The sequence below is a fragment of the Pseudonaja textilis genome, chromosome 1, assembly GCF_049901715.1.
Source record: "Pseudonaja textilis isolate UNSWEBS1 chromosome 1, rPseTex1.2, whole genome shotgun sequence".
In the NCBI taxonomy this organism is placed as follows: Eukaryota; Metazoa; Chordata; class Lepidosauria; order Squamata; family Elapidae; genus Pseudonaja; species Pseudonaja textilis.
This window is the reverse complement of record NC_141990.1, coordinates 302,050,479-302,194,657: the sequence shown is the minus strand read 5'-3', so window position 1 is coordinate 302,194,657 and position 144,179 is coordinate 302,050,479. Positions and strand designations below refer to the sequence as shown.

At 38.5% G+C, this 144,179-nt stretch overlaps 4 protein-coding genes across 11 annotated transcripts; 2 read left to right on the top strand and 2 right to left on the bottom strand.

Moving 5' to 3' along the window:
* The first annotated feature begins 9,169 nt into the window (after positions 1–9,169).
* On the top strand, positions 9,170–17,518 carry ZBTB42 (zinc finger and BTB domain containing 42). 2 transcript variants are annotated; one of them, XM_026698586.2, is made up of 2 exons: positions 9,170–9,577; positions 11,297–17,518. In XM_026698586.2, the coding sequence occupies exon 2, from the start codon at positions 11,311–11,313 to the stop codon at positions 12,739–12,741; it is 1,431 nt and encodes a 476-aa protein (XP_026554371.1). In that variant the 5' UTR covers positions 9,170–9,577; positions 11,297–11,310; the 3' UTR covers positions 12,742–17,518. The 2 variants fall into 2 exon arrangements, with proteins under 2 accessions (XP_026554371.1, XP_087778406.1); XM_087922280.1 differs by having other exon boundaries at positions 9,178–9,577; positions 11,472–17,518.
* Positions 17,519–55,112: 37,594 nt separating this feature from the next.
* CEP170B (centrosomal protein 170B) lies at positions 55,113–117,753 on the top strand. Of its 7 annotated transcripts, none has more exons than XM_087922276.1 (19): positions 55,113–55,678; positions 61,452–61,588; positions 66,721–66,810; positions 72,748–72,828; positions 78,377–78,433; positions 80,764–80,902; positions 90,913–91,029; positions 92,380–92,856; positions 94,627–95,396; positions 97,597–97,782; positions 99,110–99,242; positions 100,722–102,491; positions 106,961–107,102; positions 109,708–109,867; positions 113,025–113,168; positions 113,351–113,439; positions 113,894–113,987; positions 114,460–114,511; positions 115,367–117,753. In XM_087922276.1, exons 2-19 carry the CDS (start codon positions 61,469–61,471, stop codon positions 115,600–115,602), a joined length of 4,857 nt encoding a protein of 1,618 aa, XP_087778402.1. In that variant the 5' UTR covers positions 55,113–55,678; positions 61,452–61,468; the 3' UTR covers positions 115,603–117,753. The 7 variants fall into 7 exon arrangements, with proteins under 7 accessions (XP_087778402.1, XP_087778398.1, XP_087778405.1 ...); XM_087922272.1 differs by having other exon boundaries at positions 106,856–107,102; XM_087922273.1 differs by having other exon boundaries at positions 55,202–55,678; positions 61,448–61,588; positions 106,856–107,102.
* Positions 117,754–132,873: 15,120 nt separating this feature from the next.
* LOC148128282 (uncharacterized) lies at positions 132,874–141,882 on the bottom strand. The gene is made up of 2 exons (XM_087922267.1): positions 140,505–141,882; positions 132,874–138,209 (listed from the first exon to the last, which is right to left on the bottom strand). Exons 1-2 carry the CDS (start codon positions 141,880–141,882, stop codon positions 134,584–134,586), a joined length of 5,004 nt encoding a protein of 1,667 aa, XP_087778393.1. The 3' UTR covers positions 132,874–134,583.
* Positions 141,883–142,787: 905 nt separating this feature from the next.
* On the bottom strand, positions 142,788–143,625 carry LOC148128281 (uncharacterized). The gene has a single exon (XM_087922271.1). It carries the CDS (start codon positions 143,616–143,618, stop codon positions 142,788–142,790), a length of 831 nt encoding a protein of 276 aa, XP_087778397.1. The 5' UTR covers positions 143,619–143,625.
* Positions 143,626–144,179: the final 554 nt, after the last annotated feature.

Here is a 144,179-nt window from a genome sequence, read left to right as displayed (position 1 = left end):
GTAAGCCAAGGTCAACTAATCATCACCACCTGGAGATGTCCACATGAAGTTCACAACTTTTAATTGGAAGAACTGTTTGAACTATTGGGAGTGGGAACATTTCACTCCCTTGATATATGTGATGTACGTGCCTATTTCCCCAGATTCAGAATTTTCTTGTTGCTACCACTTAACTTCCAGTAAAAGATATCTTTTCTCTAATTACAAGAGTCTAAGTATTTCTTTCTTGGATTTTGAACAGAGCAGCAGCTGACATTATTCTAAATTTCACCTTACCAGCCCACCCAGAGAGATAATACAATTTCTTCCGAGGGGGTCTGAACATCATGTCAACTCCAGCCAGCGACCAAGAAGACCTGGGGACAACTGGAGGACAAGATTATCTGTTGCTAGAGGAAGCACGGGAAGCCGAATTGCTAGCAGAGCTCAACCTTGGGGAAACCCCAGCTGTGAAACCCAAATGGTCATTGGGAGTCAGCTGGAAGGATCCGGAGGAGGCACCCCCCCGCCCCAGGAGTCACCACTACCCGTCGGCGTGGAAGAGAGGAGCCATGGCGAGGGAAAGGAAAGACTTTTTACTGAACCAAGCCAGGCACTTCATCAATGAAGCCCTTGGAGAACCTCACGCTGCACAAAGGTATGAGGGAGAGGAGGGGGAGGCAGTCCCAGCCAGAAGAAGCAGAGCAGCCATCCCCATAAATCAATCTGGGCTAGCGCAATAGCAAGCAGCAAGCCCGGGGCCCCCAGTGGGAGGAGTAATTGCCAGAAGACGTAGAACCCCAAAGTTGCCTCCGTTGGAAGTAAAATATGGGGGGGATCCCAAAGAGTTGGGATTTTTCCTAGCACAAGTGTGGAGCTATATGGAGGAATACGGAAAGGATTTTTCCTCAGAAGTAGCCAAGATTAGATGTGTTACCAGGGCTCTGGAGGGAACAGCTGCAAAGTGGATGGTGACTTTGCATAATGATAATGCTCCCCAGCTGTTGAATTATAAACTGTTCATGACTGCGCTGCGGGCAAGGTTTGAGGACCCACTGGTGGAACGTAAGGCCAGGATTAGGATGAAGACCATAAATCAGGGGCAGAGATCAGTGGCCGACTACACCCAGGAATTTAGAGAGCTGGCGTATCATATTCGAGGCTGGTCCCAAGTAGCCTTGATAGAAGCTTTCAAAGATGGGTTAAATGATGATGTATACCAGAGCTGCATTGCCAGAAGAGACCCCAATGATCTGCAGATGTGGTACATGCTGGCAGCAGAGGTGGAAATTCATTTAACCCGAAACAGACGCCGGGGAGGCTCTGGTTGGAGCAAGCCCTCCCCCGCACGTCCTCAAGAAGCCTTCAAACCCCAAAAGGGAGGGATGGCAGCAAGACTCAAGACTACTGTTTGCTTCCGATGTGGGAAGGAAGGTCACCGGGCTGCAGACTGCTGGGCCAAGTTGGAACCAAAGGGGGCACCAAGAGGAGAGAAAAAAAACTGGAAAAACCTCAGCGAAGCCTCGTGAAATGGTGCTTAAGACAGGGGAGGTTGTAGAGGTCACCCATCTGAAGGGAGAGGGGCTGGGAACTCCGACCTCCTCTGAAGAGAGTGACGTTGATTTGGAAGATGACTCATTGGTAAGTCCAAACAAGGACCCTATGACCATTCCAGTGCAGTTAACGGTACCTGCATCGGGGGCCAAGGGGGAAATGCCAGCCTTGCTAGACTCTAGGTACACAAGGTGTGTGATCAACCCGGAAGTAGTACAGAAGATGGGCTTAAGACTAAAACCTTTAAAAACGCCCATAGCCTTTTGCCAATTAGATGGATCAGTGGTGGGGGGCGGGCCTGCACGTTTCATAACGGAACCTATAGAAATGACGATGGGGAAGCATAGCGAGACTCTGTATTTTATTGTGGCCCCTGGGATGGAACAGCCACTAATACTGGGATTTCCCTGGCTCCGGAAATGGAACCCCCAAGTCAATTGGAGAAGAGGGTAATTGCGTATATGTACTGACCAGCACCCGGAAGGGGAGGGGCGATCTCAACTGAAACTCCAGAATCCTATTGACCTAGCTTCCACGGGTACCGAAGACCTGAAGGGGGAGGAGAAAATTCCGGAGGAATATTGGGACTTAAAGGACGTATTCAGTGAGAAGGCCTCAGATGAGCTGCCCCCTCATCGTCCAACAGATTGTAGTATTGAATTTTTACCTGGGGTGAAACTCCCAAAACCGAAGCTGTACTCGATGACACAACGGGAATTAGAAGAGCTGCGGTCGTTTATCAATAAAAATTTGAAACGTGGCTTCATCCAGCCCGCTAGACCCCGGGTGGCGGCCCCAGTACTGTTCCGTGAAAAGAAAGGTGGCTCCTTTCGCTTATGTGTTGATTACAGAAACCTGAACACCATTTCCTTGGAAAACGTGTACCCCCTCCCCCTGATGGACATGCTGGCCCACCTGGCCAAGGAGAAGATTTTTACGAAGCTCGACTTGAGAGAAGCGTACTACCGGGTTCGAATTAAGGAAGGGGACGAATGGAAAACCACTTTTAACTGCCTGATAGGTTGTTTCCAGTTCCGTGTTCTTCCATTTGGCCTACAGGGGCCCCCAGCAATATTCATGCAGATGATTAATCAGGTTTTACATGAACATTTATACAAGGCAGTTTTGGTCTACCTTGATGATATCCTTATCTACACAGAGACTTGGGATGAACATGTGAAACTGGTGCGGTCAGTCTTAAAGAAACTCCGAGCTGCTAAGTTGTATGCTAAATTGTCCAAATGTGAGTTCCATTAGGAGAAAATTGACTATTTGGGGTATCGCATCTCACAGGAGGGCATAGAAATGTATCCAGGGAAGGTGCGTGCTCTGTTGGAATGCCCCCACCACCACCAGAAAACAACTTCAGAGTTTCTTGGGATTCGCCAATTTTTACCGACAATTTATCCTGACTTTTGCAAAGATAGCACTGCCTATCACAAACCTCCTAAAAACCAAAGGGGAGGCAAAACCAAAGCCTAGTAAGCCACTGGAGTGGTCCATGGAATGTCAAGCGGCCTTTGAAAAGCTGAAACAACTGTTTGCTGCTGAACCAGTGCTAAAGCACCCGGACATGGACACTCCTTTCGTAATCCAGGCCGATGTGAGTGATGTGGCGGTGGGAGCTGTATTGCTGCAAATCAATGAGAAGGGGTTTTTACAACCCTCTGCATAAATTAACCTCCCATAAATTATCTGAAACCGAAAGAAGGTAGACAGTGTGGGAAAAAGAAGCTTTTGCAGTTCGTTGGGCCCTACTCACTTGAAGACATTTCTTGGAAGGAGCAAAACACCCATTTGAGGTGTGGACCGACCATAAGAATTTGGAGGCCTTAAAAACGCCTCGGAAGCTGTCCCCCAAAGAAGTTCGCTGGGCTCAGTACTTTAAACGGTTTAATTTTTCATTTTCCTCCAGGGGGGAGGAACTTCATGGCAGATGGTCTATCTAGACTACCTCAATATAATAGTGCTCACCAGGAAGTAGTACGGCCAATTGTCCCAATCGAACAGTTGGCAGCTCCAGTAGTTACTAGAGCCCAAAAGAAGAAGGAAGTGGATCTATCGAATGATTTGACTGCGCAATTAAAGGATGCTCTAAAACTCGATGATTGGTTCCTGGCTCATTCAAATAACTGTACAGTTAGAGATGGACTGGCCTGGATGGGAGCCAAGTTGTATGTGCCAGAAAAACTGAGGAGCCAAATCTTACAACAAGCTCATGATTCTAAAGCGGCTGGTCACTTTGGATTCGTGAAAACCTTACACCTAGTTAAGCGGCAATTCTGGTGGCCTACTTTGAAGAAGGACATTGAAACTTATGTGGCTAGCTATTCTATTTGTGCATCAGCCAAGAGACCTCCTGGTAAGCCAGCAGGGTTGTTACAAAATGTGGCTAGACCAACGGCTCCGTGGAAGGAAATTTCTATGGACTTTATAGTGGAATTACCCGATAGCGGGGGAAACACAGTTATTTGGGTGGTAACTGATTTGTTTTCCAAGCCAAGTACATTTCATACCTTGTTCGAAGATTCCATCCGCAAAAACATTGGCTAAACTGTTTATATTGCATATCTATAGATTACATGGGGTTCCTGAACGCATAATCTCTGACAGGGGTGTTCAATTTACCTCGAACGTTTGGAGGGAGTTCCTGAAGATATTGGGCTCTGCCCAGGGATTAAGCTCCGCCCACCACCCCCAAACCAATGGGGCCTGTGAGAGAACGAATGCGGTATTGGAGCAGTACCTTAGATGTTACATAAACTATCAGCAAGATAATTGGACTGACCTATTACCATTTGCTGAAGTGGCATATAACAATTCTATCCATAGTAGTACTGGATTTACCCCCTTCAAGGTGGCATCGGGACAAGACTTTGTACCCATACCTGAACTCCCTTGTGAGAGGCCTAGTAATTCAGTCATTAGATGAATGGATAACACAACTCCAGCTTAATTGGCCAGTCGCTCGTAAAGCATTGGACGATACACATCGGGCTCATAAGAAATTTGCAGACAAAAAGAGGACTCCACAAAACCCATATCAAGTGGGCGATAAAGTCTTTTTGTCCACCAGATATCTACAAACCATTCAAAAGTCAAAGAAACTTGGTCCTAAGTATGTTGGTCCTTTCTCAATTGAACGAATTGTAAACCCTGTGACAGTCCAATTGAAATTACCTAAAAGCCTTCGACGAATTCACCCGGTTTTCCACGTTAGTTTGTTAAAACCTGAACATACTTCCGATCTGAGACCGATCCAGACCGACCCTCCTGTACCATTGCTTATTGATGGCGAACAACATTTTGAAGTTAAAGAAATTCTAGACTCTCGACGACGGAGGGGTCGGCTCCAATATTTGGTTGCTTGGAAGCATTTTCCTTCGTCCCAGGCTGAGTGGGTCAATGAAAAAGATGTTAGAGCCCCTAGGCTTGTCAGAGCATTTCGTTCTAATTATCCTGATAAACCCTAGATACGTGTCTCTTTTATGTTAACTGGTTATTAAGTCGCGCCTTTTATATTTCCCTCTTTTATAGGACTAACGTCTTTTTTCTAGGAGGGCCGAATGTCACCCTTCAAGATCTTCCTCCTTTCCTTTGCTTCTTTCTGGCTGTCATGAGTAATGGGGGATGGAAGGGGGAAATGTATGGGACGTGAGCTGAAAGTGTTACTGATATTGTATAAACTGGAGAGGGTTTCTAATTCCTGCTTAGCTTTCTCTTCGCAACTGCAAACCTTTATCTGAGTAAGCCAAGGTCAACTAATCATCACCACCTGGAGATGTCCACATGATGAAGTTCACAACTTTTAATTGGAAGAACCGTTTGAACTATTTGGGGTGGGAACATTTCACTCCCTTGATATATGTGATGTACATGCCTATTTCCCCAGATTCAGAATTTTCATATTGCTACCACTTAACTTCCAGTAAAAGATATCTTTTCTCTAATTACAAGAGTCTAAGTATTTCTTTCTTGGATATTTAACGAGCACCAGCTGACACCATTAAACAAAGATCTATTAATTTTGAGGGTTTAACTCTGTAGAGGAATCTATTCTCCCTTTCTGAGTTGCCTATCAATATACTTTCTATACTCTTCATTTTCTTATAGAAAATTAAATATTTTTTCTGCATTATTTGGAGCAATTTTCTTATTAAATAAAGGCATCTGATAGCACTTCACTGCAATGAAAACTTCAGAATGCTCCAAGGTGGCTTTTTTTCCCCTGTACCTCCAAAATCAAAGGTCTTACAGAACACGGAATAACTAGATTCATAGATTTTGCTTAGCCATAAATTATACATATGGTTGGATTCATACAGAAAGCTGGGTCAGAATGAAACAAACCTTATTAGTGCAATGCCTGAATTCATTTAATCTGTTACATTACCATATGTCCCAATCCCTATATAATTGTAGCTAAAATACAGTATAAATATAGCATAGCTTGTCCCTAGATAAATATTTGACATCTCCTACTGCTTGATACCAGTAAGCTGCAATTAGTCATAAACACTATACAATAAGAGCCCAGAAATGTTGAATAAAATAAATTTGCAATGAAACTACAAACGCTATAATATACCCCAAGTTCAGAATCAACCTAAAGGAGTTTTAACCAACTCATCGCTTTATGAGTTTTACCTTAGGCAGAAGTTGGTGAACCAATTCTGAATATACAGTTAATACATGGATTACGAACAATATTGCACATGGGAATTTAATATAAAGATACTTAAGTGACCAGGGTCTTGTTTAAGGTGGGAACATAGGTCAGTGGTATTGAATATACTTTCAACTTAAGACATTCTTTCATGCAAAATTAACCACCTGTGACTTCTGCATAGATGTGTGAGATTCCAGGGCTAGTGAGTTATCTATAGAAAAAATGTACTGATTTTTGCCTTACAATTCTTATGAATTTGTTCAACATTTCTTTCAAAAGAGAGGTAAGTGCTTTTGCCTTTATTTATTTATCAGGTAAGTCAAAAACTATGTGTGGCTATTCAGTCTTCACTATTGCAGATTACAACCTCCCTTACATTTATTGCAACCCAAGAGAGCCCTCAACAAAGGAGTCCATTGGATTTTTTTCCACATTAGGAAGTGTAGGGAACTATTTATCAACCCACCCATCCCCAATAACATCAAGACACGTTTGAGAAAACAAATATCCCCAAAAAAGTAGAATTTTTTTTTGAGAAATTGTAGGACAGATGTCAGCCTAGCATTAGTTGCACTTGGGTAGTGTAGCACTTCATATTTGAAGCCCCAAACTTGGAGTATGCAAAGATTTACATATACAGTATACAACAGAGGTTCCCAACAGGTGTGAGTGAGTGTGCTTGTGTTTTCTGTTCTTTTCTGTTTTAACATCGTGTACTGCAGCATTAAAATATTATTTCAATATTGTCAGAGTTCTTAATAAGAGATGGGCTGCCATATAAGTGGAAATAAATAACTATGCAAGCAAACCAACAATCATCCAACCCACAACTCATTGGCCAGTTAAGCCTGGCGGAATGCCAGCCACGTGGTCCGGTTTGCAAACTCACGTAGGCGCGTCTTTCCGGCAGAGACACCCTCAATTTCCTCTACTATAGAGGACTAACGAAGACCCACATTTGTAAGCGAGCATTTTGAAAGGAGCCAATAGTAGCGGTAGTTCGCCACTGGCTCCACCCTCCCGGGCAAACTGACCAAATTGGGCACGTGTAAAAGTTGTTGAGGGCGGGGAAGTTCAGAAGCCTTTCAGTTTATCCGGTGTGCTGCGATTAGCGGAACTTTTGGGTTTATAGAAACCTAAAACGTTTTGTATGGTGATGGGGAAAAAAACCCTTTAGCATGCAAGTTATCTGAAGCCGTTTAAGAAGCAGAGTTGTCCAGGATTGCCTACCAAGATTTGTGCAAAACTGACTGCAAGTAGCACATACGATGCGGGATTATTAACATGCTGGTTTAGAAATCGGTACATCTTAATTTTTAATTAATTAGTGTGCGCAAACATACCTCTAAGCGTCCAGACCCAATACGTGATCAAGTAAAGGTGCAATTCAACCTCCGCATTTTTAGGAAAAAGTCTCATCAAACGCTTCGAAATTTGAACTGAGGCAACTCATTCCTTCCCAGGTAAATAGATGTAGCCCGACTGTTGCGTAGGTAGGATTGAGTACTTACGCTGGCTTCAAGGCCAGTTATCAAACTAGACAATGAGAAATTACACTACTTTTCCTTGAAATTCCTGTGGCAATTGCGTACTGTATTAGGAAAATTTTGAATTTGCAGAAACGTGCTATTTTTAAAAACATTTTCTAAAACAACCCTGAATAAAAGATGTAAGAGTGATTAATCTGAAATAAAGGTGTTCTATGTGCTCAATTGCAGTCCCTCAATTCTATGCTTATAAAATGTTACCCCTGTCAATCTGGGATTGCACTCAGTATCGTTCCTTAGTTGCAAGCGATTCCTTTACAGGGTGGTAATTCTGTCTGTTGTACATACAACACAGGTTGCATCAAACATGTATGACATCTCATCCTTGCAGTCGATTTGTGTGTAAATTACTGTAAATTGGACGGCTTTTCGGTGATCTTACAACACTGCAGCGCAGTAGCTCAATAAACATACTTGGAGCTGTTACCCAGTGTTCCCATTGATATTGTTCGGATGTAGCATTGCAGCCTTCCGCTGCTTTCAATTAGGTTTACCTCCGGTAAATGTCTGTCGCCGCGCTGAGTAATATTTCTGATCTTTCAAAATCGGTATTAGGGCCCATAATAAATAACGTTGGGCAATAGCGTTACTCCGCGCACTTGTGAGGATTCAGTAAAAGAAAAAGAAAAATCAGTCCGCGCGATTTTGCACGCGTCTGTCAATGGGCTCTTGTGTAAAAGCGACCAGAGGAATCCAGTGCTACGGTGCCGAGTCCCACTACCGAGGCGGGTCTCGAACAGAAAGAAACACTGCACCGATAGGGAGTTTCCACAACTGCCAAGGGTCAACGGATCCCTGCCAGTTGTCGAGAAAAGTATAGGGAACCACAAGCCCGAATCCAACACAGCCTCCTTGAATTAAATCCGCTTCTTTGCTTCTCGTGTTTACCAGCTGGCTTCCTCATTTTTGGGGGGGGGGGGGGCAGGGAGGAAGAATTCATCTCTTCATCCTACTCTTTCCCGTCTGAAAACAAACACAAGGCTATTTTCTTCTCGAGGTCTTGAAAGGGAAACACTGCTGCGTACAGATAACTTGCATTTTATATTTGTATTTATAGTGTGTGTGTATCCTTTTTCTTTCCCTCCCATTGCTCAAAACGGGACCTTTTTGCAAAATTACAGCGTTTTCCTAAACGCAAACAGCGCCCCAACCACGAACATCTCCCTCCTTGTAGCCTTTTAAGCTGCTAGCGAGTTGGGACTGGGACGGAGGGGTTGAGTTAAGAGGAGAAGGAAGAAAAAAAAACCGAGCAGGATTTACAAATGCAAAGAAGCAGCTGAGGACCCACAGCAGCTGCTGCTGCCGCCGCTGCCCAGAACAGAAGCCCTGGCAGGCTGGCTGGCTGGCGGCGGAAGGGAGGAGGGACTTGTGTGTGTGTGTTTTAAAGTGGGAGGGGGGGGGTTGCCAGCAGCAGCAGTAGTCAGACGACAGTGCGTACACCGGCCGCAGGCGCGTCAGAAGCAGCGCCCCACCAACAACGCCTGGAGCTCGGCTGAGACCGCTATTGTGTGCGGACCGAGAAGCGAAAAGAAAGCCCGCGCGCACTCTCTCTCCCCCCCCTCCGCCAACCCCGGGCCCGGAAAGTATCGCGAGAGCGCCCAGGCTAACAACCTGCTTCGCAACACACACAGGAGCGCTCCCGCTGAGTTACCAGCAACAAGGAGCAGCCACACGGAGCAGCCGAGGGAGGGGGAAGCACATCTGGGGAAGGCGTAGAGTTTGAGGCAGGGAAGTGAAGGAGGAGAGGAAAAAAAGAAAGAAAAGAAAAAAAAGATTCGAGCACATGCCGTGCTCCAGCGGCACCTCTGAGCAGCGCCTGGCCAGGCGGGTGAGTAGCCGAGCAGCATTTTTCCAAGCTGCAGGTTTTCCCCATCCCTCCACGGAGGTTCGGGGTGGGGGGGTAGAGGCCTTTCGGTCCCCCGGCAGAGCTCCCTTTGGCTGCCTCCGGAGTGTTCGGCTTCCGCGCTATTTTGGGCCGTTTGCTGGATGCGTTTGGCTCCGCCGGGCTCCAAGCACAAAGGGGGAAGCTGAACGGGATTGCCTTACAAAGTTAGAAAGAACCGGTGGGGTGTGTGTGGGTGGGGGAGGTGTTGCTACTTTAGAGTATAGGAGAGCTCACCCAAAGGCATCTTACCCCTAGAGGGCGATGTGCTTTTTAAAATGGGGGGGGGGGGGGGGAGAAGGATCCTTTAAAGTTTGCAAACTGCAAATCCCGAACTTTGTTTTTCTCTCTCTTCCCTCCCTCCCTCCTGCTGCTCTTCCGCGCACCTCTGCAAAGATCAAACTGTGTGTCCTCCATTAAGAATAATTAGTAATAAGATTGTTATTTAAGCAACTTTTCTGGGGTGGTGGAGAAGGGGGGAGAGGCGGTGACAGGATTTAGAATGAGGAAAGGACTCGGTTTAAGTTTGAGATTTAATAGATGGCTATAAATATGGGGGGGGGGTTGTTGCTGGAACTTTAAAAGGCAGCAAGCTGTGGTTGGCTGGTAGCTAGATTTGAAGTAACATATGGCATTAAAAGGGGCACAGCTGGAGGTAGCATTTCCATCGCAGTGAAGTCAGAGCAGCTGACTCTCCAGCTTGCGGTGTAATTAGCAAACGGAGCACTCCTCCCATCCCTCTCCTCCCTCCCAGACGCTCTTTCCTTTCTTTTTTTCCCCCTCTCTCCCCCCCCTCTTTTTTTACACACACACACACACACACACACACACACACACACACACACACACAGACACACACACATTCTTCCGTTACTGGCTAGCGAAAGCCTCTCCTCTTCCCAAACATTTGGGTGATGGGGGGAGGGGAGACCCGAAGCAAAAAGCTTAGGCTGTTCTAGAACTTTTGGGAGGGGGATTCGTTTTCCTCCCTGTGAACCCTTCACTCTGTATTCCCCGGCTATTCAAGGTAAGGTCCCTGAGATATGCCCTCCTCAGAGGAGCCTTAATTACTGGTAGCTTGAGGAGGAACTGCAAAATATTGGGATGGGTTTTTGTTTTAAATTGTGTTTTTGCTTTTAATAACTTTCAGAGTTTCATCTTAGTTTTAACTATGCCTTCTGGTATAACTCTGATTTCTGTTTTGAAGGACAAGTGATGGTTTAAAAGAATAAAGCCAATGTAGTTATGCTTTTTCTTGGATTAATATTTTTAAGTTTGGGGGTGCAAAATACATTTTTTTTAAATTGAGCAGTTATCGTGCTCTGTCGGAATTAAGACTTCCAGGAATGCATAAAACTCTGAAGTCAACCTCCTCCCCCTCTTCTGTTTTAAAGCCTTGAGTGGCAAAGGTTGGAGGAGTGACTTCCTTAGTAGCTTTGGTTTACTTAAGAGTCAAGTTTTTCCTGTTTTTCAAGCAGGTGCTCTGATGGGGGGAGGAATTTTTGAAAATAAAAAAATTAAGTAAAATTTGCAATCAGTTAACAGGTGAACTGTTATCCCCAAGGTTCCAGTTATCCCCTCCCCAGCCAATCTGTTCGTTTATTAATAGCTGGTTTGAAGCCTTGTGGTTTAGAGTAGAATTCAAGTTTTTCCTGTTTTGAACAGGTTATGAAGGAAGAATGGAGTTCCCAGACCATAGCCGGCAGTTACTGCAGTGTCTGAGTCAGCAGCGTCACCAGGGCTTCCTGTGTGACTGTACTGTTTTAGTTGGAGACGCTCAGTTCCGAGCCCACAGAGCTGTTCTCGCTTCTTGCAGCATGTACTTCCATCTTTTCTACAGGGACCAGCTAGACAAAAGGGACATTGTGCATCTGAACAGTGACATTGTGACAGCCCCAGCCTTTGGCTTGCTGCTTGAATTCATGTACGAAGGCAAGCTGGAGTTCAACAGCCTCCCGGTTGAAGATGTGCTGGCTGCAGCCAGCTACCTTCACATGTATGACATTGTGAAAGTCTGCAAGGGCAAGCTGAAAGATAAGGAGTTGTGCGGGGATGAGAAGATGAACGGCAGTGGGATCCCTTTGGAAAGGGACATGCGGGTCCTTGATGAAGGAGTGCCCTTGGGGCGTGAGCTCAGCCCCAGGAATAAACAAAAATTGATTGCTATGGAATATGAAAGATCAGCTGGAAAAGAAAAGGACAGTAGCTATCTGGGCTGGTCCTCTGAATTTGTAAGTATCAACTCTGCATTAGCAGAAGCAGAATTGGACACCGTGGCAGCTGAGAAAACAAGAGCTAATACCTGTAGTTCAGTGGGACCTTTGTCCCAAAGAACTCTTAACCACTCCTTGGCTTCATCTGGCATAGAATGCGCTTTAGACCTGTCTTTCAAGTCTGTGGCAGGGAAGGATTCCTTTCACCCCTCCTATGTCTTTGGACAGCTGGCTTCCAATGGTCAGCAGCAGAGCAGCAAACCCCTGATTAAGGATGAGCCAGAATCTTTATCAGATGGAGAAGAGAGTGAGGCAAGGTGCCTAGAAAACCAGCATTTGGGGAATTCTGCCAAGAGCCTGATGACAGGATTGGGAAACGTGTTTGCAGGGAATGGCAATTCCCAAGAGCCAGAGGAAGACTTAGATCACGAGCGGGAGGTGAGTGAAGATGACATGGATTCTTCTGACATTCCATCCTTGGGGGTCTTGGTGCCTCCAGGTCACATCTGTATTTGCCCGCTCTGCAGCAAAGTCTTTCCTAGCCCACATGTCCTCCAGCTGCATCTCAGCTCTCATTTCCGCGATAAGGATGTTTCAAGAACCAGGCTTTCCCCTGATGGTTCGGTGCCTACTTGTACACTTTGTGGCAAGACTTTCTCCTGTATGTACACTTTGAAAAGACACGAGAGAACTCACTCAGGTGAGAAACCGTACACCTGTGGTCAGTGTGGGAAGAGCTTCCAGTATTCTCACAACCTGAGCCGCCATGCAGTGGTGCACACGAGGGAGAAGCCCCATGGCTGCAAGTGGTGCGAGAGACGATTCACTCAGTCAGGCGATTTATACAGACACATCCGTAAATTTCACTGTGGCCTTGTAAAGTCGCTGGTGGTTTGAGAGAAGTTGCCAAAAGGCACCATTTATTGGACTTCTTCACTCTGTTGATTCACTTCGGGCAAATTATATTTTGAGGGGTTGGGAGAATGTAATTCTACATTTCATAGCGGGAAAGTTTCAATTGAGCATTTTCCCTATCTTTGGGCCTACTGTAGGCTTGCAATTACCCTTAATATTCTGTTCATTTTGGAGTAACAAGTAAGCTGAATTTCAATCTGAATTCTTGGATAGAAGCTGATTTAATCTCTTTGGTTTACTGTAATTGGTATGCTTCTGTCTGGGTGGATGTGCTTCTGATAAGTTGGAAATATGGTAAGGAAAATAGAAACCTTGATCAAAAGTGCTCCTTGGGTGAGATGTACTAGATTTGCCTGCATAACAGCTCCTCCCTTCCTTCCAGTTTAGCACTCGTATCTGCAGTGCAGATGCCTCAAGTAGGCAATTTAAGAGTTCTAATGGCCCCAGTTCCTTTCCTGCTTTGGATGTTGCTTTTTTTTTAGTCAGTGTTTTTAATCTGTTCCAGACAAGCAAAAACTCAAAACGGGGAGGGATGGCTTTTTTTTATTTATGAAGTGTGTGAGAGAGAAGAAATCTGAGTTCATGTGCCTCATGGGGACTATCTAGAATTCTTATGATAATTTTTACTATAATTTGAAGAGGCCTTGAAATCAATATAAGGTGAGGCTGAAAATTCCCCCTTTATCAGCAGGTGATAGTTTTGTTCTTTTGAAACTCTTCTGCCAAACCATCAGCCTCACTGGTGCTGCTACTCTCTTGCCTTTGCCAATACTTTGGAATTTCTTTCTGAATTTACATTTCTCGTGAATTGTAGTGAAATACTTGTTCTCCACCTTTATTGGTATTCTTGCAGCTCTGATTCATTGGTGGTCCTGACTGTGTGTCCTTTTCTTCCCTCTTCTCTATCATGTATAGAATTATGGATGTGAACTTTGGCTTTTGTATATGGAAAGCCAGAGTAGTTCCTCCACCCGCTATGGATCACGGGTGGAATGAAAGGGTCTTTCTTGTGCATTCATACCTGGATTAATGCTGAAGGAAACCTGGGAGAGAACCTTTCAAGATGAATCTTGAAATAGTGTAGAAGAGAATCAAGATGCAGGCATTATAAATTGGTGCAACACATTCATACTTAGTATAGTCCTCTAATTTTGCTTCTAACAAAAGCACTTTTTTTCAGGTAAATTATGCGGGAGAAAATTGGAATTTTAAAATTTAAATTTTTTTACCTATTGAGATTGTTGAGAGTTCCTAATTCCCCAAAAATCCTTCTTTAAATTACTTGACAGGCATGGTTTTTAGGATTTAGGGATGGGATTTTACAGTCAACAAGGTACTGCAGATTTTTCAATGGTTGAAACATACTGTAATAGTTTTACTTTGTCAATGAAAATAAGTGGTGGTATTTGAAGGCCCATTGCCTTTCTAGTCATTTTGCTACATGTAAAAGATCCAGCCCTCACCATCAACTATAAAGTTATTTTTGGTCTTAGATTGCCAACTGTGATTAATCCTCCCCATACCATTGTTGTTTGATTGCAGTCTTTAGGAAATGGTGATGCCTAGGCTGTCAGAATTCTGCTAAAAGTGCAAGATCAGACTACATTATTCTCCCTCCCCCACTGAATAATTCAAATTGAGTCTCACAGGCCTGTTTTTATTTGAACCAGGGCAGGGAAGACATTTCTCTATGAAGCATTCATAGTTGCTGTGCCCATCCATCTGTTCATATATAAACATAATTTGTGTACTAAGGATGAATGTTCTTCCTTACGCATTCACACATGCTTTACTCCCATTAGCACTGACTTAGACCTATCTCTAAAACATCTGGCTGTTGCAGGAAGTCAATTGATTGGGGGGGGGAGGGGATGCTATTTTTTGGAAACTGAAGAATCAGCCTTTGCCTGACCCTTGAAGCACATTTCGCTGAAATAGCTGATGGACATAAGCTTGGGTTTGAAGAAGAGAAATGGGTTCAAATGAATGGCGCCTTGAAAAGTTATGAGAGAATCAGATGAGCATGTTGGAGGTGCAGATGGCAGTCACAGTAATGCATAATTTCCTTCTGAGAGAAAAAAAAACCCTTTGTTATAATATGCACATGGCTTTTTTAATATTCAAAAAGATATGTTTTTGAAAAGATCTCTTATGCACTTCAAATTATGGGGGAATCTGTTGGTCTCCAGAAAACAGTGCCATTTTGTGGCACTGAACATTTACGAAGGCTAAATTTAGTGTGAGTTATTTCATAGGACTGCAAAGGAGCAGGAACTGTTCTCTTGGAAGCAGATCTGCCAGCAAAGAAATTCACAGTTTACCTCTGAAGTCTCCCCATAAGCTGCCTCTGCTGTTAGAATACTTTGTGTTCTTATTGATATATCAGTTCATTTTCATAGATCAAGTCTTGTAAAATGCTACTGATGATAGATGGGGAGGGCTTAATATTGGTTTGCATAATGAACTCCTTATAAGCAAAGTATTACTGCGTGGCTTGGGGTTGTGTGGTATTTTGGAGAGCTTAAAACAGATTGAAATGTTGTGGTACCTTTGGAACAAATATGGGGTGTTTACTTATTTCTACCTAATTCCAGTATGTATTGCCTGTCATGTTATTAAACATGCCTTCAGATATCCACAAAATATATTTTTGCATATGTAAAATATTTATTTTAAAAAAAAGTATAACTGATTAGATTTCTGAGAAGTTGATGTTCAATGAATGGGACTAGAGAAGGATTGCCAAAACAAATTTACTGTCATTTTGGATGCACTGAAATGATTTTTTTGAAAAGGCAAGTAATATTAATGTTGCAGAAAATATTATCTAGCACTTCCCTTTAATTATTAGAGTTCTCCAAAAGGGAGGTTGCATATGTTGTTGCCACAGGGATTGTTATGTGCTCAGCCAAAATAGTGATTGTGGGTGGTTGTTGGGATCCTTTTTTACAATAATATATCCCCCTGCTGAAAAGGCATGTAAACAATAACATCTCTTTAGAGTTAATGTAAAGCAGTGTCTCAGTTTTAATTTTTTTCCTTCCTGATTTTATGCATTTCCTTTTGAATTGTAGCCAAAATATTTAGGAAATAGTGCTATGAAAAAGCATAACTGCTACATTAACTGCAATATAGCTTTTTTGGAGAGGGAGATGTTATGATAAGTGACTCCTTTTTATTCAGATAAAAACTTACGGTGCAAGCTTTTTTAACTCCTGTTTTAAATGATAGTGGCCATAGTGTGTGAAATTTGACATTTTGGTTGTAGGTAATTGATGACTGTATAAACATTCTTACTAACAAGGCGCGTGGTAGAGCACCATATTCCTAAGACATGTGACAGCAGTACTGTGTCCTTTCTTCATGTCTCCCCCACCCCTTGGCCCAGATTGGAAATAGCACTGAACAAAACCTTCAAGTTAAGTTATTTTTTTTTCTTTTTAAAATTTAAGTTATATATCTATATATATTTTCCTCCTGATGATACTTGATATAGTATTTATTAGATTTTTTTTAATTAAGGAATGCTTGCTGTGGAGCTTTTTCAGAATAACAAGTGTGAAATTTGTGATTTTAATTTTATTTCTGTACATGTTTTACAAAGTGAATGTGTGAACATGTGAACCAGTACACAGAATGTAGTGTTTTTTGTATGCTGATCCTATGCTGGGTGGAATGGCGGAAGAATACCGATCTCAGTGTGGAGTCCTGATGGTTTGCAAAGAGCTCTCCTTTCTTGGCTGCAGGGGAGAATGCTGAAGAGATGCTTTTATCCCAGGCACAATACACGGGGCACTACAAGGAAGGATTTAAGTACCTGGGTCCCTGAACCCATTTGCCTCTTATCTTGGTACTTGTTGAAGGATTTAAAATTAAGTGCCATAGGATACCAGTGGGTTGACTTTGAGGTTTTTGTTTTTTGGCTAATTTTGGAGATTTTTGGAGATGCTCTCTGCTGCAGTTAAAAAAGAACAGGTGGCAGATGAAGTGTTGTCTTTTTATTATTCTTTCCCAAAATTTCTGGGTTAATCACTTTTTTTAAAAAAAAAGATTGCACTTTTATTTAAATATCTTTTTCATTCTTTGGATTTCTTTTAAATCGTTGCAATAGTTCTGAGCATGTTTTGTTTGCTTTTTTTTAATGTTTCTTTACTCCACAGAAAATTACTAAGCACTGTATACTTAGGTTTGTTCCTTAATATTCAGCAGCTGCTCTGGTTTGTGGAGAGCATAACTGGAAATTTGGGGGCTCCATTCTGATTTTACTCATTGGAGTCCGAATTTTATCATAGTACGGCTTTACTTAAAACACTGAATTTGTCTTCTACTTCAAACCAATACTGTGAAGTTAATGTTTGAAAAAAATCTGCTATTTTAAATTGCTTTTAATCTTGGTGCAGTTCAGATTCAAATATGTATATTTAAAGACACTAATTTTTGTGGGAGAGTTTTTATAGTGTATAGTATGTAGAAAAGCTATTGGATTGAACTATATTTTATTAAAAAAAAGTTCTTTCACTGTTTTATAGTGAATTATTGCCCTCACCCTCTCATTGTTGGTTTTATGCTGTATTTTAGGCTAGGTTCGACAATCGCATAAAAATGACTTTGACAAACTTTAATGTCTAGTTTCTGTGTGGTTTTGTTCCTTTTTTTAAAAAAAAAATGTGTGTTGGTATGTGCTTTTTTAAAAAAGGAAAAAACTGTGACAATCGTGATTAGAACTGTCTTTACTGAATAAAACACACTAGAGTTATAAGTGAAGTCTTTTATTTATTTCAAAATATTTATATTGTTCAGAATGAAACCTTCAAAAAGTGATGTTCACAGAGAAATGAGGTAGGTAGACAGGAGAAGGTAAGCCTTTCACACTTACACAGAAAGAAATGAATTTGTGCTGCAATACACTAATGCATGCTTCAGAAATCTGCAGTCGGTCACAGATGCCTGTTTGTTTACCTATACACATGCTTATGAATACTCACTTGAAATATGCTAAGGAATATACAAAGTGGCTTTTATTCAGTGCACAGTTATCAACAATTTTGAACATTGCTACAGCTTGTTAAGTGAGCAATACCATGCCCCTCCAATTTCCTGCTTCATGAATATTCACAGAATGCTCGTGGGAAAATTCTCTGCAAATGTAAATGAAAACTTACATGAATGTTGTTCAATCAATAATAGGCTTTTGCCACAATTGCCAGAGTTGATGCAACAGTTTCAAGGTACGATCCATGTTTTATAAATTGTACAACTGAGTCACACACAGGGCTAAGTCAATCCATCCCTATTAAGATTCATTGTTATGTATGAAAGTGTGGTCCCCCTGTGATATGAAATTGGATGACATCCATCACATACTCTAGCTCTTGAATAACTTACCTGTGTGATAAAAATATGCCCCGGAAAATGATTAAAAGTGGTTTGCAAGAGGAGAGAAAAATGGATATACACAAAGATGGGAGGGTTAAACATTATTCACTGCTAATTGTCCTCTGTGCTACAGGATTTGCCTTAGGAGAAAAACACGGTGTTCTGTTTTACATGTGACTTGTAATCCAGTCCTCCCAAGCATTCCTGAATTAACAAGGCTGGGTAGGTCTCCATAGAAAGAAGCCGCAAGAGAATTAAATAAAATGAGCATCTCCCAAGAACTGGAATTAAGCTATCTACTACCACCACTACAATTCTCATTTCAAGAAGCATTACTGAAATAAAGGGCAAAGTAGATGCATGGGATCAAGGAAACCATCAGAAAGTGCCTCGCTGTTGATCAGTTGAAATGGTGAGTATCTGTCCAGTCACTGGTTGTTGGAGGTAGTTTGATGATATCTCACTGAAACAAGGTGGAATTCTCTGTAATAAATCAGGGCTGAGGAAAAAAAGTGCTCTGTAAAACATTTCTCAACTTTAGCAACTTTAAAATGTGTGGACTTCAACTCCCAGAATTCCCCAGCCCATGTGCTGAGTGGGAATTGAAATCCACACATCTTAATCATTAAGGTTGAGAAACACTGTTGCACACATTCAGTGTGGCTACTGCAATGGCATTTTCTCAAAAGTGATGTATGCAGAGGTCCAGAGCTAAAGTGTTGCCTGTATTGGTTTAAGTTCTGAAACCATAAAAAAAAAATTTAACCACTCAGAATGGCAGGAAAGTCTGACATTGCACCCCTCAAATCCTGAGAACTCTCATTCTGGACACTCCAACCAGACAAAGATGCCCTCATGCTACTGGCAAGTTCCTTTCATTGCTTGTTAATATTTTTTTACTTACCCTGTTTTAACTGAGGGGGCTAGTTTGTTTATTGTAACTCTACCCTATCCTCCCCCCCAAATCTTTGGTTTTATACCACTTCAGTATAGCTGCACATTTCTGTACACACATCTGGCACTTGTGTCATTTCAGAATGATTTGCCTTAGAAAATTAAGACTTGCCAACCTGGTTTGAACACAATAACAAAGAAGTCCATTAATATTCTTGGACATTTATGTGCTTCAAAGTGACAGCTTCTGCAGTGTCTCTTAAGAAAAGGCTGGCACAAGATATAGTGGGAGGAAAATCTGATGTAGCAGCAGATTCCTAGCCAAAAACAATTTATGCTGGTCAGAACTGACAGCATTTCCAAAGGCTAAGGGGTCATTGGCGGAAAGCTGGCATTTAAGCCACCTGTTTGCATTCACACTAAGCCTCAAGCTGTTGCCCTCTGCTGGGTGGCTCCTCCAGTAGCTTCCTCCAGTTCATCAAGCAACTTCAGTTCATGACACAAACTAGAGAGAATTCCTTTCCTCCAAGTCTTTCTCCAATTGATTTTCTGTTTGCAAATGGTTGCTAATGCTGTCGGATGATGATCCAGCTGAGTTTCACTTGGCTGCCAAAATGCAGCAAGGTCACAGGAGCCAAGGAGCTTGTTTGCATGATGTTTGGGTTCCTTTACATTATTTCAACTTTCCTACCACTGTTGCAGGTGTTTGAACCTGACAGGTTTCACATGCTGCATCAAGCCATAGTGTGGTATATATGATTCAGAGATGCATGCTATGTTTATGTTTATTTAGCATAAGGAATATGTTCAATTCTGTTTATGCTAAACTTTGTTCTGGTTTGTTTTAGCATGTTCTCTGCACTCGGATAAAAACTGAGATTATAACAAAGGTATTTTGCTTTGGCTATAATCTGTAACTGTGGGTTGCTTAGTTCAATTTAACTGTGTCTTTGCATGTCAAGTTACCCAGACTTAGAGCTAACATATGGTTAGGGAGACATAAATCCTCCTCAAAAAACCCACAGAATGCACATGTGGCCACAACATTCATCCTGCAGCAATAGCTCCACTTCTCTCAGCCCAGGAAAGATGCTGAGTCAGGAATATGGTGAGAGTGGGAGAAGACTCGGCCTACCCTTCCAACCCAGGTCCTCCAACTCAATTGGAAATGTAAGCTTTTCTGTGATTTACAGAGTGTCCCCTTTTGCACCACTGACCCCATCAAAATTCCTAAGATACCAAGGAAGGAGAAACGGGGCTGGGCAGCCCACCATCTGACATGTTTGCTGAGTATGTAGTTGGATAATGATTCATGTCCAATTGAATAGCCAAGGTCACACACACTCAAAAATGAGCGATAATGTGGTTTGTTTGGATGTGGCATAGCATGAACCCAGCTACTAAAGACCTGTTGGTTATACATACACTATTCACATTTCACTCCTGCTATTTTAGAACAAGAGTGTTGCATGAAGAACAGAAAAGGAATAAGACATAACTAAAGATCTGAAAGAGGGAAAAGAAGAAATAAATCTACTTGACTTTAACTTCATTCAATTTCTCTTCTGCCTTCCTGTCTCTGAAAAGTCTTAGTATGTTTGTAACTGCTTTCCATGTTGCCTTAGGTTCTTTAAATTCTCACCTCTTGTCTTTTTTCAGGATTTCATTTATTCCATCACTTTCTTAGTCTTACTTTTTATCTCAACCCAATCCTTCTTCCTTCATATAGTGTTTTTTTTCAGTTTGATCCTCTATCTCAATGGCTCCCGATCTTTTTGATACCAGGAACCGGTTTCATGGAAGACAATTTTTCCATGGATTGGGGAGGGTAGATGGTTTCAATTTCACTCATTCATCCCATCACTCATTTCTAGCCATGTGGCCCAATTCTTAACAGGCCACGGAGTGGTACCAGTTTGTGGCCTGGGGCAGGGGTGGGATTCAAATTTTTTAACAACCGGTTCTATGGGCCTGGCTAAGTTGGTGGGCGTGGCTTGGTCATGTTATTGGCTGGGTGTGGCCAACTCAATATCACTCACATCAAGGCACGCATCTCCTCGCCTGGCCTCATGACTGTGGGGATGCTGCAACAGTCGTAAGCGTAAAAAATGGTCATAAGTCACTTTTTTCAGTACCATTGTAACTTTGGTCACTCCACACAAGCAAAGTATCAGCAAAAGAGGGGAAAAAAACTCCAGAGAAGTTCCTGAGACAGGAAGTCTAGTCCTGCTAAGAATGTAATAAGGGTTAATGGAGAGGCAGTTTCTGTAAGCAACACCAGAATGTTTCCTTCCTGCCTTCCTTACAGGATTAGGTCAGTAATTTCTTCTAACAACCGGTTCTCTGAACTGCTTAGAATGTTAACAACCGGTTCTAGTGAATAGGTGCGAACTGGTAGAATCCCACCCCTGGCCTGGGGGTTGGGGACCCCTGCTCTATCTGCCCAAAGCTGCACATCCACCTATTTCTTTTCTACTGGATGCATTCTTTTGTATCATGCATTCATGACCTGACCTCTTCTAGTTTTACCACATGCACTTCTCATAGAAACACAACTTTTATGTTTTTCCTAATATCACTTCACTTCCACATGAGGGAAAGGGCAAAAGGGCTCTTATAGACAACCATTTGCACTTATTTTGACCTACCTTCCTCCTAAGAGATCATGTGTTGCCCATTTTCTACCAGAATTTGCATGTTGTAGCATTTTTTAAAAAAATTTCTTGATTTTACAATTTAAACAAACCAACAACACATACACAAATGTAAGAGAGAAAAAGAAAAGAAAGGAAGAAGAAAATAGAAAAAGAAAACAATTAAAAACATTTTCATCTTCAACAGTTTGTGAGACCTCCTTTTTATCCTTATTTTATGCCATATACACACTTAATCCTTACATATATCTCTATATCTCACTACTATGGTTCTATCCTATCCTCTTTTGCCTTTTAGTGTGAAATCTATCTTTGGTCTATCCATTTGTACCAGCAGTTCCAGCTGTTGTAGTATATTGAAGTGTCTTTGTTTTTTAGTGCCAAGGTTAATTTGTCCATTTCTGCACAACTTGAAATTTTTTGAATAATCATCTCTGATGGAACATGAGGCTGTTTCCAGCATTGTGCAAAAGCCAATCTGGCCGCTGTCAGAATATGTATTATATATTTCACTTTTTTGATATTTCTTTATCAAAGATCCCTAATAGAAAGGACTCTGGTTTGAATTCAATCTGTTCTCTTGTTATTTCCTCCAGCCAATTTCTAATTTTCTGCCAATATTTTTGAGCTTCTATACAGGACCACCACATATGGAAGAAGGTTCCTTCTTTTTTTTGCATTTCCAGCAATTCAGACTCATATTGGAGTGCATCTTCGCTAATCTCGAAGGGGGAAGGTGCCATCTGTAAAACATTTTATAGGCATTTTCTTTGTATGCTACCGATTTTGTAATTTTATTATTTCTACCCCAGACCTTTTCCCATTCTGTTATGGTGATACTGTGTCCTATATTCCTACTCCAGGCTATCATATTCCCTTTTACAATTTCTTCTTCTAATTCTACTTCTAATAAATAATTATAAAATTTTGTTATATTTTTTTGCCTGATCCTTATAAAATTTTGTCTAATTGCTGGAGTTTATTGTTAATTCCAAATTCTTTCTTGTGCTGTTTATATCTACTTTGAATTTGAAGATATGCCCACTGATCAATTTTTAGTCCCTGATCTTGAAGTTCTTGCCACGATTTCAGATTTCCTTGCATATCCAATAGGTCCTTATATTTAATCATTTTAGTAAGATCCAAATTATTTGGTGAATCATGGCCTCCGTTGTTGAAATCCAAATTGGTATTTTTAAATAGTGTTTTTTTCCGTATTTTCTTCCAATTAGTCAATAATGAATCTCTGATTAGGTGTCTGTGAAAGTATTTCTGACTAGTTTTCCCAACATCTCATAAAAAAGCATGCCACCCCCTCTGCAAGTCATGGCTTTCTAAGAATAATATTCTCTTATTGGTTAAATTCACCCATTCCTTCAACCATACTAAAGAGGCTGCACTCCCAAGAGGCTGCACAACTCCCAATTTGGAAGTGCCAGCCCTCCCCTGCACTTCATATCCTGCATTGCCTTTAAGTTTATTCTAGGTTTTTTCCCTTGTCAGATGAATTTTACCGTTATTTTATTAAGTTCTTCGAAAAAAAATTTGTGTACTTTGATTGGGATCATCTGAAATATATAGAGGAATTTTGGAAGAATATTCATTTTAATAGCAGTGATCCTGCCTAATAATGAAAGTTGCAGCTTGCCCCATGTTTCTAAATCCTTCTTTACCTGTTGCATCAATTTATCATAATTATTTTCCTTAAGTGTCTTACAATGTGCTTTCAACCATATTCCTAAGTATTTAACTTTCTTTATCACTTGTATTCCCATAACCTCTTCTAGTTCTAATTTCTGCTTTTCTGTTAAATTTTTGGTCATTAATTTTGTTTTCTTCCTATTAATTTTTAGTCTTGCTACTGCTCCAAATTGTTCTTATTCATTCATCAATTTTTGTCCTCTTTCTATTGGTTCTTCAATGAAAAAAAATCATATCATCCGCAAACGCTTGCAACTTATATTCTTCTTTCTTAACCTTTAATCCTTTTATGTCTGGGTTCTGTCTAATTTGCGTTAATAATGCTTCTAGTGATAATATGAAGAGCAGGGATGAGAGTGGGCAGCCCTGTCTAACTCCTTTTTCTATTTTTATTGGGTGCGTATATTCCCCATTTATTATAATATTAGCCTGTTGTGTATCATAAATGGTTGTTATAATATTTTCAAATTGGCAACCAGGATGCCGGACTCATGGAGGCGGGCATTGATTTCGCTGATCCCGAAGGAGGATTCTGATCCCTGATATATACAAAATTATAGGCCGATTTCATTGTTAAATACTGATTACAAAATATTTACTTCTATTATAGCAAGTAGACTAAAAAGAATGTTAAATGAGCATATACATGAAGACCAAAATGGATTTCTCCCAACTAGACAAATCAGGAATAACTTAAGAATAGTATTAGATGTTTTAGAATTTTACAAAGCCCACCGCGAAAAACAAATTGCACTTATGTTTTTAGATGCAGAGAAGGCCTTTGATAATTTAAGTTGGCAATTTTTAATCCAAAAAATTTATAATATGAATTTAGGCACCAAATTTGCATGTTGTAACATTTCTGCATCCATTATCTTTAGGAAACATTTTACCAATATTCATACATTCATCAATTTTCTGTAGTTTTCTGTCTTCTACATTAAGTTGCAATAACACTATTTATTAAGCCATGGTGGCACAGTGGTAAAAAGGTAGTGTTGCAGGCTAATTATGTCAACTGCCAGCAGTTCAATTCTTACTGGCTCAAGGTTGACTCAGCCTTCCATCCTTCTGAGGTTGGTAAAATGAGGACCCAGATTGATGAGGGCAATAGGCTGACTCTGTAAACCGCTTAAAGAGGGCTGTAAAGCACTGTGAAGCAGTATCTAAGCCTAAGTGCTATTGCTATTTAATTTTTCTTCTCCAACATAATTATCTTTGGTTTTGATGCATTCATTTTCAGGTTCACACTTCATTGAATCATATAATCTTTCTAAAATTTCTTGCAAATCATTTAACTGCTTAGCAACAAGATATCTGCATATAGAGGCACACCTCACATTTACATTGTCAAGCAATATACTTCTAGTACTAGTACAGTCATTTTATGTTTATCCCAAAAACAACCAAAGGAATGCCACTTATCCTTGTCTTATTTCCTGCTCAGCGTTGGTTGCTAAGCATTCCATTTATTCTCTGGCATGCTTTACTTTCATCATATCTCTTGCAAATTCAATAACCAAGTTCTGTATTTGATCAATTCAATAATTCAAGGCTGTTCATTTTATTCCACAGATTCTGGAAATCGGCATAGTGCAGTGAACTTTATTTCTCAATTCATACATTGCTGCTAAACAGGAAAAATCTGGTCTGCGCATTCCTTATTTGGTATAATGGTATACTGCACTTTCCAAAATTTGCTCACTCTTCCCTTTCAATCAAAATTATGCTAAACAGCTATCCAGGCAAATTTAATCTCCCTTTGTTTTTTGCATTTAATGCTTTGCTTAGGAGAACAAGACTGGGGAACCCTTGCAACCAAATCAAATTTATATCTTAACAATCCTTCACCTAACATCACTTAACTGCAGCTTTACCATTTTTAATGATTCTCACAGCATTTATGAGATCCATCATTACTTCCCCTTGGGCACTTACAGTGTTCATTTTATTATGTTCATGAACATAACACTATCAACTGTATATAATATCTTTTTTTCCATTTCCATTCCAACTCATTTAACACTTTTGTTTTTAATCAGCTTCACTTTTTGGAAAGTGCAACTGTCACTAAACTGTAGATTTTTGCTTTCATTCATACTCACAATAAGGTTTTTCAATGACCTCCATCCCTTTCAAGTCAGACACATTTTTCTTTTCCTAATGTCCACAATTTCCCTACTGCACTTATTTTCCTATCACAATTGTCATATTGCTTTTTAATCCCTGTTTTAGCTTGAGTTCCAGGCATTTTTTTTTTACCAAGTTACAGAAAATGACAAAAGAAAACTGAAGTGTTTAAAAGAACAATGGGACTTAGGAAGAACAGGAAGACAGGAAGAACTGTATTCAGAACTCCCAGCAAGACAAAAAATAAAAGTTTACTGTGTTATTTGGACTACTTGTTATTTCTTTTCTATTTATCTTTCAAGATTGTTTTGAGGACCAGTGTTGAGGGAGGAGGGTAACCAACATTGTTCTGTGCTGCTTTATACAAAAGTATGTATTTAAAAATATTCTGTTCCTATATTCCTTATTTAATAGTACTCTACAGCAATGTATTCATCCGAGATAAATTTCTGGTTTGGTACTTCTTAAATCATAGCCCCAAACCAAGATGTTTCAGAAGTTCAATAATTATGTAGCTGGAGCATCATTTAAAAGGGAGGGATGAAAAAGCTGGATGCTTTTGACCTATTTGGAAAATGCTCAGTAAGCTAAGTTGATATAAATTCAACTGCTTTTGTGGGAATGCTGAGCAACAATTCACAAGCTTTAATATCTTAGATTAGAAAGCAGAGTTCGGAATTCTCCCACTGGGGGAGAAGAGAGAGGAAAAAGATTGAGATGAAATCACGGAGGGAGCTTCCTTTTTAAATAGAAATGAAAAGTACATTTCTGAAATGCACTTCAGTCACATATAAAATATTTAAACTGAATTTTTAGGGTTTTTTTTTTCAGATGAGCTTTCTTTGGGATTAACCTTGTTAATGAGATTACTGTATATTGTTTAGTGTGCATCTCTTGCTGAAATTCAAGTTACGGTCCTAAATTCTTACAGTAATGTAATGGATCCTACCCTTCTTGCATTATCTATTGAATTTTGGCCTAGTAAGCATAATACCTGCTATACTGCATTTACCTACATATGTCTATTAGGAGGGGCTAAGTACAGGTTCAACCATCTGAAACGGGGGCTGTGAGAATACAGGTCATTCTTCTTCAACTTAAAATCCTCTAGATGAGTTAAGATAGTAACTCCCAAAATCCCCAGTCAGCACTCCAATCCTAACTTGGACTCCAATCCTAACTCATCTGGAGATATCAAACTATCAAAGGTTTCAGAAGAATAGGTTACATAGAAAAGGAGAGGGTAATTCAGTCTCTGTGTAATTGGTTGACTGTTTTTCCCCACTTTTTGCACATGAAATATCCCAAATTCTCTTCCTAACATTTTCAATTAAAATGAACTAGGTATCTAGGTATTAAAGATCTGAACAACCATTGCAAATCATAGAAACCAATGGTATGTTTGATAGACAAACAGCTTGATCTTGTATAAGGTATTTTTCTAGTTTCACTACCCATGTGATCCTGCTGACTACCAAGACAGCCTTAAAGATCCCCTGTGTTTTCCTACTTCTTCCTAACTTTCTCTTTAATGAATAAGCTCTTTAAGCTGCCCTATTCCTATTTCCTAAGAAGTGCTGGCATCTGGACAGATTGCATTCCTTTGGACCCTGTGATGGAAAGAATGAGCTCAAAAACAAAGAGTCAAATGCTTAGATTTGTACCCAGAAATCTGATATTCCAAAAAGGATTTTATAGGCTAGTTGGGTGCTTGGCATTAAATAGGGTAGAAGTTAAATATGAACACACTATTAACTCATTTGTTTAAGCATCTGTAGGATGACCAAAGGTTTTGGCCACATTTGTTATTTTGATTAATTTAGTTAAAAATATAAATTAGAATATTTTCCAATTTTATTGTTTATGGAGAAAGTTGACAATTTTGCCCAGGTTTCTAAATTATCTACAAAGGTAATCCTATTTAATCAGAAGTCAGTTATTAAACACAATGGCATCAGAACATTATATGGCTCACCAACTTTTAACTGGGTTTTGAGAGGTTGTCACTCTCCCCTACAGTGGCCGTTCCCCCACATTTTCTTGCTGTGAAAAGCAAATCTGGAAAAGAGGAATGTGGATAGTGGATGGAGTGCCTGCTGGCTGCTTCTCTTTGAACCCACTTTGGCCAGCTGGAAGGAATACTGGTGGTCCTTGAGACAAGAGTACAGAGGGAATGACTCTGCTGCCAAATAGGAAAGGAGTGAAAATAGTAGCCGGGTAAGCGCCCTTAATTCCAGCCCTTGGAATAAATAATTAAATGCTTCAGTCAATGCATTAATCAAGAAGTTACCAAAGTTACCAGCTGTCTGTATGATTCAATTTAAACCAAGGAGAAGAGTGAAGTTCATAGTTAGCCTCACTCCTTTTGTGAGCTATTTAAAAAGAAATAAGATAAAACAGAAAAAACATGCTCGTTCAGCAGCTATGATTAATTTATTTATTCACATTTGTTATAGCCATTCAACTCCAATAGACTCTTGATTTATAATGATGAATAATAATATTTTTCCAATGATACTCCAAAGGTGAACTGGGAAAGGACCAAGTCCATCAGGGAGTAAAAAAAATAATAATCTACAGACTGATTTATAACAATTTCTCATTCAATTCAAATTCACCTTTGGCCACAGAAACCAGTCAACCTCCTTCACAAGGTTACTGTTATGGGGATCAAATGAAGGAAATTGCCATTAAGTCATCTTAAGCTCTTGGGGGAAAGTTAAGGTACAGATCTAATTCTGTCACATACACAAAAATACATTACAATATGAAGCACAATCATGACAAACACAAAAATTGCATATCTTCTTTGTCATCCAGGATTCTGCTGGATGAGTCTACAAGTCAACAGCAGTGTGGACTTGTTTAGATGTATGATGCATTTGGAATGCCTGATTTATTTGGTAATAAAGGCGAATCAAGAATCATGCAGACTTCCTCTCTCTTGCAATTAATTGCCTTCTCTTTGTTGCTCCATGAAGAATCCTGATGCTATAAAGAGGAAGCAAGGAAGAGACTTTATTATTTTTTATGGCATCAGTGGAACAGTCTGGCAACTCCAGTTTTACTCCCCAGCCCTTCATTTACACACCTTTATTCTGTTTTCTCTATTAACAAACAGCCACAAAACCCAGAGCAAAGAACATAAGACAATGCATCATTGTTCCAACAGTTATTTCTCTTGCCACTACAAGGATTGGATTCTGCTATAATTTTCTTTTATGAAATGATCCAAGAAGCAGCAGCAATGAGTGAAAAAACCGCAGCAGCTCTTTTAAAAAGGAAAATATGGCCTAATGTTGAGCTATGCTTCCATTGATACATTTGCGAAGATTTTGGCAATAATATGGAAGATGTTTACCATTGTGTCCTTCCAGAATGTTTTGATTTGGTTTGTCCTTCCAGACAAGCCAACTGCCCTGAAATTAACTGGTGGCCTCCTGTCCAAGTACTAAACAGGCCCAACCCTGATTCATTTCCCAGCTCAGGCCAAGCCAGGCCAGGCAGCTGCTATACCATCTGGCTACAGAGGGAATAAAATTTTTGCAGGATTTCAATTTATATCATTCTTCACCATGGATTTTGTCTGCTAGAATTCATGAGTTGGACGATCATTGATGCAACACACCCAGGTATCTGTTGTTAAAGAGACTTAATTATAGATGTTGGGCCAGATAATCTGGCAGAATATTACTAGGAGCCTTAGTAGTGCTGACTGCCAAGAAGAAACTGGACATAAACTATTTCAACTCCTATCCTCAAAACGACGCTATAGAGCACTGTACACCAGAACAACAAGACACCAGAACAGTTTTTTCCTGACACCATCACTCTGCTAAACAAATAATTCCCTCAATACTGTCAAACTATTTACTAAGTTTGCATTACTATTACTATTAATCCTCCCATCCTTCCTTTCACCCATCTCCTCCCACTTATGACTGTATGACTGTAACCTTGTTGCTTGTATCCTAACAATTTTTATTGACTGTTTCCTAGTATGATTTGATTGCTTATTGTACCCTATGACTATTATTAAGTGTTGTACCTTACGATTCTTGACTTGTGACAAATGTAACTTTTCTTTTATGTACACTGGGAGCATATGCACCAAGACAAATTCCTTGTGTGGCCAATAAAAAATTCTATTCTATTCTATTCTATTCTATTCTATTCTATTCTATTCTATTCTATTCTATTCTATTCTATTCTATTCTATTCTATTCTATTTCTATGCTATACTATTACTATACTATTCTAAAAGTTGCAGGTTGTTCAGCCATTTCATATGGGGTAGGAGAGGCTAAACCTTTCCTCAGTTGCCTCTCCTTCCTCCAGTACCTGTAGGAGATTTGTTCATACACCTCTTTCTAATATACCTGGGTGATCCAGAAAGTGAAGTGAAGTAACATTGAATATGCATACTTCCCTTTTCACTTGACACAAGAAGCCATAATTTGGACTTTTCACTTCACACAAGAAGCCATGATTTGGACAAAAACCCATAAGGCAGACCCTGGATTTAGATTATAATAAAAATTCTTCTTTTGCCTCACCATAGAACCATTTCTCAGTTTGGTTTGTCATAACAATGTATATACAGTATTCTTGAAGTTCAGGAATAACTGGAAGACCATCTATTGCACATCATTGGTGTAAATCAGGGGTCTTCAAACTTGACAGTTTTAAGACTTGTGGACTTCAACTCCCAGAATTCCTTCTCCAGTCATGTTAGCTCAGGAATTCTGGGAGTTGAAGTCCACAAGTCTTAAACTTGCCAAGTTTGAAGACCCTTTAAATACTTGATCAAAAACTGATGCATGTGGCAACACAAGGGCAAGTTGCATAAAATTCAGTGAGCTGCATTTTCCTTCAGAAAGCATAAATTTTATTTCCTTATACACAAACTGAATTCTTTTTCTGTTCTGCAGGTGGAGGCCAAAGGGGCTTCTTGAAGACTTGTTTATCCTTAAACAAAGCAACGTCTGGGATATACTGCTATTTGTTTTCTTTATACAGTGATTCTTTTTTCCCCTTTTTTCCCTTTAACTGCCATTATATGCTATTTGAAGCTATTCGTAAGTCTTCTACTTATTTTGGGAGTTTCAAACCTCATTAGAAAATCAGTCAAAGTGAGCTAAGCCTACATGGTGTTGAGGAAACACCAGAAACAATTTGGACTGTAATTTTGGAGTAAGTCATCTATGAGTTAACCCAGAGGTCCCCAAACTTGGCAAGACTTGTGACTTCAACTCCCAGAATTCTCCAGCCAGCAAAGGAAACCTTTCCTTTATTAAAGTGAATGTCCCCATATCAATAATAATTTTCTTCTGTCTTTTATGAAAATGCAATTGAGCTGCAACATTTGTGGCACCAATTGCATGCAGCTTTGGGATGCAAGTCCTTTCATTTTCTAGCTTCTGAGTTCTTGAAAACAAATTACATATTAAAAAAATAAAACATTATTGAATGTATGTTCATCTGGAAATGAAAACTAGTTCATATACTTTGTAAGGCTTTCTAGAATAGCGCCATGATAAAATTAAAGGTTTTTTTTTTTTTGCAGGAATGATATGCAAATGGATTGGATGATGATGTGACTGAAATAATTCAATCAGACCATTGGTTTCATTTTTCTCTGTTAAGTACATTAAAAATATCCCCTTCTAAAAGCCATGGACCCCAGGATTGCCCAGGATTGCCTAAGGAAATAATTAAGTTGTACAGAATATACTATTAAGAGCATTAATAAATTAAATGAATTCATAGTCAACTTTTGGGGATGTGTTCCCTTCCCCTCACCAGCATATTATTCAAAGGCCAATTGTTGCATTGATTCCCAAAAATGTTGTGCATCTTTTTTTTACAATTAGTGACAGAATTTTTTCCAGACCTTTCTGAATATGCCTGCAATTAAATGTGGAACTTTCTGCAGATAAATGGCAGATGCTATACCACTAAACTTAAAAATAGTCTTGATTCTTATGAGAACAGAGCACGTGTATTCTCTTAATCTGGCATTGGGTTATATTGTATTGTGTGAATTCAATCATGTCATGGTCCTGGTCTTAATTGTCCTCCAATTGTTCCTTTTTAAAAGAAAGACATTGACCAATATTCAGCCATAAGCCTTCAGCCCAACACTTTGATCTTCATCCTTATATCAGGTGGATCCTTCACTCACGTTGACATAAGAAAAAGTATGAAGTCATTTAACCTTGAGTTATAACTATCAGTTAAAGCAATTAAATCCAAAGGGTGAGTTAATGGGCAGCATCAAACATCCTGAGAAACATCTGGTATAATAAAAGTCTGCATTTTCACTTAATGAATAATTGATTCATATTCTTTGAAGCAAGGTTAGCTCACAAGTGGAGATAGGATATTGGCATCCCTCCGAATATTGAACATTCTTTCTCTCTGTTCTTTCCTACCTTCATAGCCCTCTGAAGGGAGACAAATTTAGTTTAGGCATAAAGTCAGAATCAGAAAGAAAAGCTGCTTACTACATTGGAATTAAATCTAAAAGTAAGTTGCTGATAATTAGTCACTTCAGTTTAGTACTGTCAACATGGAGTCTTACAAAGGCTTTCAAGAGAGTCTTTCCAGACCTGATTTAAAGGTTTCTATGGAGATTCTCAGTCATACAGGTTATGGTTGTCCCAAAGATGCTTTTTTCAAGAGACAACTGGACTTCCTTTGTTTTTCCTTGAAGTCATTTCACTTCTCATCCAAGAAGTTTCAGAACCGAAGAAGCTTCTTGGACAAGAAAACTTCTTGGATGAGAAGCAAAAAGTCTTCAAGGAAAAACAAAGAAAGTCCAGTTGCATCTTGAAAAAAGCACCTTTGGATTTAAAGGTGGTGAAAATTTGGTCTAGAATGGTCTACATATATGAAGTATATGCAGTAATGCTGAGCTACAGTCTTTATAAGAGCAAATGCTGCTGCTTCCATCTTTGTGTTTTAAAATACATGCATACTTGAAAGGCAAAGCAACAAGCCTGATTTTATTGAACAAGACTAGGTTCTGATTTCATCCTCAAGTTTTGAGGGTGTTTCAAAGTGAAAAGAAGACAATGACTATAAGTGAAATGCATTCACAGTGAAGATAGGAATATGTTTCTTCTACTTAGTTGGCAGTGAATTTGGACTGGCCACAAGGAATTTGTTTGTCCCACAATGCACAATCAGTTTTAAAAAATCATAAATGTAGAATAAGCAGCATATGGCTTTAAAGGGAGGGTTTTAAAAAATTAGAAGCCATAGCATCCTATGTGTCTGATTAATGACTATGTAGAACTGTCTTTTCAAAGCAGATTTTAGTCAATAACATTCAAAAGATGGGTTTTGCAGGAGCATTGGTTTGGCTAAGAGAGTGGATGGTATACCAGGTGGGTCTTTGGTCCAGTGGAGCTTTTCTCATGTTACTGTACAGATTTCAGGGAGGAATGTGGATTGATTGGCTTTGAACTCAGCATAGGGAAAAAGCATGATACACTTTTAACTGAACAGTGCTAGAAATGGCGACAATTTTATTTTAAGTAGAGTTGTTGATGCACTCTGGCTACTGAATGCAAGATCACGCTCATGACTCAAATCACAGAGCTGGCCAGAATCTTTGGCTGCCAGAGGTTGATGTGAATGAGGAGATTCTGTAATGCACTGAAAGGAAACTAGTAAATATTGACAGGAAGTGACTCAGGGATTCACTGAGACAATAAAGAAATAATTTATCCAAGGTCTGAAAAAGCTGACAGTGAAGGCTAAGCTTAAAGAGTTTGCTTTGTTTTAAAACAAATCTGCCCCATTATATCAGATGAGGCACTAACCTTGTCATCCCTAGGATGCCATGGGATTTCATAATCTGACAAACACATATGAGCTTTGAGAAAGATGTTTTGGCATTCCATGTGAAATTGTCAGCTGAGCAGAATACCCATAGTCCTACAGGTTCTGATTTACTGTTACATAATTAGGCAGCATCCACACTGGCTCACTCTGCTCATCAAGAAAAATACAAAAACTAGATATATTTGTAAATTATCTTTACAGAAACCTTCATTTGACAGAATGGTCTGTATGATTGTGGCTAGAACAAGAATGAGCTTTCTGCCCTAATCAAGATGGATCAGGAAGGCAGCTTCTCCCTTTACTTGACCAACTAAGATAGTTTTAAGGATGATGGATATTCCTCAAAACATATGGGAAAACTCTGAAGTGGTGCATATTTTATCAATGGCCAGAATTGCCTCTCCCTCCTGTATTCTAAAGCAAGTGGTGTAAATTATGTGACAAAAACAGCTACATTCACACAAAGAACAAAGCTTGAATAACCCCAAGTTTTGCAAAAATACGGATAGAATTATGAAAACAAAAGTCTGGAGATGTGTAAGGTGTTTCCTTAAAAGTAATCTGACTGGATGTTAGCTATATATTGTAAGAGAGCAAACAGAATGGTGTTGCATGTAATAGGACTGTTCAACACAGCAATATTTTGTTGCATGTCCCAATTGTGCTTTATAAGTTCCAACATAGAGTTGAGTAATGTGAAGCCCTCCACCCCAAAATCTTTATGACCCTTGGAGACACTTCTGATCATGACTGCTAAAGAATGAAAGAACTAATTCCTGCTGTTCTGCCATAACAAGCAAATGAAAATTCTAGGATAAACCTTGAAATCGATATATCATAATAAAAACAAAAACCAGTCTTCCTACCAATCCAATTGCACTCACATGTATGCCCATTTTGTGCATCTTGGCTGCCTCAGAAATGTTGCTATTTGAAGGTGGAGCGCCCCTATTTCAAGGGCCATTATCTCCTCGGTGTAGGCTTGTGTATAACATGTATTTTTCATGATCAATCTGCTATCTAGATAAGGTGAGAAGTTACTTCCTTCACACTGTACGTGTGGTGGAAAAGAAGGCAGTTCTGCAGTTTGCTCCCCCTTTTAAAGCAGTAATCAGTGTATTTATTTGGGATTAATGGTAGAATGAATTGCTGTGGCAAAGATACGGTGTTCATTTTGAATGGCAGCAATTTAACCTGACCTAGATGACAAAGTGCCACCAAAGTGGATTAGCAACACCTTAGCAGCAATACCCAGGTTTCAGAACCTGAATTGATCAGACTTGTGATCAATGCAGGGATTTCAAATAGTCTAGAAGAGGGGTTTCAAACTCATTTTGTCACAGTGTCATCATGGTGTCATCATGTGACGTATTACAACTTTTTTCCCTTCACTAAACGGCATGGGCGTGGCCAGCATGTGACGCGAGTATGACACCCCTAGTCTAGAGCCAAGTTTCAAGGAAAGTAAGAAAAAGGAGCAAAAGTACCAGACTCCAGATTAAAGGACTTTAAATTTAAATGTTTAAATTTTTCTACTCCATCATAAACATTATTAGACCAAGTCACTTACTTACAACTTTCTAAAGTGTTGCCAGGTACTATCATATCTGGATTGCACAATTCCAGATGAGCACTATAACACAGAAAAAGAGTTAGTTTTCTGTGTTTCATTGCTGTCATTTGTGATAGCCTGGCAATTTTAGGCTACATACAGTAATTCTAGTCCTGTCATTCTGGTTGTAAGCAATGTCTATTATGCTGTAGGGACTTCTTGATAAGAAATCAACAGAGGACTCGTATTGCTGAACTGGAAATCTATTGCTTTATCAGCAACTTTGCTATCTGCTGTAAAAACCAATACTCTTTCAAAGAAATGTAAAAAATGCAAAGCTCTCTGGTGCTCTCTCATTCACAGGAAATTGAAAGCCATCATGCATGCGAAAGTCAGCAATACTATGTCAGAACATCAAATATTGCATTCACAAAGCCAAAAAAGAGAGTCATGGATGCTAAATTGTCCACATGCGCATCATTTATTTTTCTAACTCTTCCTCAAATGTTGACAGTTCATTTCTGTCTACATGCTGGCTTAAAGTCAGAAGGATTTGAAGTCAGCTGATCCTCCATCTTTTATGTATTACTGTTGTGGTCCGCTGGCAACCTGCGGAGATGGCAGCAGAGTCGGACAGTGGGGAGTCCGGGAGTCTGAGGACAAGGGTCCTGCATCCGATACAGACATGGGGCCAGGGCCATCTGGGAGTTATGTGCTGACTCTGGAGCCTCCAGAATCTGACAGCAGCAAGGCAAAGGAACAAGGGGAGCCTGTTCCCAGTGTGCGCGTACGCAGAGTTGCCAGAAGGCAAGAACAGTTAAGACAAAAGGGGCAACTTGGGAGTAAGGCTTGGAAGTGATTGACCCTCCCATAAGACATAAAGGAGGAGCAAAGGGACAGGAACCTTTGCAGGAAGCAACTTTGTCCGCACTAGTTGGTTTGAAACCTGAAGCTCTGTGTTGAATTTGTGCTCTGGTTGGCCTTGTATAACTAATTGGAAATTTAGTCGTTGGCAGCATTTCAAGGAAGATAAAGGTGCATGCTTATTAGACTTATCCTGAAGGACTTTGGCAGACTTCCATGGGACTATTACAAGCTGTTTGAGACTCATTACGGGCCGTGAATGACTAAAATTCACAGCTGTTGAAATAAAAAGGAAGGATTTTGGGACTAATGTGTGTTTGTTAGTGTCTCAATAAGCCTTGGTCAGAACAATTACATAAAGGTACAACATTAAGGGGGTTTATTGTAGTTTGGGAAATCAACTTCTGCCATTTGTAAACTATGGCTTATCATTTAGCATGATTTATTTAGTAAACCATGTTTTAATGTATTGTTCAAAAACAGCTTTAAAATATTTCATTTATTTATACATATGTGCCTCAGCCATTTTACTCAAATATCATCAGTTTATATTTATTATTTATTCATTCTAAAAGTGTTTTTTCTACCTTCTTTATGGTGGATTCCAGAGTGGAAAGTACATAAATAAACATACAAGTCAATATATCAAGCATCAGGAAAAATGAGGCTGAAAATAGCAAAACCAAACAACTATAGAGATGAACAGAATGAAAAAATAATGAATTTAAAATGTTGAGAAGATCCTGACTTGTCACTCCTCAAAAAGTTAATATTAGATCTACTTTAGCTTTAGTGGAACACCAAAGAAAAGGTTCTTTCCTTTGATATGCTTAATTTTAGAGCTGTAGCTAATGCTACTTGAAAGGGGTTTCATCTGAAGAATCTGTTTTCAGAAGGAAGGTACTGCCAAGGAATTACTTGAAGTATTTATTGATTTATAGTTTCTAAAAATGAGCAACAGCACCTTGAGCTGGGCTGGCAGCCAAAATAATTCATGCAAGATCAGTGCAATGTGTTTCGATCTAATAAACACAGTTAGAAATCAATTGTCCAATTCTTACACTAGTTGAAATTTCTGAATCGCTTACAAAAACAGCTCCATGTGGACCCTTATTACAATATTTCAACCAGCAGTTTACAGTTCATGAATCTCTACAGTAAAAAATCACTTTCTGAAATCATGGTCTAAATTCTAGCTAGTTCTTTTCTATAATTGGCAACAGGAGCAGCCACTTCAGCAAGCACACATGTCCATATACATAAATTGTGTTTTTAATTGTTAATTTAAAATGTCAGGACAAAATAGGTCACTTAAACACACAGAAACATAAGCTGCATTTTATTAAAGTCACAGAAATATACATATGAATATGCATATTCATTCTCCTTCTCCAATTTGATGCCCTCCAGATAAATTACAGGGCACCAGACTGGGGAAGCTTAGTCTGTTGGGCAATGGGAAGTTTACGAAAGTAAAGCAAGCAAAGAAACTTATTGAGGGCTTCTTCTGTGGTGGTAGTGGTGGTTCTCCAGAACTGTCCTCAACATTCTGTCTGGGAATGACTTTTTTCCTTTTTATGTTTTTAAAAGTTTTTTTCTGTTACACACTTGACTATCCGTACAAGAACATGCCACAACACCAAGACTTTCCAGGTACAGAACCCTAAAAGTCAGTAAATATAACACCACAACTATAACATGGAGGACAGTGGTGGGATTCAAAAAAATTTACTACCAGTTCTGTGGGCATGGCTTGGTGGGCGTGGCATGGCTTGGTGGGCGTGGCTTGGTGGGCATGGGAGGGGAAGGATACTGCAAAATCTCCATTTCCTCTCCACCCTACTAACCTGCTTTCCAGCTCTGTTCTCCTATGCAGGGCAACAAAAGAAGTCCCAGCCGATCAGCTGGGACTCAATGGGAGGCAGAGAATAGATGGGGGTGGGGCCAGTCAGAGGTAGTAGTTGCCGGTTTTCTGAACTACTCAAAATTTCCGCTACCAGTCCTCCAGAACTGGTCAGAACCTGCTGAATACCACCTCTGATGGAGGAACAGTAGCCAAGAGGTGAGATAGATTATCTCACTTATCACTACATCAGTATTATTTGCTACTACAGCTACGGTTTTGCCCTTATTTAATAAAACAGGTAAAATTGCAACAAAAATAACAAACATATATGTATAAAAAGGCTTCTGATATACACTTATATTATGCAATTTTATATTACAGTTTCAATGATGCCTTAGGGACAAAAATGGGTGATCTTGGGCCAGTCACTTCCCCTCATCCCTAGGTAATGGCAAATCACTTCCAAAATCTTGCCAAGAAAACTGCAGAGACATTTCCAAAAGTCAACACTGACTTGGAGGCACAGACACACTTTCATTGTCCTTGGTCCCTTGTTTTTCTCTTGGTCTGTTTTTTGTTTGTTCTTTTCCTGTCTTATTGTTATTTTTCCCCACTGGGAAAACTACATTATAGATTCAGCATTCTTACCTACTTACAGCTTTTTTCAAACGCCTCTTTCATGTGTAATGTCCCCTTTTCACTCTAGCTCAGAATTAAAATACCCATAGATTTTCCTGCCTTACATCTAAAACATTATCCCTACCAAATTCCATTGTACAAGTGTTCCTGTAAGGCAAGGGCATCAAACTAGATTTCATTGAGGGCCGCATCAGGGTTGTGTTTGACCTCAGGGGGCTTGGGGTGGGCTTGGTCAGGGTGGACATGGCCAGCTCGATGTCACACGTGTCAGGGGGGCTTGTGGTGGCCCAAGCGCTTGCAGTCCTCCTGAGCTCCATTTTTGCTGGCAGAGGATTGCAGGAAGCAGTCGCAGCTGAAAACAGAGCTTGGGAGGGCTGCGTGTGGCCTTCCCAAGCTCTGTTTTCATTGGCAGAGGCACTGTGGGTCAGTCCTTCGCTGTTTCCAGGGCAGCCCCGCAGGCCAGATCTAAGCATCCCACAGGACAACTCCAGCTCCGGCTCTTGGGCCTTGAGTTTGACACCCCTACTGTAAGGTATGCTTGAGCCAAAAATGGTTGGGGCCAGGATACAATGTAATTGGCCTTATTCTTACAGCATGTATTTTTCCCCACTAGGAACATCTTAGAATTACAGTTGGGGAACTGGTTTGGAGGTCTCTACTGGGCTGCTTCCAAGTCTTTCAAAGGCATGTGACTGTGAGACTATAGAATGAGACCTTGAGATTATAAATTGAGCACATTTGGCTTAATACATATTTGAATGTATTTAGCTTCCATTAAATCTACCTAAAAGCACTGCTAGCTGCTATTTTTCACCTAACCATACAAATCAATCAGTTAATTGATGTTCAGGTATCCTTCAAGCCAGGCAGAAACTATTATTCTAGAAAGTATGCTCTCGCTAAATGAATTCTAGGTTAGAATGAATGGCAATGGGATGACCCAATTTAATTGATAGTTGGGTTTTTTCATATTTTCTTTGTGAATTATATTCTATGGCATTCATTCATCCGTTCACCGTTGCATCCTGTAAACCACCTAGGGTTCTACTGACTGAGGCAATCTATTAATCAATAAAATAAAATGAATACATAATACATCCAAGAAACAAATCATGATATCCTGGCAAACAATCCTTGCCTCAGGTTGAAGAGAAATTAGTGGATCAAATTGATTCAATGTGATTAATAAGTAAGTGGGGATTTGAATCTGCTAGTTCAATTTGAATCTACCAGTCCTAATCTAGAGAATCACTAAACTGCAGTGACATAAACTCCTAATTAGAGAATGGCAGTTCATTGGTACAATGGCTAAGAAAAAATGGCATGATTTCTGTGTCAAATTCAAAATGGAAGAATTTTCACTGGTCTTGGTTCATACAGGAGAGCTATTTATATAGAGCTATTTATATATTTATCAAGACTCTGGACTTTTGGCCATTTAAGTATTTAAAATGTTAGTATCAGCAATTTGAATTGATCCTCTATTTGTATCAGTGCGATATATATATTGTAAAATTAAGGCAGGATGCTCCAAGCAGTCAACTATGCAACTTCCAATAACTTTCCGAAGGCAGTTCCTTGTAAAGATTATAGGTGATGGTTTACAATAGGAACTTCTTTATGATAATAAAATATATCAGAAATCCTGTTCTGCATTGTAACTCCCACCCTTATATTGAGTCTGAAAACCAGTTTGTTATATGACTTGTGATGCCAATAAGATAGCTGCTCCTTGGAGCTAGTTCTGTTATGCTTGTGGTGGAGCAGGTTCTATTGTGCTTATAGATCTTTCCTTGTGCATGACTAGATAGGACATTTCAAATTGTAGTTTTAAAAAATGTGGCTTGGCAGGATATGGAAACATATCCATTGTATAGCCTCTGGCCTTGCAGGTTTCTTGTCTTTTTTAAACCCTCATTTTGGGCCATTGACAGTGCAGGATCAGGATCCTAAGTTGTGCAACAATATATACAAAGGACTTTAATTACAAGACAAGTTATAGCAGGATTAAGATGCTCAGGCATCCATGGAGACAACAGGTCTCTCTCTCTCTTTGCATGGTGATTGGTCTAATCTGTATCAAGCAGGTTACAACATGCCATCATGAACTCCTGCCCACTTTAAGGGTGTAGAAATGGTTGAAGAATTCCTCATTCCCTTGAAGAAATATGAAGAATCCATTCACAAATTGGAAAATTTCAAAAGGCCATTGGTATCTATTCTAAGTCCAAAGTTTGTTAAGATGAGAGCAAGGTTGAATGATGTTGTACTTAAGAGATGCAATATCAGGTGCCACCCAACGTAGAAGAACTTGTTGTCTAATTTATTTATCTAAACACCTGTAAGCTCCTTTATTCCCTAAGGCAGCTCTAGGTGACGTACAACTATACAGTATAGGTGGTCCTCACTGAGGACCATTTGCAAATGGTCACTAAATGTGGCAGTTGCCCAGTGAAGTCTACCTATACTACGGTATAAAATTGTATGTCATCTAGAAATGAAAAGGGAACTTCGTTACCAATCCTTGCAATGATTACATTTGCAGATCTATAAAATGAAGGAAAGCTGAAATAAAACCATTAAGCACAATCATGGTTTCACTTAACAACCTCTTCACTTTTAACAACTGAGTTGTTGGTTTCAGTCACTAGATCAGGATTGCCTGTACCTACATTTTCTCCTCACTGCAACCATTTTCTGAAGTGTGACATGAAGCCTAAGGTTATATTTCCTGCCAAAATATAGCCCCTACTTTCCTTACAAGGCAAGTGGGCTTTTTTTTTAACACCTTCCTGCAGGAAATACAATATGAACTTTACTCCTATGAAGTCATTGTACTATAGCAGCAACCTCCTCATATAACCAGAGCCTACTAAACTTATGGAAAAGCAAATTTAAAAAGTAGCTTTTTAAAATTTTTCACAACTATCAAATCAAGAGTATATGGTAACTGGAATCTTTCATTTGTCTCATGCGATGTACTTGCATGAATGTAAATGCATCTGATTTCATAAAAGTACATGTAAATTAAGACAGTCTTAGACATGGGTATACTCTGGCTTAATAATGAGTCGAGAGCACCCTCTTCTGTATTTCTATAGTAATATAAAAATATATTCTGCTTTGCCAAGAATGTACATTCATGATTTTACATTACCATGATTACATTACCATGATTTTACACCTACCATGGAAGGTGCTGGGGGGGGGGGGAGGGGGAGAGGAAGGAGAAGCAAGGACTCAGGTGGGCAACAAATAATGAATTACCTAGGTTGACTATACCAATTTGGTTTGAAATTGTATGTCTCCATATAATTGCTTCTTTCACTTTCCTATATTTCCCGTAATCTGCTTTTCACATGTGGAAAATTGGCTTGAATTTTCACATTTGTTTATCTTACATTTACATTGAAGCTTCTCCACAGGCAAGATCCTTTTACTTGGTGGAAGGGGTCTCATGGGAGAAGTCTATCAATGAGGTCAATATTCTATATATTCTCCTAGCTTGTAACAGGATTTTAGTAGAGGTGAAGTTGTGGAAATGTTCAGTAAAGGAGAATAGGTTAAGCTGACTCCCCAACATCCATTTCAAATTAAATTGGAGAACAAGCAGGATCTACTTAATTTTTTTAAAATGATACATAAAATAGGCCCAAGCTCTTTTAGCATTGTACATATTTCCTAAGTATATAGGCACTTATGCTTAGCCTGCTAGGCAGGCTCAGAAATTGACTTTAACAGATGGACACACAAACTGAAAAATTAAAGATTTTTCCACAGGGAGCAGATCTAAGAAAGTCAAATTACTGTCATCAAAAAATCAAACTATTTTTCTTTGCCATTTAGAAAAAAGATAAATATTTAATATCTGGTATTGACGTATGGATCATCTATGCAAAAATGTGAAGCCCAAACAATACAACAGTGTACACTTTTTAAAAAATAAATACCCTTCTGCTTCTTCTTTGCTCTTAATGTTGCCAATCATTATGTCAGTGTTCCAGGGAACATCTATTCCAATCAGTAACTCCGAGACAAGCATAATCTCAAAAGTATTTTTATTAGAATAGCACCTGGCACACCTGTGGAATTTCGAAACTAAAAGTTTCCTGGACTTCCCACAATGTTCCAACCTACGAACCGTCCCCTTTTTACTCATCATCACATCACATGAACCAATCCCAAAGTAAGTTCCAATTCTTTCTGCGCCACACTCTTTGACCTTGAACTAACAAAAGAATTCTATTTGGTCTACTAAGAGCTACTCAATTAACATCAATCCCCTCCCACTTTCTCCAGCTATGTGGCAGCGATGAATAAGGATTCCAAAGCTGACACATTTAATTATGTAATACAAAAACTCAAACAAAACAAAACCACCCAAAGATCTGTCCTATCAAAGCAAAATTAAAATGAGAAACACCCACTTCTATTTTAGAGAAAAAAATATGACTGATAGCTGTGTCTGATAGACAATAAATAATGATTATTATTCAATAGCCTTGCCCCAATTAGCAGTCTGACTCTCTTATACCAAGATGACCTAGGATGTTATATGTAATGATCTCTTTCCCTGGAAATAATTGCAATAGAAGACACAATGAAACTCTTCTGCAATAAACCCTTGATGATACATCTTCATCATTGCTATATCATAGAGTCTGAAGCTTTAGCAAACCATATTCTTTCCAACTGAATTTTTATGGTTTTTTTAAAAAAGATGGGAAAAGGTGTCATTATTTGTAAACAGATACCTTGTGATTAAATTAGGAAACATTCCTTCTGTATGTGCAAAATTTAAATGAAACTCTTGTTGGAAGTTAAAACCCATCCCTCTCCTAGGAAACTGAAATATTTTAGGATAATCTAAAAAGGCAGAATATTTCCCCTAAAAGAGAAAGTAGAAACTCAGAGAGGCAGAAACTCAGAGAGGCAGAAACTCAGCCCTCCCACCTTTGTTAATGGGCCATTAAGGCCTGAGTCAGTCTATTCTACATAACAAAGATCTACTTCCTTCAGGCAGAGCCATAATACGAATTGCCCAAAGCCCTTTCATTACATCATCACCCAGCAATAATCAACCAAGCCTGGGACTCAAAAACACAATCTACCAGTTACCCCTGCATGACCCCAAGGGAGTCTGACAATCAATCAGAACACAAATTCAAATTCAAAGCCCAACAGAGAGCATACAACCCAGGCACTCTTTATCATCTCTTCTCTTTCCACCCAGGATCTCCAAGCCACGTGGTCCCATTCATCAATAAACCTCCTTTCCAAGCAACTTCCATGATTCCAATGTCTTTTTCCCCACTTGGAGTTGAACCCAGAAGGATATTTCTTCCAACACTGAGCTGAACTATTTCCCCCCCAGGTTTAGGATTGCATTTTTGCCTTTTGTAGCATGCTAGAGGGATACCCAGGATGAAAATGGGCAGAGGTGGATCTAAATTTGATTTTATCTAATTTAGTTGCAATTATGTTAGATTAAATATAATTAAGTCCCAATTATTATTCCCTTTCCCTTCATATTAGCAATCATAATTACTAGCCTCCAAGGCCAGTTCCAAGATCATGGTTCATAATATTAATTATTGCCTGCCTCCTTTCAAATGGCTAGGGATTTCAGGCAGTCCAACTCAAATTTGGCTACTTTTGAGGAGTAGTGACTGAAAGCCTAGTGTTTGACTGTATTTGATTTATAAAATCTTATGTAAAGAAATGGCTCATTAAAGTAAACAATAGCTAGTTCCCTATGCAAAGATGCTATCTTGTATTTTTTGCAGGAATGGTGTTTTTAAGGTAAGGTAGCTCGTATTTTTTATCTTTTCCCAAACTACAGAAATGGTTTCTAACTTCCTCCAACCCCAGCAGAGAAAATATAAGTTTCTCCATACATTGATAGCTAACTCTGATTGGGTATCCAATCATCAGCTTTTAAGTTTCTATTAATCAGCCTTGCTGGACTATTAACAAATAATCTCCCTTACAAAGATTATTCTTGACCAATTAATTTAAAAAGAACTTTGAAAAAAAGTCCTAATCTTTAGCAAGTGAACAAATGGAATGGCTTGATAGCTAGTTTTTCATATTTTTGCTGGGTTAAACTTTATGAGGGATATGTCTAGCAGGACATATATCACACTTCCACTTGAATAAGAAAAAAAAATCCCATCCTACATCAGTATCCCTGAAACACAGTACATCAAATTGTGTTTTTTCTAAATGCGCTTAAGACTGGCTTTCAAATATTTTATGGCCAACACTACCAGATATGGTAGTAATGGTCTGACTTTTCATGCATCTATAACTAGGTGTAATGCAATTTAAAATACAACACCAAGAAATAAATACAATAACATTTCACAATCCATTTTAGGATCATAATTGAAATATACAGCTTTCTTAGTACAAAAGATTGTTACCATTTAAAACAATTGTTAAAAGCTATTATTTAAATAATAGCAATATTCCACAAAAATAACTTGACAAAGGGCCATAAAAGTTTTTAAAACTTTTTGAAAAATCAGGCTACTGACCTAAATCTGGCAGAAGCTGGTACTTTAAGATTGACAGTCAATGAGAAAAAGCTCTCAACCATGTTGTGACTGTTTAAGTAGGAACAATTACTGATGGCCCAATCCCTGATCAGTTTGGGCAGACAGACACATGAGCTACAAGTAGTTTCTCCAAAGAGCAAGGCTGGAAGAGTCAACACCAGCAAAGCAGGCGTTTGCAACAGGAACAGAGAGGGAATGAATTTGTTTGGAATTCTTTATTTTGTTTTTTTATTTATTGTATGCCACCTGGAATTACTATGATTGAGCTGGGCAGACAAAATTAAATAAATAAAGATTTTTAAAAAAATTATCTGGGGACACATAACATACCTAATCTGGTTACTGGGGAATAAAAATCTGGATTCAAACAATACGATAAATCTAAAACAAACCAAATAGGCTAGGTCAATGCAATGCCAGTAGAAAAATTAAAACATTTAAATTATGTGAATGTATTGCTTTAGGTTAATAGAACTATTAAGTCTTTAACTGATCTGGTTAAGTGTTGTGCAAACATACCAATTAATTCATTATCTTACTGATCTCTATTAACAAATTCCCTGCAACTCTGACATATGGATATTAGGAGAAAAAAATGAAGTTTAGCTTGCTTGGCTAATTCTTGTGTATAGACAATCACTGGGAATAACATGGCCTTTTAATTAGCTGAAAATTATCCAAATTGCCTATCTGGACACATTAGGGCAATAAAAAATGCTGATGATAGCAAAGCTCTACTAATGACTTTTTAAAATGCAAGATAATGTGAAAATATCCCATTTCCCCTAAGAGTAATTCTTTTTTAAAAAACAAATTTTATTGATTTTCAAAAACAATACACAAACAAACATAAAACATAGAAACATAAAACATCTTTTCTGAAAGCAGCTTGATCCCGGGTTACATCTCTTCGTACAGACACAAATTCAAATTCGTGCTCATTTTATATACCATCCCATATCTTATTGCCATTCTACATTTTCTATATAGTTTCTCCCCTCTTTTAACTTTCTTAGTTTTATTTTATTTATCTCATCTCAGTTCAGATCATTATGCTTATATTCTTTGTCTGTCCTGTTTCCAGCTGTCTAATCTCTTTTCTCTTTAATCCATTTGGATTCTGCTTAGTACATTCTAAAGTTACACACTATATTTTAAAAAGAGAAAAAATTATAAATATATAATTAAAACAACAATCCATACCAATTCAAATCTATCATTAATATTAATATTAATTTAAATCTTAAACATTTTACACATTACTTTTCAGTTAAGTATCATACTTCTATGGGAACACTTATAAACTTTCCATAGTTTCCCCCCCACTTTACTTATATTTTAAAACATTGTATCATTAAAATGTTCCCATTCCTTCCTAATTCAATTCTCTCATTTATTCCATTTCCTTCCTTTTGTTCACAAGTTTCACTGAATTACACTATATTATTCCACTTTTTAATCACATGTTGTTTCCAATTTTCTAACATTATTTCTAATACAAATATAACAATACAATCTTATGTACCTTTGCAGAATCACTTTTTCAATTAAGTTTTTACCCATTATCTCTAAATAAGTCCTGTTTCTTTACATCTTGCTCCACACCTTTGAAGCTTCTCACCCCTTCCTTCCTCCCTTGCTTCTTCTCCCTGCCTTTACCCCCTTGTCTCTCCACCTCCATTTCCCTCTTCTGTATTCCCCCTTTCTGTTGCTTTCTAACATTATATCCACTTTTCACCTTATGTTTCCCCTTTTCTGTTGTTTTTTTAGGTCTTAAATCTCCATTTTCTTTTCCTCCTTTCCCCTCTCTTCCCCAAGTAAAGTTACTTGTTCGTTAAAGATGGCTTCTTCTTTGTCCCAATCTTCTTGTTGCGCAGTCAGTTTAGGTACAAATCGCCATTTCTAAGAATTGAAAAAGAGACCCAAGAGAGCCCTTCCCTTCTTGTTCCTCTTTGTATTTTTTAAATTCCATTTTCAATTAATCCACAAGTGATGCCATTGTAAAAAAAATTTTTTTTTCAAACAACCAGGAAGTGTTTTTAGTTATTCAAATGTAATTTCCAGAAGTCCCAAACAATCCAAATACACACAAGCTGGGTTTTTTTGACACTTTCTTCTTTTTTCACTTTCTCTTCTTGGGGTTATTGTTTAGTTACAAAATTCAAGTTAAAATGTATCTTTTAGAAGTCTTGTTGGTATTTATTCAAATTCTTTTAAGTTCTAGGCAGTCTCCTCCTTCCAAATCCTGCTCCTATTCTTTTTCCTCTCCCTTCCCACTTATAGCAAAAAAAAATTTTTTAGTGTTCAGAAATCCTTATCCCCTTGACATTTAATTATCCAGTTTAATTACCTTAATGCCAAAGCGGGTTTTTCTGATTTCTCATTCAGTTCTGTTCACTGTCAACGTTAGGAAGGAGAGTGAAAAAAAATCAAAAACTTTCCCTTTTCACTTTCATTCACCGCTTCCGAGTCTTCTTTGGGAATGATGTATCTTTTGCAAAATTTAAATTCCAGGGTACCTTAGTTGTTGCTTTTTGTCCCAGTCAGCCAAAAACCTTCACTTCTTAACTTCCTCCTGCACTTTCTTTTCTGGCTGAGTGCTTCTTTGAGGCAGCCATTTCTGACCGCTGCTCTTACCGCCTTCAGAAAAGGGAGTTTGGCCAGCTGGGGAGGAGAGGTGCAATTTCCCTCGACCCTGCCAGGTCTCCCCTATCTTCACCACCTCTATGGGATGGCTTAGCCCCAAATCTGGCTGGCTCGGGGCACTCCAGTGGCGAGTGCAGGCAGAAACCGCACACAATCGAGGATTCCTGCCTGTCCCAAAGTGCTGCAAACCGGAACTCCCCTAAGAGTAATCCTTAATGGATCAGTGAATTACCTAACAATCTGAGTTAGATATAGTTTATAACAAGTTATTAACAACTTTCAATATTTTTAACTCCTATTCGCATTTTTGGGATTTTCAGGAAGAGTAAAAATAGGTGCAGTAACACCCTTACTTAACCCATTCTGTTTTAATGTCTATTTGTAAAAAAAAGAAATTAAAATCACACCCCATGGCTTGCCACATGAAAAGAGCTGAAGTGTGCAAAGTTACAAATTGCCTATTTCTGATCTATAAGGATATGAAAAAGATCAGGAGATCCTAGTTGGCCTCACATGCTAAACCATGTCTGGCTTCAAAATCTTTAACCTGTTGGGCTAACTTACATTTGGAAAAATCTCTGCAAAATGTTTGTTATCCTTTCATTTTTCAAGTGGATTAAGTGCATCTCAGATGGTTAAAATAAAGAGCAATGAGAATACTGACTACCTACCTCATTTAGCAGCTGTTGGAAGATACAATGGTGTTAGAAAAAGCTTTGCAACCAATTCTCACAGCATCCTATGGTCATGTGATTAGTATTTGAGTGCTTCACAACTTACTGTGTTAGTGTTAATAGAGAAGGTGGAGGTAAAATTGTAAGTCACTGTCAGTAATGTTTCAATTAATGAGTAAAAGGGAAGTGAAGTCATAAGCCTGTTGAAGTCACATAATTTTTTGCTTTGTGACCGTGGTGCTTTGTGACAGAATTGCTAGTCCCAATTGTGCTTCCTAAGTAAGCCAAAAATACATAAAGGATCCATAAAGCTAATCTTTTGAATGATCTTTTGAATGAGTCAAGTTTTCTTTCTCAGCCACCACTATGACTTGCAGATTTTGTATACGTGTGCTTCAAGGAATACTCAGGAAAAATATTAAAAGCAAAGGGAAAGCACAGAATATACATTGGAATGTTTATAAAGATTTAGTCAGATTTTTTTAAAGCAACTAGCAATAGAGTATTCTACAAGTTTTAAGAAACAAAAATAATTTATAAAAGCCAGTAAGAAACAAAATATTAAAATACAGAAAAGAATGTAAATATCATGCATCCAACAGAGTAGAATCTATCCATGACTCTGAAATGAATGCGTCCCACCAGTTAGGAATGACAAAATAGAAAACCTTTCCGTTTGCTTGGTAAGCAAGTCTCTCTGAGGGCATTTCCTGTACAAATTAATAATTAAACAGGTTTATTATTAGACAGGGTTCCCTTGAACTATTCAGCTCTATGCTGTTTAGAACTTTAAACCCTAGATCTTGTTTTTTCCATATTGATATACTGAAGATTTCCCAACCAGAATGACTCCAGCTTTGGACTCTTCTGATCCTCCGAAATCTCAGCAAACGCCCTGTTACAGTAGGTTTTCTGCGCAATAGCATTTTCTGCACACATTTAGAAAGCACCCACACTGGAAAAGTTGATATTACAGACTTTGAAAGGGTATACTGGTTACAAGTCTACTTACAACATTTTATCTCAGCTGAATCTTTAGTAGTAGCATCATCCACTAAAAAATTATAAAACAAGACACAGATAGCTGCAGTCAAACTGGGAAATACAATGCTAGTTAACTTCAGGATCTCAATTTTTTTTAAAAGAACCTTTCAGATTACAGAAGATGAAAGAAAATCAGTTTACTTTCCCAAAGGAGGTGCATTCTGGGAATCACCTGCCCATGAATGCACCCTTGTCCTTATTGTCTTGCATGGAGATTCGTACCTTATTTCTCACTGTCACAAAAGTCAAAAAGTCTAAATCAAGTGAGATCTTTTTAATACTTTCACGGAGTCCTCCAAAGAATGTGGAACTGAATGGACTATCACAAATGAAGGCTTTAGAGTGCTGCTGAGACAACACCCTCATTTTGTGGTCCTGTGTAACACAAGAGCTCCCACTGGCACAATCTGGAGCTATCCAAGGTCCTGCTCCCTGCTGTCCTCTTCAGATAGGGTCCCATCTTTGTCAATTGAGTCTTCTGTGCCAATTGAGGACCTCTGACTTATTATTAGCTTTCCAGTCCAAATTTAACTAATCCACTTTGATGAGATTTTCCTGAGTATGTCTGACACCACTGGCTTCCCTGAAAGCATAATAAAGCTGTAGTTTAAATGCATTCACGGCTATAGCTGCACTCTGAAAAATAAAGGTACCAGGAATGTTCTATTTTAGGCAAGCTTTGTAGTTTTGAAGTTTTTTGATGTTTGTTTTTCAACTGACTGTTCTAAAATACTGATAAGCTAAATGTACACTGCTAACGCTGATAAGCTAAATGTATATTACTATACTCTGTCTCCCAATCCTGTTTACAACATTCCAATATCAGTATTTTATCTCCATCAAAGTTTGAATTTCCTTTAATGTAATGTCCTAACCTCATAAAACACACCATATTTATTTTTTTCACATTAAAAATAGAATTCCAATACTTATTCAGACTATAAACAATGGAAAAAATGTTCTAATTCAAAACATGTTTTACAGAAAAAAATTTCTCATTCAATTTTCCCATAAAAATTACATCTTGAAATGTACACTAAAAGTTCAAAGAGTATTTTCAGGTGTTCAGTGTGATACTTTAGGGGAAGGGTAATTCCTTACAAAAAGGATTAAATCTTAAAGAAGAATTTATATTGATCAAATGCACCTTCATATTGATTAGTTTTTATTGTTGTGACTTCCTCCAACCTATTACTCTCTTTGAATAACCTTCAACCAAAGCGACCATTTTCTTTAAATATCAGCTGACACAAAGCAAAAAGACCAAGCTGGACTAATTTAAAATAGTTTTGAATTAAGGTGATTTAAACCTTAAGATGTGTGGACTTTAACTTTCAGCTATGAAAGTTAGAATTATGGGAATTGTAGTCCACATATCTTAAAAGTTTACAAGGTTGAGAAACACTCACTTAATCAAATGTATCACTTCATATATTTCTTAAATTAAAACATTTCTGGAAATTGGTGCCCTCGAGAAGCTTATTGGCCATCTTAAGTTACATAGTGATAGCTAAACAGCATGATTCCTTCCTTCCTTTCCGTTCATCAATTTTTTTATAGCATCCATCTGACAAGAAGTGATTCTGGGTGGCATACAAAAATATAAAAGAACATGTAAAAATTGAGTAAATGGAGCTGCATGCACATGCTCAGTTGTATGGAACCATCCCCTACCCCCCTGTCCTCCTGGGTGGTCCACAAAGCCAAAATGTTTGGGGAACTCTGGATTAGATTAGCAAAGGAGCAGCTTCTAGATCTCAATAGTCAGACCCTCATGACTGATGACGAAGCATGATAAAAGAGTTCTGGAAAGTAAGGATGAACTTGACCTTACTTCCATAATGTTGGTGCCTTTGCAGGGGAGCCCCATCTTTTGGGGCCTGTCAAGTGTAAATCCCTAAAAGATAGCAATAGCAATAGCATTTGGACTTATATACCGCTTTACAGCCTTCTCTAAGTAGTTTGCAGAGTCAGCATATTGCCCCCAACAATCTGGGTCCTCATTGTACCCACCTCGGAAGGATGGAAGGGTGAGGTCAACCTTGAGCCTGGTGAGATTTGAACTGCCAAATTGCAGGCAACCAGCAGTCAGCAGCAGCAGCAGTAGCCTGCAGTGCTGCACTCTAACCACTGCACCACCACAGCTCTAATGGGGCCCACACATGATGCTGGATCTGATTGGGATGGGAAGATATAACTGGGGAGAAATTGTCCCTCAGAGAACTTGGCCCTTGCCACGAAAGGCTTCAAAGGTCAAAGCCAGCACCCTGAATTGGATCCAGAAGCAGGCTGGTGACCAATGGAGCTCACAGAGCAAAAGTGTAACATGTGCTGTACAGCACATTATAGTAATCCAATTGGGAGTTGATCAGGGCATGATTGTCTATGAGCTGAGCCCTCCAATACAGGAACTGATGCACAACATGAAATCATGCAAAAGCCCTTATAGGCACATCTACTCTTCAGAAGGAGTTGTGAGTCCAAAAGGACTCCCAGGTTACACATCAGGTCTGCCCAGGGCACTGCAACTCCATCCAGCACCAAAGACTGCATAATCCTGGAAAAGGGCCCAAAATCTAAAGCTACTTAATCTTGCCAGGATTCATCTGAAGTATGTTATTTCCCATCCAGACCCTCACAGCCCAGGCACTTGGGATAAGATGGCCATATCATCACTTAGGTTCACAAGGAACAGAAATGTATAGTTGAGTATCATCACTATGCTGATGATCCTCATCCCATGGTGACAGATGAGTTCACCCAGCAGCCTCATGTAGATGTTGAATAGGAAAGAGTGCACTGAGCCCTGCGGCACCCCAGATAGTAGGAGCTGAGGGTAGGATTTCTCTTTTCCAATCATCATTGGCTGGAATTGATCTGGAGAAAGGAGGCAAACCAGCAGAACACTGTGTTGATCACCCTCAATCCTCTCATCCAATCCAGAAGGAAACCATTGGTCAATGGTATGGAAAGCTGCAGAGATCAAAAAGGTGAGTGCCTCTTTATACATATTTATATGCTACTGTCATCAGATTTCACAAAGAGAAGAAAACAGAAGAAAAAACAGTGAAGGAGGAGCTCAGGGATATCCCATATTCTCTTCTCTTGGATATGAAGGGATAACAGCAGCATTTTTCTACATTTTAAAATTTACAGAAGCAGAAAAAAATGACATCTGAAATACCATGAAGGAGAAAAACCAAAATTTAGGTTCATGAAATTGTACAGGTAAAACTAACAAAATTACAATATCGTGCAAAAATTAATTTATTTCAGTAATGCAACTTAAAAGGTGAAACTATTGTATGAGATAGACTCATTACATGCAAAGCAAGCCGTGATGTGTCATAATTGAGATGATTATGGTTTACAGCTCATGAAAACCCCAAAACCACAATCTCAGAAAATTAGAATCTTGTGAAAAGGTTCAATATTCTAGGCTCAAAGTGTCCCACTCTAATCACCTAATTAAGCCATAATACCTGCAAAGGGTTCCTGAACCTTTAAATGGTCTCTCAGTCTGGTTCAGTAGGAATCACAATCATGGGAAAGACTGCTGAACTGACAGTTGTGCAGAAAACCATCACTGACACCCTCCATAAGGAGGGAAAGCCTCAAAAAGTAATTGCAAAAGAAGTTGGATGTTCCCAAAGTGCTGTATCAAAGCACATTAATAGAAAGTTATGTGGAAGGGAAAAGTGTGGAAGAAAAAGGTGCACAAGCAGCAGGGATGACGGCAGCCTGGAGAGGACAGTCAGGAAAAGGCCATCCAAAAGTGTTCACAAGGAGTGGACTGAGGCTGGAGTCAGTGCATCAAGAGCCACCACACACAGACGGATCCTGGATCTGGGCTTCAAATGTCGTATTCCTCTTGTCAAGCTGCTCCTGAACAACAATGTCAGAAGCATCTTATCTGGGCTAAAGAAAAACAGAACTGGTCTGTTGCTCAGTGGTCCAAAGTCCTCTTTTCTGATGAGAGCAACTTTTGCATCTCATTTGGAAACCAAGGACCCAGAGTCTGGAGGAAGAATGGAGAGGCTCACACTGCAAGATGCTTTTGAAGTCCAGTGTGAAGTTTCCACAGTCTGTGTTGATTTGGGGAGCCATGTCATCTGCTGGTGTTGGTCCACTGTGCTTCATTAAGTCCAGGGTCAACACAGCTGTCTACCAGGAGATTTTGGAGCACTTCATGCTTCCTTCTGCAGACGAGCTTTATGGGGATGCTGACTTCATTTTCCAGCAGGACTTGGCACCTGCCCACACTGCCAAAAGCACCAAAACCTGGTTCAGTGACTGTGGGATTACTGTGCTTGATTGGCCAGCAAACTCGCCTGACCCGAACCCCATAGAGAATCTATGAGAAAGATGAGAGACAATGCAAAAGAGCTGAAGGCTGCTATTAAAGCATTCTGGTCTTCCATAACACCTCAGCAGTGCCACAGGCTGATAGCTTCCATGCCAAGCCACGCTGAGGCAGTAATTGCTGCAAAAGGGGCCCAAACCAAGTACTGTATATGTATGCATGCTTATACTTTTCAGAGGTCCGATATTGTTCTATGTACAATTCTTCTTTTATTGATTGCATGTAATATTCTAATTTTCTGAGATTGTGGATTTGGGGTTTTCATGAGCTGTAAGCCATCATCACAATTATGACAAATCACGGCTTGAACTATCTTGCTTTGCATGTAATAAGTCTATCTCATGTATTAGTTTCACTTTTTAGGTTGCATTACTGAAATAAATGAACTTTTGCACGAGATTCTAATCTTTCGAGTTTCACCTGTATCAGTAGACCTCAACAACAGTATATTTAGTGACCAAAGTTACAACAGCACTGGAAAAAGTGACATGACAGTTTTTCACACAACTATTGTAGCTTCCCCATGGCCATGTAAAAGTTTAGGTGCCTGGCAACTGACTCATATTTATGGTTGCAGCATCATGTGGGGTCATGTGAGCACCGTTTGCGACCTTCTGACAAGCAAAGTCAACGAGGAAGCCAGATTCGCTTAACAAACGTGTGACTTGCTTAATTGCAGTAATTCACTTAACTGAAGTAAGAAAGGTTGCATAATGGGGCAAAACTCACTTAACTGTCTCACTTAGCAAGAGAAATGTTGGCCTCAATGGAGGTTGTAAGTTGAGGACTACCTGTACTGGCAGACTTCAACTTACAACCATTCATTTAGTGACCAAACAATTGTAATGAAAAAAAGTGACTTCTAGTCAATCCTCATACTTATTATTGCAGTATCCCCATGGCCATGTGTCCAAAATTCAGGCGCTTGGCAACCAGCATGTATTCACCACAGAAGCTGCATCCCAGGGGTCATGTGACTGCCATTTGCAATCTTCCCAGAGCCAAGTCGGTGGGGTGGGGGGGAAAACTGGATTGTTTAACCACCATTTGATTCACTGAACAACTACAGTGATTTGCCTAACAACCATGGCAAAAGGTCATAACATTGGGTGAGACTCAGTTAACAACTGCCCTGCTTAGCAATGGAAATGCTGGCCTCAACTGTGGATTACCTGTCGAGAAAACGTTTCCCTTTCATTGACATGCTGAGAACCCTGGATTAGGTAGACCATCCGATGTCTCTACTTGAAAACTGTTGTCTTGGGCCTACAGAAAATACTTATCTCGGTAACAATCTGATCAGGGTCTGTTCTATAGAGACCCCCAAGGGGGTCTAGAACCCAAGTGATGCACACCGATTTCAATCCCATCTGCTGGCGTTTCTTTCCCTGCATGCTCCATTGCTCTGTAATTTAGGTTTCTCCTTCTCCCTGTGGTTTCGACGGCGAATATCTTTGGCCACCGGCACGGGAAACGCCGAACCCCCTTCCCCTCCTCCACTGCTCCTCACTCCAATTATTTGCCGCCTCGTAACGCCCCCACCCTGCCTTTCTTTCCCAGTAGGACGCCGCGTACTGCCGCCGCAGCTCCTGGCGGAATATCCCGCCCTCGGGGCCGTTCCAGTCCGCCAGTCTGGCAAGTCGCAAGCAAGCTCCGGAGCAGCTTCGGCCGAAGCGGGCAGCGAACCAGTCTGGCGGGACGAGGTTTCGCTCCGTCGTCGTCACCTGACCTAACCTGGCGGTTTGCTGCCGGAGCTGCCCGGAAGGGAGAATTAGGCTGAACATAAGGCGCAGAAAGGCGAGGGAGGGGAAGGGGGAGGAGAGAGCGAGAGAGAAGGCGAGAGCCGCCCCTTGGCGTCTGGAACCTGCTGTGCAAGTCGGGAGGCGGCGCTGCCTGCTTCTTCGTGCCTGGGCAGCGAGAACGGTCCCGGCGCCGAGGAGGAAGGAGAAGAGAACCCGAAAAGCAAATATGGGCAACGGCATAATGGCAGCGCCTAATCGAGGAGGCTGAAAGGGTAGACTCGAAGCTGCAGCCGCCGCCGCCGCCGCCACGCTGGGCTGGGTTGGGCCGCTCTCACCTGGCGCAGCGCTGAAGGCAGGAAGTCGGCGCCGTTGGTGCGGGCAGGGTAAGGTGGACAGGTAACCGGGAGGAGGCTGAGTTTACGGGAAAAAGCAGCCCTCCGGTCTCCCTGCCGAAGGAAGTCCAGGCCGGGTCCTCTCCTCTGGTAGGAAACAGCTGATCCTGCTCGCCGGGTTTCTGCCCGAGGCCTCCGCTCGCTGAAGCAGCACCTGGTCGCTTTGTGGAGCGCAACCCAGGCGGAGGCCTCCCTGCGGGGATGAGCAGTAGGGCCGGGATTGCGGATAGAGGAGAGGAAGGGAAGGCGAAGGGGTGCGCCGTAGCCTTGCTGCAGAATCGGACCGCGGGGGGCGGGTGGAGCTGGTGATGTGGGAGAGGCAGACGGCGGCGGGGGAAAGAACTACCCCTCCCGCCGGGATTTGGGGTGGAGGTGGGGGTGGGGGAGAGAAGCAGATGTGAATACAACAAAGAGTCTCGTGATGCCATAAGAGGCTCTGGCTGGGAGCAGGGGAGAGGGTCTAAAAGCTGGGAAGGCAGGTGTGGCAGAGGGGAGACTGCGGGTGCAGCCGTTTGGCCAGGTAAACGGAGGTAATGCATCCACTTCTCCAGCTGGGATGCGGAACTGTGGGTGACACTGGGTGTGTCTGGGGGTGTGGAAAGAACAAGGAAGAGGTGTGCAAGTTGCAGGGAGGGGGAGGGGATTATTATTTCAGTGACTACAGGTAGAGCATTGTTTTCAGTGAAAGCAGGTGTAAGGGGAAAAAAAGTCTCCTGCCAGGTTTATAATATGGGATTAGTGGAACTTTGGGTTTCCTCTTTGCTTTCTTCCTCTCTAGTTCTCCCTCACTTCTGTCACCTGCCTTGCTGCCACCCAGCATAATTTTCATGGACCTAGTAATGCCTCTGCTTTGAGCCAATGCTTGCTGTTTGCCTTAGTCTTCTTTCTAAACAAAGAGATTTTGCTGCTCCAACCTAGGTTTTGGAACTGTGGAGGTTAAAGGTGCTACTGATCTGCCAAATATTTTCTGAAAGACAATTTAAGCTGGCTGGCAGTTTTGTGATCACACCTTGGCTTGACGGCTGGTTGGCTTTTTCCTCCACCCTTTTTCTCTAAGGTGTGGATAGCTGCTGGCAGTGGCTTCATAATGGCGAAAGATCTGGGATGAATCCTGGCCTCACTAGCTGAATTGGCATTTGGTGGCTGCCAACCAGGCAATCACCCTTGAGCATGTTCTTCTTTTGATCTAAGCGCCTTCCTGTCTTTTTGTTATTAAGCTTTTCTAATAATTTGTTTCATTTACTCCATTCCACAGCAGCTCTCTCTTGCATTTAGCTTTATTCTCCTTATTAAACTCTTCTCCCCCTTTCCCCCTCCATCAGATGGATTATTGAGACCTGCCTGTCTGTGTTTTCCTTTAAATCTTCCCCTCCTTTTCAGAAAATGTCCATAATAAGCATTCATTGCTGTTGAATTTGCCACCTCTGAGGTTTAGTGAGATGATTAAAGATACTGCCGCTGAAGGGGGGCAGGGAGGAGATAACATAAGCATTGCAAGCTTTGATTACTGTCCTGACTTGTGTCTGCATAAGACCCTGCTTAGCATGTTTATTCCCTTCCTTCTAGTAACAGATACAAACATGTCTTTGCAGTTAGTTGCATATATTAGAAGAGCAAGCAGATTGAGAAAGATGCTGTTTTAAAAAGAGTGATATTCAGACCTTTTATTTATTTCAAGTTGAATTTTTAGGAAGCATTTTGTGAGCATTTACAACAACACATCCGATATTTTCATAATCTTTTCAGGGATAGATCAGTTCTTATCTTTATATGTTAGATAGTGGCAGGACTAAGGGAGAATGGACAGACTTTTCTACCTTGATGCTTTTCAGCTGTGTTGAATGACAGTCTCTAATAACAGCCTCTTGGGTTGTGGTAAGTACCAATAAGCCCACTGAATATATAAGCTTCGGAAGATGATTGATCTGATCCACACGATTGGAGGGTATTAAGTTCAATTTGTTTAATTTCTGTATCGAATGCTAGAATAGTATTTGGCTATTTGTTGTGTTATACAGCAATGGCAGCCACATGAGTTGCTACTCATCTATTTTGTGTGGTAGAGTACATCTATGTCATGAGATTGCAGTTTTGCACATTTTCCTATTAGAAGCTGCTGTGAAATTGGCAACATAGAATGCTTGTGTTGTGTGGGATGTGAGTTATGGTAGTACAATTCTCCTTATGAATTTGCAACCAGTTTGAATCTGACTTGTTCTAGAGCTGAATCTCATAGAATACAATTCTAAATATATTTAACTGGGAGTAAGGTGTTTCAGTGAAGTTTAGTCCTGTTTAAATGTTTCTAGGATTACAATCTCTTTCATCCTATTATGCTTACATTCTAAAATTTCATGTAGTTCTTGCATTTGTAATCAACTTCTTCAAATGTGGCTTTCCATAGGTCACCAATGAAACAGATACTGAAGTTATAGGTTAATGGGTTTGCTTTTAGTAATTTGCTGCATTAAGTTTGTGCCACAGAGAATAAATTCTTTCCATGGAAACACTGTAAATTTTCTTTTAGTGTTCCAGCCACCAATGCTTATTAAATCAACTGCTGGAATGATCACAGTTTTTTAAAAAAATAATTGTTGGCAAATGTGAGTAAAAACACAGTCAAAGGGATAACCAAATAGTCCTGGAACAGAATGGAAAAGTTACAACATCTCATTTTCTTTATAATTTAGAAAAAAGTCAGATGAGATGAGGTAGAATAAAGACAATATATTAAAAGTCTTGCAAAATATTCATGGTTTTGAAAGCTCATCCATAGTCACTCATTTTCTTTTCCTGCAATACAAGGTCATTTGTCCAGCAGAGTAAAGGAATCTTTGGGAACTGTCCCAACATTTGTAACCAATGTGAATGGCTTTAAAAAGGATCAGACAAGTAATGGAAGAAAAAGCATAAATGCATACTGGTTGAATAGATAGATTATCTCTATTATTAGTTGCTAAGAAATGTGTGGAGAGGTGTTATTGTCCTCATGACTTGAGAAAGCTTGTCAGATCTGCAGCTCTGGGAATAAGATTCTAGACAAAGTTGATCTGGTTTAAATCTGGTTCCTTTTATGTTTCCAAACTTATATTTTAAAAAAGAACTGTGCTTCATTTGGATGTTGACATTATTTTCAGTTTCAGTCTAATTTTGGAAAAGCTGTGTTATTCAAATATGATTATTAAACACATTACCAAATTTGGGCTATTTGTTTAACAGATTGTTTCAGGCTAATGAAACAAATATTTAGTTCCATGGAAGTTGTTTTCTTTGGCTATTTTTGTGTTGATTTCTTAATTTAAAAATATTCATTTTATTGCTGTTTTTAATTTTTAGGAAAGATGGTGCATAGTTTTAATCAAATAAGTATTACATAGAAAAAGAAATCCCTATATAATAATTTCTAGCAATCCATCCCCCACCACAGTGACTTAAGGCCTCATAAAATTGTTATGGAGAGAAATAAGATGGAACATACATTCTTTGAGCACTTGTATGAAAGGCGGGATGTACACTCAATAAATAATGAGAATATTTGGAAATGCATAAAATGCTTTTTAAAATAGATACACCTAATTCTGGGTATTCTTAACCTACACACAAGTATTATTACTAAGATAATTAAGTACTGCATGATATAAAGTTAGGAGACAGGAGTTGTTTTTAAATTATTTAAGGTGTGTTGGGAGAGAATTTATAAGTAAAATTGTTCATAAAGAAAGTCTGTTATTGCTGCCAGGATTCCTATTTGATATGCTAATTTTCTGCCACTGCTACTTCCTGGATATGTTAATTTAATGCGTATTATTTATAGAAAGAGAATCTAAAAATGTTGTCACCTTTTCCTTTCAAAGAAGACCAATATGTAGAAAATTATTTCTGGTTGAATATGCTCGTGTTTTCTGTTTTATTGTTATTGTCCTTTATTTCTTTCAATTGTACTAATTTATATTTGTGTATGCTTCTCTGAAATTAAGTTTGAAATTACGATTTACAATCTAAAAAAACAAAACTTTTCATCTTTTTCCTTGAATGACTTGCCCCGGAGAAGATTATGCAGCCCTTCTTCTTCAACTGAAGTCAAGGCTTAACAAAAAATCTGGTCTTTTGTGTGCCTGTAATCTGTTTTTGACCATGGCAATAACTGAAGGTTGCAGGGAACTATGTCATGATATCACACAAATGATCATGAAGTTTGGGTTTTGGAGATTTGGGGTGATGTCATTCCTTAGATTTATATTTTGCCTTTCTTCCAGGAAGTCAGTTTTGATTCACGTAGGTGTGAACTCTCATGATTTTTACCTATACAATCTTGAGACACAGGTTGGTGTGATAGAGAGTAAAAGAAGATCACTTTGTGAACTTCCCTGGCTGAGTTTATATTTGAACTTGGGTCTCCTTAGACCCGTCAAACAAATTAATTATTATACATGTTTAAAGAAAGACTAACACTTTAATGCTTCTTTATTATTTTGGAAACCGAGTACAAAATTAGGATTGTGTTTCTTGGGAGTGCCTTTCAGAAATTTAGCAGCATAAATTCAGAAAGTATGACCAAATGTGTTCAGGGACTACATTTGTCTGGCAGGTTGTGAGTTTCCCCACTACTGTACTACAGGTCAGTAGATGGATTCAGGTATAACAAGCCTGGATATTACATAATTTTTGAGAGTGGTATATTATTGTTGTTTAAATGATAAATTATATCTGGTGAGATTTAATTGCAGGTCCAGTCTCAATTATGACTATTGGCTAATCACTGCCTTTTAGATCAACCTATCTTATTGGACAGTTGTTCAGAGAATATTTGGAGGCATGTGTGCTATGTATACTGCCTTGAACTCCTGAAGTAAATATAAGTTTAATGAATGAGTACCTTAAATCTTAATTGATTGGGATTGACCAGATAAATAAACATGAACTCCATACACATTCTTCCCTCCTCCAAGACTAACAAGTTAAAAGCAAACCTTGAGTTATAAACATAGCCTTTTAAAAGAGGAATAAATCAGGATTATCAGTTTAAATGGGGATTAAGTAGCCACAATTGTTTTTGAAGGATCATTCTTGACTACAAAGCTGAATTTATACAGTGTGGTAAACCATGTCAGTTACATTTGCACAGCATACTAGTTAGGTTTTGTTGTTTTGTACTTTAGCATATTGTGTAACCTTCAATTTGTTTGTGTAATGCCAGACAATTTAATTTACTAACAAAATATAAATATACCATTAAAAGGAGAACATTTGTAGCTCAGGGTTGAAATGAGGGGTCCTTGGTGCTCTCTGAGCTTGATTTTTTTGGTGGACGTTTCATTACCCAAACTAGGTAACACCAGCACCAAAGACCCCTCAAAATTAAATGTTTAGTATATATCTTCTTTATGCTCTATCTCTGAATCTTGTATGGGATGCACTACTTTCCCTTCTCTCTCAAAGCCTCATTCATTTCTCTGCTGACATACTGTTTTGTATTGAACTGAAAATTATATTCTATTAAGACATCAGAATAATCAACAGTCAAACTGTCTTGTCTCTCTCTAATGTGTTTGAGAAGTTAATTTTTCTATTGGTAATTTTCTTCCAGGCTTGGCTTCTGGTGAGCTTTCATTCCTATCAATCATTGATTGTTATTATAATGGGACATAGACACATATAGTGTCTATCTTCTGTAGTATAAACATGATGGATTTTTGATCAGAAGTAATTGGATTTCTAGAAAGATTATTACAAACCTAACCAGATTTTTCTTTTGCTCAGATAGGATGGTGAAAAGTTAAAATGCCAAACAGCAAAATGAGCACAACATCATGGTTCCTGGTGAGTGGGACAGGTATTCGCCATCGGCTTCCTCGGGAGATGATATTTGTTGGTAGGGAAGACTGTGAACTCATGCTCCAGGTAAGTGCATTCTCTACATAAAGTGACCCATAGTTTGTCATGATTAACACAAGCATAGAAACTTTGGGAGGTGATATTTCCCTTCTTTTTTTTGGTAAAGCTGAAAAAAAGCTTGAAAATATTCACCTTAGTTGAACCGGAGTTTGGTTCAGACAACATATTATATTGCCATAGTATGATTAGTTTTATGATTTATACCAATATATGATCTCAGCTAATGTGGTTTATAAAGCATGGTTTATTAGATAGTATAATAGTGAATCCAGCATTTTAGCTTTTCAACAAACAGTGCTTAAAACAAGCCATGTTTTATTGTCATTGTAAACCAAAACAATTGAAACAATTTTTAACCATATTTCTCTGGGAGGAAAGGAGATATTAATTAAATATTGATTTTAGTTTATTTTAATTCATCTTAAAAGGATTACTTGCATTTTGTCTAATAATTGTAGTTTCTTTACTTGCAATAACAAACATAATGCTTCTTAAGTAGTCTTTAAGGATGTGCCAAATGAATTGGGGAATATGTGAGTTAGAGGCTTGCTGGGGTTTGTTCTTTGGCCAGATGTTAAGGCTTGGCATCAATTTCTTCTTAAGAGCTTTTGAGAATATGGGCCAATAGATGAGTTGGTTTAAACCAGTGTTTCCCAATCCTGCTAACTTGTATGGACTGGAGAATTCTGGAAATTGGAAGTCCATACATCTAAAGTTGCCAAGATTGGGAAAGACTGGTTTAAACAAAGGTTGTAAGCTAAACAATTTTGCTGAACACAATATTTAATTACTGGTATATATTATCTATTGTCATTGCACCTCATACAATGAAATTCAGTGTACATCATACATAAGGAAACTATAAAAATAAAAGAAAAACACACATCCTTCACATTCTATACAACTGAATTGAAAACCCGTGATAATGCATTAAGGTAAAGGTTCCCCTCGCACATACATGCTAGTTGTTTCTGGCTCTAGGGGGCGGTGCTCATCTCCATTACAAAGCCGAAGAGCCAGCACTGTCCGAAGACATCTCCGTGGTCATGTGGCTGGCATGACTAAATGTCAAAGGCGCACGGAACGCTGCTGCCTTCCCACGAAAGTGGTTGCTATTTTTCTACTTGCATTTTTACATGCTTTCGAACTGCTAGGTTGGCAGAAGCTGGGACAAGTAATGGGAGCTCACTCCATTACACAGTGCTAGGGATTCGAACTGCCAAACTGCCCACATTTCTGATTGATAAGCTTAGCCACTGAGCCACTGCGTGCCTATATGCTTTAGTATTATGCATATGGGGATAATACTATTAGTATTAGTATTATATATTATTATAAATATAAATATTATATTATTTATTAGGGATTTTTATATCCCTATTATATAGGAACTTTCTTAAGGCAGATCATCCTCTGGGCAATGATGTTAACCCTCTGGAGTGCTATCCGATCTGCCACTGTGCAATTGGCAAACCATAATCAGGTGCAGTAAGTGAAAATAGAAGATCACCAGCAATTTTTCATTCAGTTGTTGTTTCCTGAGAAGTCTCAGGTAGTATAATGCTGGGTCCTTTTGACTAGTGCTGCAATGTGAGTGCCCCAGGTCAGGTCCTCTTTTACGATAACACCCCAAAACTTAAAACTGCTCCATGTAGTCTCCATTGATAACCAAGGGATGGATGTCTAAGGACCAGGTTCTTGTCTCCACACCACGAAATCAACCCGTCAGAGATGAGTCCCACCACTGTTGTATCATCTGCAAATATAATAATAGTACTACTGGCGTGAGTGGGAATACAGCCATGTACATAAAAGAGTATAGAGTAAGGCATTCAACAAACAACCCTGTGGTATACCAGTGTTAAGAATAAGGACCTCTGAGAGTGGCCAGACAGGAAATCCATAATCCAGAGGCAGATTGAATAAGAAAGCCCAAGGTCCAAGGTCCTAATTTTTTTCCAATTAATTCTCCTAATTAATTGAATAAGAAAGTCCAAAGTCCAAGCTCCTAATTTTTCTACAAGCTTTCTGATCTTATTTCACAATTTGGAAATATTCAACATGCTCCTTACGATTAAGGAGGATGAAATTATTATATAGTGAAAAATGGGAACTTCATTAAGGCCTTATTTTTGAACTAGTTGTGGATAAAACTCAGTTGCTGTGGGGATTTCAGCTGCTGAAGGAATTCACTTCTACGTCTGCTCTGAATTCTGTGTTTAGATTTGGAAATATTCCTGGACTTGTGGAGTTGACACATGCTTGATCTGTGCTTCAGGCATTCCAACTTGCACTAAATAGCCAACACTGAAGGAAAAGATTTATGGAGGAAATAGAAGAACTCCACAAATGGATAGTTGGGTTGCTATTTTAAATATTTGTTCCACTGAATGACATGGAACTTTGATCTGAATTCTTCTGAATGGCGTAGCAAAGCATAGGTCTCTGTTATTTAAAGTAGCAGAAATATGTGATGGGACATACTCTCATACATTAGGAGGTAGAATGAACAACTATATCAGCTTAATATTGAGCATTTTAAGAAAACAACTTTGCATCTTTTGCTTTTATTCTGTATTGTGCTTTTGTAGCATTTTAACAGGCAACTTGTAGATCTTCTAGATTTCTAAGTAATCAAATCTACCTTTCAATGACTTTTCCCCCTACCCATTTCCTATATTGTTTTGGAGGTGGAATGACAATGAGGCACATTTCCCTGTTAAGTACTGTAGCCCAAATCATGGGGGCATCTGGAGGAGTTCCAGAAGCTCCTTCTAGATTTCTTAGAGATCAGTTTCTCATCCTTGAGAGAAGATAGAGGGCAATATTAATTGGGTTTTCCACAGATTCTTAGAGGTCCTGCTACTCATTCCAATCTTCCTTTTCTTTGCATGCCTTGTTTTGAGAAGAGTAAACTTTGCCTCTATTTCAGAAAAAAATGCTCCATGTCCCACACTAATACTGATGAGGTAATTAATTTCTTTTAAAAGGAACACCATTCTCCTGAATAAACCTAATTAGAAAGTGATGGAATTTAATATGCAGATGAATACAGAGCAACTGAGTAATGCCTCTTATTTTGGAGTTACTGATATTTTAAAAATACATGTACTTCACTATGGAGCACACTCCTTTTAGACATTAAAATAACCTCTGCAACCTTTTGTTTTTCTACTAAACCAGCCGACCAAGCATTACTTCTTATCCTCTTTTAGTGATGAAGCAACAAAAAGTGATAGTAATTGAAAACCTTGCTGCTGTTGTCCTAGTAAAATTCTCCCCATCTGACATTCTTGTTGAAGATTAGGAACTGAGGTTAGGAAAGATGAAACATAGCTGAATAGAGAATCTGAAAACCCGTAGAGAGAAGTGACATTGGCTCCTGGACTTCCTTCTTGAGTAATTGCATCTTAGCAGCTTCTAAGATGCTGATTTCTGTTGCTGGGTTTATACTATGAATGTTTCCCCTCCCCCCTCCTAATGCAGGGAGCAAAACTAATGGTACAAAAATTCTCCATTGACAAATTTGAAACCAGTTTTTCAGCTTCTATTCCTAAAAGCAACTGGATTGGCCTGTAACATTTTTCTTTTTGAGGTAAAGGATAAATCCTGTTGGAGTATGGTGACTTCACTTTGCTGAATAACAGGATCGGTAGGACTGTGGCATTTGGTATCTGAGGGGGTTGGATTTCTGCATATTGGCGGTGCAGTGTTCTGATTTTAGCCATAGGAGGGTGCTAGGTACCTGTAGGACTGCTTTCTCCATTCAGAATCCATCTGCCCAAGTCATGTCCTGAGAGGTGCTGTTTGCAATCCCACATTTTGGTTTGTGTGGAGCTTGGGCTCAGAAATATTTTTCAGTAAAGGTGTTCTTTAAAATAGCCTCCTTTAGGAAACAATCTAACTTTCTCTCTTTAGCTGTCCAAAAATTAATTAAACGTGTTTTTCTGAAGCATGTTTGGAAAATAATTGGGGTGTTTCTGTTTTTGCTTCAGTATAATAATTTATGCTGATGCATTTTTACTGGGAAAATTTTAATGTTCTTTTCTGTGGATGTTTTAGCTTGTTGTAAACCATTGGGAGTTCTTGAAGATTACATAAGTCCACACAATGAATAAAAGAATAAAACTTTTAAGGTTCCCTGTGCATTTTCTTGGGTAAACAAGATCAAACTAGTCTCGTCAGATGTCATTAACAGAATTCCTTTCAGCCCTTTAGTTTTCTATTTTTTATTGCTGCGCAGTGCAGTGCTCGTTCTACTTGTAGTAGAGAATGTCTCAGATATTTCTAGAACTTGGTCTGTATCTATCTATCTATCTATCTATCTATCTATCTATCTATCTATCTATCTATCTATCTATCTATCTATCTATCTATCTATCTATGGAATTTTGAACTGGTTGTAAAGAAATAGCTGGTATAACTGCTTACTTTCTGCAATTTAGAAACAATAAATTCATGTATTCAGAATTTAGAAAAGTGGACATAAACATGTATTCTGAAGCTTGACTTTTTCCAAAAAGATGGAATCTGCTTTTTAATATTGTATTGATCTGCCTTCTAGAAAACATCACTAGTGAAGTTCTCATAGTCCACTAAATCATAAAACTATTTACATTATCACCAATAAAAACACATTACTGTGTGGCTTTAAAAATAGCCTGGGTCATGTTGAGTCCCACAACATACCATATCCATTTTAATTTAACCATACGCAGATCCAGCTGAGGTATGTTTGGGCTGAATGATATGGCTTAGTAGGTTGTGTGTTGGTGGCAGAGAGACTGACATAGCTGAATGCTCTCTGGTGTGGGTGATATCCTTTGAAACTCCCTTTCCATACCAGCTTTGTAAAATGATCCAGACAATTAACATTTTACATGGTAGTAGGAAGCTAGTAGGCAGGCCAAGGAAACATGGTCACCAAGGTTAAGATCTGATTAAGAAAATGCCAGGATAGGCAGTATTGTAAAATATTCTACTTTTATGGAAGAACTATTACTAATAAAAAGTAATATTGTCCTAATATGATAGGTACTATTTCCCTTTGGGTTAATATCTGTCTTGACATATCATTAGAGCTATTAAAACAGTCTCTATCTTATAACATCCTAATTTAATGATGTTGGTCTTTCCAGTCTCGCAGTGTGGATAAGCAGCATGCCGTCATCAATTACGACAAGGAAAAAGATGAGCACTGGGTGAAGGATCTTGGAAGCTTAAATGGGGTGAGTGATAAGCCTGAGTGCCAAAGGGTATATTGTGTGTCATAAACACATTTCATTTCTGTGGGTGAGCTTTTCAATTCTAGTTTGCAGAAGTGAAACGAACATCTGGGATTGGAGTTAATAGGATAGGCTCTAAAAGAAAATATTTTAAATATTTTGATAAATCTTGTGGATTCTCAAGATTTATATAGCTGCTCCTTTATTGAGTTGATGCTTAGTTAGTTTTGCCACATTAGTTCATGGACTGTTCTAAGCTATAGTATGACTTGCTTGATTTTAGTATGCTGTGTGGAAGCAATCAGTATTTAATAAGCCATTGTTAAACAATATATAGTTCAATGCTATCCAAATAAGTCAATCTTCTGTACTTTCAGTAGATTAATGTAAATTTGTACTCATTTGGAAGGCTTATTGTGAATTAAGACAATATACTAATCTAAGTTTCTTTTGGCCATCCTTATCCCATGCCTACTGGCTGAGCTGCAGTTACTTGTTTTTTTAAAATCAATGTTAGATGTTTTAGCTTGTTCCCAAGAATGTTAAGCCATCACCTAGGGTCAGCCCTTCAAGGTAAACATGATCAGGAAACAGAAATTATCAGGAGTGTTAAAAAGCACTTTAATCTAGTTTAAGTATTTTTAGAGAATCTGAAAGCCCCTCTCTCCTTTAATATATCAGCTTACACAATCAAATCAAAATAGTTTACATTTCTTTTTAACATTTTCTCAAGACTCTATGTATTTTCTTGTAATAGCTTGGCATTCACCTCCTTTTTTGTTTGTGACTTAGCATGATTCTTAAGTCCATTGATTATGATTCAGCATTATATACAAACCAGACCATTAAGGAATTTGGAGAGTTTTATTATAGCATATAGTTGGAAGATAACAGGCTGGGAATGCTTGTTATAGCAGGTAAATAATATGAGTGATGTATTGGATGATTTCCAGTGATGAATAAGAGTGATTTTACCTAAAAATTACAAAACTAGAAAATCTGAGTTTGACCAAATGAGGATATCTGCCAGGAGAAATGTGCTGTTTTAGGAAAAATCACACATTGTTCTGATAACATAAGCAGTAGGAGGTACTGCTATTAATAGGAAGCTGACCCAGAATTGCTGACATGAGTTTGTTGCTCCTTTAAAGAATGTGGCTGTTCAGTTTGGAGTATTGAATCTGGAGCTGGGGATTTGTGTACTTGAAGTACAAGTATTGAACTTAGGGTATGAAATGAATGACTGATATGAAATGTATTTAAATATTACCTTTGACCTTGTTTGTTTGCTGTTTAGGATAAACCTCAGAGTGGCATAAGAGTAACACTAAAATAAATTTAAAGACCAACTTTTAGAGATTTATTTTTGTACAAAACAAGTAACAAAAAATCATTGATATTTCAATAATCATTTATCTGCCTCCTTTATTGCATGTTCATTAGTTGATACGTATAGGAGGATAATCATTGGAATTATGCCCTTTTTTCATGAGGCAGCTAGCAGTCAAGAATAACATGCAAAACATGAAAACAACACTATAGTGGGAAAGGCTTCTTTTACGTGCTTCAAAGCTCAATGTGAAAAACCTTAGAGTGAATAACAGCCTTAGAGGTGAAAGCAAGTTTGCACCAAGCTTTTGAGGTTTCTTTCAAACCCTTTCCTCCCCTCCACTTTGGAGACTTTTTAAAGGTTTTCTTGCTTTCTCAGATTACATTAACCCCTTTTAAGGTCATCAATAGTTTGGAAGCAAGGTGTGCAGGGAAAGACTATTTCCTCTGACTGCTTCTGCAAATGAGATATTCTTAGAACAACTTTTGATGTTAAATAGGGTTTCTAAGATAGATATCCAATTACAGCTTTAACATTTTGAACCAAGCCTATTAAGCAATTAATGATCTGTACAGATCATTCACCATAGGTATAATCTGGTCATGTCTATGTCCTGATTAGCAGGGTAGTTCTTGGTCCTGGCCTGTCTTTGGGGTAACTCCTCGTAGAGTCCATTGAAGTACTTCTAGTTGACCCAAGAAGATCCAAGCAATTTGAGGAATGAATTATATCTTTTGTGGGAAGAGCACAACTTTGTAGTCAAAGCTGTAATGTTTGCACAGAAAAAATGATAGGTTAATTTCTGACATTTGCAGCTGAAAGAATCATTGTAAAATGCTAATTAGACCAGAGTTATGATTCAATATATTTGTGCATGACAAGACTGTTGCAGACTCATTAGGCACACAAGAGCAAAGGCCTTGGGTGTATCCCCAGTATATATTTAGGAAAGCAAGATCCTTGGTACCCCTTTCACTTGGAGATCATGCCTTTGTTGATATTATTGGCGATCTCAGAAGCTTTTAGGTATTGCAATCAGCCTTTCCTATCTTAGCATTTTCCATATGTGCTGACTTCAGTTCTGAAATTGTTTTAGATTGCATATTATGATTGCTGAAAGCCAATATATTTGCAAACTTGTCAGATTGATGAATACTGCTACAGAAGATCACATTTTTCTTGTGCTTCTGGCATAATCTGAAGTAGATAGCAGTGCTTTGCAATGTTTGTGCCTGCTTGACAGTTACACTTCAGAAAGTAATCTTATCCTGACCTTTATAGTTTTGTTGGTGCCAAAGAAATCTATTGTAATCCTCTTGGCTTGTAGGTGTTAGCATTTGTTATTTCAAGGAGCATTAAGAAAGTAAGAATTCCTCATCCAAAGTAGAAAATGAAGATGAAGTGGAATCATAAGGAATTCATGAAAAAAAATATCCACCCCTTATTTATCTTCCAGAGATATCTCATTTTAGAGAGCTACACAGTGCATCGGATTTGAAGGGAAAAACTTGCTTCAACCATGGAAGTTCACATAATTGACAGAAATTCCTAAATATCTGTATTGTTTTCTGGGATTGCATGTCTGCCCTCTGCAGCTGTAACAGCAGTCCAATCCAGGAATAAATATATTTGGTTTAAAAAATTGCCAATAAGTTTTACATGCCTGACATGGGTTTAAAAACATATTTTTGCTTTTGAATCTGAAGCGCATCGCATTATCTTACTGTACTGCATATTTAGAGCAAGATCTGATTATTTTTGCATATTAGCATTGGCTATAATCTCCTGACCAGAGAGATTTTAGTTTATGACAGAATTGGGTTGAGGAGGGGTAGTTTAGATATTTAAAGAGGGGAATGGTTGAAAGCAGATGGTGAATCAGTTGCCTGCAGTGGTGCTGCTCCTTAGAGGCTTAGTAGCTGCCATCTCTTCAGTCTCCCATCATGAAGAGGGAAAAAGGGAGAGAACTTTTGGGCCCTGCATTCCAAATGCCAGCAGCTCTAGGCACCATGGTCAGCAGCAGGTATGGTTCAGTTTAATCTTGAAAGTCCCAATTGTGTCTCAAACATATTGCGTTCCTTATCATTTCCTTTGTTTTAAGTAGGACACTACATTATTGCATTGAACAGTGATGAGGAAAAGGATAAACTTCAGTACGTCTGCAGTGTGAGGAGAAAGGGACTGCCAGATGTTTCAGGAATGCTGCTACTGTTGCTACAGAACGTGCAGCTCTGACAATGAAAAAGATGGACTTAGGGACAGGCACTGAGCATCTATTTGCTCTGCAAAGCCACCCAAGTTTAGTGAGAAAGAGGCAGTTTCGTCTTGGTTTTAATGTTCCAGTTTCTCTTTGAAGTCTGTTTCTGCAAAGGAAGAACAGAAAAAATCTACAAAGAAGCAGAGCATTGTCCCACACTCTTACATCTCCCAAGTTAAAGGTAGGAGCAGGAAAAAGATTTGCCTGAGACTCAGTTCTAGCCCATTATTTGAACTGAGAATTGGAGATAATCAGGGTTAGTGAAATATAGTATTAAAAATAATACAGATGCTATTGTGGACATGGCTAATTCCTAGTTTGAAATGACAAAGAAATAAATTCCTGTGCACAGAGGAAGGCAAGTGAAATAATAGATTTATATGAGCCTGTTTGGTGGGCTGCATCTTCTAGTTGAAGGGAGAGGGGGAATACTATATCTGCACTAAGTGTTTGTTGATAGTTGATGTCTCTTGGCTGCAATCATGGTGAGATAGTTAAGAGTTCTCTGGAGACAGCCTTTTGCTTGACATTTCTCTTCCCCACCTACACTTTTAAAACAGGCCCAAATGAAGTTAAGTCTGCATCACCTCTGAAGGCCTGGTTGCAGATAATTTCCTGGGCCTGGTTGCTACCCAAGGCCCATCTGTAAAACATCGACCATGTTCAAATTTTCTAGTTTTGTATGTTTTGGTCCAAATAAAGCTGCTTTTCTTGCCATGACTCGCTTCTGTTTCCAATCATGTTAAATGAATATTAGCCAAAAAAAAGATCATGTATTTGTCTTCCTAGACCCTAGGGTAGTTTTTACTTAAAAGTTTGGATTTCACATAAAATCTGGCGTCTGGAAACATTTTGCAAGGCAATCCCATTTACTGAAGAGTTATCTGTTATAGTTGGCTTATCAAATTGCAGAGTATTTTTTGCTCTAGCTATCAAGGAGGATAAGGCCATTGATGTACACTGGCGATCAGTACACATACAATATAACTGATTGCAAATTCTTCAGCTGGATGGTTTTTCCAAAGGCACTCCTCTCAGATTGTCCGACACATTTTGCAACACTGATGATGCCTCTCAATTAATCTTACATCATTGATAAATGTTTGGGTCTAACACCCTGGTGCCAAAAATAAAGTGTATTTCTTCGTAAAGTATTGTGAAGAAAAGGAATAATTACTTTAAGCTGTTGAGCTGTTTCAACTGTTAAAACTGAGATGGGCAGTATTTTAGAGCTCAGGACTATATGCTGACTATAAGATTGGGGGTATAGTAGATGGGAAGTGATACAGAGTGCCATAGCTGTGTCACACTCAAGTAAGGTAAGGCTTTGTCAGGTTTTTTTTTTAATCCTGTTAGGTAGGACTTACTTATTTATAACTTTTTATGCCACCTATCTCACAACCAAAGCGACTCTGGACAGCTTTTTATTTTCTGAACAAAATTTAATATTTTAAAAATAGTGTTCTCTACGTGTTTTTAATGTTTCCTCTCTGAAAAGTGGAAAGAAACCATGTCATTAGTTTTCACAATTGTGAACAGAGAAGGAGTCTATCGCAAAAACACATACGTAGCCTGGAGTGTCATGTTACCTGACTTGACAGGAGAAATCTTTAATATAGTGCAATTCTGCATGAAGACAGTTCTCTATATTTATCATACTTAAGTGTCTGCAGCTTTGAGATATACCATGACATGTAATATCTACTTCTTGCAATTGTCTGGGAATAAATTTAAGCACTTTCAGTGTTTCTGTTATCTAGTGGTTAAGGAAGAGATGCTTGGTCCAAATTCCTTTTCAGCCATGGATTAAAGCAAGTGGCTGTTCTTTTACGGGGTCCTCTTTCCTGTCTTCACTATGTGGATAATCCTAACCAGCCTGTTGTAAATTTTTATCTTTTATAAAGATTACTGACATTGTAGGTTTTTAAATACTTTTAAAAGTATAAGTTTGTGAAGTTGGTTCCTTTGAAGTTTTCAAAGGCTTGCTGTTTAGCCCAGAAAATGCAATAAGGGAGCTTTTATGGTTTGGAAAAATAACCTTGTAGTATTGCCTGAGTTGCTCTGTCAAATGGTTTATATGGCTGACAAAAAGTGGTTGCCCATTTTTAACAAAATGCAGTTGATTTCTGTCTTGCTGAAGCTGTTTTCAGCAACAGGAGAAAGGGGTCGATCAAACAAGCACCAAAATGATGTGGAATTGTATGTGGGAAGGAAAGAGGTACCACTTGATGGGCAGAGGTTAGACAGAGATTTTGTAAGCTTAAGACTGTTTCCTCTCTAAACTTCTCCGCATGAGTTCTTCCTCCTCCTCACGTGTCCCTTGAATGATATTTTTTGTCTTTCTTTTCCATAGACTTTTGTGAACGACATACGAATCCCTGACCAGAAGTACATCACACTAAAACTGAATGATGTGATTCGTTTCGGCTATGATATCCTTTATCAAGGTTCAGGATTTATTATTTTAAGAAAAACACTGCTTTTTTTTTTTTTTTTTACAAAATTTACCATATTTTTGGCTCCATAAGACACACTCCCCCCCAAAAAAAGTGGGTGGAAATGTCTGTCCATTTTAGTGTCACAGATGGGGCTGCGGCAGTTTGCCATACCTGTGGGGAGGGAGTTAGTGCATCGGCAACAATAGGGAGCAGTGGTGAATGGTGGCAGTGATCCCCACTGCCTGGAATAGCTGATTGGTGGTATTCTGGGAGGCCAATCCAACTGCTGATCAGCTGCTCAGTGGCAAAGGCTCCAGCGTTCCCTGGTGGAGGCAGCATACATGGAAGAGGCAGCAATGGCAGCATTTTTGGTCAGCCAGCCTGCTGATCAGCTGGGCTGTGGGAGGCCGGGATCCAGCTGTCACTCAGCTGACCAGTGGTGGGCACAACAAAGCAGAGCCTTGATGAGCCATGTGCTGGGGCTGTGATAACGTGCTGAAGCTGACCAGACTCTTTGCTGTTTGATGCAAGGGTAGCAGAGGCAAGGTTTTTTCTTTCTTGTTTTCTTCCTCTAAACCTAGGTGTGTCTTATGGCCAGGAGCATCTTATGGAGGGAAAAATACAGTAAATTCACCAGATCCAATTATATAAATTACACTCCACATGGAGGATCACCATCCTGAGCTCAAGAAAATATATGCTCTTTTGTCGCTGTCATTCTGAGAGTTAGTCTGGTATCAAATTAGAACTGGGGAGATTCAGGCTTATGTCTCAATCGGCCATGAACTGTAGTTTTGATCTTGGGTTATTTCTCAGCCTAAAGATTATTGCTGGGAGGATGGGACCCTGGATTTCCCTGTAGCAGATTTGAGTGGTCTCATTCAATGGCAGCGTTCAGACTTCATGCCGTTGTCTATGGTTTGTTTGCTGTTAGCATATAGGTCAGTGATAGTTAACCTCTTCGGCCACTAGTTATGAACTGAGTGCCCAAAGCACATGCGTGCATCACCAAAATGCAATGCGCATGCGCACCCCCATGTTCCCTGCCCCCCCCAGCATATGTGGAACAGAGACCCAAAGACCAGCTGGTGGTGGGAGGCGCGTGCACATAGTACCACAACTATGGTGATTGGATCAGCACTTATGTCACAAATAGATGCAGTCGTAAAGTGTGATGTCATATACCAGGTTGGTGTAGTTAAACAAGGATTTCAAGGGTTATTAAGCAAGGATCTCACATGACAGTGGCTTCAGACTTCCTTATTGACTTTGCTTGTGGGAAGCCAGCAGAGAAGTTTGCAAATCATGATTGTGTGGCTGTAGGGGTGCTGCAGTGGCTGAAATTTCAAGGACCACTAAGTATTATTTGAATGGTCTCTGAACAAGTGGTTCTTAATGAGGTTTACCAGTATTATGTATATAGTGCTCTTTTAAAAAAACCAGTTTATTAATAACATTTGTTTCACTGAGCCTTCAATAAAGAAGTTTGTGGAATTTATCTTGCATGGGGGTGGGGCTTGGCAAAACTGAAAATGGGTTCAGTTTTGAGCTTGATGAAACAGCTGGTTCTTATTAGCTTCAGTGTGAGAATTTTCCTGTCGAAAGGTTTTGATGGTTCTTCACTTGGCAGCGTGTATGTACAAAACATACATTTTGTTGTATATCTTCTAGATAAGAATTGCAATCTATAACACCTTCCTTGCCACTAGTTATGAAATGAAGATATGCTCAAACTTAACTCTTTTTGGAAAGATTTGCAAACTGTAGCTTGGTATTAAATCTGTATTGTCAATGCTGATTCTGATGAACAAATAGTCTGATGTGGACAAAGTGCAGTGTGTTTGTAAGTGCACACTTTATGAGATTGGAATTTTTACCCTTCTACTTTTTGGTTTATTTCTGAAATGTGTCTTCAAAATATAATATATACGTTTTTCTAACTGAGAGTTCCTGGGAGATCACATTAGTTTATATTATAAGTGCAGAGGAATATATTGCTAATTGCTGCTACTCTTAAGATGCAAGTTGGTCTGGACAACAATAAGTGGGCCAATTTACTCCACCGCAAGCATTTGAAGAGTACTTAAAAACATTTTTATGTGATTACTCTTCGTAATGTTATACACATTTATTACTTTCTCTTTCCCACACCATTTTCTGAAATAAAATTCATCCTCTATCCTTCTTTATATTTGCTTGCTTCCAGGTTTAAGATACTTCACACTGTAGGAGATTAATCAACAACTTCCAGAATTATGCTGCGATCGACACCATTTTTCAATTCTGAGTTTTTCTCCTCTTGCTTTGTTGAGTATAGCATTGTGTTTTAAGATGCAAGCCCAGGCACCGCTGTCGTATATTCTTTTCTTGGCAAGGAACTATTTTTTTTCAAGACTAGATTAGGACATTTTGGTAGTTCTTGGCAGCAGACATAGGACTGACTGAAATTGTGTGTGTGTGTGTTTGTGTGCGTGCTAGAGAAAGAAGGGACGTGATCAACGGGGGATCACTTAAAACAAAGTGATATGCTTCTACAATTCAGCTCAATTTATTCATCTTTTTTTTAACTGAACTATCAGCATAAAGAAACAAAAAAGAACAAAACACCCTCCTACCAAGTTCCATCCTCCTTTGGCTCTTTATAGATTACTCCATTTTTACATTCCCTGAGTCAGCAGAGTTCCCATGCACACATCTGTCCACTGTAGCCAACAAGCAGATTTCTCCTGTCCTTCCAGAATAGGGCTTGTCCTTGTTTTGTTACTGTTTTCTTTAAAGTTACATTAACAATCTTGCCTTGCTTTTTCTGGCATCCTTAATTTCCTCCTGTTCCCCACCCTTTGGAGAAAACGCAGGCCAACTGTGTTTTGGAACTGTGACAGGAGCCTGTGAAAATCTTACTGTTGTCATTTTTTCATTACAATTACTTTTTTTTTTCCTGTGGGGATGTCCCACATGTTGAGTGTTTCTGGTTAGGAATAAAAAGCCTGGCTGGTGTGCAATTCGTGCCAGGTTTTCAAGATTTTAAATGGATCCAAATGAGGTATTGCTTGTGGCGATTTGTTAGTTTCGTTGGAGGATGAGCAAGTTGTGGCATCTGTTGCCCCTTGATTAGCAGTTTGATTTGCGTGATGCTGCTGAATCCTTTCCTTTCCCTCCCCTCCTTGTGCATTCTGATCAAAGTTTGCTGGAAGAGAATGATCATGCCAGATAGAAGCATACTGGGGATGCAGTAGTGGCATTCCTTTGTTTGAACATAACTACGGTAGTTACTTCAAGTTCCATTGGTAGAGGTAAGTTGAATAGTCAAGCTTCAAGACTTTATAAGGAGCAGCTTTATTTGAATAACAGTTTCAGTTAAGGCCTGGTTTTGTGAGTTGCTTGAGTGAGATTTCTAGGTCTCCAAATGCATTCCTTCAAGCGTCTGAATAGGAGAAGAATAGAATCGGAATAGGAATAAGAGTAGAATCTTTGTCACTTTAAATGTACACTAATCAGCATACATTAAAATGAAATTTTGTTGCATTCAGCTCTCAAAAGAGAACCATTATGCATATACATACATATATGGCACAGAGAAAGATCAGAGTCTATGATGTTTCTGTGAGATCTTCCAGAAAATGACCACTAATTTAATTGTCAAATTCGGAGCTTTTTGCTGCTTAGATTTTTCTTTTCCTTTTAACTAAGAGCTGTTGCAATGTATATTAGAATATTTGTCCATTCTTTGTTTGGACAAACTGGAATTTGCCTAGTGCCACTGCTAGCATCTGCCTCCTTTCCTTCAGATGCTGCAGTGCCTCTGTGGAGATAGAACCTCATTAACCAAAGACTGATTCTATAAGGAAGATCCACCACCCTAGAAATATTTTGGTTCTTGAACACTGCAGAGCGGAAGACAGCTCTTGCCAGGAGTTGTCACTGAGCAGAGATTGAATAAAGAGATGCACTCTGTGCAGTGCAGACACAGAACTTAGCAGCAGTATTGGCTCCCCAGCTGTGCACCACAGACAACATGACACTCTTGAAGAATTAAGCCACTGTTTTGGGCAGCATCCAACATTCTCCCTGCTAGTTAGAGCTGGCAGGTAGATACCTTGGTGCATTAATATTTTCTTCTGGGAAATGATGAGCAATGAAGGAAAGAGTAAAGCTGCACCCGATGTAACCCGTGAAAGGAATGACAAATGCCCGTGATAGGCACAACAAATCTCAGAAACATCTCCTTTGCTTAGAAGGAATAATTTCATCTGTGAATTAACCCAAGGCAAAGATCAACTTTCTAAAAGCCATTGTATTTATTCATCAAATTTATACGTTGCCCATCTTAATACCTGATTGACTCTGGGCAGTTTTAATTTAATTTTAATTGGCATCTCTTTTCCCAAGAAACTGTTGCTTTACAGCAGCCTAGAGAAATGGGTAGTCTTTGCGTGAAATGGTGAAGGGTGTTCAGTTTTAATTTAGACAAAAAATATCTATGGCCCAATTAATAAGTTTGGGAATTACCATATGATGATGATGTTGGTCAGGGACTGCAGCTGGAGTTTTCCTGTTGATGTGCCATCTTATCAGTCATTTTTGGAATTATGTAGGTCTGTTACTTCTTGCTGTTCTTTTTTACTATTCATTTCTGGTAGCCAGTGGGACATGCACTAGTATGTTTGCAGCCTTTCTGGGATGTGTAAGTTGTCCCTTTTTGCTAAATGCTATTGTTAAAAATGACCCCTTCATAATGAATAATTCTCCATAAGAGTCCATTAATGAACCACCTTGAAAATATATGTCCAAACTGATGCAGTCATTGTGGTACTCCTGAGTTCCTTTGGTCCGTATGAATGTAATGTCGTATAATGAATAGTTGTAAGAAAAAGTAGGGGAAACAAGGAAAGGATATTGTATTGATATTGTATCTGTATCATCAATCTCATTTGGTATTGATTCACTCATTCTTTTCTGTTGGAGCACCTGATAGCTTGGGCTTCCCTACAGGGAAGATTTTAAATTCAGTCAATTTTTAGAAAAGTCATGATCATTCCTCTATTATTATTAGAATTCATATTTTCATTCTAAACAAAGGAAAGTCTTATAGGAAACACTTTACTACACAACAAAAATGACCTTTAAGTAGAGGCCTCTTACAAGATTTGCCAGATAGCTATATTCTCCTTTATGATCCCCAGTTATAAATAGTTTGATTAAAAAGAAAAATCAAGACGTACCTGTTTTGCCTTTTCAATTTCCGATCAATGAATCAGTATTACTGAATGCACCATATGTTAACCCTTTAATAACTGCTTTATCAGTCATGGTTTTTCCACCTCTTTTGAGTTTACTTTTATACCCTAGCCTTCCCCCAACATTGTAGCCCTGAAATTTTTGGAAGGCTTCATATAGTGATATGTTGCCTCCCTCTGTTTAAAATAGTCTCAAAAGAGATGTGATTTGTTTGTTTATGTGAATGATAGATTGCTTGAAAGTTACTGTTAACATATGTCTGAGTTCTCCTGAAGCTGCATTTTTTTCTTAATACTTTTTCTACATGCAAACATGTATGTCCTAGAACACATCCAGCACAAGGTTCCAGAAGAAGTACTAAAAGTAAGTATTTATGTTCTCTTTTAAGTGGCAAAGTGAAGAAAAATAAAATACTTAAGCTATGGTTTTTAGTGGTGAATTCTGCTGGGAATTTAACTGACCTGCATCAGTCCTACTATACTATTTTATTTTTGCCATCTTTAACATAGGTTGTTAAAAGAAATGAGGGAAAGCAAGAGAAGAAGGAAGGACCAGAATTCTCAGAAGGACTGTAGTCCTAAATCATGCATAGAGTGAAAGCTCAGTATAGAGTTTATACATAAAAATGTTAAGCTCAGTCTTAAAGAACTTTCTTTTAAATAAGGATCAAACTATAGAAGATAATAGAAAGGGGCTACCACTTTTAGAAAACCTGTAATACAGGTCTAGGTAGCCAAGAAGTCGATTTGGTAAATTGCTTTGTACTTATTATTTTTGTTTGTTCAAATAACCAATTCTGACTTTCTAAACGTATATAATTAGATGCATTAGCTGCTAAAAACTATACTTTTCCAAATCTTGCAATGCAGTTTGTGTTTCAAAAAACTTTTCCAAAATGCATTATATTCAGGTAAATTACAAAAATGCTTTGAAAATCACTGAAATCCGAGTTCATATGTATAATAATTGGAAAGAATTGGAACAAACTTTTCATGTGCTGGTCCTCAGCATAGAACCAAGCACAGTCAGTTTAGATGTTTTCTTACTTAAGCTTCATTGATGTGAAAGATCTGCTAAACCTCAGATGTAGATTTGTGCTACCTCTCCCATATATTTGCACAAAGCTTTCCCATGAGAAATTACCAACACAGTATGCTGAAATAATCTTAGATCACCGCTAATCTCCCCCAAGGCAATTCTGTGCTTTGCCAAGACTAGAGTTATAATTTTATGCTTCCACCTAGCCCTTAGGACAGGATTCCTTCACATTTTCAGGTTTTTACTGGTAGCCATGAGTTCTAGAGATTTGATTTATTAAAGCAAATCAAGTAAAAACATTGAAAAATCTTGGCTTGCACAAAGTAGGGCTATAAGCTGTGTTTTGATTACCCAACTCTGAGAAAATATGCTTTTCAGGAAAGATGCCATCTTTCTTTCATTGCATGCATGTCATTGCTGGTCAGAAAACATGAATCATGGGCTTTATAGCAGTGCTGATTGATAACCTTACCCGGATTTCAGTGAGAAGCCAATGGAGCAGTATTTTGGCAAAGAACAGCCACCTAAAATGGACATAGTTGACTTACTTTCAGCAGTGGATTATATCAACACAATACTCTTCACCTTTCTCTAAACTTGCCTGCACTTTCACCCAAACAACCAAAGATTCCTAAAGTTTACCTGTTGATTTTGTCTCTGAAAATATAACAAATTAGATGGATTCAGCTGCCAAGATATTGAAATGAAGTCATCTGTGTACCTTGCCTCTTGTTTGTTTGTATCTCCACAGAGAGTCAAGCTTTTTCTGTATGCCAGGATTTGCCTGGGGTAGATTTGCATGTAACTCTACACTAAGATTTAATGTTATGTGCAAGAAAGTAGTTGCCTAAAGGTTTGGCCTCCTGTTCCATTATTTGGTAGCAAAAATACTTTATAATTTAGTTCCATCTTTGTATATTTATAGTTGTTCTTATTAAGGCCAGTTTAGTCTAGTGCTTAAGGCACCAGGCTGGAAAGGAGCAGAACATGAGTTCAAATCCAAGCCCAACTTTAGCCATGAAAGCCAGCTGGATGACTTTGGGTTGGTCACTTTCCCTCAGCCCAACCCACCTCACAGAATTGTTGTGGGAAAAATAGGTGGAAGGTGGGTTATATGTTTTCTGCCTTTAGTTATTTGTAAATAATAAATGTGGAATACAAATAAATAAACATTAAAAAATAAATTTTTTCATTGAGTAATACTTAAAGGAATTGTCAGTTTTCATCCATTGATATACCTGATTTTTCTGCTGAAGGCAAGATAGTCCTAAAGAAATACGAGCTCTTTATCTTCCTGAATCAAGTGTGATGGGGAGAGGATGGAAGTATTCTGCTTAAAATTAGACATGTCTGGAAGAGCAGGAGCCACTTGTGTTTCTTGTTCCTTCTGCGTTTGTATCATTTCAGAAATTACTGTTCAGTGGCCAAAAAGATAATTGCTCAAGCCTCCTAATTCAAAATTTGTTACTTTTCTAAAACACAAATTGTCTAATACAGAGATTAAGATTAGAATCAAAACACTGGAAAAATAGGTGATGCAATATTTCTCAGTTATTTTCCTGGTACAAATTCCTTTTTAAAAAAATAACCTTTCTTTGTGAGTTCCTGCTCATTTCAGAGTATGTACTCCCAAATTTCTTGCCTTTCCTCTTCAGCATGAGAAATATACCAGCCAGCTTCAGATGAGCTTTAAAGGCACAGCAATGAAAAGAGCAGAACAGCCAATGGACCATGATGGAAATATTGAATTTTCCCAAACCAAGCTGGAGAAAGGAGAGAAGAAAGCAATTACAGGTACCTGTTTAGAAAAATCAGTTAATTAATTAAGATATGGGAAAGGCCTGCCTTCTCTACAATTCTGATTAGGTTGGAAAGAGACCTTCATCCTGCAGTGGATAGACAATGGCTAAATTGATGATGATTTAATTTGTTTATATAGGCATCCATCTCACACAAGTGACAGCTGACAAGGATTAAAACACAGAAAAATTTACCATGTGTAATTGTCAGTGGCAAATGATAAAATGCCCTACTCATTGAAAAATACATAGTTGTAACAACAGAACTCATCGGCTTGATGCTGCATGAGTAGCCTTATAAGTGTTGTGGTTTGCTCACAGCAGGTGCGGGTGGCTGAGGTCTTGGAGAGCGAGGACTTGGATGTGGGGCCTGTGTGTGATGCAGGAACGGGGCCAGGACTATCAGAGAGTGGAGTGCTGCATTCAGAGCTTGTGGAGGCTGGCAGCAGTGATGCAGAGGACCCTGAGGAGCCTGTGCCCTGTGCGTGTGCGCGCAGGGCTGTTCAAAGGAAAGACCAGCTTCAGCAGCATGGGTGACTCGGGAGTAAGGCTGCAAGGTGATGGCCCCTCTCTTAAGGGATAAAAGCCAGCCCTCAGAAGTGGGATTCTTTGCAGGAAGCAAAGAAGTTCTTGCACTTCAAGTCTCATGGAAGTTCAGACTATGCTGGTTTGTGTTTAGAGACTTTTGGTTTTGGATATTTCCTTGCAATTTAATCTTGCTTCCTTTGTTTCTTCCTATTGAAGTTGAAATTAATGCTTGAAGAGGGTTATCGAAGCTTGTTCTTTATTTTCTAGAGGGAAATGGGGATCCAAAGGGTAAAATGATAGATTTTAATAGATTATTAGAAAAGGGATCTTATTATGTGTGCATCCAATGTATACATTCATGTGCATATTGATATGAAATCAACTTCGCAATGGGATCAGTATTTTATTCAAAAGATATTTGGGATGTTATATTTTTCTTACTTAAAATATTTGTAGCGTGCCTTTAGAAACAAAACTGTCACTGCATTCCTTGAGCACGGAGCTAGATAATATAAAGAAAAGGAAAGAAGTCCCTGCAGATTTTACTTCATTAGTCATAACCGACTATAGGGGGATTTCTGTTTCAAGGGCCATTGAACCAGCACTGTCCGAAGATGTTTCCTTGATCATGTGGCAGCATGACATCACAGCTGTTTCCTCTCCACCAAAGTGCTATCTATTAAGCTATCTGCATGCTTTCGAACTGGTAGGTGGGCAGAAACTAGGCGAAGATGGGAGCTCACCCAGTCAAGCAATGCTCAGATCTCAAACCCGGGTTGTCGGTCTTTTTAAGCATCTTAACGGCTGAGCCATCATGCCACCTAGATAATATAAAGAATCCCCTAATATTGCAGTTGTTTGGATTGTGTTTTTTCACCACAACATACTGTGGCTGATAGTCCTATCTTTACTTGAATTGAAAGCCACATTCAAATTACAGTAGAATCTCTAGTCTCAACCATAATTCGTTCCATAACTTTGGCAATTTCTTCATCTTCTAATGTTTCATCTTCAGGAATTTCTGGGTCAGGGGTCATGTTTGATCACCACTCAAGTATGTGTTTGTGACCAGATTAAAAAATTTTGTGAATTTTTTTGGTCAGAACCCAGTTTGGTCGTGGTCAGAAGCATTCGTGACCAGAGGTTCTACTGTACCAGAGGTTCTACTGAAGGTTATAAACTTAAAGTTGATAAACTTAAAAGCTAACTATTAAAGTTATTAAACTTGAAAGGTATCTAAATCAGAAGAATTTGGGAGGAGATTTATTTAAAATGAGAGGGTTTCTCCCCCCATAAACTGTTTCATTTTAAGCAACTTCAATATTAATGTATGTATGTATGTATTATTTATTAGATTTGTGTGCCACCCATCTTGTCTAGTATTTTTAAAGTATTTTATGCCTTTAGGGTTTAAAGTAAGTTCCCTATATCTCTCTTTTCCATTTTTTTTCTTGCTGTTTTTCTTCTCTTGCTTGAAGACTGTGTACATGCTTATTATAAATTTTTTTTAGAAGCAAATGAATAGGTGTTCCAAAAAATCTGCAGACTGTGCAAACTTGTCTTTCTGTTGTAAGTCGTGTATGAACAAAACTTTAGATGAGTGTTTCCCAAACTTTCAACTTTAAGATGGGTGGATCCCAACTACCAGAATTTCTCAGCCAATTGTGGTGGGGAATTCTGGGAGTTCACAAGTTTCAGTTCACCATTTTGGGAGTTCACAAGGTTGAAAAACACTGGTTTAGATGATTCATGGAGCAGAGAATGCAACATTTCTAATGAGCGTATTTCCATAGGAAATTACAGTCAAATTGAAGCACCTGTTGCAACTTTGGGGAAAAAATAAAAACAACTTTATTTTAATTTTCCTCATTGTCTTACCATTAGTCTATCATTGATGCTATCAATTATAAACTATTTCATAAAATTTTAATATTTAGTTTGTCAGCTAAAAATGCATGAAGCAATAAAAGCATAACAATTGTTTAAGAAATTTAAACAACAAAACAAAAAAAGATCTAACATCTTGCTTTTTTCCCTTGATCTATCATAACTGGCAATGTATTCAAATTTTTGAACTTCACATAGCATTTTTTAAAACAAGATGTTACAGCAGAACAGTTTTGCAATTTAATTTTTAATGATTTCTGAGATAATGTGTGATTTGTGTTGCTTTTGTGCTTCAGAACTTGCTTTTGTTTGTTGTAGAAACAAAATATAAATAGCATGGCAAAATAAATCAATATAGTGGAAGATGATAAGTTGTCTTCTTAGAAATTCAGTGGCTGAAAAGTGGCCCATCTAAGTATATATTACTACACAAGTAGCAATGCAGAGACCCAAAATTCAGAAAATGAACGATAATGAATATATCTCAAGACTGAGTCTTATGCTGGGTAGAACTATGATCTCATACAAGCAACCCCAAAAGAAAAAAACGTGAAAAGGAAATACAATTATAAGTGTCCCAAAATGGGAAGGAAATCTACGCATTCGTAGTCTTTAGTATTCTGAGACTTTGGTTAAACTTTGACTAGCAAATTTGTGCGTGGAGCTGTTATTATGGCATGATTCATTTAAATAAATCATATAAGTAAATGTTTAATTTGGATTATATGCTTTGGAACTAAATTAAGGTATTTAAAATTGAGGGGGTAGGAAGGCAATGTAAAATAGAAGCTGTTTTTAAAATTGTGTTTGAGATAATTCTATTCTAGGTTTGTTCTTACTATGCAACCTGGAATCTTGTCAATTTTGGCCAGTGCTGGGATTCATTTTTTTTTTATGTTCTGTGGGCTTGGCTTGGTGGGCATGGCTTGGTGGGCAAAGCAGGGGAAGGTTACTGCAAAATCTTCATTCCCTCCCCACCCCACTAACCTGCTTTCCAGCTCTGTTCTCCTGTGTCGGGCAACAAAAAAAGACCCAGCCAATCAGCTGGGACTTGGGATGCAGAGAATAGATGGGGGCGGGGCCAACCAGAGGTGGTATTTACCAGTTCTCTGAACTACTCAAAATTTCAGCTACCAGTTCTCCAGAAGAGGTCAGAACCTGCTGAATTCCACCTCTGATTGGAGCAGTATATAAGTATTTCTAAAATAATAATAATAATAACCACTTTTAATTTCCAAAAAAGTGAACTCTCATGCTCTTAAAGACAAAAACATGAAGAAAGGGATGTTTAAGAGGGTGATTCTCACTGGTGGCCCAAGAATTTCTATCCTCCAGAAGCATAATTGATGACCGGAGACAATAAAGCTGCTTAAAGGAAAACTCAGAAAAATTGCTGGTGCCATGCAAACCACAGGTACTCAAAAAACTTGTGGAAATATGCCCTCTCCTTCTGGATAACGATAGAAAGGAAAAAATGACTCTCTCATATATCTTGTCCTCTATATTTATAAACTGGTGTCTCTCTGTGTGTGTAAGTGTGCGTGTATATCCATGATTGTTCATAGATCTGCTTCCTTATTATTTTTATCTCTGGTTAAACAATTCCCCAATATGTGTGTGCTCTATCTATGATGGACCTAGTAATTGCAGCAGGTAACATGCTGCGTTGCTCACTAGAACAGTGATTCTTAAACTGTTTGACCCAGCCTCAAATAATGTAATTACTACCCCCACCCTCCAAAAAAAATCCTTCAGACAGTTGTTTTTCATGTGTCTTGACAGTGGCAGTCTCAAAGTGGATCCCAACTCACAAACAAGCAATTACAAATTGCTCCATTACCCCCAGAATATGCCTGAATTACCCTCAGTTTAAGAACCACTGCAATAGAAGGGGGTTAAAGCTCATATTGTCAGCCTGAAAGAAGGAACAACTTGGTGGAAGAAACTGTAATGCAAGTCTGATTTCTGCAGTATACTTAATTTTACATTTTTTTCTTTGGCAGTTGCTTAAGATTGCATGGATGCTTTTTGTGTATGATTGGCTGTTTTGCAACTAAAGGTTTTAAAGGCTTTAGTTCTATGAATAATGGGTTAAAAAAAGATGAGCATTCAAGATTTCTCTTAATACAAAACTATGCATGCAGAAAAAAGGAATGAGTTGGCACTGACAAGCATGGTAGGATTAATTACTCTGTGCTATGTTCAACAATATACAAATATAGATTTTTTAAAAAGTTTTGATCCAAATTATAATGACCTTCAGGTACAAAGGTTGTTTCTTCCTATCCTAGATGCTGGCCCTCTATGGCTGTACATAAAAACTTTCCTTTTATGTTAGGTGGATTAAATTGAAAACATGTGCATTTGGATTTTTAATTCATGAAATCAGACTGAAATATTGGAGTAAACAAATATGGATGAGATATCAATTGAAAGCTGCTTCTGGGAGTTTTTTTTAAAGTTATACCTCTTCTTCCTTACATTTGATTAGACAGTATTTTTAGCACAACTGCATTCTCTAGAGAGAGTTGACAGAATGTTCTTTCTAATCTTCCAGTTCGTTGTCACCAACTTTTTAGTAGATATGGATGAGTGTTGCTGTCTTTAAGCACTCCTAAATTAACATACTTCCCACTCATCTTCCTTTAATTTCAGTTAGACTGGGTTTTTTTTTGTCCTTTGTTCATTCTTTTTGATCCCTGCCATTATCACATTTACTGTGGATTTCCTACTTCAGCAGCAAAACCAAGTGCAGAATCTCCAGATGATGTGAATGTAGGCAATTCTCTCTGCTTTCTAGAGTTTTCTTAAATGAAGCAATTTATATGTCAGCGATCCAGTGAGACTCCCCATTTCATTCAACACTCAGAAACAAAGTTAATCCAACTAAGAATTTATTAAAGAAGTCATACTGGCACATCTAGGAAAACCCGAATCTGAGAGTTTTGGGTTTTTCCTTCCCAACTGAAAATTCAAAACCCACCCCCTGCAACCACCAGACCATCACATGGCCCAATCAACCATCGTCCCAACTGGAGACATTCCTCCAACCACTCCTTTGCAGGTGCAAGATAACTTATCCTTGACTTTATGAGAAGAATGTTCTTATGTCTAATCTTCCAGCTCTTCATGAAACCCCCTCTCCCAAATTCCCAGGCAGTAAGATGTGGCAGCTTGGAACTTCTGAATGAAATATGGCTTCCACAACTGAATAATTGCTATACTATATATATATATATTCAAGATATTTTAGTTGAAGTTTATTGACATCTGGAATCAACAACCATTTCATGCAAAATAGTGACTGAAACATTGATTTAATAGAGGCAGGATAAAAATATCTATAAATTGGCTCCTTTCTTGCCAGTAGCTGTACAAATTGCCATGGCTTTCTTCCCAGATGGTTTTTTTTTTGGTCTTTTCTTAAAAAAATGTTTAACTGTCTAAGATGCTCAGCATTCTTGATAGGTTGGTCCTCTCTAGATTGGGCATTCTATGTGCTTCATGATAAAATGGAAGGACATTTATTTCACGTTTCACTTTTTATGACATGATTTACATTACCCTTGTAAAACACTGGTGGCTTGCTACTGGATATTCAGTTCTTGATATTTCTACTTTGTAATAACCTCAGATAGCTGGGATAAGAAACATGTCTGCCTTAAAAGGCTGACAATCTGCTAGTAACTCAAAGAAATAGTACTTGGTTTGATGAAGTAGAGATGTGACTTGACATAAGGAGACTTCATATATTTGTTCATTAATGTGTACTGAAACCACAGCCCTGAGAACAGAGACAATTCTAGTTAGACAGCGAGAAATGTACCGGGGGAGTCTACCACCCTCCAGGCTATGGACATGCACAAAATAGTTTTGGATAATTATTGTCGCCACCTCTGAGAGACAAAGAAGGCTTCCTTTCAGACTGCATTCAGTCTCAACACAAGGCTCCTTTCCAACTTTTTCTCTTCCTTTAAATTCTCTAAGCAAAATCTACCACTGAATCAGGAAAAAATCTGCCTCCCTGATCATCTCTTTCAGTTGAGGACTTTCCGCCTTTATCCCAGGTTTGCTAACACTATTTCCTCCTGGAAAAGTTCATACCTTTGCATTCTTTTTCTCTTCAGCATAAGCTACGTTTTAAAAATGGGACCATTTATCAGATTTGGGGACATGGCACCTCATTTTCAAGAATAACATTATTTTGGTTCTATCATGCTTGCAGATACCTCCATTTGATTGTCAGTAATGCTTTGGTTATATATAGATTGACCTTGAATAATGACATTTGTGGTTATTTAGTGTAAGAATATAAGAATAACCAAGGTTCACTTTAGTTCAACATTTTTTTTTCCACAGTAGTCAACTGGGTAATTCTGAGTTGTGTAGGAAATACATGTGCTCTTTCTCTCTCTCTCCCCTCCTCGGATGGCATACACACTATTTAAGAATTTCTTTAGCACATTGCTGGCGCTTCAAACTGAGCGAAAAGTGGATTAAATACATTTCTCTGAGAACCTATGCTTCCATTTTTGTTGATTTTAATTTGTTTAATTCCACCCCAGTGTTTTTAATAAGCGACAGCTGCAAGGGTCAATCTGTAAAGAGGTCATGTGCCTATTGATTGCTTTCACTTTATCACACTGACATTAATGCTTGTAGTCCTCACTTTACAAGCCTAATTGGGACAAACTTCCATAGCTAAGCAATGTGGTTGCTAAGTGAAATATCAGATGACAGTTTGGTTTAGTGATGTCAGTTCCAGCAATCCCAGTTGCTGTTGTTGAGCAAATCCTATGCAGTGGTTAGATGAGGACTCATTTCTGCTCCAGACTCAAACCATTTTTGGAAGAAAGTGGGATTGCCTTCATTTTAGCACCCACCTAACTCTCAACATCTCTACCCATTTGGCCATCCACTACCTACTGCCACCAGCTTCCCCTGCCACTCAGTACTGCGTTGAGAATTATTCAATGCCATTGTAAATTTGAACTGACACCGAGTGAATGGACGTTAAATGAGGATTACTTGTAGTTCAGTAGGCAAGTGCCTGATTGACCTTGATCCTATCTTTAAATAGATCTATTCTCTACCCTGCACTCCTTAAGCTGTATGCTTGAATTGATGAGGCAAGAAATGTGCTTGAGGGATTAGTGCCATCTGGATAGACTGGCATAAAAATTGTGTTGGTGGGCAGGGGGATAATTAATGAGCTATATTCAAAGAAACCAACTCTAATACAGTTAAAATGACAGAGCAGTTTAGTTACTGTTTGTTTAAGCTGCAGTGAAAATTGAATGATTCAATACTCAGAGAATGGATATATATATTTTCTGTTAAACTTTTGGCCCTAGGAAATGGTCCCAAGGCATATGATGTAACAACCTAAGCACAGCTAGACTCTGTGCCTAGTGAAGAATGCTTACAAGTTTACCTCTGTCTACGTTATGAAAGGAAAATAACTGAAACATAAGAATCGGCAAATACATTTGAATTATTAAAGCATATTGCAGATTCTTACAGAAGGACTGCCATCGTGAGTGTGGTTAACTCTCACCCAGTTAACAGAAGGCAAACTGGCTTGTGTGTTTCCTCCCCCTAGGTCTCTGGAATGACCTATGCCACCCAAATTGCTTTATCCTTGTTTTATGTACATGTGTACCCTTCCAAGCAAATAATCATCAACTGACAGACAGCTTGTCCTGTAACTGACAGACAGTTTGTCCTGTTGTCTTCTAGTTTTCTATCCATGATGTAACTAATCTAAATTCTGCATTAGAAAGATGGGTCTGAAGCACTGCAGTGGCAAAATCATGTGAAGGGTGTAATGGAAATTACCTATTTCTTTGTTGGTGCTATGCTGTCCAAAGCCACATCCTCTTAACCTCATATTACTGCAAAGAAATAATGATAATAGAGTTAAAAATGATTTTAAAGAGAAAAAGGTATTGTTTAATTGGGCTTTTCTTAACTGTTCATAGACTTACATATTTATCTATGAAAGCTAATTTGGGACAAATGTCTCCAGAAGGAGAATTCTCTTCATGTTTGATTCTTCCCAGGAAGTAAAAGTATACCTTGCAGTTCATGTTTTTAACCATACTTTTCCTGGTAAATGACCTTGGCTGTAGGTCATGGTTTCTAATGACAGAGAAATGATGTCCTGAATTGGGATTAGCCAAACAAAGAAATAAAAAAAAGTAGAGGATGAATCTTTTATTTGATCTGTTCTTTTAGTTACAATTTTACGCTGTTGTATCCTTCTCAGAATCCTTGGATTGGGGTGTGCTATAAAAAAATAAATGCATAATAAGATACAGAAATGGCAACATGCTCCAATTTGTTTTGCTTTTCTGTTTTTAAATTATTTCCATCCTGATAGTGCTGGAATCATGTTGGTTTCTTTTTAGTTGTGGACTTGCATAAATATTTATGGTCAAATTTGAGATTATGCTAAGCACATGGTGGACCTGGGCTGCTTTTCATCTAATTCTGAAGAAGTTTGTAGAACCAACAGAGCCTTGACAATATAACTTTATATTTATTTTCCTGTTGGCAGTAGCCAATAATATAGAAGAGAAACACATATTGTGATGACTTAAAGCTATTGCCAATATTAAAGCTGTCTATTTGCCAATTCATGGGAATGTCATGCAGATTTTTAGGAAAAGGGATGGGTTTGTTACAATGGCAATTTTTTATTTAAATCATGGATCAAAGATCTGTTTTGATTACATATCTTTCATTCTAACCACTGGACAAATTAAATAAAGGATCTTATTATCTCTTTTATTGTAACTTGCATTGAGGCCTGATGCAGGTGTTATATTGATTCATTTTTAATTATGCCAATATGATTACAAGCCAACCCTGCACCTCTTTGAGGAAAATGGGCACTACAGAAATGTGAAAAATAAATAAATGAACCTTTAGATTGTGCTGCTGCTGCCTTTCTGTCAATTCTCTTTCTTAAATGCAGATGATCTTCGACTTAAAATTGAGCCCAAAATTTGTTGTTAAATGAGACATTTGTTAAGTGACATTTGCCCCATTTTGCAACCTTTTTTGCCACAGTTGTTAAGTGAATCATTGCAGTTAAGTTAGTAAAATGTTTGTTAAGTGAATCTGGCTTCCCCATTGACTTTGCTGGTCAGAAGGTTGCAAACGTTGATCACATGACCCTGGGACACTGCAACCATCATAAATATGAGCCAATTGCCAAGCATCTGAATTTTGATCACATGGCCATGGGGATGCTACAGTGGTCAAGTGTAAAAAATGGTGATAAGTCATTTTTTCCAGTGCCGTTGTAACTTTGAACAGTCACTAAACTGTTGTAAGTTGAGGACTACCTGTATATCTGCACTGGATATAATTGTGGTTAATTTTGTCCAGGTAGTCCAAATAATTATGATTTGAAACCAAAGTTTAAAGTTGTTTAAAAAAAACATATCAGTGCATAAGTCCCCCACTCCCCCCGATAGATAACAAGTGAATGGTTGACTTTTTAAAAGGTTAATACAGTATTTTGTTCTTAATTAAAATGCATACTTCTTGTTTATGTTTCTTGTCTACACTTTTTGTCCCCAGAGGTGACAGCTACTTACCGCACACCACTCTACGGCCGGCCTTCATGGTGGGGAGAAGATGATGCCAACAATAAACTGGATTCAACAGGTGACAGAAGGCCAGAAGAACAATATTCAGGTCAGTATAGCTTAGCTCCCATTTAGCAGCCAAGTCATGTCTTTCATAAATAAGCTATGAGTTCTAACTTTAGGATTCAACTCTTCCATACTTAGTCAGTTTATCTATCTTGCCCTTATTTATTAAGATACTCCTGTCTTCCATTAGGATCTACAGGTGCATTTATTAAGAAGGAAGGATTGCAGAGAAGGCCATCTCTTCAACACAACATGAGAGTGTGGGCCCACGGAGTGCCCTGACCTCTGCTTATATGAGTGATGTGTCAGTTCATACTGCTTTTCTTAACCCTCAATAAAGCAATTATGTGCAGTTCCTACCAGCAAAACACTGCTTTTTACATGCTGCAAAAACAAAACAAAAACCCTTGTCTTTAGAGCAGAAAAGGGAGATAGTGGGGGAGAAGTAAGATTATAGAAATGAAAGGTATTCCACAAGGAAGACAGAGGGTTAAAAGAGCAAGAGTAGACACAAAGGCAGCTACTGCTACATGGTAAATCTTAGCAGTTCTAACTGGTACTGTCCTGGCTAGATGAATTATGATACATTTTGCTTTTTAAAGAGAGCTTGAAAACTTCCCAAGGAGCAGAAAATGGCTGTCAAAGTAGTAAGAGATAGTGAGCAGTCAGATCATATGATATACATAATTCATCAGCTGCAATTCTTGCCAGTGTATTTCCAATCCCAATTCAAAACATTAGTGTTTATCCCAAAGGTGCTTTTTAAGGAGGAAACTGGACTTTTCTTTGTTTTTCCTTGAAAATGTTTTGCTTCTCATCCAAGAAGTTTCTTCAGTCTGAAGAAACTTCTTGGGTGAGAAGCGAAACATCTTCAAGGAAAAACAAAGAAAAGTCCAGTTGCCTCTTGAAAAAGCATTTTTGGGACAACTATGACTTGGATGACTGAGAATCTCCATAAACATTAGTGTTTACCTTCTAACCTTTAAATGTTTAGGGATCAAGATATATTGCCTTAATCCACATCAATATATCTGTTCATCCACTGAGGCCCTCTCTTGTCTGCCAATCTGTGAGAAAGAGTAGAGTAGCAGGAACAAGTCTTGCATCCGTTTCATGCTTCTGGAACTCAGGATCAGCTGGGTATGTGGGGATCTCTCCTTACAGTCTTTCAGAAGAGCCCCAAAGGAACATTTTTTATACAACAGTTTCTCTGATGGTTTTCTAGGTGTGCTCGTTGGAATTTGACATCATGTCTATTCATTTTAATATTTGTTTTGGATTGGTTTGTTGTTTGACCTGCGTTACTTGTTATGTTATTAAGTTATTAAATTGTGAAATTACTGACTTTTGTGAGTGTTCAACTTAACAGAGAGCTGTTTTCCTCCTTACATAGACAGAACAAAAGACTTAATCCAGCACGAAGAAGAAATCAATGGGAACGTCACTGGCTACAGAGAATCTCAAGGCGAGTCTGTCTACGCATTTCGTAGGGAACCCAGCTACTTTGAAATTCCTACAAAGGAGTTCCATCAGCCAGTAAAAACTCCAGAGGTGCAAGTCCATGAGATCCCCACCAAAGATGTCGACGTGGCAGTGTTACCTGTTGTGCAGAGCCATGCTTCTTTTACCATTGAGTTTGATGATTGCACGCCAGGTAAAATGAAGATAAAAGACCACGTCACTAAATTTTCCCTCAGGCAGAGACGGAACCTCAGCAAGGACGCTGGCCATGTGGAAATTATCTCTGCAGAGAGTAAAGTGGCTGACTGGCTGGTGCACAATGATCCAAGTCTCATAAGAAGGCAGTCTCCCGGAGATGATGTATATAGTACAAAAAGTGATCTCCCTGTTCATGTGAAGACTCTGAAAGGTAAAACCTCTCACTAAAGGAATTGAGGCTCTATGCTTTGTTTGTTACATTTAAAATAATAATAATAAAATTCAGAGCCAGAGAAATTTTGGAATGAAGGATATTGAGAAGAAGCACCATGTAGAAATCCAGACTGTTACAAAAAAGAGGTTCAAACCTCTTTTCCCTTCTGAGAAGGGTAGAGTTAGCATGAGGAGTCCTGTAGGCCTTGTTTCATTGCAAATCAGAGGTGTCAAAATGGCGGCCTGTGGGCCAGATGTGTCACGCCTACCCCGGCTCTGTGAAGGGGAAACAATCATGAAACGTAATGTGATGGCAATGTGATGCCGTGAGTTTGACACCCGGGTTGATGAATTTTCCAAGCATGCTTTGGAACATGATTTGAAGAAACAATCATGGGTTTGGTGATGACTCGTAACAAATAATATGAATGGGAAAACATAGGAAACTTACACATTTTATGGATTCCTGCATTATAGGGAATTTCTAGTAAAAAATGTCAACAAGGTGTTTCTTGGGTTTAATGTATTTTTCATACCAGTTGATTTATCTCTTTAAAGTAATACATTTGTTGAAAGGAAGAGGCTTTTCAGGTCACAATTTCAAATAGTTTCATTAAAAAAAGTCTTTAAGATGTATATATATTTTAAATGTATATGTTTTCTTATGTTTTTGCGGGTATTTATATGTATGGTATTTAGGTTTCTTCGGGTATTTTCCCACGTCTTAATATTTGTGCTTTTATTATAGCGATGTTTCGGCAGAATCTCATCTGCCATTCTCAGGCTTGTGTATTGGGTTCTTTTTAATCTTGTGTGTCAGGCTTAGCAGCTGTTTTTTGTTTTTTACTTGGGTGAATAGTGAAACCACATCGAAACTTACTAGCAGGTCTCTTTGTTCCACGTGTAGATTTTTGATCATTTCTAAGTGATATGAGTTTTGTACATGTGAAGCTGCTGCTTCAGCATGGGGCTGTAGTTGTTTTGCTAGGTATTTGGCCAGGTTTTGCAGTGGTGCTCCTGTGGAGCTGACTATGGGTCTTAGAGGTATGCCTTCTTTGGGTATTTTGGGCTGCTAAGCCTGACACACAAGATTAAAAGGAACCCAATACACAAGCCTGAGGATGGCAGATGAGATTCTGCCGAAATGTCACCATAATAAAAGCACAAATATTAAGACGTGGGAAAATACCTGAAGAAACCTAAATACCATTTAAATGTATATGTATATATTTTAAATAAAAACTATGGTTTAAAATTCCTAGTGCTGTATTTGGTAGCCCTTAATAGACAAATATATCCACTACTAAAACTCTCCTGTTTTGTCTGTTTGTAACTTTCAATTGGGTGAAATGGTGCATCACAGGGCAACAATTTTTGAATCGATGTATCTCAAATGGACTCCCTTAAATAATATGTCTGAAATCCCCTTGGACTGAACTTTGATAAAGTTGTGGCCATTTCAGTATTGCCATGCTATCACAGTCACCTGTGGTCATGTCATCATTTCTAACATCCCTGCATGCTTTTTACAAGTGGGGAAGCCTAAAGAGTGCTGAAAATTGCTCCCCATCTCACTGATTTTTTTTTGTCTGCCCATGGTAATTCTTTTTATCTGTTTAGGTAAGGAAATTTCTCTGAAATGAGGACCCAGTAAGTCCTGGGTTGTCTAAACCTAAAGGAAGGGGCAAGGGGACATTACTAATGTACTGACCTAGAAAGGAAGCATGTCTTACCCTTGAACAATCTGATCTGTGTTCCTGTTCTTTAGGTAACAGACACGAAGATGGAACCCAAAGTGACTCAGAGGATCAAGTAGTACCACCTAAGCCAGAGAAAGAGACAGTTAGCAATGAGAATATAATGGAGCAAGCCAAACTCCAGCGCCAAATTCGACGTGATCCCCAGGAAATGCTGCACAACCAGCAAGCTTTTGTCATTGAGTTCTTTGACGATGACATGCCTCGGAAGAAAAGATCACAGTCTTTTACACACAGTGGCCATTCTACCCAAAATGAAGTCGATCCCACCCTGAAGACGAAAGTTGAAAAACGCAAAATTACAGTGCCAGCTGAGAAACCAGGAAGTTCTATGCCCTCCCAACATCCGCCTGCAACAGGAACCAAAGGGCCAAGCAATGCATTCACCACTCCAAGAGCAGGCTCCTTCAGAAGGGAGAAAGCAGATGAGCGGATCAGCCCTTCCTCATCCTCCACATCACGAACACCTGTAAAAAGTCATGGGAGTGTTGGAAGAAAGTCAAAATTAGCTCAAGATTTTGCTGCTGAATGTTTAAGGGAAAGCGCTCAAGCGACTCAGCCCAACATTGAAAAGCCCCCTCCTGTGCCAACACCACTAAATTCACGGACAGTAATTGTTCCAACAGCACCAGAAACAATTCCTCCACCAATTGCTGATCCTAAATTGGCCAAAGCTAGGAAACAGGAAGAGGAAGATAGTTTGAGTGAAACAGGCACTTACACTATTGAAACCGAATCACAGGATAAAGAAGTGGAAGAAGCTCGAAAAATGATTGATCAGGTAACCTCATATTTATTAGAAACAAAAGGAATTAGTGCATCTTTATCATTTGGAGTTTCCTAACCAAAACTTTGGGGTAAGAGTGGTAAGGCCTGGTACATCCACTAAAGTGCTGCTGACCAACTAAATTAATAGAATTGATAGTCTTTCCTTGGGCCCTCTTGCATTTGCTCATGAGTTTACTTGCTCTTGCACTGCAATAAATAAGGAAAATTCTAAACTGGTTTTCTTTTTATCAAGCTTGGTTTGATAGCAACCAAACCCTTCTTTGATGAAAACCCAGATTAACTTTGTGCAACTAAAACTATTGGGAAAGCCACCCTTAAGTAAGGCATTAATGGAGAACGGTGTTAGGAATTGATAGTCACTTAACAGTTGGGTTGGAAATATATAAACTAGGATAGACATTTAATACTGTCTCTTTAAGGGAATGCTAAAATTGTAATTGGGTGTGGTTCCTCAAACGGCCAAAGGATTTGTGTATGTAAGAGACAAGGAGGTGGGATCATACAAACCCTGTGACTGAATCCTGATCTGATAATCCTGACTGAAAATGTCATGTCTGCACTGGAACAAAAAGTTGCAGTAGCTAAGTCTTAATTCTAATGTATAGCAGGGAAGGTGATATGCTTGCCTTATCAAGGAAATGGGTGGCAAATAATTCAATAAGTAAGTAAATAAGCTTGATTAGGGGTTTGTATCTTTTACACAAAATTAAAAAAAATCATTGAAAGGTAGAAGGGTATTGGGGCTGTGTTGTGTTATATGCAATATTCAAAAGAGCTGAATTTCTATTTTTCTTAGCTAGGCTTATGCAACTTGTAACTTTCCAGTCAAATGTGACTGTTCAAGCATCTTGACCTGCTGATGCTTTCTGCTGGTAGTCAAAAGATACAATGCTGTGCCACTAATCTCACTTCAGTTAGGGAACAATGCAAATTTTAAAACAAGCTAGGTTAAAAAAAAGTGGGAAAGTACTTAGAAACAGGGCACTCAACCAAACTGCAATCAGTAGACAAACAGCCTTATATCCTATTTCTAGATATATAAAAAGTTATAATTAATTCTTAATTAATTAGTTAGTTAATTTCCATGCAAGTAACTGCTTTCCAGGGAATTCAGCTATGAAGAGAATTTGGTATAGTAGCTACAATAAGTTAAAACTACATAGGAACTGGAATATCGTGAGTATTAGGCCACTCTTTGGCACGAAAGCCTGCTGAGTGGCTTTCAGCCAGTGACTCACTCAGTCTACAAAGTTGTTGTATGGAAGGTGGGATCATTTTGCATGCCGCCTTGAGCTGCACCAAATAAGGGTAGGAGGTTGTAATTACAATAGCTGCTCTCCCCCTCAGAGAAGTGTCTAACTTTCCTGAGATACAAACCATTGCCACGCAAGAGATTTCATTTTCCTTCATCATCCCCACATGATAATGTTATCTAGCATGGGAATGATATTTGCAACTATGAAATATAACTAACAATACAACAGGCTAACTTTGAATTACGTGCATTCTCCTGTGTATGTGTGTATATTTTCTTATGGCTTATTCAAGAAACCCTGTGAACTATTATAGCAGTTTTGCCTCTTTGGGGTTTGATCAATTTGGCCTTGCATGAACTGCAAGAATAGGGGGATTGTAAACATCTAGTTGGACAGGTACATTCTGGTTGATAATGGCAGGCTGGGTAGACATGTATTGTGTAATAATTAATAATCCAGTATCAATTTGGAATGCATTTTGCTATTCTAAACTAATGCTTTCTTATGCAAAAATAGATAAAATATGGTAAAAAAAGATGTGAAAGGAGCAGGCACCCTGATGATCCCTCATAATTTAAATTACAGTGCCGCTTTTATATTCTCCCATCATCTCAGCCTAAGGATTGACAGTGGTGGACCTGGAAGCTCAAAATATCAGGAAGGCCGTTTGCCTTTTCCAGTTTTTCCATGGTGACACATTTCTCTGATTCATTCCATATTGGACTAATAATTGCAAGAGTAACATCCTTGTCACCTGATAGCTGCCTGATTGAACCTCATTTGCTTGCTTCTGGCCTTCCAGATCTTGACATGCCAAGATGAAAAAAATCTGCAAGAAAGTGACTCTCAACCTGTTAACCTAGAATTGAAGATGAATCGGTATGAGGATGTTAAGGAGGAATTTGTTTAAGCTTCCTTTGTCTTTCTCGTTACCAGGTTTTTGGTGTTTTGGAGTCTCCTGAATTTTCCAGAATTTCTTCAACCTTCAGGCCAGTTATAAAAGGTGAAAAAGAAGAATTAGGGCACAATCATGTGCTTGGGGAAAATGGCTCAACTCCAAAGGTGACAATGATGCAGGTCATTGCGTCCAAAGTGGCAAGTGGTCATCATGCAGATATGCAGGTACAGTGGATATGTATCAATAGAATCTAACTTCTTGTTCACCTGCACACTTGGCCTGAATGTTTAAATGAATAGAACTGCAATTAATGTTAACACAATTTTTAAAGAATGTTTCCTTTTGATGTAATTGATGGTAATCAAAAGCTTGAATTTACAAAAGTTTGGATTTACATATAACTTACAGTAGGATGTTTTGTTGATGTTACACAGGTAAGTAATATCTTTTTGCCTCAAAAAGTGCACAAAATGGATTTGTAGTTAGAGATGCTTGAAATGATCAATTACAAAAAAGAAACAAATATATATGTGAGCTGCCTAGACTAATGTGCAGATTGGAATGTGTTTAAAGTGGGTTTTTACCTTTTTGCAATACATTGCACAGGTTGTTGTTTTTTTTAAGCTAATTTAAATACATAGCCAGTTATAAATTCTAGGAAAAAGTATTTGGAAATATAACCTCCAGTGTGCAATTTATTGCAGAAAGTGAATAATTCTAATGGATTAGAATTAACCCCTAATTTTTTGAAATGCTCTAATAACCTTAAAATATTTAAGACTTCAGGTCCATATCCACTTACTTTGGAATAACTCAATGGGTCTTATTTTTGAGTTTATGTACAGAGACTAATATTTTTAATTGCATTCTTTTACATCTGCATACCCAGAAATTTCATAGCAGTGTAAATCAATACAAATGTCTGTACTTTATAACCAATCTATGTTAATATTACAGATACAAGATAATTTCAATAAACTAAGTCCACCCCTTACATTACTTCAGTCTTCTATTATTTTAAAACTAAGGTTTTGATCTATGGCTGATTTTTTTAATATAGAATTTATTACTTTGATGCTAATATAAGTGTACTGATTTGGACTTTTCCAGCCTAGGTTTGAAATACATGATTTCAATGTTTAAATAAATATGATATTAATAAACGCTACTAGAGAGTTCTTGTTGACTTTTAAAGGTTCTTACCATTTTGTAACTATCATGAAATACAAGCTCATATTTGCTCTTAGACTTCAATTGCTATCAGTAATCAGTTTGATTCTTATATTCATTGCCTTGGATGAAGAAGTCGGGAGCAATTTTGGAGTACCTAGAAAAACATGAAAGGAGGAGCGAACTGAAGAGGGATTGAAGAGGAAAAAAAATCTTTTCTCCACTGAAGCTTCCACTGATCCCTAACTTTCCTTCAAAACTCAGATCTGAATCCAACAAAGCAGTTACTTATGAATATCTAGCTAGAGTGGAATTTTAAAATGCCACACTAAAGTTTGGTTAATCTTGTTTTAACCATGTCACATCTTTCTCCTTTTGCAGATGTCATCTTCAGCCCAAAGCAGCCAAAAATGGGTCTCAAGATGGGCAAGCCTTGCAGATAGCTACCCAGGCTCAGGTTCTGCCCCTGTAGCTGGGGAGGCCGAGCAGGGTTCCTTCTGCCAGGTTAGCACAGGTAGGTAAAGCAACTGATGTCATTCTCGCATTTCAAAAGGTTTTAATTGTATAAAATCCCCTTGTTTCTGTACCCATTTTCCATTGTTTTAAATATAGGTTTATATTCCAAACTTATAATTCAATGTTCCTAAACTGGTTATTTTTGCTGGTAAGAATTCTTTTATATAGGAGGAAGTATCAAACTATGTGATACCTGAAGAACTTCCCCCATGTCCAAATGTGAGTAGCTTCTGCTTTGGAATTCAAATTGGCTAGTAATGCAAAACTTTCAGTATGGAAGTGATATGATCAAAGTAAACTACTTTACGGGTGTATTTTGTATCAATGTAATTTTTTCAGCTCAAGGTTTATTTATTAGTTTAAATTTATAGGTTGTCCATTTGTCAATAACTCTGGTTGTCTTACAAGAATTAGCATATATTACATTGCAATATTTTAGATGGAATGTAGATAATTTAAAAATGGGCACAGTTGACACACTAAATTAAATGCCAAGTTTTCCTTTCACAGCATATAGTTAAAGCAGCTAGCCCATGCTGTGAATCAGGTTTTTCAGAAGAATGTAACTTATTCATGAATCATTGCATTCCTTTATAATATAGGATCCCTACTGACAACAAAATCTCCATTGTTTCTTGATTCAGCCTCAGGTTATTCATCTCTGCCATCTCACCATCTCATTTAGCCAATATTAAAGAGTATCAATCAGCCATTTGGAGTTAGATTTTATAAAATAGTAGAGATGAGTGTCACTATTAACATTTCACTCCAGAGGACCCTTCCCAATGAGACTACACAAAAACAGGATAGAAATCTGTGGGACTTCACAGGTCCATTATTTGTAGATTCATTCACTTCATAGTATCTGGACACAAACTGATAGAAAAGATTGGAAATGTTGCAATACAATGACTTCAAGTCTCAGTTCTGTCAAGTTGTTCAGAAATATGCCATAATCTATGGTATTAGAAGTTGCCTTGAAATCCGACAGAATTCATTTGATGAAGTTAAGCTTAAAAATATTGTATCCTACAATTTGAGCTTGATGAAATAGCCTTTTCATACCGCCATATTTTACACATGTCAAAACATTTCTGGAAAAGGGAGAGATGAAATACCTTCAAAGCATACATTTTAAAGCAGAATTTAGTTGTTCTCCATGCATCAAAACACTAAACATGGAAACAAGTTTTCTATGTCAGTTCCCTTCTTTCCTGACTCTTCTCACATGTAATGTGATTGAATTTATTTATGAAGCTTTCTGGAAGATTTTAGAATTCTAGAAAACCAGTTCTAAAATCTTGCCAAAAAACTCCATGGAAGGAAGAAGCATATTTCAGTAGTACTTTTCTCTACAGTGGGACAAAGACACAAGGCTAAGTACTCAAGAAAGATAGAGATGACACAAACCTGTCTATCTTTGTATACAAGACATCCTAATTTTTGTGTTTAATGACTGTCTCCCTATCTTTCTCAGAAAAGGATTCTGGTTCTAGAATGGGAGAACCTGAGATTTCAGTGGCATCACGGACCAGACGACTTCTTCCTCAACTCCCTCCAGGTGAAAAATTGGAAAGTCCAACACCAACTGTTTTAATTTGTCATGAGACCTTTCCTGAAGTTTCCCAAAGGAACTTTAGTAATGATTTCAGGGAAGAAATATATGTGGATTCTGATAGTCGATTATTAACTCAGGAAGATTTGGATCCAGATAGCCTTAGTGATGCCAGCAAATCTGATGACGGTATCAACTTGGAAAAAGGTAGAAAAAGCCAAGATGGCACCAAAATGTCTGAACAGAATCGAATAAGGGCCGAAAGTGCAAAGTCTAGAAGTTCTCCGTGTCCTATGCCAAGACTTTCAGGATTGAGAGCATTAAGTGATCCACTGTCAACATCTTTTTATATCGGGGATGAAGCAGAAGAGATTGGGGTTCCTTCAAAGCTTACTTCAAGCATACCTCCTCCTCCTGAAATAGACAAAGAAGAACCTCCTTTCAGGTATGGAAAGACACCTGCCAAAGGAATGAACAATGCCTGTCTTTACTCAAATGGAAAAATGGTTATGTCATTACACCAGGGACTACCAGAACAACAAGCTGTAGCCACAAAAGAAATTTCATCTTTTGTTAGGCAAGAGAGTTTTACCAAAGAGAAGTCAAGCAGCAACATTCCTCAAAACAGGCTACCGCATATCTCAAGTCATCCTCTACTTAAAGATCTTGAGGTCACAAGAGCAAATCGTATGGACTATAATCCTGAGACCCATCTCCTTCTTAAAGACACTGAAACTGCTCTGGCAGCCTTGGAAGCCAAAATTCTTTGTCAAACTCACCAGCTCGATGCTCCAGAAAATCCTTCTGGGCAGTTAGAAGACTCTTTATCTGGAGAGTCTGATGTGGACACTGCCAGCACTGTCAGCTTGGTAAGTGGTAAAAATCTGCCAAGTCACCCACCAAAACAAAAATCGGCGACACCTTTACAGAAAGAGAGGTCATCATCCACATCACCTGGCCAAGAGCAAAATATTCAAGCTAGTGCACGTGACAGGCTTTCAGAAAAACGGAAAGCAATTCCACCTGAGGCTGGGAGCAAAGGTGAAAACGCAAGGCGTTTTCAAGTGAAACACAGTGTAGGAACAAGCGCATCTCAGGATTATACAGATGATGAGAGAAGTAGCAGCCTCCCGTATTTGCCTCCAAATGAAATAGCCTCCTCTGATCAAGAACAACCACCCTCAAGGCCTCTTTCTAAAAAGAAGCCTTTCTCACAGTCAACCAAAGAAGATCACGGCAAGGTAACCACAACAGTGCAAAAGATTCAACAAGTTCTTACCCGGTCAAATAGTCTATCGACCCCAAGGCCCACGAGAGCCTCCAAACTTCGCCGAGCCCGGTTAGGAGATAACTCAGACAATGAGAGTGCCGACACGGAGAAGACAGCAACACATCCTGAAGGAACCACAGCATCTTCCAAGCAACCCGTAGAGGCCAAGAAGCTCTCAAGGCTTGACATTCTTGCCATGCCAAGGAAACGGGCAGGATCTTTCACAGTGCCAAGTGACTCTGAGAGTGCCCCACCAAAGCCAACCTTTTCTGGGCGCAGTGCAGAGTCTTACTATTCTACTCGAAAACCGCTTGTGTCAGAAGCTAAAAATGCTGTTAAGAAAACAGCATCAGTGGTAGCTGCTTCCAAGCAATCTTTCAGCAGGACACGTTCCAGCAGTGTGAAATATGCCTCTACCGCCAGTGAGTAATTGGGTCTTTGCACTTTTTTCCCCTTTATATTTATGATTTTCCAGCACAAATTGCCTAAGTTATGCAAAAGATAACGGAGATGACTCTAACCCCTTGTCATAATATAATCCTTCATATTTTTACTTTTTGTATTTGAATAATCAAAACAGAATTCTTTTCTTATTGATTTATCTCAAATCTCAAATGCTATTAAAATGCAGCTGTCATGTTCAGAGTCACTGTGTCTCCATCCTGCATGTCCAGCCTCTTATCATTTCCATCATACTCTTCTGAATAGCTTCTGAGATAAGGCACTGATAAAATGCTTCTACTTGTGGATAGGAAAACAATGGTTGTATTTCCTCATTATCCTTCTTTTGAATTTTTTATGGCTCATGAAAGTGCCAAAACTGCATATTTTTCACTCAAGCAATTTATGGGAAATCATAAATCTCCCTCCAGTGTCTTCTAAATTAGAATTCTAGATTATACTAGCAAAATAGGTGTGATATAAGTCACTTAGTGAGACAGGTAGCATGTACATTTAATAAATAATAAAAAACTGTATAGCTTCAAATGGCAAGGCAGCTATAATTGACATGGTCTCTTCTGTAGTGGATTATATTCACAGAAAAGACAATTTGTCAGTGTAGCACATTTCATCCGATATGCATGCATAGTTCGAGTCATATCAGTGTAGGATGAGGTAAGCAACGCTATGTTCTCCAGATATTTTGGATTGCACTTCCCATAATTTTTGCCTGTAGCAATAATATCTGGGGCCAATAGGAGTTGACATCCCAAAATTCTGAAGGCACCAAATTCCCTATCCTGAATGTAAAGAAACTTCCTGTCAAGCTGCATTATTTTACTAACCAACTCCTGTGTTTTTTATTTAGCACTGGGAGAAATCGAAAGTATAAGAAATGATTAAATTTGAGGTATCCCAAGGAATGAGTTTGGAACTTGCAGAACCTTTTATTTATAAGTAATTTCAGTTTTTCTCTTGTGAATATTTAAGGCAAGTGCTGTTCAAATGAATTAAAGCCTTTGAATGACACCACATATACACGAACTATATAAATAATAGTGCATATGATGGACAGTAAGGATCCAAAGTTATGGATCATTGTATTTGGGAGCAAAGCTACTTATTTCAATTTTTACCTCAATCTTAATTTTGCCTAATTTCTTTCAAATGAATTGGTTTCTGTCTTCTAGTGTTTTGCAGCAATGGCTAACAAGTTTTATTGTAAAAGTTAAGATTGGGAGTCCACACCAATCATCTCATAACTAATATTTCTATCCTAACTAATGTCCTATAGGTTGTGGACTTTCTATTTCATCTGCATTGACTCTAGTTTGCAGAATGGCAGTTCTACAAGTGTTTCAGCATTCAGTCTTAACTAATAGCCTATATAACATGGTTTTGTCTCTTGTGAATTCATTTTGAGGTGGGTGAGACACAAATAAACATAGATAACTTTAAACCCAGTGTTATTTTAGATAAAGGAACCTCACATAGCAATTCTGAATCATTACTTTCCCAAAACAGATTGCATTGCTGCTGAAGTCTGTAATTTAAAGATATTCTCCAAATCGTTGCTTTTCTAATAGATTTATAGCAGCCATAGAGTTTGGGTGCTAAGGGAGCTGCAGTCCAGCAGCTCTGGAAGTTACAGACAGTCCTCAGCTTATAACCATTTGTTTAGTAATTAAAGATGCAGCAGTACTGAAAAAGGGACTTGTGACCATTTTTCAAACTTTTACAGCCATTGTAGCATCCCCATGGTCATGTGATCAAAATTTAGCCACTTAGCAACTAGCACGTTTTATGACAGTTGTAGTGTCCTGGTATCATGTGATCACCTTTTGCGACCTTAGGACAAGCAAAGCCAATGGGGAAACCAGATTCACGTAATAACTGTGTTACCAATTTAACAATTGCAGTGATTTAGTTAACAACAGTAGGAAGAAAAGTCATAAAATGGGGCAAAACTCACTTAACAGCTGTCTTGCTTAGCAACGGAAATGTGAGGCTCAGTTGTGGTTGTACATCAAGGACTATCTGTACATGGTACAAAAATAAAATAAATGGATTAGTCCATCAGTAAATGCAACCAGTAAATGCAACCATGGAAATTGATTTCGGCAGGCCTTTGCCTTTAACTCTTCATCGTTATGTACAGTGTGAAGGCCACACACAGTCCCACAGATTTAATTATCTTGTATACAACATGCGAGACTACCAAGTTACCCTTCTTGCACAGTTTTCTTTTTCACTCACTGCCTGTTTACGCAGTCAGTAATTCTGAAGTAATTAATTCCCCATTGTTTGTTAACGAGTCTTAATTGCTGGATGATATAAATTAAAATTAAACAAAAAGACTTGGAAAGTTGATGTCGTCTACAGGTTACTGTTCTTTGCGGAGATAAATAGCCATGTAGTACCACTTGTGTCTGTTGCCTTAAGCTTTTAGTTTAATAGAGATTGGAGCTCAGGGTAAAGCCTGAGGAATAAGTTTTATTCCTGAGGAATTCAGGAATAAAAGCTCTTTTGAAAGGCTTGATTTTCATTTCTGGCATCTCAGAAGATGAACACTTAAAATTTCTTCCTAGCAGTTGGACAATTGCTGTAAGTTAATGTAGATAGTATCGAAAGCAAGCTAGATTGGTTAGCTATTGAGGAGTTTCCTGGGCTTCAACATATAGTGTTGCAAGGTGCAGAGTCACTCAATAGTGAGATGGGTGACATATAAATTTAATAAATATAAACAAGGCAATTCAGAATCAAATGGGTCATTCCATAGCAAAAGAAAAAAAAGTATAAACCTTATTTAAAATAAAGGCTTAGGCTCACTGGCTTTCTTCTAAATTTTCTTCACCGCCATGCTGTCCCAGCCGCTATAAAATGCAGACTTAGATTTGAGGTTCAATCTAAAAAAAATTAATTTTTGCTTTATTTTTTTTTCTTTTTGCAGTTTCTATAGTCAATATTTTAGCTGTAAACATACTACTGAGACGATTGAACCATTGTTTTATTAAAACTGTTATCTTCATTTTCAAACCTCTTATAAGCTGCTTTGGGAAGTTTGAAACCACAGAGTAAAAAATAGCAATGCTGAATTGAATACCAATTTAAGGAACCTGGTAGTTTGCTCCTTACCAGCACTGATGCTGTTAGCTAGATTGGGTAATGAAACATCTGCAAGAAAACAGACAAGCTCAGAGATCACCAAGGACCTCTCATTTCATCCCTGAGCTACAAATATTCCCCTTTATTGGAACCTGTAGTATTCCTGACTGTGTAAACAAGCCAACCATTTCTGCTTTTCCTGCTGACCTTAGAGCTACTTATTTGTACTTGGAAATGGAACCATCTGAAATTAAAGATTCCTAAGATGAATACATGGAAGACTAACTTGCCTAATTGTCTCTCTTGGGGCTTCCGTGCATGTTGAGATGAAAAACCTATGCCACGTGTAGAAAAAGCCTACCGTGTCAAAGTTTACGGTTACATATACATCTACCTTGCAAAATATTTTTCATTCATTGATAATGATTAATTTAACTTATGACAACAGACAGATGGGGTGGTGGTGACCATTTTTACCACACATTTCATCACACATTTGTACTTGATCTGATGAATTATTCCTACTGCTTGAGAGTTGATATAAATTGGTTCTTAACCCTATAGGATTAATTGCTTCTCCCTGGTTGTCTGCCTGTAGCTCTATTCAAGTGTTGGCTATATGAGGAATTAGCAAATGTAGAGCGTGGGTCAGTGTGAAACAGCTCATCACCAATATTTTGTGCCCTAACTCTACCCATAATCTTTGCACATTAGATAAAACTTGCAGAAAGGAAACCAGCCAAAGCTTCCTGTACAACAGGAATTGGCAGAATGTGTGCAGTTTGGAATATTGGTTTCTTTCCCAATGCGTATGTCATTGCAATGAAGCCAAGCCTTGTTCTACCCAATTGAGGGTCTGGGGAAAGGGATCCAGTTGAGCATATAATCAGGTCAACTTCCAAATGGAATAATATCTCTTCACTGGGGAGCATGTTTTATCAAGTAATGATGAAAAACATTAGCAAGTGACCACCAGATGATTGGAAATAAACCATATGACAGATGTGTGATAAGTGTGTGATAATTGGGTCATCTACATCCATTCCAGCTAAAGTGCAAGCTATTTGATTTTCACCTATTAAAAATCTCTTCCATCCCATGGTATGCACAGAAGTTTTCTTATCTCTTCTTTTCTTGGGCTGATTGCATTTGTGTTATGGCTTTTTTGAAGTCTTGTCTTTACTTTTCTTCAATTTTTTCTTCCTTACCACCACCTAAAAACCAATTCATTTTATATAAGCTTCGAGGCGGCGGCATCAGGGCTCAGATTATACTTCCACTTCCGAGGAGGAGTATGGCTCAAATCACAGTTCCCCTAAACACAAACGCTCCCATACCTCAACAGCCACCCAGACTCCCAGAACCCGCGGCTCCGGGTTGAATAAACAGAAGCATAGCAACAGCCGAGAGATGGAAGATGAAGATGATGGTGAACAGGATCCCTACAGTTTCATTGTGCAGACTGCAGAGATAGCAGAAATAGCCAGGTGAGACAGTTTGGCAAAACTTTGAGCAATGGATCAAATAGTGGGAGTGGGCCCAGATGAGAAAGAATTACATTGAATCCAAAGAGAAACTACTCGTGTTTTTTCCGAAAATAAGATAGGATCTTGTTTTCTTGGACCCCAAAATAAGCACTAGGGCTTATTTTGGGAGGGGTCTTATCCCCCCCCCCCCAATGTACAGGAGGCCCTCTTCTTCTGCTTGCTTGCGGTAGGGTAGGAGGCCATGTGGTGCCACTGCCACGAGGCAAGCGGGTGAAACTGCACCACACACCCTGCACCAGCTTACCTCAGGGCCCTGCAGCCATGCCTCGACACCTGCCTTGTGTTGTGACCACGGCATCAACATGCCACTTGGCCTCTATTGCATCCGCAAGCAAGCAGCAGTGGGTCCACAGGACATGGGCTCCAGCACATGGCTGATGGTACTGCTGTTGCAAGACAATTGTCTTGGCCTGGCTGCGAGGGCCCTGAGGTAAGCTGGTCTGGGGCACATTGGGCAGCTCCATCACCATCCTGCCTGGCCTCATGGCCATGGTACTACGAGCAACCAGATGAAATGGGCAGCTGGCCGGCTGCACAGGCTCTTAAGTAGGGCTTATTTGGGGGGTAGAACTTATATTGGGTGCGCATTAAAACATGCTAGATCTTATTTTTGGGGAAACAGTAGTTTGGCGTTAAATGAACCACTATGGTAAGAGTGTTATACAGTGATTTTACAGCACTTTTTAGCATTTGTTTTAGTGGTGCCTCATATCTCCTACTATCGACAACACAAGCTTGTCATAACTGAGAACTGGTTCATGTTACCATGCCTATCAAAAATAACAGGAAAAAGAAATTGTGCTTTTCCATTCAGCTGCTGCTTCAGAAGTGCAAAATAATCAGCCCTGTGCATCTCCCACCCAAGAATGGATAGCCTGTGTTTTTGGCAATCCTTGGGGCTTCCACAGAGTGGCTTAGTTGAAAATCGCAGGTTCTTTTGTTGATATTTTTAGGTGTGGGACTTGCAAAATTGTAACAGAGGCTATATAATAGGCAATCTATAGTCCTGCCATTTTTTATCTGCAGCTTGCCTCAAAAGCTATTAAGTTTTTACCTCCTTCAACATGTTTCAGTTTAGGAAAATGCAAACGTATCTAATTATTCTATCAGTTTAAAATAGTAAGTTGAAATGATTGTATGGCAGTGATTATATGATTAAAAGACAGGTTCCAATTCTGGAAAACCTAACGTTGTAGAATTGGATTTAAAAACATAAACCAGAACATTTAGAATTAAGTCCTACAGCATTTTTCACAATTGCATTTTTATTCTCAGATATATTGAATGATTTGTTTATTCCAAGTAAGGGAGCATGGCAGGTAATACAACTACTTGGAATAGGTGGAAAACCTCAAAGCCGTTGCCCCTTTGCTTTTGCTTCAGCAGTTGATTGGGAATATGATCTCCTACTAGCTCAATGGTCAATTCAAGGACCCTTGTTCTGTTGGTTCCATATCCCTGCTGGACTACAGGACAGAGTGGTGCCTGAAATCTGAAATCCTGAGTGACAATACTAAGTTGGATAGATCAAATTTAGGTTCAACATATAACTGTTTTCTAAGTACTTTGTGATTTTTGATGTCCTATGGCAAGGGTCTTCAAACTTCGCAAGTTTAAGACTTGTGGACTTCAACTCCCAGAATTCCTGAACTAACATGATTGGAGGAGGAATTCTGGGAGTTGAAGTCCACAAGTCTTAAAGCTGTCAAGTTTGAAGTCCCCTGTCCTATTGTATACTCACCCCCAATTTGACTCATTAGATCACAGTGTAATATAGATTTTGGGACTATAACTACCTTTTCTTTTGCCATTCTGGCTGAGATTGGTGAGAATGAAAATCTGGAAGGCACTTGTTGTATATCCTTTATAGCAATTTTCTTCTGGACATAAGTACAGGTCTTCAATAAAACTCTTTTTATGACCCTGTAATCCAGGGCTGTCAAACTCCCGGCCTGCGGTCATGCACTGGCCATGCCCATGCCCGGTTTAGCGAGGGAGGAAAAAGTCCTGATACATCATGTGATGCCACTGTAATGATGTGAGTTTGACACCCCTGCTGTAATCCCTTAATTCAGGATAGACTTGGGTCACTGAACCAACTGAGCATTTACTGTACGGATGCCTTTCTGATACTTAAATGGTGTTTGCATCAGATATTTTTAGGTTGTGCCCTAGGAGAGAAACATTTCCTGCTACCTAGGATTGAACTCTAAACCTTCTGAGTGAGAGATGAGCATCTTCACCACTAGGCCGTCATGCTGCTCAAATACAGTTCTTCAATATCAAGCAGAAAATATTACATGAAAAACAATTTTTATAGTTTTTAAATAACAAAACTAGACACTGTGTTTTTTCTAATTGAATAACATTAGTATCTAGATTAGATTTTAGATGCTTCCATGTCAGGAATCCTTCTCTCTGAACTCTTTAACATCTATTTATTTGCTTTGTAGGAGACAGAAAGTTCCTTCTAGTTTTGAATAATAATAATGCATTGTATTAAAGTTTATCAGTCCTGCTTAAAGTGTTCATGCCATTCTTCTAGATTAAGCCAGACTTTGGTAAAAGATGTAGCAATCCTTGCTCGAGAGATTCATGATGTTGCTGGAGATGGCGATTCCCAGAGCTCATCTGGAACAGGCCCAAGTACTGCCCACAGTTCTGTGCCTAATACCCCTGCTTCAACCATCTCGGCAAGAGAAGAGGTATGGAAGCTCTTCATTGACTAGATGTCCATCCTTATTCATAATAAAGCATTCAATTACTTTCATATGCAAACAAGGTTATCTCTATAGATGGTTATTCTGTGCTGAAGTGGTAAACTGCTTACAACATACCCGTGTTGCTAAGTAACAGAATTTGGTAATGAAACAACTGATTTTAGAATTTCATAAGGTATTTTGCAGTTTGTGGCAAAAAAATTGTCACCCTAAAACCCCACAACTTGGAAGAGAGGGTTTTTTTTTAGCGATGCTTGGATAAACCATTGTGTTAAACTTGTATAAAAAGCACAGCCAAGAAAAACATGACTCATGGATTCAAGTCATACGTGATCCATATGAACATTGTAATATTTTTGGAATGTGCCTTCCAGCATGGGTGAAGGGACAGCATTAAAAAAAGCACTGGAGAAGTTAATGCTCCATTGATAATTGGAGGAAGAGATTACAAAAATTTTGTAGGACTGTTCCTCTAAATTTTCCTCGGGATGGCAGACCTTTTGCATATTGAATGTGTCAGCTTGTTTTTTTTTAATGTGTTTAACCCATTCGTTGGCTTTATCCAAACCCAAAATTAAAATAAACCCAGAAGATCAACTGTATGTATTTAAATTACCATATGTGTTCACCATCAAGATCTAAAACTATCCCTTGTGATTATAGAAATGAGCCCAGTTGGGACCAGATTAACATTTAGGCATTTAAATGGAATTGATTGAAAGATTCTGCTTTCTATTCTGGAGAAATCTGCCTCTGTTCTCCTATCTCCAGCCTTGGGCAGTTGGTTGAAGAAGAGGACCTCCATGGTCTCTTCCAAGCCTATGATTCACTCCCAATACTGTCCACTGTCCAGAATGTTTGAAACCCAGACTGCACTTTGTATTATTGTTACTACTACTAATACAGTATTGCATTGTTACATTAGCCACAATGCTATTGCAAAATAGTTTGCTACCAATTTACCAGTTCTGTTGTAGGACATGCTCATGCTCTTCCCAAGATGTGCCACAGGGGGCAAGTTGGTTTTGTCATAGGACGGTTTTGCTCAGTGGTGGAGTTCAGCCAGTTTTCACCAGTTTGGGAGAACTGATTGCTAAGTTTCTGAGCAGTTTGGTGAACTGATTGTTGGAAGAAATCATTAGGGCAGAGAACCAGTTGTTAAATTATTTAAATCCCACCACTGGTTTTGCCAAATATCAGCTGCATTTATTTGTGTTTAAGGCTATGAGATCTAGGTTGCAAAAATTGAGATGACCACTAGATGGACGCAGAGAGTTATAGAAATCTTACGGTTCTCTGGTAGCACTAGATGCGATTGGAATTGTTATTTCTTCGATTTGATTTGGCCTTTTTGATTGTGCTATCCTGTACTTTGCATTTAATTCTTCTAATCTTATGGTCAGCACTGACTGCTCTGTATCCCTCCCTCCCTCTCTTCCTTTCTTTCAATACAGATTGCTCATTCATCTTTGCAGGCAGCAATTCCATATCAGGTGCATTTTCTTTCCCACTATGTTCTGCTTTAAAATCTTTTTGTGTTCTGTAAATATTTCTTTCTTTATTTCATTTTTTTCATTCTTTTCAGCTTTCTTACTTTTTCTTTTCCTTCTTTTGATCTTAAATTTTCTTTCACCAAGATTTAGAGCTGAACCCCCATATTTTTCCTCACCTACTTATATTCAAATAAACATCGAACTTAAAAAGTTGGTGCCTAAGGAATTACAGATAGTCCTTGACTTGTGACCGCAATTGAGCCCAGAATTACAGTTCTGAGTCATGCCAGTTGTGAAGCAGGTCATCATGTGACCGATGTGATTTCATGACATTTTTTGTGATGGTCATTAAGTAGGTGGCCATAAATCAAGCACCATGGTGGTTAAGTGAACACTGTGGTCGCTAAACAAACCCATTGTTCACCCATTGGTTTTTGCTGGAAACTAGAAGTATTAACTAGTGAGCTGCAGATAAGTGCAGCCCAATTGCTAAACGGCTAAAACGTGATCACCTGACCGGAGAGGTATGTGTGGCCTGGATGCTGCAATTTTGAACCCAGGTCATAAGTGCCTTTTGGGGTGTTCATTGTAAGTTTGAATGGTCATTAAGCGAGGACTACCCGTACTCAGTTGGGAATGATCATTTCTTCTCCCTAGAACTCATTACCTCCACATGACCCGCATACATTGGATAAAACCTTGTCACGGTATGGGCAAGTTCAGATGTCACACACTTATTGTGTTTGTTGAATGTGCAGAAGGGAAGGCATATCTGCTACCTTTGCCCTTCGGATGTTTATGCATTCAGAGAAGCCTTGTCTGAGCAACCTATCATACACAATTGCAACTGCATGCATATACAGGTTTATTCTTGCAATTGGGAATCCTGCCCTGTTTGTATTCCTTGTTTATATCTCGCAGGTTTCCAGTCAGTCTTCCAGGATTCTGAAGTTGGAAGAAGAGCCTCTAGGAATAGAACCATTGTAGGAGCTTTAGTAAAATTGCAAATATGTATTTCTAAAAAACTCCATAACTAAAAACTGTGGCCTTGCTAGGACTATGCACATGGAAATTTTAAGTGCATTTCATGTTCATGTTTCCTAAATAGCAAAAACAAAAACAAAACCCTTATCTAAAGGAAATTTTAATTGATAAAGTGACTAAGTCCATTGAATGTGGACTGTCTTCTACAGTTGTATAATTTTTAATGTAACATTTCATCTGATGCTACTTAGTGCTTTGAAAAGAGATTCTAATATTTTGGAATGATTGAATAGTACTAGTAATATGTATTATATTGAAAGCTGGTGAAAATGACACTCTTATATTGGATACTACAATATTCACTAAAGACGTGATATCATTTCTAGTGTGAATTTTGCCACCATTTTCAGGCAGTGATGTTGAGCTGTAGTAAGTAAACAAACTACTTGAGTCACTGGGTAAATTGTGCAATGCTTTATAGAAATGAAGGGGACAAACTCAACACCAGGTGTCATTTTTCAGTAGCTTCTCTGCATGTAATGTGTTGGTCCCACTTAGATGAAGAAGAAGACTGGTATTAGAAGATCACACCAAAGTTGCTTGTTATTTCCTTCTTATATTGTCAACTAGATAATTCAATTTAGCATTTATTTTTTATTCTTAAGCTGGTACAGCATATACCAGAAGCAAGTCTAAACTTCCAAAAGGTGCCTCCTGGTTCATTGGAATTCCGTGATTTTGACCAAAATATGAATGACAGCCGGGAGGAGGATATCACAAAAAGAACACGGATAAGAAACAGGGAAGAGGCAAGTGTATTTCCATTTCATGGAAGTATAGGAAATTAAATTCCTCCATGTCTTAAGATATGACCATATGAAACTACTTCTGAATGAGATCATCAGTTCCATGAATAACTGGGTGAAGGTTAGCAAAAATAATCATGTTAAAAATTCTGTCTTTGAAATTTGTTTTGGTGATTGTATTCCAGGTGATCTTTGACAATTTGATGCTAAACCCTGTTTCCCAGTTATCTCATACCATTCGGGAAAATACAGAAAATTTGGCAGAGAAAATGAAGTGAGTATATGGTGCCAATCTATATGGCTCTCTTATGTAACCACTTATGGAACCTGGAGACTAGCATTTCATACCAGAGTTAGCAAAATGACATTGATTAATACTGGTTCTCAATTTATAAGAGAATTGAAATGGGCATTTGTACCTTGGTTAGGATTATTAAGTTTTATATCATAATCTTGAACATGGCTCCTTGAATTCTTTGAACTTATTTCAAATAATCATGCTTGGAATTTATCCAATAAGATTTAAATATTAATAATTAACTTACTTTTTAAATCAATTAACTGACTGAATATGTTTTCAAATGGCCAGTATTTCAGTATAGATAATTCGGTATAGATAATTTGTAGCATTCAGGTATACTGAAGCGTAGGGTATAAAGATACACATATAAAAAGACTGTGGTTAAATTACTACTTTGGAAGTAACAACATTAATGTGTTTGTATCAGAATTCTGTTCCAGAATACTGAGAGGACATGGGAAGAAATGGAAGCCAAAATTAATTCTGAAAATGAAGTGCCAATTTTAAAGACATCAAACAAGGTGGGAAATCACTTTGTTAAATTATGTGCTTTGCAATCTTGCTATTAAAAATATGCATTGATGACATTGTTGGATTTATATATACAAACGTTTAAATTATGGAATGAATCTGAAAGACAAAAATAAAAATGTGGGATTAGTTTAGGATTTGGATTTTAATCTTATTTCTTTTGTATATTTTTACTTTTGAAGAAGCATGTAAGTAAACATATTCTACTGACAAGATTCACACTGTGGAACTCAGCACTTCAATTTTAATATAATATAATGAAAACTAAAAAGAGTTTTAAAATTGAAATCTAGTTGTAAATCTTTAAAGGTAAATTTAAAGAAAACATTTTGGTATATGCTGTTTAAAACAAGATTGATCAAGTACGAAACCAGGTATAAATTGGTTTAATTGAATTTTTTAAAATGTACATAACAGGCTTAGTTTGCTAAAGTTCATCAGTGTTTATTTTTTTTAATTTAGGAAATCAGCTCTATTTTGAAGGAGCTTCGCAGAGTCCAAAAACAACTTGAAGGTTTGTGGTACTTGCCTTCATAATTCTTTGTTTTTAATGTAAATGATTAGTTTAAATAGATATGATTAAGTTTTAAAAAGAGAAAGCTGGAGATGTTGCAACATGCCATGTGTCGGAGTGTAAAACAAGACTTACTTTGGTCTTCAGATAAAACAAAATGCCAAGCAACTTCAAGTGAGAATAATTATATATCTGCGCTCAAGAAGTTTCAACTGGTGTAGAACGCAAGCAGTTGCTTGGTGCATATGCCATTACTGCTTCATGAGCTGCACTGGTTGCCAGTATGCTTTTATCTACAATTCAGGATACTTCAATTCAATTCATCTTTAAAACCCTTCATGGCTTAGAACAGAACCCATTTACTAATGGGACCATCTGTCCTCAATTGTCTCTACCTGTCTAGCAGGAGTGGTATGCTCCATGTACTCTCAATTAAGGAGTATCCATAAGGCCTTTGAGATTTGGTTTTGTCCCCAACCCCAGGGCCCAAGGCATATGATAGAGCCTATCTCCAAGCTACTGTATATGGATACAGTAATTAGTTGGATGATGCCTAACTACTATGTATTTTATTTTTATATTGTGTATTTTATGTATTTTATTGTAAGCCACCTAGAGTCACATATATGAGAGGGGCAGCTATACAAATCAAAACAGTATAATTCAGTCTTTGCAAAGCAGCCATCACAGAATGAGCTTTCATAGCATTAAATTATCTGCCAGGAGATTATGCTTCTGAAATAGAAGCTGTTCACTGTCCATGTGCTCAGTTGCTCAGGTATCAAACATCAAGTGAAAAAGTACGGTGGGATTTAGTCAGAGGACTGATCATGCTTCTTTTTTCCCTTTTGGCAGTTATAAATGCCATCATCGACCCAAGCGGGAACTTGGATTTGCTCACCAACAACAAGACCTGTTCTGTGCTACAACCTGAAGCAGCTAAAGTCAGGACTGCCAACAACACTTCTGGATCTGTGTTGGAGTCTTTGTCACCTGTCAAGAAAATGAATTATACTCAGAAATCGAACTTTGGGTCTACTGGCCTGCAGGATAAAACATTTGTTCCAGCTGGGGAGAAATATGTGATCTGACAGAATATTTTCTATTGCTTATCTTGTAGTATGTCATTTACTGTGGCGTTTAGTATTGCATATGAGTTGTGTGTGAGTGGCTGTGGGCAAGTCCACGTGGAACAGTTGTTTAGATTGTTAGCACATTGCACAAAATGGGGGAAAAGGTACAATCTCTGCTATGTGGGCAGTTGAAGTCTGGGTGAAACCCTTTGTGAGGAAAAAAGGCTAATGGTGTGGAACAACAGATCCACAAGAGATTTTTTTTTAACAAAGCAATTCGGTGTGCCATTCTTCTATTGTGCCATAACAAAGCAGACCTTGCATATTGTTCATTCTCTATTGCTGAAGCTCTGATACGTTCTCAGATATAGCCTTTTCATAGCAATTGGTTGAGTTGTATATAGAATCCATTTTGAAAATACACTTTTTGAGACAGTGGATAGCTGGTGCTGTATAATTAATTTTAAATACGGAGTATTCAAATGGTTTGGTCAGGATTTATTTTTAATACTGTCAGGTAAAATGAGGCAACATAGCTTACTTTTACAAATTCAGGAGCAGTTGCCCGAAAAATGTCTTCGAGGAGGAAGCAAAGATGATATTGAATAATTTTGCTTCCAGTCATACAGCTTTCACTGTTCTACTGGTTAAAAGAGTGGAGACAAGAGAGCTGTGAATATTGCTGTATTGTTTTCTGTATGTGATTCATTTGAAAAATTCCAAATAAGTAGTTCTGTAGGAGAGGATTCAATGACCAAATCAGGATTTTGTATAGCCAGGTTGCCAAATTCTTACTGTATCATGTCAGTCTCCATATAACAAATGGTTTGTGTGCTCTGAATATTTTTTTCTTATTCTATCTAAAGAGGGGCATAAGAATAAATGTTCCACAACTGGGCAAGTAGTCAGAATGTCTCCCCAGCACTTTGGTAATAAGATTTACACATAGTCTTTTTAACCATGGCCTGTTAAATAAGCCAGAATATCTGAACTGACAGAAGACTCATCTATAAACCACAGTAGTAACATGATCACAACTTGCTAAGCCACCATGTGGCTTGTTTGATGTGGGTTTAGCATGATGCTTAAGCTTAAGCCCAAGAGTGGATACTTGTGCTTAACCCAATTATGTGGATCTCATTTTATGTAGATGAGCCACTTTGGAACATGCACAGCCTTGTGCAGTTTATGGCTTAGTAGAATTTTGGGTGGGGACAGTTTAAATGCATTCTTTAAAACTTTAAGCCAATATTCCTAGTTGTGTAAGTGTACATTGGGGAGGGAGAAGGGAAGAGGGGGGCTCTGCAAAGCTTAAGGCACAGGTAACAATTTTGCCTATAAATTGCACAGTAACACAATGTATTTCCAAATCATGGCTCAGGCTACTTTAGTGATGGCAGATATCATCTCCCTTTTGGAACACAGGCAGAGCAGAAAAATATAGTTTGGCTGCTAGGCAGAAAAAAAGTTGCTCATCCTGGCTTGTTGTGTAGTATGGATCTAAGCTAACCACAACTCAGCATGTGTATACTTGGTCTGAATCTCACTGACATTCACGCACTATTTAAAGAGCAGAAAGGTACAGGCCTTTTTTGTACCTCTAGGAAAACAGTTTTGAGCAGTAAAAAACAGACTTTCTCCATATCCTTCTAGTTTCAGGGTGCTGGGGGTGGATTTTCAACAAGGCATGCTCAACATGCCCCCATGAGATGATCCTCTCATGCTCAGTTTAGTATTAATGGGCATCCCACGGAAAATGGGAAAAGTATCATGTTGTATCAGTAGACCAGATTTTCTCAACCTTGACTGCTTGAAGGTGTGGTTGAAGCATTGACAGTTTGCAGCTTGAAGTTACTCTGACTGGAAAATTCACACATCTTCAGATTGCCAAAGTTGAGAAACCCTGCAGTAGATGTTATGCTGAACTTTTAGTTCTAGCAAAGAATGGATTTCTCTGACCTCCAGAGCTGGTCATACCATATCCCTTTCCACTCCAAATTATAAGATGCGGACTATCAAAAAGTTGCCACAAAAAATAGTGATATTGTAGCTGTTGCCTTAAAATTGCTCAAATGAATGTAGATCTTGGGATATATCTTGGAAATTATACAACACAGTTTTAGTTTAATGTAGTTTCTAGGAGAATGTAAATAAACTAATTTGCTCCAATATTCAGTGTTATCCAACATCCCTGTGCTGGGAATTTGAGCACCTAAGAATAAAAAGCATGAATTAAAATTTACCTCCTCCATTGTCTAGCCACAAAACAATTTCTAATATTGGTGCCACCCTTTCTTGAATCTCGATGCTAAAACTTGTTTGGCTGATGATGTGTCAAGTGAGTAGTGCAGTATTATAATTGTTTTATGACTGGCCATTATAAACTTAATACCAATATCAAGAATAACTTTGCAAACATTTTTAAACACCCATTTTTCCAATTAAAATGAATTGTCCACTTGTCAAATCAGCAATGGTTTAAAGAACAGCACTGTTATCTATTTGAAGTGCTTATTGATATCAGTTGACACAGGGAAATCTTTTATAACATTCACTTCATTTTTAAATAATCATTGAAGACCACCAGATTAAATACAGTTGAGAAGTGAATTCAGTTAAGAAATGAATGCAGTGCATAATTTTATCAGGGAAAAATGGAGAACTATTGTATTGACAGTAATTTATTCAGGTCTGGAAATGATGGATAGTGTGGATATATCCTACAGAGCAGCGGTCCCCAACCTTGGCCTGGTGGGGAGAGGGGAACCAGGTTGTGTGAGTGGTAGGCTGGCACACAGCTCAACTTGCATGAGCGGTGGGCCGGCGCACACCCACATGCGCATACAGCTTGAGCAAGTTGAGCTGCGTGCACGGGTGTATATGCACTGACCCACTGCTCTCACAAGTCGAGAGTGTGCACTTGTGCACCAGCCTGCTACTTGTGCAGTCCGCTTATGAATAGGTCATGGACCGGTAGTGGGTGCAGCCTGGGAGTTGGGGACCCCTGCTATGGAGAACATGTTTAAAATGTTAAATTCTAGAAGTAAAATTCTTTTGGAAAATGAATAAAAAATTCAATTTAGTTACTCAGAGGAAATCTTTGGTATCCAGTTGGATTTTACTTGATTGTGCACGGGTTTAAATAATGTAAATGCTGCTATTGATATTGAGGCACCAAATAAAAGTTGCCAGTACTTTTCCCATTAGAAACGGATCCAGTTACAGATTCATTTATACAGCTTCTGTTTAATTGTACCTAATGGTCCCTTGTAAACTTGTCTCTGAGTCATAGAGATGTCACATGTCAATTCTTGCTTCTCATCAAGTTTTTCCACCATCTCTTAAGAACCCAAACCTTGAAAATACATCAAAAATCTTCACCTCAATTATTGATGTCACACTAGTCCATTTTTGCCAGCACCAAGTCTACATTAATTATCTTCCAAATATACTGTTGCAGAAAGAGGGACTGAGTTTTGAGTAAGCTTAGAAAAAGCTTAGAATAAACCCTAGAAAAGCAGTTTTAAATTTATGTCATCTTCTCAGTCAACTTTCCCCAATAGAATGAATTGCAAATGCATATAATTCTCAAAGTTCCCAGGCAACATGTATTTGGGGACTTCTAGAAAATGCAAGCTTAACACATGAGGAAGGATGTTCACATCTGTGTATACGTTTCATAAATATTCAAGCCTAAGGTGAGATGTTTGTCCTACTCCAGTGCTACATCTATGTGTTAACATCTAGAAGACATGGACATAGAAGTCTGGTTTGCTCACAGGTAGCAAAAAAGACTTGGGCTTAACCTACACATAAAATTAAAAATTGAAACAAACTAAGGTTATACAGTTAATATGTTACAAATAGATTGCATATTACTTCTGATACACTTAAGTCAAAGAAGACGCCATGTGGCTTTGATATTCTCATATTGGATCCCTCTAGTGCAATATGCATACAACCCGTTAAACATTTAATCCCAGTATGTGGGTACAATCTAGGTGCCATTTATTTGATTTTCTAGTTAGCAGAAAGTCAAATAAACGGGACCTACTTGTTGATACACAGTTTTTTTATTTAATTAAAACTTTTATATTTGACTAGACAGTTTCAAAGGATTAGAAAGCCCAGATCATTTGAAGTTCAGTGACAACTGTTTGATTTCTTCAGAGTAACTTAAATTTTTTTTGAGAGGGGGAGAAAACAGCTTATCCCCCTTAGGTTAAAATGATTGATCACGATTGAATGAACATGATTCATTGAGATAATGTTTATCTGTTTGAAAAGAATGCTGTCATTCTCATGCTGGTGGTAATACTACCATATAGTCTGAGTGTGTGCAGTAACATAAATGTGCTAAATAAATAAATACATATGTAAAAACACTGAAAGCAGTTAATGGGAGCAGTTTTTGCCTATCACAAACTTTTTTTATAGATTTCAAACAGGTGTGTGTATGTAGGATTCTGCATGTTTGCCAATACGGATAGTCCTTGCTTTACCTCAATCAAGACCGGCAACTCTTGCTATGCCGCACAATTAAGTAAGACATCATGACTACAATTTATAATTTCACACCAGCTTCTTCATTGACTCTGCTTGTTGGAAGTTAGCTGTGAATCATGTAAATGGAAATCACATGACTGGGATGCTTCACTATCATAAATTCAAAGACTGTCCATAAAGTTACTTTTTCAGTGCTGTTGTAACTGCTAAATAATTGCTAAACAAGGCAGTTGTTAAATGAGGACTATCTCTATGGCTGGGTTCAATTCAAATTAGAAAAAATTTCAGAGGCAAGTTTTCAAGAATGACCAGCTATGTACGTTAGCAGAAGGGATAACTTTTCATTCCATCAGAGAGAAATGGATTAGGTAAGTGTTTTTCTACATCACATGAAAGCAACCCAGTACAACCTGTGTACCCAGGAAGGCTTTGAAACCAATTGGAAATTTTAAATCTCCTTACATGATATCTTAGACTTTAAATGCGCACTTCAGTTTAAGGTAATGAGTGTCTTAAATATATACATTTTAAAAACCTAATGTGTGTATGTCCCCAAGTCATCCTTACATGAATCAAAGGAAATGTTTGCTCTGAATGTTTACAGATACCTACTTTTGAAAGAAGTGGGAGTGTAAGTTGATACTGATAATTCACTTTTGTAAATGCCTTCCTTCCTTCCTTCCTTCCTTCCTTCCTTCCTTCCTTCCTTCCTTCCTTCCTTCCTTCCTTCCTTCCTTCCTTCCTTCCTTCCTTCCTTCCTTCCTCAAATGAATTCCTGATCTTGCCATTGTCAAAGTCCAGAAAACTACTTGTTCACTTTCTGTTCTGTCTCCTGCTCAGTGGTGCCTGAGCATCTGCTGATTGTTACTCTGCTGAAACTGTTTTCCACTGTTAAAAACATTTTTTCACAGCTATCATTGTACTAGATCTGCATGCCACACTGAAGCAAGCTGAGCTGTATGAGAGTTACTGAAATTCAGTTTTGTGTAACTCAAAACTGTTTCAATGACCTCCATTTTTGGTTCATCTTTTACTTCATTTTGATGTCCTCTGAAATACTGTGCATAATTATAAGATCCACCTGATTCCTGCAGACCTTCAGTTTGCTTTTTTCTCTTTGTCTTAGTTTTTTTTTAAAAAACAAAACAGTAATTTATTTTGCTTGACAGGCAGTTTATCTGTACCATTTTGTCTCTGAATAATGTGGATGTCTTTCAAACCAAAATAAATGGTTATTTTATATAATTTTATCACAAATTTGCTATAATAAATCATTCTCATACTAGGTTCAATAAAAGTTAGAGGCCTGAGCTAATCTCTTTAGAGGCTTTGGGTTGGGAAAGATAAGAAATACACACCTGTTTGAATCTATAGGAACAGAGTTTATTTTTAAGGTTCCAGATCTCTTTCTGACTATAAAATGCTGGGGAGCAAGGGAAAGAAGGAATAAATCCATAGCAAGCAAAAGAAGGATTGGAGAATTGCTGCTGCTCTTGTCTTCCACCATTCACTCATCTGATGCAAATAAGCTTGGAGTAAACATTTTTAGGTAGCCAAAACAGCATCATCAGTATGGAAGAAGGAAAAAATAATAGAAACATGGTAGAAAGAATTTCAAGACTCCTCCACAAAAAAAGAGGGACCCCCCCCCCCAGCTTTATATGATATATAGAAGCACAACAGTGCATATTAAATGAAATAAAATGGGACAATATCAGAGAGAAAAAAACATTGGTGGGTGCTATTGAATAAGACTACTACATGCTGCAGAATTTAGTTTTCAGGCTTCATTGGGTGGTCATTGTTGCCTTTTTCCTCACTTTAGTCTCTTCATCTCTAGCAGTCTCCTTGAACTTTCATTGAATTTCAAAATTCTAGATTACTGCCTTCCTTTCTCTGTCTGCAGCAGTGGTGTAGGGTCTTTGTGAAAGTGAGGTGCAAGATCAGTAGGGAAAGTCATATTCCGCTAGGTCAGATCTAGATATTTTATGGCCCTTTGGCTCTCCCTGTCTGTCTCCCTCCCTGCCTGGCTTGAGGTAAATTGGAAGATAGAAAATAAAATGTGACTAAGTGAGCTGCAGAGAGTGGGAGAAGCATCTAAGAGACTCCTTTAGTCTAGCAAGAGAAAGCTTTTCTGCACCTGCAGCAGAAGAGCAGCAGTCAGGCTGAGGCAAAGGCAGGCAAGGCTCTGGGCTCCTTCCTCCATCAATATGTGGGTGGCCCCGGTGGCAGAATTAAATTCAGCCTATTGGTTTGGTTCTCCACAACAGTCCCAGCTTCTCATGCAGCTCCTTTGAAGAATTAATTGCCCACCCCTGTGCCAGGTAGAAAATTAATCAACAAATGGCAGAGGTACCCTTTCAGCACAAAAAAGTTGGCATGAAATCTGTGTGGACTGCTGTCCCACACACAAGCAGAGTTTTTCCTCCACTCAAAAGCAAACTAAAGAAGACAGCAAGACAAAATTGCTTAACTGCAGGCATGTAACTTTTTTGCTGAACAGGCCTGGTATGTATCAGAACAGCGTTAATCTCTAGCTTTCATTATTATCTAATAATGATTACTTCCTCCTTGTAAAGGGGAAATTCAATCAATGGTCCATATGGGTGGGAAATAGTTTAATGTATTTGTAAAATCAGCCTTTCGACAGGTGCCGAGAGATCTGGTTTGATCTATAGGCCCTGTAGAGGCTTGAGATGGGGCCTAATTTCCAAAATGGTCAGTATTTTTAAAATTACTGTATGATAATGGGCCATTGAGGACTCTTCAGATGGCCTGGATTAGGAAATGGGAGGCCCTCATTATGGAACAAAGAAGACTGCAGATTCAGCCCCAAATTCTATACTTACGAATGTATCTTTTTGTACACCTTGAGAAAGAAACTTGTAATTAGGATTTTGGAAGTCTCTCTGTTGGTAAGTAAAGATACAGCAGGAAAAAGCTGTGTGTTATAAATCTTTGTACCCACCCAACCCACTGCCACAGCTGTCCTTAGTTTTATTTATTTATTTATTTTAAAAAAGGGCAGTTAGTATTTGAAAGCGAAGCGCTAGCTTCTAGCATAAATGTTGTTTAAAAAATGGGTCTAATAGTCATTGTTACAAAATCATGACTGCAGCCCAGGTTTTTGTTTAGAAGACTGCAGGGTGCTTACCTAAATTGAAAATGGGGGTGTAAAATTGATAAAAATATAAAGGCATGGTAAGAAGAAGTGATTGGGAAGAACTTCAGCTGTTTGTTTTTGGATAAATCAGTGTTTTACAATTGACCAAACTTGCCATGCCAGTCACTTTGAGAACAGTTTCACCTCTGTGAAACATTATTTTGTGAGATTGTTTTGTAAGTTGAGGACTAGGGGAATATCAACAAGGATTTATTTTCCCAGCAGCTGGTAAGCCTCCTCCTCCTCCTCCTCCTTCCCCTTCCCCTTCCCCTTCCCTGTCCCCTTCTCCTTCTCCTTCTCCTTCCCCTTCCCCTTCCCCTTCTCCTTCTCCTTCTTCTTTTTTGACAAATGCTTCCCAGGGGGATAATTAATCCTTGCCTGGCAGGTTAAAAGCTGATTTTTCACACTCTTATTTAAAAAAAAACACCACCTCAGATTTAAAGCCAGGGTCCAGGAATCCTGTCTTGAGCAGCTTCCCTTTCAGCTGCCTGGAGAGGAAAAAGCTGCCTAGTGAAAAGAAGCTGCCTGATCTCGGGAGAGGGAAGCCGATGCGGGGAACAAACAAAGCTGTGGTTTTGTGGCAACTGCCAACTGCAAGCTTAGAAGCTACCCAACTGTAGGTGAGTGTCTCCCCCAGCTCCTTATAGATCAGCAGTGCATTTTTCAGTGGGAGAAAGGAGCGGGTAAATGGCTCAGAGATTTACTGTGGACAACTTAAAAAGTGAAGACTCCAGAATATGGCTAAATTCGTCATCATATTTATCTGTGAAACATGGCTCAATGCATCTCTCCCTGACTCCATTACCTCAGTAAGAGATTATCATGTTTACTGATCAGCTTGTGAAATCCGTAGAGGAGGTGGTGTTGCTATCGTCTATAAAAAGTCCTTATATCTAAAAAACATCCAAGTTACCCAAGAGCTTGCTCTTCCTGAGACCATCGTCTGTGAACTGTCCTTAAATATCACATTTCAATTCTTACTATGTTACAGAGCCCCTGATTATGACATTGAACATGTCGAACAAGCTAAATTCACTACTAACATGGGCAACAACCTCCCATACACTTTTATCTTTCTTGGTGACTTCAATCTACCTCACATTAACTGGACCCAAAACGAATGTAAAACATACATGCAACTTTCTACAATGCTGTAACAAACCTGGGACTGGAACAACTAGTAACCAACAATATTAGACTTAACAACTGCCTTGATCTCATCTTCTGCAATAGTTTGAATTCAATTTATGGAATACAAATTAAAGAACCCTTTTCCAACAGTGACCACAGCATGATTGACTTTTGTCTCAACATACATCCACACAAAAATCAACACAATGATGTGATCCCCAATTATAACTTCAAAAAAGGCAACTATGATCTTATAGACAACGATCTCTCATCCCTTGATTGGCAATTTCTATTCACTGGATGCAATACTGTTGAAGACCATTACAAAATATTTTTACTTGAAGTCAAAAGAGTCATCAAACTATATGTACCAATAACAACTCCCAAAACCAGAAAAAACAGATTACCCATAACAATAAGGAAGCTTCAATCCAAAAAGAGATCACTTTGGCGGAAAAATAAATCTGGTCACGTTGCCAACTTCAAAAGCCAATACAAAAATTTATGCCACCAGATAAAGAGTAAATGCACCAATTATCACATTAAACAAGAAAAAAACCTACGCAGCAATTCCACACGCACTTTCTACAATTTTGTAAACAACAAACTAAAAGACTCAAGGTGCATCCCACCCCTGAAAGGACCTAATGGTAAAGATTGCAACGACGACACTATTAAAGCCAACCTCTTTAACACATTCTTTGGCTCAGTATTTGTAAACAGCAATGGATCATACCCAGTATTTCCTAGTCGAACCACAGACAACTACAATGATCTAATACATATCGATTTTACAGTGTTGACAATGTTGAAAAAGCACTACACAATCTAAAACCATCTCCATCTATTGGACCGGACGGAATATGTGCCTACTTCTTAAAAAAGTTACCCACTGCCATAGCCGAACCTCTAAGCATAATCTTTGAAAAATCTTTCAGGACCAGCTCCTTGCCATGGTCACAAGCCACGATCATTCCCATCTTCAAAAAGGGAGACCCCAGCCTAGTTGAAAATTACAGACCAATCTCCTTATGCTGCGTCACCTGTAAAGTCATGGAATCAATTATTAACCAATCCATTATCCTCCACTTAGAAACAAACAACCTACTCTAATAAACCATTTGGTTTCAGAAAAAAACTATCCTGCAATCTGCAACTCTTACACTGCAAAAACATATGGTCTACACAACTCGATCAGGGCAAAGCAATAGATGCAATCTACATAGACTTCTGTAAAGCCTTTGATTCAGTGGTACACTGAACTAAAACTAAAATCTTATGGTATCTCTGGACACCTGCATAACTGAATAGAAGCATTCCTCTCAAAAAGACAACAAATGGTCAAAATTGGGAGCGTCCTATCAAATTCTGTACCTGTCAACAGTGGTGTCCCCCAAGGCAGTATTCTAGGACCAACTCTCTTTATACTCTACGTAAATGACCTCTGTGATCATATTAAGAGCAACTGCGTTCTCTTCGCTGATGATGTAAAGCTATTCAACACCACAGACAATACTGCTACCCTTCAAAAAGACCTCAACTATGTATCAGAATGCTCAAACAAATGGCAACTTCAAATCTCAACAAATAAATGCTCTGTCTTACATATTGGCAAAAAAAAATCAGAAAATAAAATACAGGCTGAATAGTCAAGACCTTGTTGATGATCCAAACTCTGTCAAGGATCTTGGAGTACTCATCTCTAATGATCTAAGTGGTAGACCCCACTGTAACTACATAGCCAAAAAAGCATTAAGAGTTGTTAACCTAATCTTACGTAGCTTTTTCTCTGGTAATATTACACTACTAACTAGAGCATACAAAACATTTGCTAGACCAATACTCAAATACAGCTCATCAGTCTGGAACCCGCATTATGTATCTGATATTAACACAGTTGAGAAAGTCCAGAAATATTTCACAAGAAGAGTTCTTCACTCCTCTACTTGTTGCAGAATACCTTGTGCCACCAGTCTTGAAATTCTAGACCTAGAAAAACTAGAACTATGCCACCTTTGGTCCGATCTAAGTATAGTATGTAAAATCATACATTGCAATGTCCTACCAGTCAATGAATACTTCAGCTTCAACCCTAACAATACAAGAGCAAACAATAGATACAAACTCAAGGTTAATCACACCAAACTTGATTGCAGGAAATAAAACTTCAGCAACCGAGTGGTCAATGTCTGGAATATTCTACCTGACTCTGTGGTTTCTTTCCCAAACCCCAAAAACTTTAATCTTAGACTATCTACTATTGACCTCACCCCTTTCCTAAGAAGTCTGTAGAGGGCATGCATAAGCGCACCAATGTGCCTACTGTCCCTGTCCTATTGTTTCTTTTATTTTTCTTATATGTATCCATGTATTCATAACTATGTTTTTACTTATACCTATTATCTTGTAAGCAATTGACAAACCAAATAAAATAAAATAAATAAAAGTATCAATAAAATCATTTCAGCAGTACCTTAGCACAGACAAAAATGGCCTGCTCTCAGTGTTGATCTGGAACTGACTAATGAATCATTCTAACCATTATAAGCAAGGATATGAAAAGAATAAGGCCCATTTATATAATACAATTGAATTAATTCAGATCAATGTGAGATCTGTCTAGCCTGAACAGGCCATTTGAGATTGTAGACTTTCTGCTCTAGACCCAGAAATCTATTTATTTTAAATGATTTATAGAGCCACCCATCTCACATTAATGACTCTGGATGGCATACAAAGATTAATTTATCCCATCCTGCTCCTTGAACACTAGCAAAGCTATTCAGCCAATTCTTTTCCTAGTCCTTAAACTTAAAACTTCAAATGTTGATGTCCAGCAGAACATGAAATGAGGTGTCTGAGTTTTTTACATACTGGCAATTTTTATAGGTGATGCACAGGGTGCAGGGAGATTATAATTTCTTGCCCCATTTCTTGTTTTTATTAGTATTTTAATTTTATTGCCAGAATGAAAGAGAAAAAACTAAATACCAGTAAAGGGTAAATGCAATTTGAATAGGTTTGAGGAAGTTTAATCCATATTTTCCCTTCATGGTTTCTTTTGCTGTGCAGGAGTGAAGGAATCCAAAAGAAAACAGACATACTTTTTTTTTGCAATATTAGGATTCCTCTGAGAATATCTTGAAATATGTAATAGTAATTAAATGTCTTCTCTGTTCTAGGCTTCACTTTCTTCATTTTGTCCAGATGGTAGTACCTCTGATCTTGTAGGTGTTTTTGATATAATCTATGATACAGAAAAAATATATATAGATCTCTATTATGGAATATTTTTCTAGCAGCCATTTCAGGCACCCTTCAGGGTATCAGAGGTATCATTAAATCTGAACATAGGTCCTCAGATAATGTGAATAAAATGGATCTCTCCCAACTATTCGTTTGTATGGATTGTCTACTGACTAGGAATGGGAGCAAACAATTACTATCTCTTTCAAATATATAGAAAACTAGCAAGTCATGTAGAAAGCAAACCCAGTATTGGTATGGAAATATTTTTGTGGAAGTATTTTTTAATGGGAGGATCAAATCTCGATTGAATCAATCCTCACTTGAAGTGATATACTCCTAAGATAGGTTTATCACTTCAAAAATAATTAAGCCCAGTTCTAATTCAGTTAATAATACTGACTTGCCTTATAGACCTGCAGTATAAATAACTAAGTAAGCATGATTAAATAGAAGTTTATAAAGCACTTGAATGAAGATTAAGGTGATGTATACTTCAAGTGTGATTTGGAAAAAGTGCTTGGCCTTCAGGTAAATATTGCACTGAGCTGTTCATTCAAATAATCTGACCTTTTTCAGGTTTCCGTGTAAGCTTGAAAGATTGTTTCTCCAGAGAATCTGCTCCTTAAAATTAAGGTGACTTTTGCTGGATAAACTGAAAATATATGAAATAGATCATAATTCTTCAGTGAATACCAGAGAGCTGTTTTTATAATGTCTAGTGCCAAGCACATCCTCTAAGTCTTATTTGAAGTGTGTAGAGCCCTTGTCGCCTTCTAGTCACAAGGAAACAAATTTGACTCTTAAATGGTTAAATTGCTCCTTCTGTTAGGATATTTTTCCCAGTATTCAATATACCTGCCTAAAACTTAAGTACAATTATTCCATTATTCCTTTGAAACCTTCCCCAAATGTTGCTTATGTTCTTTACTTTGGGGTGAGAGAGAATTGCCCTTAATTTATTCTGTCTGGTACTCTTCAAATATTTTCTGAATGTTTATATTTCCCTTATTCTTCTGAAACACATTTCAGCTCAGTATCTAGTAAATAGACAAGGTAGATATCTTTGATTTTGTTTGATAACTGTTTTTCTTGGGATTTCTTTGTGTTCTTCTTGTTCTTGTTACGCTTGTATAGAACTTTCTTTAATCAAAGATTTTCACACACATTACACATACTTCTCCTTATCTTCTCTGCTGAATTTTATAGCTGTGCTTCAAAATGGTAGCTGTTTAAGAATGCTCATTTCACTTAACCAAAATCATATATTGATCATTGCATTGTGTAGTGATTAAGCCAAAATCTAGGTTAAAATTCCAACCTACTTATGGAAGTTTCTGAGTGACTATGCTCAGTTACTCTCTTTCAGCACAACATAGGCAATAAAATGATGGAAGGCACACTTGGGAGATTCCTATATGAGTTCCCAACAGAAAGTTGTGGAAGGACTTTGATAAAAGACAAATTTTAAAAGAAAGAAGCAGTGGACTTTGGCTTTTGAGGCACTATGTAAGTGCATACTATAATATTGTACTCTTTTATTTTATATAGTTTCTAGGCACTTCAAAGTCTGGTCTGAAGAATACTTCACCATCAGTAAAGGCCTAGGACTTATTGCAAAACAGTCAACAGATTCTTCAAAGAGAAATCTAATATAGGAGTAATTGCTCCTCTGTTACTAAGTGCGACTGGAATTCTAAATAAAAATTTAATACTCTATAAAGACGGAAGATCTTATTGGGCAGAAGGACTGTGCTTGGAAAGATAGAATTTAAACCATAAAATGAAATTATTTCTAATGAAAATTTACTCATAAATTTGCGGTGTTTTGGATTTAAATTAACACCAGATGGAAAGTGCTTTATTTCATGGAAATAAGTTTCATCATAGAATTTTATGATGCCTTTCAAGTTGCTTTTTGCACCTGCATCTAACATTGTGTGTAAGGGGTTAACTGGAAGCCGTTTTAAAAGAACATGTATGAATTGGTAGATGGATTAGGATACTTGATTCTTGATACCTCAATAAAGTAGTCTGTGACCTAATTGCAAAGAAAAATTACAAAACCTGAATTTTATGTTTATTTATACCACATCCAGTTTTCAAATATGTACATGAAATAAGACTTTTAAAATTAAAGTATTATTTACAAATCTTTGGCTCTATAATTACAGATTGCAGCTTAGAGATCAATAGGTTAAAGCCCTGTGTTATTTGCCAAATACCACAAGATGGCAATGTTTGAGAAATGTTATGTCCTGCTGTAATCACCTGAGTGCTTTTTAAATGAAAAGCTGTGCTAAGTAAAGCACCAAGGCAGAATTACTATAGAAGAATTTAAAGTCTCAATTGCCTAAAAACATTAGAATTAGAAATTCTTGTGTGCTAATGTCAGTAGGAATGTTGCTTTAATTAACGTAATATCATAGCTTCTAATGAGAGTATATTAACTCATCGTAGTACTCCATTTTGGTATGAACATGCTTTGCAGAGCACAAAAAAGGAGTAAAAGTAGCTAAAAAACCTAATTAAGAGTAGGAGAGAAGAAACAAAGGCAACATAGCTAAAATTAGCTTGTACAAACTCCATTCATTGCATCTCTATGGATCCTTCTACCTTTACTTCCAATAAACTGCATCATGTTTTCCCTTCATTTCTTTAAACTAGTCACCTTTTCGAGGATATTGTCAAATACCCCCAACCACAACTTTCTTGGACTTCCCTTTTCTTTAAATTGGTCAGTTTTGTTTTCAGTCCACATTCATTCATATCTATTCATTTGTAATTATCTCTTCTGGTTTTACCACCTTATATACTTCATTCCGATTGCATTCAATTGACTGTTTTCTCTGACATACCCAACTCTCACTTTCATATAACCAAGCGAACAGATTCACACTTGTACACACAGCCACTTCTGCTACACTGGACAAACATTCATTCCTCACAACACACTAGTTTCTACCCACTATCTGTCCACCAGCAATTGTACATCTTAAATTTATTCTTTTTGGAATGAATGTTTCAAAATATACCAATTCTAACAGGGTACCCAAATTTGCTTATTTGATCTAATTTTGGACCATTTGTGTATAGCTTGTTATAATTAATTTCATTTTCCATCTCAAACACAACTACCTTAGTCCTTCATACATTCATTTTCAGCTCCTTGTTCCTCATTGCCTCACACAATTAATCTAAATTACCATTCAGTAAATTATTTTAGTTCTCGAAAAGCATCACCTACATTAGAAAATACACATATAGACATATTCCCAACTGACATACTTCTCATATTCTCATAACCATTTATTTTATATAATAAAAAATATAGCCTTTACTATATCATTTTACAAAGCTAAGTATTGAATCATTCCCTAAGATGTTTGTTTAATCTCATTTACGCTTCATTATGTTACTCTTATTGTAGTCGGCAGCTAACCTGGAACTCCTTATTCTTGCAAAATATTCCACAATTCAAGCCTATTTACTTAATCACTTGTTTTCTCTAAACAAATAAAGATGCAACAAGCTTTTTTTCCTTAATGAACGGTTGAAATGTGAAACTGTTTTGTATATGAACACTTCCCAAATTTTGTTTTGTTGAAAGGTGTCAAAATGCCTTTCTTTCGAGAATTCGATTTTCCTGCTGGGAGAGCTCCGGCGCAAGGATACGGACAACTGCTTGAAAGCTGGATCTTTTTATTTTTCAGGAAGGCGGAGAACAGCGAGAAGTCTGTGTTCCTGGGCTAGCTAGCTTCTTATGGTAAGCCCCTGGTTTTTTATACCTTTTCTCCCTTTGTAAGTTGATTTTGTGTGAGTGTTTGTATTTGTGCCTAATGTTTCAAATCCTGTTTGAGTTTGTTTTTATTTCCATCAGAGGGCAAACTCCGCGGGGTGCGGAAGGCAAACTCTGCAGGGTGGCCAGATTGTATTATTGGTTTTCTGTAATCTCTTTTAGCTTTAAGATAGTTTTTCATATTTGTTCTGTGGCAATCTCCTGTCTGTCCCTTTTGTAATTTATATTTTGTGTCTTTTGTCTGTTTGTTATTTGGTATGTCCTGTGTTTGTAAGGGTTTTCTAAATTATCTTTTGTTTCCTTTTCCTATTTGTCTAGTTTTCTTAATTACTTAGGCTTTTGTCTATAGGGATTCTTTAACACTTTTTATTTGATTCCTTTTCCTATGTAAGTTTTTTTTCTGGCTGACCTGATGTTCCCCTTGGGCTTTTCCTGTTTTTTGTGGCACTATTGCCTTTGTGAAATTCCCTTTCCACAGCTTGTTGTCTTTTTAATCAGAATTCTGCCAGATTATAGCATCTTCCAATTGTCAGATATAGACGCAGTGTTCAGATACAGTAAAGATGTTGTGCTCCCATCCATATTTTAACATTTCTTGTTATATCTTTGCAGCCCCACCACTTTTTGACACTTGTACAATATTTGATATCTTTTTCATCACTTTTTCTTTAACTCTAATATATGTTACAGCATCCATGGATAACTAAAATACTCCTGCTAGCAGTTTCTCATTTTAGTTTCATTTCAAATAATTTCATCTCTTCTGTAGCCAGGCCTCATTTAGCAATGGCCCCCGTTAAAAACTGTTTGCAAATACTTATGGTAGTAAATGGTAGTGAAGTTTCCCCCCCAACAAATGTCCACGCTTTTATCCACATTTCTGCCCCTGACAACAATGCATGCTAGATTGAGAATAAGGCTGGCATTGCTGAGATCTTTATCTGAGACAGCAGCAACAGACATCTTTACAATCTCTCTCTCTCTCTCTCTCTCTCTCACACACACACACACACACACACTCTTAGTCATGTAGTTTGCTTAGTGACTATTTCGCTGGAATGAATTGCAGCCATTAAACAAGAAGATAATGTATTTTTAATCCATTCACTCTGCTGCAGACCTTTATTCAATCACCTTGCGATTTTTTTTTATTTCCCCGAAATTTACTCTGTATTTTGTTCTACTTCTACCAATGAAGTTTATCAAATCCTAGAGGAGAAAATGTCAACGCCATCTGATTAAAATGGGGAAGGGGAAGACTTGGAAAGAAAACCTGAATAGGCAACTCTTACCAATGCAGAGTCTTCTCAAAGACTTTTGAACACACAGGGGGCTTTCATACCATCAGTGGAGATGATATTGTGGAATTTAAAAAGTGTGGCTTCCATTTGAAATCTCTCTGGTGTATGTTGCTTCTCTTCACAAATACACTAGGAGTCCTGACCCTATGACTCAAACATAGGTTTATTTAAGACTTCCAGCATTGTCATATAAGCACATCCTCATGTGGCTAGGATAGTATTACTTTATAATCAGAATGACGATCACAATACAAACAATACTGCTTTTATTTCCATATTGGCAGCATAACCAGAATATATTCTACATTCTTGTCATAAATTAGTATGTTTAAATAGGTATTTTGTTAGCTATATATTTATAAAAAAAGAAATCATATAATCTAGAATCCAACAATAACTATACATGTCCAAGAAACCTTTAAAACCATGTGTACTTGTCCTCTTCTATTTCTACTTTGTAATTCCAAGATGACACCACACACTGTTCCTGTCTTCTCAGGTTATTTGAATTCCAATTTATAATTGGATCACATTGAAGTACTTGACATTAAACCCCCTCAGACACCTTTATTTAGGACCTCCATCTTGACTGATTCAAAAGATTATTTTTATTAAGGTAGATTGATCTGATGAATCTGGTGATTAAAAGTGTTAAAATTAAAACAGGGAAATTCACTTTATTACTTGGCAGTAATATGTTGTTAACTGAATGCATTATCATTTTGTATGAAGAATGTTATTTTTATTGAATCTGATTGGAAAACTCCCAAGTAGTGGCAACAAGGGAGTGGATATTGACTTCTAGGCACGCAGTTGATCATGAGATGAAGCACCAACAAAGATCTTAATATATTTGCATTAAGAGTCTTGATTTTAAAGACAATTCAAAAGCAATTTGAATTAAATAGGCTGCTCTGGTAAATGCTTAGGATATATTTATCAATTGGAAGCTTTGTCAGCACAATATAATGGAAAATATGGCACTAAGTCACCACAGACAATAACTTAGATTTATAATAGATACACAATTGCTGTAGCTCCAAATAATTCACCTGAACTGTGGATAAGATATGGGCTTTATTTACCAGGCATGCTATTGAATTAACCCATTTTCTTGGCTTGTAGAAATGGATTGGATTCACATCATATGCCAATTAGAAAAAAAATGAATTTAAAATTAATCAAATTTAGGATGTGGAAATCCAGCTGTTATCTTTTTAACTGGCTCAATTAATTGTGTTGGGTGAAAAAAGTCTCAAAGAGTAACTTTTATAAGATTTACATTCTTACTTCCATTTATCTAGTTTACCATAATCTCTGAGTAGTCTAAGAATGATATTTTTAATAAGATAGCAGCATAAATGTAGTTAAAAATAAAATTTAAAAAAGGAGAAATATATTTCTATTTCTCTCAGCACTAATTCCTTACTACTTTTTGCAAATAATCCCACACAAAATCACTGTAATTTTCAGAACAGTATATTTAATATCTTGCTTTGCTTTGGTTTCTCTAAAACAGATCTGGCAAAAGAATATCTTTACAGAAATTAGCAAACAGTATCTTGGTTAGTTTCATTGGAACTATGTATATCTTTAATCAATAGTAGGGCCCATCATCTGTCTGGATGTTCTTATACATGTATTCATATTGCAGGTAATACTTGTTTCTGTGAAGACACGAAAGACTATTCCTTGAACTTATAAACATTATTGCAATATAAAGTATTCTAAAGTTCATTTTAAGGTAGCATTCTATTTATTTTGCTGAAATAAAAGCAATATTAATTTCTGATTTTTTAAAATACTTTTCAAGGTGATATTGTATTTTTATTTATATGTAGGAAGAAACAATTTTATTTTGATGGGTCTTCAGGAGTATGTTTGGGTTCGGCTTTCCCTTTCTCTAAGAGGATCAATTCAGTTCTTGCTGAAGATGAAACAATGGGCTCTGATGGTATATCACCTGAGGTTTCATTTTCTTCTTTCTCTTTGAGTGGTAAGGTTTCCTGAGCATCAAAGAAAGTTTCATTTTTGTCTGTTGGACTTTCTTCACCCTTTCCTTCTTTTGAATCTGTTTCCTTTTCTTTGCCCTCTTCCTTGCTCTTTTTTGTTGGAGATGAAAAACCTAACTTAGGAAATTTAAACCATCCTGCTTTTTCAGTTTCTTTGGCAGTATCATTGTCTAATTTGGATGAATCATCAGGTTGAACTTTCTGTTGAGCTTCAGGTTTTGACTCTGATGTTGTGTCGTCCATAGTGGGAGAAAACCCAATACTTGGAAACCAAAGTTTAAATCTACCAGATCTCTTACTATCTTTTTCATCTGTGACCTCATCAATGTTACTTGTAAATGCCATTTCTCCTGCAGTTTCTATAGCAGATTTAGATATCTCTATTGGTTCAGAGTGACTCTCTGCAAATTCACCAGAAGACTGTATGTCAACTGTAAAGGATTTAAGTGTTGTCAGTGTTGCAGCAGAAGAGGTCCCTTCAATATATTCATAAGTTATATCCTTCTCTTTATCAGATGGTTTCACTTCACTCAAACCAGCCTTTTGTGCTGCTTCTCCTGTACCTGAAAGTTGATGATCCTTATCCTCAAATATTTCACCCATACATTTTGTAGAAGATAACTTAACGGGCACATCTAAGCTCACGTGTGATTCTTGGATTTTCACTTTGAGAAGTGAAAATCCAAAAGCAGCAGTTTTAACTTCTGATGGAGGAATCTCAGATTCTTTTACTATTTGAGTGGAGAAGGATTCCTGTATTTCAGCAACATCACCACAGCCAAAGCTAGATTTACTTTCCATCTTTATTTCTTTACTTTCAGTGATTGATCCTTTAACCTGCACTGTTTCACTTGAACTAAATGGATCATCAGGCTGTAGTTTAATTTCAAGTGGTGCTGTTTGAATATCTGGCTCCTTCAGTGTTGTAATTTTAGCGATTGACTTTTGAATGTTACTGTCCATAGTGTCCATTTTCTCTTTAAGAAATTCAGCACTAAATTCCTTTGGCACTTGTTTATGCACATACATTGTTGTATCCACAAAAGAAGAGTCTGTAGATTGGAATTTACTTCCAACTTGTGGTCTCTGAATGGCAGGTTCAGACAATGTTGTAATTCTGGCTTTTGATTTTTGAATATCATCTCCTTTTTCTTCAGGGAACATAGTCTTGAACTGCAATTGAGAAATATCACCATCGGCAGTATCCTTTATATCCACTGTCTCTTCTGAAGTCAGTTTTTCTCCTTCAGAAATTCTATGTGTGAACTTGAGCATTTTGAATTTGGGCATTTGGAAACTTTCTTCTGCATCTCCAAGTTTTTTATCCTGAAATTGGATTCCTGACGTTTCTCCCTCAGGTCTAACTAATGACACCTCCGTCTGCACTTTTGGTGAATCAACCTGCATTTCTCCACCCTGAGATTTACTGCGCAAGTTGGCAAATTTTGGTATCTTGAATTTAGATGCTTTCGTTTTACTTATTTTCTCTTTCTCTTCTGCTTTCACTTCACCTTCTTTAGGCAAATCTTTTTCAAAGCCCTCAACTGGGAAATCAATGATTTCAAAGTCTTCATCAGTGATTGAAACACCTACTTTAACTTTGGAAAGAGTAACAGCAGGCTCTTCTAGGTCAGATTCAATACCAGGAACAATGGCATCACTCTTTGTGGTAGACCACCCAAACAAAGGCAAACTGAATGTTGGCATTTTGAATATACTTTCTTTTCCCTGAGAATCCTTTTTTGGTGACTTCTTTTCAGCCCCCATCTCTTCAGCTTGTCTATCAAGACTTTGCAAAGGTTCTGGGTCTGTAATAGAAGCATCAATTTTCTTTCCCATTGTAATTTCAGTAGGTGGTATCTCAGCCACTGCCATAATGTCTGGTATGACTTGGGGTTGCTGAATGGTCATCTTAGTTTTAGGGATGTTTCTATCAATATCCATCTTTGGGATAGTGCCAATGAACTCAGTTTGAGAACTTTGTCCTTCTGCACCATCTTTAACTATATCAGCATACGTTTTGTGTTCCAGGTCACTAGATTTCCTGCCAATTTTTTCTGAGGACTGTAAAAAACTACCTTCATCCATTAATTGGTCAGTGGTAGACTGTTGTTCTTTCTGTACTCCAACATCCTCTTTAGGAAGCATGACTTTTTGTTCTGAGGTTTTTTTTTCACTGTCAAGTTCCCTTGAGATGGTTACAACTTCAGGAGATTTTGCTTCAGCTTGTAATTCAGTAACATGAGCTTCTCCAGTGATGTCTTCAATTTCAGCACCACTTTTTTTTGCCTTTGAAGTACGACCAAATGAAGGCATTTTGAATTTGGGCATTTTAAACCAACTCTGAGATTCCTCAGTCGGAATTTCTTCAGAAGTTCCTTCATCACTTTTAACTTGTAAGGGCTGAGTTTTTCCACCAAGTTCCTCAGATTCTGTAGTCATTTGAAACTGAGAAGCATCAGATTCAGGTTTTGATAAAGTGATTCCACTGCCTGACAGATCTGAAATTTCACTTTCTGACAGATCTGAAATTCCAAACTTTGGCATTTTCAGTTTTGGCATCCTAAACTCCCCTTCTGTACCATCAGACTTCACACTTGCACTGTCCAAACAAATGTCACCTTTGAACTCTGTTTCTAAACATTTCGGTTCAAATGAACTTTTTGTCATGGACACCTTAGTATCACTTTTGAGTAAGCTGATATCTGGATCTGTCTGGAATGTTTTGATTTCTTCGATTTCACCTTTCAGCATTTTTACACTTATTTCTGTCTCCTCTACTTTTCTTGTAGTAAAACTGTTTTCTATGTCAGGTATTTGCACCAAAGCTCCATCACCTTCCACTACTGTATCTACTTCTGCTTTTGGTAGCTTTGTCTTAGACAGTGAGATTTTGGGCATAATTAAATGAGGTCTTTTTACTTGACTTTTTTTGGTGGCTATGTCTACATTTCCATCAGTATGAGCTCCTTGATCTTCTGAAAGAGTTACTTTTGGTTCTGTGCCTGTATCAACTGATACTATACCAAGACTAGATTCTTGTAGAGGTTCTTTTATATTTGTTTTAAGGCTTGCTTCCTTTTTAGGGGACCAGCTCAATGATGGCAATTTGAACTTTGGCATTTTGAAATGTCCTTTTTCTTCTCCATCTAAACTTTCTCTCTTAGTTATTTGTCCCTTAGCTTTTGGCTCCTTAGCTGCACCATGTAAATCCTGAGTGCTTACCTCTGACTGTGTGACAGAAATATCAACAGATGGTATGCCTACTGCTGAAGTCTTCACATCAGCTCTAATAATTTGGGGCATTTTTATTTTCTGTTCCAAAACATCCTTTTTTTCACCAAGTACATCAGACTCCATTTCAAGTGTTGAAGCTTCCACTGCAATATCAATAATATCCGCTGTTGTTTTCAGCTGGGGAACGTCAACATCCTTGGATAGGCCAATAGCAATATCTGGAATTTTTCCTTTAAAAAATGAGATCCCAGAGTTAGTGATTTGATATTTTACTTTTTAATTTTCTTTTAATTTAACTGTAGTTTTTAATTTTAATTTCTGTTCCACTTACAAATATTTCAGTCTCTCTACTCTAATTCCCAATACTTTCATTTTAGGAACCTTAATTCCTGCTACTGGTTTATCATTTCTGTCATCGACATCATCTGGTTATAACTCTCATTTTAAAAACTGACATCAAGTGAAAGAACTTGAGATTTTAGGTAAACTGATTTCCATATCTATTGTAGAAGCTTTAATTGCTGGTCTAAAATGTTCTGTTCTTGGAACTTTGGTCATTTTAATACTTTTCTAATATCATTGTCAATGGTTTCTTTATCTAATGTTTCTTATGAAATATCTTTTTCTTCCTTAGAAACAGACACTGTCATGTCATTATTCAGTAACAGCACACAGGTATTTCAGCTTCATTTTTGGCAAACTAGAATGAAGCCTTCTAATAGTCCTTTCTTCCATAGTTAGTTTCAATTAAAAAATCTATTCTTGTTTAAACTGTAAATGAGAGATCTTCTCTGCTTGTATTAATAGCAGTGGAACCATTAGATTCTTTCTTGAATTCCAACTAAGAAAAATTTGAATTTTGGCATCTTACGTTTATTTTTTTCTCATGTCTTTAATTAATTAATTTCATTTTTTTTATATTACTGCTGCTTAAATCCTAGCACCTGATTATGTAATATAAAATATCTTCAGATGGAAGGACAATATTTATCTCTGAACTTTTAATACTGGATTTAACATAAGGATACTTCAGAGATTTCAGATGATCTAACATCTAAAATTTGCATCAGAAATATTATCTCAGTCCTGCATACATTTATCTTTGAAGAGTCAGCCTTTCTCTTAGGTGTGCTAAAAATCAGAATCAATTGATTCTTCACTTTTAGCTCCTAAATTTGAATATATGTAGACAATAAAGGTTAAGTCAAAACCAGCCCAACTCACCAGAATAATATTGTTAGTAGGCAAGTTTTCACTTTTGTCAGATTTAAAAGGAGCTATTTAAATCTTTGAGAAACCAAATTAGGTATATAAAAACTTAAACTGGTATTTATCCTACCAACATGACAGTGAGATTCCAAAATATCTATGTCAATACAGGAACTTCTGTATCAGACCTTTCCAAACTACAGTAAGTTAATTCTGATAACTTAAGTTGCTTCACACAAATAAAACTACATCTACAGTAGATTTAGCGTGATAGGAACAACTTGCAATTCTGGTCTTAATATTTTCTTCAGACAGAATGTCAGTAGAAAGAAAATGTTGCAAAAGAATAAACAATACACTTAGGCTCTAAACTTTATTACATTTCTTAAGATTTTTCTAATGATCTAGAACTATTTTCAATGTTAGAATCCAACATTAATAATTCATGAAATCAGCATTGCAATCAACAGCTGCTTTGAATACTTCTGTTTCTATTAAAGGCAAGACGGCTTTTTCCTTTATTGCCATATTCCCATTAGAAGGGAAACTGCGAATCTCCATAGACATTAGAAGAGAAACTTCCAACATTGGCATTTTGAACTTAAATCCACCCACTTTCCATCTTAACCTTGCCCACCCACCCCCAATTTTTTTTTGCCAAATGGAGACTATACTTTTAAGTCAGGAGTTTTCAGTTCCATGATCACCTGGAATCTTTACATCAGATGATGAAAAACTAATGCCAGCCCTGGATTCTAGTATCTTCAACTGAAACTTGGTTGATGTCCAGGTTGACTTGGGCCCCTACCTTCTGATTTGGATTATTCCATGCTGGATATCTTGAACTTGGGCGTGGGAATTTTCATCTTACTTCCCTCAATTATGCTTTCAGCCTCCACTACTAGTATTGGCCTTGATTTTTTGAGGCAGGGGGAGGGGAATCAATTTTCCTTTAAGAAGGAAGATATTTGTCTCAATTTATGACAGGGAGATCTTTACTTCTGGAGACTTCAGCTTGGGCACTTTGATGCTAGCTATATTGATTCCAGACATTTTGCTTTCACCCTTCTCTTATCTCCATATCCAGGTTGGCAGCCTCAATTTCCACTTCTGGCAGTTTTTCAGCTTCAAGTTCATCAACTAGGATTTCAGATTATATGCTTTGGGGTGGTCTGCTTCTATGGAAGGTAGGGAGATTTCTCTCTGTGTAACATTTTCCCCCAGGGTAAGGAAAATTCCCAACAAAGGCATTTTAACCTTTGAACTTACTACCCTACCACCAAGATCAAAAACTCTCCCCTGCACAACAATCTTACCTGAAGAAGCTTGTACTTCTACACCGGGAGCATGCAGCTCCACAGTGATTGGGACCCAAGGAATCTTTACTTCAGGGGCTGCTATTCTGATGTCGCCCTCGAATTCATCTGTCTTAAGCTGGGGTTTTGTAGTGCTGAGCTCAACTTTTGGAAGAGAGGTGTGTACATCAGGCATGCTGGCATCAGAATCTATTTTAGGGCCCTTGATATCAGATTTGGAGAATCCTATACTGGGCATCTTGAACTTTGGCATGTGTATCTTCAGTCCTCCCCTGTCGATGGTGCCTTCAGCCTCTGGCAATTTTACGGCCGCTGCACCTTCAGACACTTCAACTTTCCCTTTGGGAAGGGTGATGTCAGTCTCAATCTTTGGCAAGGAGATCCCGACTTCTGGCCCTTTGAGCTTGGGGACCTTGATCTTCACTTCGGGCATTTTGATTTTGCCCTTATCTCCAATCTCCACGTCCAAGCTAGGGGCATCTACCTCCACGTGTGGAAGCTTAACATCAGTCTCAAACTCTGCAGAGGGCAGGGTCACTTCCGCTTTCAATTCTGTCTTGGGCAGCTCTGCTTCCACAGAAGGTACACTGATTTCTGCCTCCGGGATACCTTTCCCTTTGGGCACTGAAATTCCAAATTTGGGCATATGGAACTTGGGCATTTGGAATTTCTTATCCCCGCTTTCCAGCTTCACATCAGGGCCCTGCAAAGAAACCTTTCCGGTTGGAGCCTCTACGTCTACTTCAGGAGCTTTCAGTTCCAGGCTGGCTGATCCTGTGGGAATCTTTACTTCCGGGGCTGAAATGGTAATATCTCCTCCCTTCACCTCCGGCTTCTCAACCTGGAGCTTAGTTTCGGGAAGAGAAATGTCCACTTTAGGCATACTGACATCCACGTCGACTTTGGGACCTTTGATGTCTGGTTTGGAGAATCCCATACTGGGCATCTTGAACTTTGGCATGTGCATCTTCAGTCCTCCCCCGTCGATGGTGCCTTCAGCCTCTGGCAATTTTACGGCCGCTGCACCTTCAGACACTTCAACTTTTCCTTTGGGAAGGGTGATGTCAGTCTCAACCTTTGGCAAGGAGATCCCGACTTCTGGCCCTTTGAGCTTGGGGACCTTGACGCTAGGCATCTTCACTTCGGGCATTTTGATTTTGCCCTTATCTCCAATCTCCACGTCTAAGCTAGGGGCATCTACCTCCACATGTGGAAGCTTAACATCAGTCTCAAACTCTGCAGAGGGCAGGGTCACTTCTGCTTTCAGTTCGGTCTTGGGCAGCTCTGCTTCCACAGAAGGTACACTGATTTCTGCCTCCGGGATACCTTTCCCTTTGGGCACTGAAATTCCAAATTTGGGCATATGGAACTTGGGCATTTGGAATTTCTTATCCCCCTTTCAGCTTCACATCAGGGCCCTGCAAAGAAACCTTTCCGGTTGGAGCCTCTACGTCTACTTCAGGAGCTTTCAGTTCCAGGCTGGCTGATCCTGTGGGAATCTTTACTTCTGGGGCTGAAATGGTAATATCTCCTCCCTTCACCTCCGGCTTCTCAACCTGGAGCTTAGCTTCGGGAAGAGAAATGTCCACTTTAGGCATACTGACATCCACGCCGACTTTGGGACCTTTGATGTCTGGTTTGGAGAATCCCATACTGGGCATCTTGAACTTTGGCATGTGCATCTTCCGTCCTCCCCCGTCGATGGTGCCTTCAGCCTCTGGCAATTTTACGGCCGCTTCACCTTCAGACACTTCAACTTTTCCTTTGGGAAGGGTGATGTCAGTCTCAACCTTTGGCAAGGAGATCCCGACTTCTGGCCCTTTGAGCTTGGGGACCTTGACGCTAGGCATCTTCACTTCGGGCATTTTGATTTTGCCCTTTTCTCCAATCTCCACGTCCAAGCTAGGGGCATCTACCTCCACGTGTGGAAGCTTAACATCAGTCTCAAACTCTGCAGAGGGCAGGGTCACTTCCGCTTTCAATTCTGTCTTGGGCAGCTCTGCTTCCACAGAAGGTACACTGATTTCTGCCTCCGGGATACCTTTCCCTTTGGGCACTGAAATTCCAAATTTGGGCATATGGAACTTGGGCATTTGGAATTTCTTATCCCCTTTCAGCTTCACATCAGGGCCCTGCAAAGAAACCTTTCCGGTTGGAGCCTCTACGTCTACTTCAGGAGCTTTCAGTTCCAGGCTGGCTGATCCTGTGGGAATCTTTACTTCTGGAGCTGAAATGGTAATATCTCCTCCCTTCACCTCCGGCTTCTCAACCTGGAGCTTACCTTCAGGGAAGAGAAAGGTCCACCTTAGGCATACTGACATCCACGTCGACTTTGGGACCTTTGATGTCTGGTTTGGAGAATCCCATACTGGGCATCTTGAACTTTGGCATGTGCATCTTCCGTCCTCCCCCGTCGATGGTGCCTTCAGCCTCTGGCAATTTTACGGCCACTTCACCTTCAGATACTTCAACTTTTCCTTTGGGAAGGGTGATGTCAGTCTCAACCTTTGACAAGGAGATCCCGACTTCTGGCCCTTTGAGCTTGGGGACCTTGACGCTAGGCATCTTCACTTCGGGCATTTTGATTTTGCCCTTATCTCCAATCTCCACGTCCAAGCTAGGGGCATCTACCTCCACGTGTGGAAGCTTAACATCAGTCTCAAACTCTGCAGAGGGCAGGGTCACTTCCGCTTTCAATTCGGACTTGGGCAGCTCTGCTTCCACAGAAGGTACACTGATTTCTGCCTCCGGGATACCTTTCCCTTTGGGCACTGAAATTCCAAATTTGGGCATATGGAACTTGGGCATTTGGAATTTCTTATCCCCGCTTTCCAGCTTCACATCAGGGCCCTGCAAAGAAACCTTTCTGGTTGGAGCCTCTACGTCTACTTCAGGAGCTTTCAGTTCCAGGCTGGCTGATCCTGTGGGAATCTTTACTTCTGGAGCTGAAATGGTAATATCTCCTCCCTTCACCTCCGGCTTCTCAACCTGGAGCTTACCTTCAGGGAGAGAAAGGTCCACCTTAGGCATACTGACATCCACGTCGACTTTGGGACCTTTGATGTCTGGTTTGGAGAATCCCATACTGGGCATCTTGAACTTTGGCATGTGCATCTTCCGTCCTCCCCGTCGATGGTGCCTTCAGCCTCTGGCAATTTTACGGCCACTTCACCTTCAGACACTTCAACTTTTCCTTTGGGAAGGGTGATGTCAGTCTCAACCTTTGGCAAGGAGATCCCGACTTCTGGCCCTTTGAGCTTGGGGACCTTGACGCTAGGCATCTTCACTTCGGGCATTTGATTTTGCCCTTATCTCCAATCTCCACGTCCAAGCTAGGGGCATCTACCTCCACGTGTGGAAGCTTAACATCAGTCTCAAACTCTGCAGAGGGCAGGGTCACTTCCGCTTTCAATTCGGACTTGGGCAGCTCTGCTTCCACAGAAGGTACACTGATTTCTGCCTCCGGGATACCTTTCCTTTGGGCACTGAAATTCAAATTTGGGCATATGGAACTTGGGCATTTGGAATTTCTTATCCACCTTTCAGCTTCACATCAGGGCCCTGCAAAGAAACCTTTCGGTTGGAGCCTCTACGTCTACTTCAGGAGCTTTCAGTTCCAGGCTGGCTGATCCTGTGGGAATCTTTACTTCTGGGGCTGAAATGGTAATATCTCCT

What these genes read in the sequence shown, in the direction of transcription:
- LOC148128282 (XM_087922267.1), bottom strand. Translation starts at nt 141,882, where the DNA reads ATGCCCAAGTTCCATATGCCCAAATTTGGAATTTCAGTGCCCAAAGGG. An exon ending in AGAAGTACAAGCTTCTTCAG is followed by an intron (nt 138,210 to 140,504) that starts GTAAGATTGTTG and finishes CATTTTTTAAAG; the next exon opens with GAAAAATTCCAGATATTGCT.
- LOC148128281 (XM_087922271.1), bottom strand. Translation starts at nt 143,618, where the DNA reads ATGCACATGCCAAAGTTCAAGATGCCCAGTATGGGATTCTCCAAACCA.
- ZBTB42 (XM_026698586.2), top strand. Translation starts at nt 11,311, where the DNA reads ATGGAGTTCCCAGACCATAGCCGGCAGTTACTGCAGTGTCTGAGTCAG.
- CEP170B (XM_087922272.1), top strand. Translation starts at nt 61,469, where the DNA reads ATGCCAAACAGCAAAATGAGCACAACATCATGGTTCCTGGTGAGTGGG. An exon ending in CTCGAAAAATGATTGATCAG is followed by an intron (nt 95,397 to 97,596) that starts GTAACCTCATAT and finishes TCTCGTTACCAG; the next exon opens with GTTTTTGGTGTTTTGGAGTC. An exon ending in CTTCTGCCAGGTTAGCACAG is followed by an intron (nt 99,243 to 100,721) that starts GTAGGTAAAGCA and finishes TATCTTTCTCAG; the next exon opens with AAAAGGATTCTGGTTCTAGA.